This window comes from Sminthopsis crassicaudata, chromosome 4 (assembly GCF_048593235.1).
Source record: "Sminthopsis crassicaudata isolate SCR6 chromosome 4, ASM4859323v1, whole genome shotgun sequence".
Taxonomy (NCBI): Eukaryota; Metazoa; Chordata; class Mammalia; order Dasyuromorphia; family Dasyuridae; genus Sminthopsis; species Sminthopsis crassicaudata.
The window spans coordinates 426377356-426496375 of NC_133620.1; the positions used below are offsets into that span (position 1 = coordinate 426377356).

The 119020-nt window shown below is 35.0% G+C and overlaps 1 protein-coding gene and 1 long non-coding RNA gene across 2 annotated transcripts; one reads left to right on the plus strand and one right to left on the minus strand.

Annotated features, from left to right (window-relative positions):
- Nucleotides 1-24155: 24155 nt before the first annotated feature.
- Nucleotides 24156-40182, minus strand: LOC141539725 (uncharacterized). The gene is made up of 3 exons (XR_012481384.1): nucleotides 40123-40182; nucleotides 38971-39527; nucleotides 24156-24482 (listed from the first exon to the last, which is right to left on the minus strand). It is a non-coding gene; the product is annotated as an uncharacterized LOC141539725 (long non-coding RNA).
- A 399-nt stretch (nucleotides 40183-40581) lies between these two features.
- On the plus strand, nucleotides 40582-114772 carry EEIG2 (EEIG family member 2). Its single transcript, XM_074262854.1, has 11 exons — nucleotides 40582-40859; nucleotides 67713-67833; nucleotides 69379-69408; nucleotides 72940-73056; nucleotides 79663-79709; nucleotides 94887-94990; nucleotides 100062-100157; nucleotides 100298-100493; nucleotides 100624-100751; nucleotides 101593-101662; nucleotides 110150-114772. The coding sequence occupies exons 1-11, from the start codon at nucleotides 40711-40713 to the stop codon at nucleotides 110190-110192; spliced, it is 1101 nt and encodes a 366-aa protein (XP_074118955.1). The 5' UTR covers nucleotides 40582-40710; the 3' UTR covers nucleotides 110193-114772.
- The last annotated feature ends 4248 nt before the right edge of the window (nucleotides 114773-119020 follow it).

Consider the following 119020-nt stretch of genomic DNA (forward strand, 5'->3'; position numbering starts at 1 on the left):
TGAGTTGAAGCTTAACATAAAAAAGCCCTAAGATTTTGGCAACTAGATCCATCATATCTTGGCAGAGAGGGAGAACTAATGGAAGTAGTGTCAGCTTTTATATTATTGGGCTCAAAGATCACTGCAAATGGCAACTCTAGACATGAAATTAAAAGATACTTACTCCTTGGATGGAAAGTTATGACAGATCTGGACAGCAGACTAAAAACTAGTATCCTTTCTGAGAAAGGTCTGTATAGTCAAAACTGTGTTTTTTTCTAGTAGCAATATGCAGATGTGATCGTTGGACTATTAGTTGCAAAATAGCCACTTTCAAATTGTGGTGTTAGAGAATACTTTTGCAAGGAGTTTAAATTAGGCAATACTTAAAGGAATAAATTCATACTATTCACTGAAAGGTCAACTATTGAAGCTGAAGCTAAAATGCCTTAATAATATAATAAAAAGACAAGACTTATTAGAAAAGATCCTTCTGTTGGGAAAGAGTGAAGGCAAAAGAAAAAGGGACTGGCAGAAGACAAGATAGATAGATAATATCATAGAAACAACAAGCAGCAAACTTGGACAGACTTTAAGAAACAATGGATAGGAATAGAGATATGATATGCAACAATCCAGAAGGTTACAACATGACTGAACAACAACAATCACACCCTACCTTCCAATTGTGTCTAACCAGTTCTGGGATAAATTAAAGCTTCAGAACATGAAATACCACTACAACTACCTTAGATAGGAATTCTGAATTTAGAGCATTAACAGGAACATACCACACACAAACAAAAAAAAATATGAAAAATAGGTTCAATATTTAATTCATTGCATTGGAAAAAAGTCAGAAAGGAGAATGTAGAAAGGAGAAGAAAAGGTAATAGTAAAAAAAAAAACATCCCCACTCCTATCCAACTTTTCTATTAGTCCCCTTAAAAACACATGCATTTTCCCAGTGGATTTTTAGGGAAGAAGTATGAGTAGAAACTAACATCCTAGATTATTTTGAGACTATTTCCCTCTCCCCCCCCCAAAAAAAAAAGCTTTGGGATGAATTTAAAACCTTAAAAGTGCTAGGACAGCAGCCAATCTTTTGTCTTTTGGGTGAGTTATGTACTACACAGTTTGGGGGCTCATCCAGGATCATGTGGTCATTGGGGGATCACCAGGCTCAGATTTCAGCTGTTTGCCGTGGCTTGAGAGTCCTTGCCCCCCTCTTCAAACAAAAGTGACCTGAAGAGAGATTTGGTGTAAAGTTAAAGTGAATCCGTGGTTGAAAACCTGATCAGATCAGTGAAAGAACAGGAGTAGTTGTCAACTTTGTGCACAGAATCCAAAGACAGGTAAACTAGACCTTGAAATCTGAAGGCACTAGATTCCTGGAAGGGTCAGAACAATTCATTTAGGTGACTGAAGGTTTGGGGAAGTCCCCACGAAGTGGGTGTGAGAGACTGGGATCTAAGTACACCTGATACTGAAAAGTCTCATCAACTATTCAAAATGGGAGGGCTCAGTCCTAGTATCTCTCTGCAGAAAAGAATGATTAAATATTGTTGCTATGATTGGGGAGGATACTCCCAGAGCTAACTGAGCATGTCCAATTTAACTGCGTGTGTCTGTGTGATTTCTGTTTGTGTGTGTCTGCTTTTCATTCTCTGTTCTATGTTAAAAGTTAGCAAGCTAAGTGAGAGATAAGAAGTCAGCCTCTTTTGCTGGTTTGGAAAAGATCAGTCTGAATTGTTGAAATTGTTAGAATTCAGAATAGTAATTCTTTCAGAGTGGCTCAAGATAAGTAACTCTGAATGAATGAGTGTATTGTTTTTGCTTGGTAAGGTAAATTGGGGACTAATTCTGGGGTCCTTAGGCCAGGGAAAGAGCATCTTTTTCTCTCTCTGAGCCTGGCTGACTGCAGCAACTTTTCAGAAGAAGGGGAGAGAAGAGGAAACTGTATTTAATACAGTGAAGATGGTCAAAGCAAGTAGAAGAAAGAAAATATATGTATATAGAAAGGTTAGTGAAAAAGTTATGAGAAGAGTGTAGACTGAAAGGAATTAGAGAATTTGGGAATTTGGGGGAAATTGAAAGGCAATGAGCTACCACTTTAAAACTCCTTATGCAAGGAGCCACTCAAAGTAAAACCTATATGAAGCAGAAACTCTTTCCCGTCTGAAAGAAAGAAAGAAAAAGAAAGAAGAAAAGAAAGAAAGAAAGAAAGAAAGAAAGAAAGAAAGAAAGAAAGAAAGAAAGAAAGAGACAGAGAGAGAAAGAAAGAAAGAAAGAAAGAAAGAAAGAAAGAAAGAAAGAAAGAAAGAAAGAAAGAAAGAAAGAAAGAAAGAAAGAAAGAAAGAAAGAAAGAAAGAAAGAAAGAAAGAAAGAAAGAAAGAAAGAAAGAAAGAAAGAAAGAAAGAAAGAAAGAAAGGAAAGGAGGGAGGGAGGGAGGAAGGAAGGAAGGAAGGAAGGAAGGAAGGAAGGAAGGAAGGAAGGAAGGAAGGAAGGAAGGAAGGAAGGAAGGAAGGAAGGAAGGAAGGAAGAAGAAGTTTGTAGGAATCAGGAAAATAACTAAAAGGCAATTCTGCTTGAATGGGACGTCTAGGTAGATTTTAAGGAATCTTACAAACTAAAATACTGTCTAAATTTTAAATAACTTTAAATTGATATATGTGTTAAAATTGGAAACTTAATTGCTTGTGATAGATTGGTTCTGCTCTAGTTGAACAGATAAGCCATGAGTTTTTTCCTGAGATGGAAGAACCCAAATTTGGTTTGTTAACTAATCTCCTCAATGTTATTAAACGATAAACTGAAAAACTAACAAGAACTAGAAAATGTGTTTAAAAATTTATTGTTATCAGCTTTTCTAAGTCAGCAAATGTAATTTAGGAAATTGAGTATTTCCACCTTTGCTTGTGAATAAAAAGGAAATTACAACTAAGACCATTTGGCTATTACTTATGAAAATCTAAGATTGTTCATTATATTGAAATCTACAATTGGCAATTATTGTGTGCATAGAACAAGAGTAAAAAGGAAAAGACTGAGTGGGTTACAGGAATTGAGAGGCCCTCAATCTGTAAATTAGTCCAAAATTTAAGGAATTGTTAATTATATGGGAATAAATGAAAAGATTTCTGTGTACCTCTATAGAAGACACTCCTGTATATGAGAAAAATTAATGACCTGGCTCTTGTCTATCTAGCCCATACATTGAGAGCACATATCTCAGAAAGCATGTCTTTCTTTAAATTTGAATTTATGTGTTGCTTCTTCATTCACTGTAGCTTTCACTCTTAGAATGTAAGGTCACGTTCTCGTCAATGAGGATGAAACAGCAGGGGGAGGATGGTGTTGCGTCAGGGAACATATATATTGCCCAAGCTATTCATGTTCTCATGAGAAACAAATAAAACTTTTTCTTTACATTTTGAAAGATCTCTAAAATTTATTGGATGAGTTATGTACTACACAGTTGGTTTTGGGGGGTTTTATTTGATTGCTTGGTTTTGTGAAACTGACTCTATCAAATCTCTGCCTTTGTCTCTACTGGTGCAACCTTGGCCAAGTAACTTAACTTTTCCTTGTCTCAGTTTTCTTATCTGTAAAATGGGAGAAAGGAAGAAGGCTGGGTTTTACAACATGGCCTGCAAGGTCCCTTCCAACTCTAAATTTAAGATTCTATCTGTACTGAAGTTTTTTATTATTTCAAGATATTAAAACATTTATTGCTTTGGTGTCTTCTAATTAATTTAATCTAAATGCTTTGGTGTCTTCTAATTAATTTAATCTAATCTAATCTAATTTTTAGTGTCTTCTGATTTAATTTAATCTAACCTAATTTAAATCTAGTTCAATTTAATTTAAGTTTTTATAAGTCTAGCTAAGAGTAAGTTATCTTAATTCCTTATATATATCTGCCATGTGCAGACATGTGCCATATGCAAGCAAGTGCAATGTGTCTGGGCAGCAATAATTGAATATCATAATTGTGCAAACTAGATACACAAGAGAAAAGAATTCAGAGCCAGAATATTTAATAATTTCAGAACTAAAACTAGGTCATATGCTTATAAATTAACAAAAGAAACTAATATTAAATACCCAGGAGAACAAAACCAAAATACTACAATTAATTAACTAATACTTAATAATAATAATAATAATATTGTATTTGAGAAGTTAGATAGCCCAGCTGAGAGAGTGTCAAACCCAGAATCAGGAAGATTCAGACATCTTACCTCAGATATTTAGTAGCCGTATGATCCTGGGCAAGTCACTTAACCCAGTTTACTTCAGTTTCCCCATCTGTAAAATGAACTGGAGAAGTAAATGGCAAACTGCTCTAATATCTCTGCCAAGAAAAGCTCAAATAGGGTCATGAAGAGTCAGAAATGACTTAAAGGACAGAACATATTATATTCTACTGCCAATCTGTTACTTAACTGACAATTGTGAGTCTCCTTCCTAATTGTTTCACAAGCTTCTGTCCAAATCTAGATCCTCAGTTATAATCCTTGTTGCTATGTTCCTCAAAGCTAGTTAAAGGGTAGCCAATGATCTTCCTTTCAGTGATAATCATTTCCCATTCCAGGGTCAGCAACACACTATCTGATGACTGATGCAATTTCTTTCCAAACCCCAAATGATGGGATAAATAGATTCCAGCAAAAAAAAAACTGTCTTTGGTAGCAAACCAGAATCTGAATGAGCCCCAGTGAGGAACAAACTGATGCTGTAGAATTATCTTATAATGATAGTTATCTTATATAGACACAGCTATCCAGTTATTGTATAAAATCCAGTTATTGTATAGCCCATAGTTATTGTATAAAATCTAGCAGTCAAGTTATATGCCTCAATTCCCAAGGCACAACCACAATCACATAATTGATTTACTGATGCACACAATTAGTATAGTTAATACATCTTGTTTTGAGTCCTTTCCCATAAAAGGTCTTATAAAAGGAAAAGGTCCTTTCCCTTTGTTAATTGTGAGTTTATTAGGAATAAGTTATTATTTATTATTATTCTCTTGCTAGCTAAGCTTTACTATAAAGCTTTGCTCCTTGATCTGGAAATAGTTTGAGTCTTTGAAATCATTCCAGATGACTCCCCATCCTTCCTGACTTGTTGGACCTCATCATGACTTGTTGGACCTCATTACTGTCAAGTTGTCATCTCTTTCATGAGTCTAGGTCAGAACACTGTTTGTCACTCTCATGGCCACAGACTACAAACTGCATTCTAAACTGCTGAAATTCCCATAAGACCTATGAATATTACATAATTTATATGCATAATATAACATTTTATGAATTATTCATATTTAAATCAGTTTTCAAGTCAAAATCAAAAGAAAACTGGCATTTCATTCTAGTCATACATAATAAAAATTGGGTTAAAAGAAGTAGTTGTATCATTTTAGCAACTAAAACTGTGAGGGAAAAGTTCTATAAAGAATGTAATCTATACTTGCCATCTAAGGGAGGAAGAGAGAAATAAAAAATTTGGAACAAGGTTTTGCAAGGGTGAATTTGAAAACTATCCATGCATGTATTTTGAAAAAATTAAAATTTTTATATATATATATGAAAAAAAAGTCTTTCCTGGAAAAGACAATCTAGGATTTAGCTTTGGAGTCTCCTTTTCTCATGGTAATTCAGATGTACTAGGAATCCAGATAGACTGATTCCAGCTCTTATAACCAATTACATTTTGCCTCTTTTTAACTTCTATCCTTTGGCCTTAGCTCTGCTCTTTGTAGTAACTCAGTTAACATTGTTAGATGCCTACTTTGTTCTAGGCAGTGTTTTAAGTATTAGGAATATAAAAATGGCAAAAGACAGTCCCTACTCTCAAGAAGCTCACTGTCTAATGGAGGAGATAATATACAAACAAATTTTACAAACAAGCTAAACGAAGGACAAACTGAAAATAATCAACAGAGAGAAGGCAGTTGAAGTAAGAGGTAGGAGGAGAGACTTCCTATAAAAGGTAGGATTTTAGCTGGAACTTGTTGAAGAAAGCCATGGGAAGAGAAGGAACTTGAAGGGAAACCAGGAAGCAGTTATGAGGAAGGAGAATATTACAGACTTCGGTTACAATCATCAAAAATTGTTGGAGTCATGAAACAAGAAATAGAGGCAATTGCAAAAGGTAAAATCGTTAACTTTGATTACTAAAAACTGAAAAGCTTTTATACAGACAACATTAATGCATGTAGCATAAGAAGGGAATTAATCAAATAGAGGGAGATCTTTGTATCAAATTTTTCTGATAAAGATGTAGAAACATAATACATGCACTTACATATAGTTGTATATATAAAAGTGATTCCCCAATATATAAATAAGTTAAAAATATGAACAATTTGCAAAAGAACTGAAAATGTTCAAATGAAAAAGCTCCATGAAAAAATGCTCCTAATCTGAAAAAGTCACTAATGCTAAGAGAAATGAAAATCAAAACAATCCCGAGATTTCTCCTTATACCCTGAAAATTGGCAAAAATAACAAAAAATATTAATAGTCCATGTTGAAGGGATGCTGGGGAGATAAGCACACTAATAATGATGGTGAAGCTATGAAATGACACAACTATTTTGGAAAGCAATTTGGAATTGTGCAAATAAAGTGACTAAAATGTTCATTATCTTTGAACCAGAGACTCTATTACTGGGCTTATACCTTCAAGGAAACCATTGATGATAAGAGAAAAAATACATTTACCCTAATGTTTATAGCAGCATTTGTAGCTAAGAACTGGAAGCAAAGTGAATACATATCAATTGGGGAATGGCTAAAGAATTATGGTACATTAATATAATGAAATATTACTGTGCTATAAGAAATAATGAGTATGATGAATACAGAGAAGCATGGAAAAATCTATATGAATTGATATAAAGTGGAGTACGCAGAACCAAGAAAAAATATACCCAGCAAATACAACAATACAAATAGAAAGAATTACATACCAAAAAAATCAAAAGTAAATATAGCAAAATTATAAAGTTCAAATAGGACTAAAGTGAAGAGATATAAAATACTTCTGACCTAACCTTCTGTGGAGATGGGAGGTTCACAGGTATTAAATATTGAACATTTCTGCCTTTTTCCATATATTGATCAGTTGTGCTGATTTTTTTTTCTTTTTAAAAATATTATTTGTCATTTGGAATAATTCTCTGGGAAGGGAAAAGGATATGGGATATTATGGTGATATATGAGATTTAAAATATCCATTTAAAAATTTACTTTAAAGTGTTAGGGAAAAAAAAAGAAAGAAAACTCAGGGAGTCAAATATAGAATATCCTATTCAAGGAACAGCAAGGAGACCAATGTCATTACTTCAAAAAGTTCATGGGAGAGAGAACTGTAAAATATAAGAAAATTGGAGAAGTCAGGGAGAAGAGCAGGTATGAAGGGCTTTGAAAGCCCAAACACAGGATATTTTATTTGATCCTGGAGATAATAGAAAGCTACTAGAGTTGAGGGCAGGTACAGGGTTGGGGAGGAGGTAAGAAGAAGGTGGAGATAACATAGCCAGATCTATTCCTTAGGAAAATCACTTTGACAACTAAGCAGAGAAATACTTGAGGCAATAATCCAGGTGAGGATCTGCATTAGAGAGGAGGTAGAGTCAAAGGAGAGAAGGTTACATATTGGAAATTTGTTATAAAGGTGAAATTAACAGGCCTGGGCAGCAGATTGATGTGGAGGGGTGAGAGGTAGGAAGGCATCAAAGGTGACATCTAAATTCTAAACATGAAGGATTGAGAAATAATAATGGAGAAGTTTAGAAGCAGGGAAAGCTTAGGAGGAAAGACAAGTTCTGTTTGGAGCATGCTGAGTTTTAAGATATTTGTTATTGTTGAGTTGTTTTTCATTCATTTCCAACACTTTTAAATTCCTTTGGGGATTTTCTTGGTGAAGATATTAAAGTGACTTGCCACTTCTTTCTCCTGTTTATTGAAGATAAGGAAATTGAGGTAAACAGGATTAAATGACTTGCTAAGACACAGTAAGTGAGACCACATTGGAATTCAGATCTATCTGAATCCAGGTTCAGCACTCCATCTACTGAGCCACTTTGCTGCCATTTAAGATGACAACTAAACTTTCAGTTCAAGTGTCTGAAAAGTAGTTGAAGATCTGAGACTAAGAAGATGAGTTTTCCTGACTCAGGCACAGCATTCTATTCACTGTACAACTAGCTGCTCATGATGCTGTTCAGTTGCATCTAATTTCTGCCCCATGTGAAATTCTCAACTAATTCTTCAAAAGAAAAATTGCAAACTATCAAGAGCCACAAAAAGACAGGCTTCAAATCACCAATAGTAGGATGAATTCAAATCAAAATAATTTAGAGCTATCATCTCTAATCATGTCGACTGGCAAAATGACAAAAGATAGGAATAGTCTTTGTTGGAAGGGCTATGGAAAAACAGGCATATGGATGGCCTATCGTGATTACTCAGACAAGATGTAGAGACTCGTTAGTGAATCTAATAACTTGCTCCACCATACTAGATTTCAAATGGGAATTATTCAAGAAAAGTATATAAACTGTCCATACCCTTGGACCCAGCAATTCATTACTGAATGTAAGACTTAAGGAATTCAAAGACAAACAAAAATCCAGTATAAACCAAAGTATTCAAAGCAGCATTCTTTGTGGTAGCAGAGTGGATAAAGAGAAAGGGAGAGCAGGGAGACCAGATGTCCAACATTTGGGAAGTGAATGGAAAAACTGGTATAAAAAGGAAACAAATCATTATGGTGCAATAAGAAAGAAACAGAAATTTAGAGAAACATGAGTGGAAATGGTGGGATAACTTGTCACTTAGTGAAATAAATGAAACCAAGATAACAATGTACACAATGACTACAGTAATGTAAATTTTTAAAAAGTTAATAAAAGGAAGTTGCATTCTTAGTTACAAAAAAAAAAGTCCTGGGGAAGAGAAAGTAGACTCCTCTCCTTAGAGAAGTCAAGAATTACTAGGGCAGAATATTGGACATATCATCACAAGTAGTAACTATATTGGATGTTTTTGCTTAATTGTTTTTCTTTGTACAAAATAAAAATACAGTGAGGGAAGGTACAGATTAAAAAGGCAAAAGTCATCAGCAAAACTAACTTTTTAAAAAAGTGTTAATAATCAAGCACAGTGTACCTACCATACCATAAGTGGGGCATTGTAATGTAGGAAAAAAAGAAGAACACTGAATTTGGAGTCAGAAAGCTTTATTTGATCATTTGCATGAACTTGGACAAGTAGCAAAACCTGTCTGGGACTGAGTTTCCTCAACTGTAAAGTGAGAAAGTTGTACTGGATAACCTCTCTAAGGTTCTTGCCCATTTTAAATCCGTGATCTTATGAATATAGTGAGATTATTGCCTCTATGAATTAAATACCAAAAATTTCATAGAATTTTAGAATAGAAAGAGGATTTTTAGGTCATTGAATTCAACCTTTTCTTCAACAGAGGTAAAAAGATTTACTCAATGTCATGCATCTAGTTAGTGTCAGAGCTGAAATTGGAACAAGAACTTTTGTAGTGGCCAGCTGAGTTTAATTCTGATTCCTACTCTATTAATACAACCTAAGATTGCATTAGTTTTTGGCAGCCACAACCCCACTGTTGATTCTTATAAAGTTTGTGGTCAATTAAGACCCACAAGTAAATAATAAATATGTATTTATTCAATTTCATTGGTACCTTTCATGCTTCTACTTAGACAAAGCTCTTCAGCTCTGTGCAATTGATTTTGGAACCTAAATACAGAAATTTTTATTTGTCCCAATTACATTTCATCTCCTTAGTTTTGAGCCAGTATTTCAGCCTGTCAGAATTCGTTTAAAACTTGATTCATTCATCGATTTGATTCAATAAACATTTATCACATGCCCATTACATGCCAGACAGGCAGTACTATCCTCAAATTCGATAAATATACCTTCCATATATTCCTCTGAACTATCGATTAAAATGTTGGAACAAACTAAAAGTGGAACCTCGTGGCTCTCTCCAAGATGTAGCTATGTTGTTGAATTGCTCGGGCATGCACAGGAAATAAAAGCAAGAACAGAGAACACAATTCAAATAAAAAGCAGAAGCTTGAGTCTAATCTCAGCTATTATTAATTAGTTTACATACTAGTATACTATATCATCTAATAACAAGAGCACCTAGACCACAATCCCAACTCAAACAAGAATTCATGAACCCTCCTGTGCACATCGTGATAAAGGTTGAACCCAGGTGAAGACTCCAGGGCTGCCTGCCAATTGTGCTAACTGTGCCTCTCCTCCTTCCCTTCACTTACTCAGACTTCTCAGGTACAGACATCAGTTTGTTCCATCTACCACACTTTCCCTGGCTCATGCTCAGCATTCTATCAACATGGCTCCTTCCCCACTAAGACTGAACTCCATTTTTACTGTTTTCTCTAGCTCATAATTCATTGGAAGATGGTCATTAGGTAGTCCCATCCATACACATGGGGAAACTACAACTCAGTTTTGGTTCACCAAATAACTAGGGCTGGGCCACTAAAGTTTTGTCCCTTGGAGTCAACATCTGAAGGAGTGGATTTACTTTCCATAAAGAGGATTCAGTTTTTCAATAAGCCAGTTCCAGGATAAAGAGCCGGGTAATTTCAGTAAAATTACTGTTTCACATAGTGAAACAAACTGTGTTTGTTTCAGCTCAGTCTTAAATATGACTCAATTTACAAAAATGTGAGTTACATAATTTTTCAGGAACTAGAGCTCTCTTTCAGAAATTGGCTTGAGACTTCAGGGAAAATATTCAAACCTCCCAGTGAAAGTATGCTATAATTCAAGTTCATAAATGAATATAAAACCCAACTAATGAAAGTTTTGCGAAGCTTTAATTACTAATTAAAGAATTAATCTTTTAGGACTCAGATTATATTATATTTCATCAATAACAAAAAACTATGCATATTGAACAAAATAGGACAAAAGCCAATGAAGAAAGTTTAAACAAGACATTTAAATTGTATGCTCTATTGTTATTTATCTATCTAAAAATTTATTACCTGAAAGGAGAAATTAATGATTACTTCATCAGAAAGTTAATAAATTTTTAATAAATTAAATTTTTAAAATTAACAATAATTTAAAAATTTTTGAAGTAACATTTTCTTCCTGTCTTCTGACTCTCCCTTCCTTGAGAAATCAAGCAATTTTGTGTTGATTTTACATGTGAAGTCATGCAAGATATATTTCTACATTAGCCATGTTGCAAAAGAAAATACAAAATAAAATAAAAAATAAAGCTCACTTAAAAACGTGCTTCAATCTATGCTGAGTTCATCTTTTTTGGGAAGTAGATAGCATTTTTCATCATGAGTTCTTTGAAATTATTTTGATCAAAGTAGCTAAATCCTTACAATATTACTGTTACTATATACAGTGTTTTCCTGATAGTTCTCACTTCATTCTGCATGTATTCATATAGGGCTTCCCAGGTTTGAAACTGAAACTGCTCTGCTCATAATTTCTTATATAACACAATAGTATTCTGTGACAAGTATATACTACAACCTGTTTAGGCATTCCCCAATTTGATAGGCATCACCTCAGTTTCTAAGGGCTGGTATAAATATTTTTGTACAAATCCTTTTGATATGAACAGACAATTTTTAGATGAAGAAATTAAAGCCACTTCTAGTCATATGAAAAAATGTTCTAAACACTACTGATTAGAGAAATGCAAATTCAAACAACCCTGAAGTACCACTTCACACCTCTCAAATTGGCTAAAATGACAGAAATAGGTAATGATGAATGTTCACAGAAATGTGGGAAAACTGGGACACTAATGCATCGTTGGTGGAGTTGTAAAATGATCCAAGCATTCTGGAGATAAATTTGGACCTATGCCCAAAGGACAATAAAATTGTGTATACCCTTTGATCCCACAGTATCTCTGCTGGGTCTGTATTCCAAAGAGAGCATAAAAGAGAGAAAAATGCCCACATGTACAAAAATGTTTGCAGCAGCCTTTTTAGTAATAGGAAGGAACTGGAAACAGTGTATTCCCATCAGTTGGAGAATGGCTAAATAAGTTATGGTATATAAATGTTATAGAATATTATTGTTCTATAAGAAATGATTAGCAGGCTGATTTCAAAAAAGTCTTTCCAAAAAGATTTACATGAACTGATGCTAACTGAAGCAAGTAGAACCAAGAAAGCATTATACATATCAAGAAGAAGATAATCTGATGATCAACTGTGATGGACTTGGCTCTTTTCAACAATGAGGTGATTCAAGATAAAGCCAATAGATTTATGATGGAAAGTGCCATCTGCATCCAGAAAACTATGGAGATTGGATGTGGATCAAAGCATAGTATTTTCACCTTTTTGTTGTTGTTGTTTGCTTGGGTTCCTTTTCCTTTCTTGTGTTTTTTCCCATTTGATCTGATTTTTCTTTCATAGCATGACAATTATGGAAATGTATTTAGAAGAATTGCACATGTTTAACTTAAATCATATTGCTTGCTATCTTGAGGAGAGGGAAAGAGAGAGAAAAGGGAGAAAAATTTGTAGCCCAAGGTTTTGCAAAGGTGAATGTTAAGAACTGTTTTTGCATATATTTGGGAAAAGAAAATGCTATTAAAAATTAAAAACAAAAACAAAAACAAATACATTCTTTTCCCTTTTCTTAGCTCTCTTTCATAAACAAACCTAATAGTGGTATTTTGGGGTCAAAGGGTAAGATATATATCATATTAACAGAGAATAAGTAGCATTGCTTTGGTAAAGGAAAACAGCACATTTAAAGAGGTAACATCAATTTATTTGACATTTGGATTCCCTATTGTACTGGCAACCTAGGACAATAATCATATAAAACAATGAGAGGCTAAATAAATTGTGGTAAATCAACTTACACTTATCAAATTGGCTTTCCTTATAGAAAAGGAAAATGACATTATATGTTGGGGATGTAGGAAAATTGGGACACTGCTGCTCTATAAAAATTCATGCCATTTGATTTGGCAATACCATTATTAAGTCTGTACCATAAATAAATTAGAAGGAAAGAACTTCTATGTTAAAATACATGTATATTTATAGCAGCTCTTTTGGTGGCATTTGGAAATCAAAGGCATGTAGACCAATTAGGGAACAGCTGTGACTATCATAGAACACTTTTGTGCTATAAGAAATGACAAACAGAATGCTTTTGGGAAAAAAAAACACAGAAAAGATTTATATAAACTGATACAAAGTGAAGTGAGCAGAATCAGGAAAACATTGTATACAGTAACAGTAATATTGTATGATGATTGCCTATGAATTTGATTTAGCTATTCTCTGCAATGCAAAGATTCAAGATAATTCCAAATGACTTTTAAAGAAATATCCTTTCTATCTTCAGAGAAAGAACAGTCTGAAAACAGAGCAAAGCATACTGCTCTTTACTTTTCTTTTTTCTTTCCTCCTGACTTCAGGGCTGGTGCTCTATCCACTGTGCCACCTAGCTGCTCTTATTCTTTACTTTTTTTCCATGTTTTTTGTCTGTGTTTTATTTTACAATGTGGCCAATATGAAAATATTTTTGCATAACTATAAATGTGTAGCCTTTATCAAATTGCTGTCTCATGGAGATTAAAGTGAAAGGATGGAGGAAGAGAATTTGAAACTCAAAATTTTAAAAAATGAATGTTAAAAATTATTTTTACATGTCCTTAAAAAAACAAAAAAAAATATTGTGCTCATATATTATTACTCTGCTAAGACATATCATATATAAAGATTTCAAAGAATAATAAAAAAGGCAACTGTTGTTTGAGAAAATAAGCAAAACCAGGTAAATAACATATAAACAATGGCTACGATAATGAAAATACAAAGAACAAAAAAAGTTTAAGATAAACTGAACACTAATTATTGTGAACATACATGGTCCTGAAGAAGAGATAAGAAAATACTATTCCTTTCCTTCCTTGAGGAGGTGAAGCACTGTGAATGCTTAACAAAACATATGCTAGCAGAGTCAGTTGACATATTAGTTTTGCTAAACTGCTTCTTTTCTCCCCCCCCCCATATTCCCTCATTCTTCCTCCTGATTTCTAAAGGCCAGGTAAACATGTTTTATATTTTCCCTCTCTGCCAAGCCAGAGGATACATGTCTCTTTCCTAGGTGGTATTGTAACAAGTGTCCATCAATCAGCATTGCTCGTGACTAAACTCATATTTCCAAATATAGAGAATATAGAAGTCTGACCTAGTAGCTCTCCAGGAACAGGATGAGGACTGAAACCTCCAAAGGGTTTTTCTGACTCTAGCAAAGGGCATTTACAATTTTCATCTAAATTCTGATTATCAATCGGTTTCTGAAACTCATGATGATAGAAAACCACCAGAATTTTAGCTTCTTGATATCATTAGCAAATATTTATGAGATGTTTATCAGATTTGGGCCATACACACACCTTTCCTACCAAACTATAAGACTCAAGTGCTTATTTTACACAAATTTGAGGCTTAAAACAAATGAGAATCATCCTACTTATTCCTACTCCCCTAATTGAAAGTATCATATAGAAACCTAGGAATATCCCAAGTAAAGCAAATAATACTCCAGGTAATAAACTAAACAATATTCATTAATAATTCCTGAATATCAAAATACAATATTTTTTAAAATGCCAGATTTTAGATATCTTTTCTCAAGATCTCAAAGTCAGCCTTAGGTAATCTCTTCTGTTTGGAAGGACTCCCAACCTCTTCTTTCTGCTCCCCTTGCCCTTTCCACAGACCCAAACTCCTACCTAGCACTCTTATTTATCCTATCAAGATGTTATAAGCTCATTTTATATTATGTAGCTGCAGTAAGTTAGTCCTAATGAGAGCCTTTCTGTTTTAAAAAGAGCACCACAAGTCAAAGATTATTTGCCTTGTTAATACAAACAAACAAATAGCTCAATGGTGACATTTCATAAAATAATAGGGAAGATGACTTGGGACCAAGTTTCCTTCACATAAAGCCAGGATTGTACCACCAAAGCCTCTCTAATATGCATAACCCTTTGGATTCTGAATGCTCTATTCAGTTCCATTTTTCTGAGTGAAACAGATGGTTTTACTTTAAAAAGAACTATGCAACATCTTTGGGAGCCTCCATCTGGATAAGATCTTTAAAAGAGTTCGTTATGATAAAGCATTTTTTGAAAGTGAGTTGTACTCAGTCTGGCATATTCAAACAGTCAACCTCAAAAGCAGTTAAGTTAATTAATTCCATCATGTTTAGTTTAAAAGCTGTTGCCAGCTTTTTCTGAGGTTTGAAGATAACTCCAGGATGTGAAAGTTAAACTTTCATTTGGTGTAGGAAGAGATTTATATTGGCTCAGTGATGAGTTTGGGTTCGTTTTGATGGAAATTGAAAATATGACAACATAATAAAGCATAAACTTGAATTGTATCAACATTAAAATGAACATCTCAAGTTCAGAATCATTTTGTCTATAGAAGAAAATGTAAGTGACTCATGTTTATTTCACTATTCAAAGTGGCTGTGAATAAAGTCAGAATCTTTTACCTTTAGAGTTAAAACCAGTTTTATAATTTTAAGTAGTATTAGGAAGTTACTTATATTGTACTCAGTTCTAATTTTGCTCATGCTGTGACATTCAGTGACTTTATGAAGATTGTGATAAATTTGTTAACATAAAAGATTTTAGATAATCATGGCATAAGTAATTATAGCAATTCTATTTATTCCATTAACCAATGCATTTCACCAGAATTATGCTGATTTAGAAGGTAGCTAGGTGACTCAGAGGATAGAATGCTTTGCCTGGAGTCTGGTAAACCTGAGTTCAAATATGGTGTGTGTGATCCTGGTAAAATCCCTTAACTTTTGTCTGCCTTAATCCATTGAAGAAAATAGTGAACCATTCTAGTATCCTTGCCAAGACAATCCCATGGACCCCTATGTTCCATGGGGTCTTAAAAAGTCAGACCGAACTGAACAACAATAATGTTGATTCAATTTATTTTTTATGTCAATCCACGGACATAACAAAGAGAATACTAGTGACGCTTATCATGAGACACCATCTTGGTACAATATGATCAGACTTGTAAGTATAAGGGGAGAACAGTTTTTTCAGTGATGGAAGAAATTCAAAGTCAAAGCTTCCAGTTCTGTCTTCCCCTCTCTAATATTATTTTATCTTCTCCTTTAGTCTTATTGAAGCTTGAGAATTTGTACAACCCACGTCTGTTGGGAAATAAAAGCAAACAAAAAGTAGTCTGTGTTTATTCCCAGTCCCAGAAAGTTAGGGAAGGAATACATAGAAATGGTGAATAGGTTACAGAATATTAACAGTGATGACTTTCACAGAAGTGGCAGAAAACATAATTCCTTTAAAGTGTATAATGACTGGAGATGGTGGGATCATCTCATAGTGAAAGTTAAGGACAACATATGGATAAGTCTCAGTTCCTATTCTCCTACTCTCTTACCTCCTCACTCCTCACTCTACTACTGTCCTAACAAATGTTAAAAGATCAATTGGAAGGCTTCCAATGGATTGGGCAGAGCCTCTTGGGAAGTAATGTGATCTGCACTAGGGGATGGTCCTGCTGATGAAATTATGGATCCCTTAACACATTGCCTTCTTCTCAACTACTCCATGAAGTTGTTAGAATACGGATGACTACTTCCATGTTACAGATAAGAAAATTGAGGCTCTGAAAGGTAAAAATAACTTGTTGAAAAGTGACATAATTTAGGATTTAGGTCTTGTCTTTCATTTCCAAATCCAGTGCTGCCTCATTTTAAAAATTCCCTTAAACAGTAACTACTTTGGCATTTATTTTAAAGGAGAAAAAAAGACATACATGAATTTCAAATGCAACTTTGAGGGTACTTAGGAGGGGGTGGAATGGAAAGGAAGGCCCAAGTTCAAGTTTTGCCCTTGATACATACTGGGGAAGTCATTTAACCTCTCGATAATTCTAAAAGTGGTACAGAAGGTGCTGACATGCCTTGATAGAGAATTTCCTTCTCACGTTTGAATTCCCTTTGTTGTTGTTCAGTCTTTTAAGTCATGTCTGAATTTTTGTAACAAAGATACCAGAGTGGTTTGCCATTTCCTTTTTCAGCCCATTTTATAGGTGAGAAAACTGAGGCAAATAGGATTGAGTGACTTGCTTAGGGTCATACAAATATTAAGTGTCTGAGGTCACATTTGAACTCAGGTCTTCCTAATTTATGCCCAGCAGTCTATCTACACTGTCATTCTTGAGTTCCCTATACCAGTGAAATCCAAGACCTAGTCCCTAATCTCTGAGATTCATATTTTTGTGACCTTTCTGACAAGTACCTTATTTCTCTAATGCCTTTTTGCTCTCTCAGATTATATAATTGCAAAACATGGGTGGATTTCATTGTGTTCTAATTCATCTGCTGGCATATTCACAATGATTTCTTAAATTAAATTGTAAATTTCTTGAGGGTGGGAATTTTAAACAAAATATTCTTTTTCACCATGCTATCCCCAGTCAATAGCACAATGTCTTACTCACATTTGTTTAGTTAAGTGTGTTTATTTAAATAGAATTAAAATAAATGGAGAAGTGATTAATGGCAGAAGCAGAATTTATGCCTTTAGTAAACAAAGAGCCTATTTTTCAGGTTAAAGACAAAGAAGCCAGTTTTTGAAAATATAGCTATAATGTAATATGTCTAACAGCTCAGTAGAGGGTGTTAGAACTTCAGAATGCTGGCCAAAGAATGCCTTTGGGACAAATAATCATGGCACTGTTTCTTATATTTGAACATTTAAATGAATCTTTTTTTTCCACTGGCATCATTAAAATATTTAGTGTTTAATCCCTAACACATACCACTGTATTTTGAACCAAAAAATTCATGTTTTAAAACCAAGGGGAAAGAAAATTTAAAATTTATCATTACTAGGTATCATATTATTACTTTTACCTTTCTGTCTTTCTATACTCTACTGGTAATCACTACAATTGTATTACATTTATAGAAGAAAACTAGTTGTCAACTGTATATCAGCTAGGCCCCAGACACAACAGAACTGTATATAATAAGGGGTGAGCATCTCTCATAAAATCTCTCTCATTCATGTGTCATCCAGGTTAAACTGAGAATAGGATTTATTTGTGGGATTTTAGCTCTCCTAAAAAACTTCTCAAGCATCGTACATGTTTAACTGATGACTGTGACTCTTTTCAACAATGATGTGATTCAGGTCAATTCCAGTGGACTTGTAACAAAGTGGGCTATCTATGTCCAGGGGGATGGGCTGTAGAGACTTGGTATGGATCAGTGTTTTCACTTTTTTGTTGTTGTTTGCTTTTTTCCTCCTCTTTCTTTTTTTTCTTTTGCATCTGATTTTTCTTGTGCAGCATGATAGTTGTGCAAGTGTGTGTGGAGGGGTTTCACATGTTTAACATATATTGGATTGCTTGCTGCCTGGGGAGAAGGTGGGGAGAAAGTGGGACGAAGGGAAAGGGAAAGATTTGAAACAAGGGGTTTGTGGAGGTGAATGTTGAACAATATTTTTGCATGTATTTTGAAAATAGCTATTATTTTTTTTTAAATTCTTTAAAGAAAAGAATTGTACATGTTTAACCTATATTGGATTGCTTGCTGTTTAGGAGAGGGAAGGGAGAGAGGAAAGAAGAAAAATTTGAAACAAAATTGTGCAAAAGTGAATGTTGAAAACTATCTTTGTATATATTTGGAAAAATAAAAAGCTATTATTAAAAAATAAAATTACATAATAAAGAAGTTCTGTTTCCCTGAAAGTACTTGGGCTCTCAATCGATTCATTTGTCCCGACAAGACACAGAATAGATTTGTATCTGAGTTCTCAATCATAAGGAAAATTCTCCTTCCTTTTCTAAAGAATGTCAAAGCAACCCTCCATTTTGGTCTATTCCAGTTTCCCTCAGGATGTAGGCAATCTGTATGACTCCCAACACTAACAAAGCCATAAGACTAAATTACTCCTTAATAAAATAAATTCTCTGTTGTACCAATGACTAATTCTATCAAGGACAAAACCCATAAATTTTCTGATTTTAAAATAATCACCACAGCAACTGTATAGGTCTGGGTCTATCTAATGTTGAAAACATCCATTTCCCTGCTATGATGATCACTCTATCAAGGTCAAGCTCTGTAGGACTGTTTTGTTTCAGTCTCTCCAGAGTGAGTTCCTCAGAACACATAGTTCCCTGTAGGTTCCAAATGGATACACAAAAGAGAGTGAGAAAAGCATAAGGGATGAGTGACAGTTTGTCTTACATATTCTCCAGGAAGTGAACATCCTCCTATGGTTACCATATGCTTACCACATCCTTTTTTCTCACTCAATTGTTACAAGTGTGATCCTTGGCAAATTGCCTGTATCAGTTTAATCATATGTAAATAGGCACCTGTAAATTAGGCCATCTTTTGTCTCAATTCTTACCTAGCCCTTAGTCATTGAATTGGTTTTGCCTCAGACAAAAAAAAAAAAAAAGAGAGAGACCTGGGAAAGACTTTAATTTAGAAAGTCACCCACTTGGCCATTACTAGTCATTTTGACCTTTGTCTTACCATTGATCTTTGATAATGCTGGAGGAGAAAGCAAGGCTGACTCAAATTCAGTTCATTTGCTGGTCAATATATCACACTCGTCATGTCATTGGTCCTCTTCAAGAATGAAAGATGAACAATGAGCTCCCAGGGCTGATGTAAGATTCAAAAGAGATAATAATTGTAAAGAAAAAAAAAAGCAAACCTTAAAAGACTGATTATTTATAATTAGTATTATTATATGTGAATACACAAAAGCCTAAATGATAGTAGAGAGGATTTTAAATAAGGTAGAGATAGAAAGGGGAATAACAAACATATTCAGAGCTGTAGGAACCTATCAAAAACTAATCATCCTGCATTTGCTAAAACTGTGCCAGTTTGAAATGTGGAAAAATGTTCCTGGATAAAAGCATCCTGTTCCTGCTGCCTATCCCAGATGGTACCCTGTGGTCTACAGAGCTATAACTTTCCATTCGTCATGATAAATAATACTATTCACCAGCAAGAAAAGTAGAAAACTCATAACAGTACCTCATAAAATTTTAGGATAAAATATATACTTTTTTGTTTTGTGTATAAAACCCTTTGTGATGTGATTCCAACCTATTTTTTCAGTTTAGTTATTTTCCTTCTCTTCAAACACTCTATGTTCTAAACCAACTAATTGACCTACCTGCTTCTTCCTGTATGTAGTAATCCATCTCCAATTGTCTATGTTTTTGCAAAGCCTTTCCAGAATACCCTAGAATGCCCTCCCTTCTAACATCCACTTCTTAAAATAACCCTTGCTCCCTTTTAGATTCAGCTACAACACATCTTTTTTTTCTATTTCCCAGATAATTAAGGCTCATCATTCAGTAATTATGAAATTTACTTTGTATTTATTTGTGTACATGTTTTTTTTCCTCCAGCATCATTATGTTGTTGGGGTTTAGGTGCAGAACACCAAACTATATTGGGGTTCTAAGCCTACGTCACAAAGTATCTCAAAAGAATTTGAAGACTTCTATCATCATATCTAGAGGCAAAGATTTTATTGTTATGCCATTGACTGGAGGGCTAAGTTCGAAAAGAGAAGTTAGAAAAGTAATGGGGAACAAATAGTGTAGTTATAGAAGTAAAAAGAGTTTGGGGAGGGATTTTTAGGTTATTAATTTTAGAATACTATTTTTTTTGCTGAGGCAATTGGGGTTAAGTGACTTGCCCAGGGTCACACAGCTAGAAAATGTTAAATATCTGAGGTCATATTTGAACTCGGGTCCTCCAGACTTCAAGGCTGGTGTTCTATCCACTACACCACCTAACTCCCCCAGGATACTAATTTCTTTGGCTTGAACTCCATTTCAAAGAAAGTCTCAACTATTGATATGCTAGTTTTATGGTTTAGGGACTAGTTCCTTCCTGAGGCAACATCTTGGATCTTAAACTAAATCATTCCTTTTTTGAAGTCAAAATCCCAGTTTTTTTTCCCCTTTTGATCTGATTTTTCTTGCACATGATGAATTTGGGTATATATTCAGAAAAACTGCACATGTTTAATTAACCTATATCAGAATTGCTTATTGTCTTGAGATAGAGGAAGGGAGAGAGAGAAAAATTTAGAACACAAGGTTTTGCAAAAGCGAATGATGCCTGCCATCATCTACATCATTTTGGTTCTCGAACTACATCATTTGGTACCAAACCCCACATCATAAATCACATCACCTAGTGCTTAGCACAGTGCCTGGCACATAGTAATCACTTAATAAATTTTTTGATTAATTGACCTAATTTTATCCCCACAATAATCCTAGGATGTTATTACTATTATTATCCCCATTTTATTGATGAAGAAGTTTAAGTGATTTGCCCAGTTGTCACACAGCTAGCAAATTCCCGAGGCTTGATTTAAACTCTTGCCTTTTTATTTCAGGAGCAGAACTCTACCCACTGAACTACCTAACTGCCTCATCATATCTTCCTTTTATGTGCCCAATATTCTTGACTCTTAATCGTTTCTATTTTTCACACCATTGATTATGCCTTTTACATAAGAGTATGCCCCTGGTTTCTCATTCAGCTTATCATGCCCCCTAACTATGTGTATAACCCAAGAATTTGTTGTGGGCTGCCTTCTCTTTTCTTTCTACAGTCTTTATTTGTATAGTGGGTAAGGCACTAGATTTAGAGTTAAGACAAGGATTCAAGTCTCTCTTTAAACACTAACTAGCTTTGTGACTGAGAAATTCACCTAAATTCATTTGCCTTCATTTCCCCATCTGTAAAATTAGGGGGTTGGACTTTGTAAAACTGAAAATTGATTTCAATTCTATTTTTAAGACTTAGTCAAGTTGGCACATGTTAATAATTCTTATTCTCTTAATGTTACCCTTCACCCACATTTCAGAGAACTTTGTCTAAAGGCCAAGCTTTTGTCTTGTAATTATCTCCACAAAACACACTGAGTTCTATTGTAAATTGAATCTCCAGCTGTGTATTATCTATCACTGTAACCTCACCCACTACTTACTAAATTCAAATTCAAGTTCAAGCAAGCAAAGTGCTTGCTTGCTATTCTTACTTCTGAGGATTACTCTCCTTTCTCAAAGAGGAAATAATGGAGAGGAACTCAGGGGACTTGACCCACCACCTCATTTTACAATCAGGATTGTTTTACCTTTTCCAGCAGAGAGTCAAATGATGTACTGTCAGACCAATCAGAAGAAAGACACAATTAACTCAGGGTTTTTGGTTATTGAGAAACCATTGATCCAATTTATTGGTTCCTAATAACCTAACAAATAAATTTATCATGCTTGGGACCTTTTATGTGATGAAATACTATTGTGCTATAAGAAAAAATGAAGTTGATGGTTTCAGAAAAAGAAAGAAACATGTATAAGATCTGTTGCAGAATGAAGAAGAACCTAAAGAGCAATCTATATAGTAAGAGTAATATTATAAGAACTTGAATTTGAATTTAGTGGATAGTGGGTGAGGTTAAAGTGATAGATAATACACAGGTAGAGATTCAATTTATAATTGAAATTATTTATAATAATTTCAAACAATTTTGAAAAACATAGGAATTCTGATCAACACAATTAAACCCAATTCCAAAACACTCACAATGAAACATGTTACCCATTTCCTGATAGAGGTAATAGATTCAATATATAAATTGAGTTTTTGTTTTTGGACATGGCTAATACAGGAACTTTTTTTTGTTTGACTAACTAACTTTGTTTCCCTTAATTTCTCAATTGGCAGTTGAGAGAAGTAGAAGGGAAAAAAGGAAAATTGGAAAATGAAACAATTCTAAAAAAGACTCGGATTAGGTTCTGTGTTCTACATGAGATCTTTCCTAATCCTACTGGTTTACTAGCATCCCCTCCACCAAAATAAATTTAAAGGTATTTGGAAAAATATTTTACATATCCCTATATATGTACAGATTGTCTTTCCCAAACAAATATAAACTCCTTGAAGTTAGGGACTGCTTTACTTTTGTCTTTGTATTCCAAATGCTTAGGAAATGCTTAATAAATGCTTGTTGGTGGATGAATTGATATACTTCATTATATTTACTCTGAATTCCTTGAGCTTCTGCATGATAAAAATACATGTATCAATGGGAGTTCATGAGCTGTAATTAATATATAGAGACCACAATTTATTTAAACATTGAATACCTTTTCTGAGGATCCAAAGGATATGGGTTTGCTCCAGTACCAAACCAGGCTTAAGACATTGATGAAGCCAGAGTAATCGACCTTGCCCATCTCTGATCCATTCAATTTGTTGATTTGTGATTTAGGACTGCAAGTTGATATCAAAAGTCTTCTACAGCTCTTAAAAGATACCTTCCAGATGGTTCAGTAGGGATTTCAAAAGATAGACAGTATGTCTTGTAAAGTGGAAGAGAACAGTTCACCTTTACCTGGACCAGGGAATTTCCCCATGGATAGAGATCCATAAACAGTGATTTTTGTACAAGAAACCTGATGAAATCTTCCACCTATAAATTGTATATATATGTAAGTATATATGTTAAACAGATCTAGGGGATTTGCTCTGCTTCTGGCTCAATTAATTCCAGAACCTTTCATTTGCCTATTATATAGACAATTTTTCAATCTGCCTCAACTATTTCAGTTGGGGGGAAATGGGGAATGGCTCAAAATGTAGTCACTTTTGAGTAAAATGTAACATTATTAAGATCTAAGTCAAAGTGTTAGCAAAGATAACCAGTTCAGAAGACTAGAAAGGATAGCGGTTGTGAAAAAAGTTGAGATCAGCAGATTCACATCTGGGAATGAGGTCAGAAATGGGGTCAGGGAAGGGAGAGAAGTACAAAAGAGTTGGCAAGTGACAGTTTGCTAGCTGATTTCCCTCCTGTCAATTCTGCTATAGCTTAGAAACACTAAAGAAAGGTCAGTGTGTCTGGCCTGGAAAAAAATGCTTCCATGGTTGAGGTACTTGCTAACAAGAAATTTATTATAAACTAAGAAGTCAACTCTGTAAGCAAAACAAAGAAAAGAATTAAAGCCAAAATCTGGAACATTCAAGGACTTGATTTTAAATTGAATTGTTTGCACACATGGCTCAGCATTTTCTTATTTCTGCCATTATGACAATGGGTCTTGTAAGTATATGATCCAGATTCTTCTCTCAGCTCTTTATGTTGCTTTGGCTGTGGGAAAGCCTGATAAGGGTAAGCCTGGGCAATGGCGCACCTGTTGTGGTTTCTTTTGGCCAAATGAACTTGCCAAGCATTCAGCAGTCTTCCTGTTGCCCACATAACATCCTCCACTTCTTTCCTAACTAGTCTTTTGTGATCCGCCGGGGAGAGGAAACAGCACTAGTAGTTCCAACATTCCTCCAGTCTTGGTTTTCCTCCTCCTCAAATAAAGAAAAGATTTTATTTACAAAAATGTTGAAACTGAAAGAACGATTCAGAAAAGGTGAAATTAAAAATCAAATTAAATTTTTTTAAATGGGCTTGTCATAGTTTCATATTTTTTAAGATGAGGAAGAAAGATTATTAGCGACTCATTACTATAGATAAAAGCAGTTGAAACTATTTGGCATTACAAGTGTGCTCAACTTCCTATCCAGTGTGATAATAGAACCTTTTTTTTAAATCACCTTTATAATTTCTCCATTTTGGTCATGTCCACTATAAACCTAAAATAACTTTTAAAGGGGCAGCTAGATGGTTCAATGGATAGAGCACCAGTCCTGAAGCCAGGAGGACCTGGGGTCAAATCTGTGTGAGGTCCCTTACCCCCTAATTGCCTCAGCAAAACAAAACAAAACAAACAACCCTCTATAAAATAATAATTATACCTGGAAATTGGAAAAAAATAAACATGATTGTTTTATATATGGGAATTGTCAAACTTGTCTACAATACTTGTTTTTAAGTTAGTAGTCACAGTTAAATTTAACCTAATAGAAATCATCTCAGTGTAAATTCTAATAAGACTTGAAAGTTGAAATCTTAAAGCCAAGTCTAGTCATTCTGATGATGCTATGGTTTGACTGGGAATTTTTTTTCACTGAACTTAAAGATCTTCCAAGCTATTTTAAGATTTTTCTCCTTGTTTAATGAAAGCACTAAGAAATCTATATCTCTAACACTCTCTTAGCCTAGAAAGTCATGTTAAGGTTACAAAAAACATTTTGTTAACATATTGATCCAAGAATATAAATATACCTCATAAATAAAGGGAATGAATCCTTGAGCTACATAGAATCTGGATATCCTGAATACTTAAGAGTTTTACTATACTGGAACTATTCCAAGTCTCCTTTGCTACCTGCTGTCTTTATCACTCTCTTCAAAATCATTATTAATATCAAGTAAATAAAATTCATTGAATAGCCATCTATATAAAATACTGTCTAGAACAAAGAATGAATCTGGCTCTTGTCAACAAAGAACTGAATCATATAAATCATTTGCAACCAGTATCAGACTGGTTGTAAATATGTTCCAATGATAAGGAATTCCACTAAATCAAAAGTGAACAAGAAAAAAATGATGCAGTAGAAGGAAGAATATTAAAATTAAACCTACTAGATATTAATAAACAAATGCTTTGAAAAAGAATCAATTGGCTTATGAAGAAGAAAAATTTGTGTGTGTATGTGTGTGTGTGTGTGTGTATGTGTGTGTGTGTTTGTGTGCTAGTTCTGGCTAACTAGAATTTTGGTATTGATTTTGAGACATGGGAGACACTGGCGTAGGATTGCCCAACATGGTGCCCTCATCAAAGAAGTGCTATTTTCTATTAGAAGATCAGAATTGCAAGAGCTCAAAAGAAACATTCAGATGTGCAAATTCAGGGACATTTCCATCCCAAATGTTCATACTGATTATTAATGCCTGATTTGAGGTAGAGATTCCAAACTCATATTGATCTGATCAACCATAACCAGAGACACTATGATACATTGACTCTGACATCATGATGTCATTTTGGTCCTCTCTGAGCATGAAGGACAAACAATAATGCTGATGAGAATAAAGAGGCTGGTAAGAAAATGAAATATATCATAGAACAATCAAGTTAAAATCAAGCATTTGTTTAGTATTTACTATGTGCCAGGCACTGTGCTAAGTACTGGAGATACAAATAAAAGAAAAAGAAAAAGAATTCCTGAACTCAAGGAGTTTACATTCTAATTGGAGAAAACAACATGCAAAAAGAAGTTGAAAAATGGGGAAGAAAGGGAGAGAAGATAAGGCTGCAACTAGTTGAGGAATGGTAATGGAGAGTGGAGAATTGAGTGGCTGATGTGGGCTTTTCCTCAAAATGGAGATTCCAGAAAGAACTCACCTTTGGGAGAAGGAGGATTACAGGAGCAGGGGCATGGTAGTGAAAAATCTAGACAGATTAATGGAAAGAAGAGAGGGGTTTTTTTACACAGAAAATAGAAGGCAAGGGAGATATTATAAATTAAGGATATATATCACGTGGAAAAAGTTTTAGGAACATAAGAGGAAGATTGGGAAGAGGTCTTTGAGATCACATAATCCAACATCCTCATTTTATAGAGGAGGAAATTAAGGTCCAAAGAGAAAAACTGACTTTTCCAAGGAAGTAGCAAAACAGAAATCTAATCTTAAGTCTTCAGGTAGCAAATATAAAAGTTTTGATTACACCCCCTCTTCCATATGTTTCATCTTGCTTACTCCAAGATGGTAGTACTAGAACTAATGCAAGGAGAAAGTTATAGAAAGGCAAATTTCAGCTTGACATAAAAAGAAACTTCCTAATGACTAAAGCTATTCAAAGAGGGAATGACCTTCCTCAAAAAGTGGTAGGCTTCCCATCCATTCAAGTGGAGGATAGACAACTACTTATTGGGAATTGATTGGTGGCATAGTAGATAGAGCATCTGACATGGGGTTAAGAAGACCTGAAGTCTAATCAAGTCTCAAACAGTGACTATCTGTGTGATCCTGGACACCTCACTTAATCTACTTTCCTCAGTTTCCTCATCTGCAAAATGGAATAATAATGGCACCTCATCCCCAGGATTGTTATGAGGATAAAATGACATATTTTCTAAAATGCTTTTCAAATCTTAAAGCAGTGTATCAAGGGAGGGGAATTTCTGGTCTGTGGATACTTGCATAATAATCAATCATTGTTGTGTTCTCCTTTCTAGAGCCCTCAAGTTGGGGTGACAAAACATACCATTGCTTTCTAGAGCCCCCAAGCCGGGGTGATTAAAATATACCTTCCTAATGGAGAAGTGATGAGCCAGGACTCCCAAGGATGGTGGGGAAATGTAGTCCATTTATTACAAGGTATTTTCCTCCTTTATACCCTCATACCCTTAAGAAACAAAAAAACTGGGCATGCACCAGTATATACAGTGCATGTGGGACCACATGAATGACTTGCTATTATATGCAGTTTGCCACCTGCTATCACTCTGCTTCAATCACAACACAGACCCCTGACTTCTCAGGAAGGCCGAGAGCCCTTAGGGGAGACGGGAAGCGGAACCAGACATTGTTAGCAGGTTCCCTCTGGCTGAAGGGTCTTATACCTCAGCCAGTGTTTCCCCACTGACTGTGCCCCTCTATAAATCACAGGCAATGATGAGCTGAAAGCTTCTCCAACTGTTTGAGCTGTATAAGTTAATTTTGTATGATCGGCAAAAGGTGCTATAAATGTTCAAATGACCCTTGGCAGAAAAAAAAGGTTTCTCACCCCTGCATTATATAAATATTAGCTATGATTATATTGTCTTGGCTGTTGTAGAGGATGTCCATTCAATTATGGGTTTATTTAGATCAAGGCTTCTTGAACTTTTTCCATGCCTGAGCCCTTTTGGCCAGAGAAATTTTTACATGACCCTGGATATAAAGGTATATAAAATAGGCATAAAAATCAAACATTTACTTAAAATAAATCATGAAGAAATTTATTTTAAAACAATTCTTTTGTATATATACTTTTACCATACAAATTTTGCCATTTATTAAAGATGAAAGCAAATTTGCAAATGAAATAGATGTATTATTTATTTTTACATAAAGAATTAAATCTTAGCAGAACATTTAATACTACAGGATGTAGAGTATTGTTGCCAAATTTTTTTGCAAGCCCCACATTGAGTTATATGATCCCATTGATTTAAATCATGCCTAAGATACTTCCAACTCTATATTTTTATGATTCTATGAATTAACTATTAGTTTCCTTGATTCTTCTTCCTGTTTTGCCTATGTAATAGATACTGTTGATCATAATATGCTTGAAAGGGCCTAGTCGGTATCAGCTTTTTTGAGTTATCTATTACAGGGATTTCCCTAAGATTCCAAATAGGGGGTCAGAACTATAAACAGAGTCAATCCCAAAGATGCCATAAGGGATCCAAACATAAAGGAATGGAACCATCTTATTGAAATGGACTTCTGTGTTCATAGTTTCATATGGAATCCACTATTCTTCTTTTCTAAAAATTTGACATTGCTCATTTTTCTTGGTGTTTGTCAAGTTTATAATAAAAAATTAAAATTGTAAAAAACTGATTCTCAAGAGTCTTTCATCAAGGCCTTTCCTTTCCTTCAAAGTATGATAGTAAAAGATCCATTCCCCAATTGACAAATGATCAAAAGATATAAACCATGCTCAAAGGGGTATAAAATCATGTATATCTTTTGACCTAACAATATAACTATTAAGCATGAATCCCAAAAGAGATAAAAGGAACTATATGTACAAAAATATGTATAGCAACTCTCTTCTCAGGGTAAAGAATTGGAAATTTAGGGGATGTCCATCAATTGGGGAATGGCTGAATAAATTGTGGTATGTGATTATGATGAAATATTCTTTTATGAGAAACAATGAATAGGATGCTCTCAGAAAAATTTAGAAAATACTCCATGAACTCAAACAAAATAAAATGCACTGTATACAAAGTGATAGCAATGTTGTAGCTGTGAATGACTTTGTTATTCTTAGAAATACAATGATCCATGATTATTCGGAAGAACTTATGATGAAAAATGCTATCCATACCTAGAGAAAGAACTGAATGTGACTAAATACAGATCAAAGCTTACTCTTTTTTTAACTTTATTTTTCTTGAGGGTTTATTTTGAAGGAGGGAGATTTATGTTTTCTTTCACAACATGACTATTATGGAAATGTTTTACACAACTTCACATAGGCCTTCTTAAAGATGGTGAGAGTGTGAAGGAAGCGAGAGAATCTGGACCTCAAAAGTTTTTTTTAATGTAAAATGTAAAAAACTGTTTTGTGTGCAACTAGGAAAATAAAAATATTAAATACAAAGTAAGATTTGTACTTTATACAATTGTCTACTCTAGTTTTATGTCAGACTTCATTTATGTTAGTTATGTCACTGTCTACCCACATAAGAAAGAGGGAAGGTGTTTTTTTAACTATCATCATTTCTTTGAAGTGAAATTATAAAATTTTTATGAGGTTGAGAAAATTCTTTTTCAACTCCTCTTGTAGTTCCCTAGCAACTATTTATTATAACTTAAGTTGAGCTAATAATTTGAATTAATCATATATTACTTAATCTGTCTGGAAAATATGCAGAGACTCTGGGTTAAGATGAATGGAACAAAAGGTCACCAATTTTTTGGAAGTTTCAAAAATACCAAAGAAGGATTTTTTTTTCAAATATGCTGCATTTTTCCTCAGGAAAACAAATATTGGATAATTCCCTCCAATTTCATATGTGCTATTCTCAGGATAATTTTCCTAAAATAGAATATTTTATATTTTATATTATTAATATAATTTTTCTGTCAGTGGTAAAGCAGATATAGCACTGGGCCTAGCCTTAGGAAGATCTAAATTCAAAGCTCACCTCAGACTGGGCAAGTCACTTAATGGCTGTTTGCCTCAGTATCCCCAGCTGTAAAATGCTATTATGTAGCATTTTAATGTAAACGTAAAATAAACTGTAAAAATTCTATATTATCTCAATAGCAACACCTCTCTCCCAAGACTGTTTATAAGGATCAAGTGAAATAATACTTGTAAAGTGCTTGACATATAGTAGATACTATTTACAATTCTCTTCTTCCACTTTAATTTAGAGCTCTAGATATTTCTTTATAAGATCATAAACTAGACTTCCTCTGGGAGTGTCTTCATCAATGAGTTCTGTTCCAGTAAAATCATAGTTCCAATCTCTTCTGTCTTTATTTACATCTCAGAGTCCACAGTGATAAGGACATTCCTAGCATGGTGATAAGGATATGGCAGAATTTAACTGGATATGGGACAAGAAACTTGTGTACCTTAGGTTAGGCTTGCGAATCTTACCCTTTGGTTTTGAAAATTACACTTCTTGTGTATTACTATCCACTAAGATCTCTGAGCCTTCACTATATTATTAATTTATTTTACATTTTTCGAAGCACTTTCCTCACAATCCCAAAACATAGGTAGCATGTTAATACCCCCACTTTATAGATGAGGAAATAGATTCAGAGCGTTTAAGTGGCTTAGCCACTTTCCCCATGCTAGTAAGAGTCAACTTAAACTCAGGTCTCCTAAATCCAGTTTCAGTATTCTTTACATTATACCACAAGAGATTTTGATTTATCACACATTGGTGATGAACAGGATTTTTTAAAGGCATTAAAAGTAACATATATACCATATAGGGATATCCCACAACTCATTGGGTGGGACAAAGGAATGGCTACGTTCACTTCATGACAGTCCACAAAACTACTGAGTGGTCAGCTGGACGATACTATTAGTTCAAGAGCATAATAAGAAAAGTAGTAAAACATTCTCCCTATAAATATAGGATATATTCTACCAAAAGTACATACAATATTGGTGGTTAAGAATGGATACATAAGAAATATATAGTGAAAAGTACATGTAGAAGGAAAATATGTGACTAGGGGAGTTTATATGGCAAATATAGATGTCCAAAATGTGTTTGTGCAAGAACTGAGGCCTCCCATACTGCATGATTTCTAATGATTTTTAGTGACATCATCATGTTCTTCCCACCAGGCCTGCTTCTATTTATCTCGTCGTTTGTCCAATAGACAGTATCCCCATGGAATGCTGGATAATCATGTAAACTAACATTTATATAGCACTCTAAGGTTTATACAATACTTTGCAACAGGCTTGGGGGAGAGGTACTGTTATTATACCCATTTTACAGATGAGAAATCTCAAGTAGATAGAGGACTGGCCCAGAATTTGAATTTGAATACAGGTCTGTCCTAACTGAAGATCAGCCCCCACTATCCATCATTCCACCTGAGGCAGCTACCTCCACCAGAATATTTAGTTTAATGATTTGCTTTCTCCAGTTTCTAAATCAATTGAACCTTGACTTGAAATTCTTAAGATCAAAAGGAGCCATGTTTTCTCAGCTTAAAGACTATACACAGATTTTTCCTGACTTAAAAACTCTCACTCTAGGTCAGGGCAAAAGTCTTAAATCTTTCTAACCGCATGTTTTCAGCCCTGGGCTCTAAGCTCTTTAGATCAAAGCTCTGATTTGCCTTCTCTGTTTGGCCTCCACCCATCTATCCTTATATTATTTTACATATCCTTATACTTATTATTTTACATGGGATTCTCTTTCTAAAACAGCATATTGAGCTCCTCCCTAGTTCACCCTAATTTATGGTGATTGTTTCATATCCTTCCAACTTTTTATCTCTGAAAGATAGGCTATAAAGTAGTTTTAGTTATTCACCTACTAATTACTCATGTAGAGATAAAGAGCGGGCTCATTCATGTGTAATGAGACTCCATGTGTGGCAAAGAGGGTGCTGTTCTTGTTTGGCTCAAAGGGAGGCAGAATAGAGACCCTTATCAAAGAGAAACTTTTGTCCCCCCCTACCCTTCTCAAGGGGAAACTTTTATACCTGCTAGGAAGGAACGTAAAAGCCACCACTCTGCTTTCCTCCAAAAAAGAGGGAGACATGAGACTAGAATTTTATCGGGTCCTTTAAATATTATTAGTCTAATGTATACATATATTGTATTTAACATATACTTTAACATATTTAACTTGTATTGGTCAACCTGTCATCTGGGGGAAGTGGTGGGGAGAAGGAGGGGAAAAGTTGGAACAAAAGGTTTTGCAATTATCAATGCTGAAAAATTTCCCATGCATATATCTTGTAAATAAAAAGCTATAATAAAAAAAAATATTAGTCTAGAAGGTATAGTCAAATTCCATCTGACTTTAGATTGCTGTATCATTTGGGGAATAAGAGAACATCAAACTCTGTATCTCCACTCAATACCCCTTAACACCTAATAGCAGTTCTACAATGAGCACACATAGAGAATAACAAAGAAATCTATTTATCCAAATCATAGAGTACAACACCAGAGTGAAGGAGTTTCCCCATTGGGATTGAGTTACTTCAACTCAACTGTGAGTATCCCGGATCTCACCAGAGGGGAAATTCTCCAAACTCTCTAATTGGAGCAATCTGGGAATACAATCAACTTGAAGTGAGATTGGTCCCTTCTGTTTTGTCTTTCAAAGATAGAAAGCTGTTGGTAAGAATCACCAAAGGGCGAATTGAAGCTCTTATCTCTTATTTCTCACCAACTCTGTTCCATCCCTACTCGGTGAAGGAGAGAGTTCCAAACCAATGAGCTTGGGGACAGGAGTTATAACAACTATTTCTTTTAAATCTTTGTGTGTGTGTGTGTGTGTGTGTGTGTGTGTGTGTGTGTGTGTGTGTGTGTGTGTGTGTGTGTGTTGAATTTTTTTTGTTTTTGTTTTATTTTGTTTTTTATTAATTTTTATAATTATAACATTTTCTTTGATCAGTACATATGCATAGGTAAATTTTTTTTTACAACATTATCCCTTGTACTCCCTTCTGTTCCGAGTTTTTCCCCTCCTTCCCTCCACCCCCCCTCCCCTAGATGGCAGGCATTCCCATACATATTAAATATCATATAGTATATCCTAGGTACAATATATATGTGCAGAACCGAAATTTGTTGTTGTTGTTGCAAAGGAAGGATTGTATTCGCAAGGTAAAAATAATCTGGGAAGAGAAACAAAAAAAAAAAAAAAAAAAAAAAAAACAATGCTCACAGTTTACCCTCATTTCCCAGTGTTCCTTTTCTGGATGTAGCTGATTCTGTCCATTATTGATCAACTGGATCTGAGGTAGATCTTCTCTTTGTGGAAGATATCCACTTCCATCAGAATACATCCTCACACAGTATCATTGTTGAAGTGTATAATGATCTCCTAGTTCTGCTCGTTTCACTCAGCATCAGTTGATGTAAGTCTCTCCAAGCCTCTCTGTATTCCTCCTGTTGGTCATTTCTTACTGAACAATAATATTCCATAACATTCATATACCATAATTTACCCAGCCATTCTCCAATTGATGGACATCCATTCATTTTCCAGCTTCTAGCCACTATGAAAAGGGCTGCCACAAACATTTTGGCACATACAGGACCCTTTCCCTTCTTTAGTATTTCCTTGGGATATAAGCCCAGTAGTAGCACTGCTGGGTCAAAGGGTATGCACAGTTTGATAACTATTGGCATAATTCCAGATTACTCTCCAGAATGGTTGGATTCTTTCACAACTCCACCAACAACGCATCAGTGTCCCAGTTTTCCCACATCCCCTCCAACATTCATCGTTATTTGTTACTGTCATCTTAGCCAATCTGACAGGTGTGTAGTGGTATGTCAGAGTTGTCTTAATTTGCATTATTCTGATCAATAGTGATTTGGAACACTATTTCATATGAGTGGAAGTAGTTTTAATTTCATCATCTGAAAATTGTCTGTTCATATCCTTTGACCATTTATCAATTGGAGAATGGCTTGATTTCTTATAAATTAAAGTCAATTCTCTGTATATTTTGGGGATGAGGCCTTTATCAGAAGCTTTAACTGTAAAAATGTTTTCCCAATTTGTTACTTCCCTTCTAATCTTGTTTGCATTAGTTTTGTTTGTGCAGAAACTTTTTAATTTGGTGTATTTTCTATTTTATGATCAATAATGGTCTCTAGTTCTCCCTTGGACACAAACTCCTTCCTCCTCCACAAGTCCGAGAGGTAAACCATCCCATGTTCCTCCAATTTATTTATGATTTCGTTCTTTATGCCTAAATATTGGACCCATTTTGATCTTATCTTAGTATGTGGTGTTAAATGTGGGTCCATGCCTATTTCTTTTAAATCTTAAAATCTCTTCTATCTTCTCTTTTAATTGAGAAAGTAGAGAAAAGCATGGAGTGATGAAAGATTTAGGTCACTCTCACTGCTACAGTACCATAAGCATTCCTTGGTTCTTTATATGCAGAGGAGACCCCAATCCAAAAGTGAAAAGGGCTTAGTCTCACTTTCTTCCAAGTCAGTCAAACTGATGAGTCTGGGTCTAGTCATCTAAAGCATCTCCAATCAAATTGGCCCAAACCCTGGAAGAGGTTTAAGGAACCTCCTTCAGGAAATGTGTGATGGGTTATAATGGACGTCCTCTCTCCACTTTAGTTTATGCTCAATTAATTCTGTGTCTATTTCCTGCCAGTTCACTAAGTGGTCAGTCAGTAAAATATTTATTGAGTATCAGGAGAGGCAGGCAGTTAGGTGGCTGAATAGAGGACAGGATCAGAAATCAGGAAGATCTGAGTTCAAATCTAATGTCAGTTGTGTGCCCCTGCTTGTCTTAATCCATTGAAGAAGGAAATGACAAACCACTCCAGTATCTTTGCCAAGAAAACCCCATAGATGGAAAATGCCATCCTTATCTAGAGAGAAAACTATGGAGACTGAATATGACTTGATTCATTGTAGTTTCACCTTTTTTGTTTACATTTTCTTTCTCATGGGTTTTTCCATTTTAGACTGAGTGTTCTTGCCTGACAACATATGCATGCATGCATGACATGACAAATATAGAAATATGTTTTAAAATAGGTTATATATACTTTAACATATTTAACATGTATTGGTCTACCTGCCATCTGGGGGAGGAGGTGGAGGGAAGGAGGGGAAAATTGAAACAAAAGGTTTTGCAATTTATCTTGTAAATAAAAAGCTATAATAAAATATATAATAATATATAATAAAAAATAGGTTATATGTTTAACCTATATCTGATTACTTGCTGTCTTGGGGAGGAAGACAGAGGAGGGAGGGAGGGAGGGAGAAAAAAAACTGGAACACAAAATCTTACAGAAGTGAATGTTGAAAGTGTTTTTACATGTATTTGGAAAATTAAAATACTATTGAGAAAAATATATAAAAAAGAAAACTCTATGGACAGCATGGTCCTGGGATTAGAAAGAGTTGCATACAACTGAACACGTGTTCCATACAAAGAAAGACAAAATTAGATTCCGGTCCACAAGGAGTTCACAATCTAATGAAGGAGACAAAATTCAAACAACTCTGAACAAATGAGCTATATACAGGATAAATTGGAGGTAATCTCAGAGAAAGGGCACTATAATTAGGAGATATTGGGAAATTTTCCCTTTAAAAGGTGAGTTTTAAACTGGATCTAGAAGGAAGCCAGGGAAAACAGGAAGTGGAGATGAGGAAGGGGAATATTCCACGCCTAAGAGAAAGCCAGTGAAAATGCCCAGCTTCAGAAAATAGAGCATTGTCATAGCAACAACAGAAACCAGTGCCCATGGATCAAAGAGTAAGGGTCGAGGGGGATAGTTGGAATTAAGAAGATTAGAAAGGTAGGAAGGGACTAGGTTATGAAGAAGGGCTTTAAATGCCAGAGGATTTTGCATTGGTACTAGAGGTGAAAGGAAGCTACTGGAATTAATTGGGAGGGGGGAAGGGGAGTGAAGGGAAAAGGAGGTTGGACCTGTGCTTTAGAAAAAATTACTATGGCAGCCTGAATACAGGAAAGATTGTAGTAATGAAAAGTCTTTTAATTGGTTTCTGAGCCAGAACTGAGAATGCATAAAAAGGCTCCAACAGAAAACTAGATCTCTCTGTCCTTGGTGGCTTTTGAGTAAGGGGGAGAAGAAGCCCACTCTCTAGGTCCCCACCTCACCTCAAACACATCTCTACTGTGTTTTTTACTGACCTTAAATGAATAAGTATTATCAATGGAATGTCCAGATGAACTGTGAAAAATTGGAAAAATCATCATGAATCTAGCAAAAACACTCCCATCACTGTTTGCCATAGTTATGGCAGCTGAGACCAGTGAGCCACATAGCCCTCAGGAGTCACCTTCTTGACCTGGCCCACGTAGGTACCAACTTGGCAGTTGGCTCTCCCCTCATCCCCACAGTAAATGTGCTACACACAAATAATCTATAAAAAATAATACTTTGTACCTGCCATTTAAGTTTTGTTCCACTCCCACTAGGGACCAAGATAGTTTTTTTGTTTGTTTTGTTTTTAGAGGGGGGAATGTTTTGGTTTTTTTTAACAACTACTTTAAGTTTAATCTGCTTTCTTCAGGGACCAAGATGTAAAAGGGAAAGCGTGCCCTAGTTCAGGAGTGAGGAAATGTTTTTTATATCATAGAGCTTGCTATATTTTCTAAGTAATTATCTCTTTGTAATAGCTAATTGATGCTAACTGGTCAACATGAGAAGAAGAAAGCATCAATTGACCAAATGATATGAGTTATAATCACTGGTTTGAATAGCTATATTGATCTTGGTAGAGAATATACTGATTTGTTAATTATTATCTTATTATCCAGAGTTAGAAAAATCACACCTAAATTCTCAGGGTTAATCATAGAATACTGCAGGGAAAGAGAAAGCCTAGCTTAGGGGACTCAACCTGCCAGTGCAAGTGGGAGTTGAAATAATGAACTCCAAAATGTAGAAATGAATACATATGTACATACTTAAGAATATTTAAAAGTGCCTATCATAGGCTCACTGAAAATTAGACTCTTTGTAGCTACTTAGTTCCAGCTCTAGGATCAATAAATACTTTTGAATTGACTTCAGTCCATCTCCAAATTTCTCAGTACCAGACTTCAGTGCTAAGGATAAATAGCACCACCTTTCTGGAGTGTTATTGGGAGTGCATCTTGGGCAAATAAGGGTATGCCAAAGCAACCTATTTGTATGTCACTCCTCACCTCCACTTCTCACCCATAGAATTTCCAAGATGTAATCAGTTTTTTAAAGCACAGAGCTGTGTACATATATCTATAAGTAGATAGATAAAAATATGTAAACTGAGATAGGTCAACCTGATTTTATCAATGAAGATCTTACCTAATAGCATCCCTTGGATAGAATTCAATTCAATCCAATCCAACAAGTATTTTTAAAATAAGATGTTAGGTTCTTACTAAGTGCTAATGAGATAATGAGATATTAGGTTCTTACTAAGTGCTAAATCGGTACTTGACAATTCTCTAGTTCTGGCCTTTCCTGGGGAAGAGCTTGCATGCTTAGGAGGAGCAAGTTCATTGGTTGAAGTAATTTTTCCCAGAAGCCCTTGCATTATCCCACACCCATTCTCTGGGAGGATAAAAGAGGGAAGTCACTACTCTGGACCAGAGTTAACAGCAACTGTCTGGAGATAACGGTTCTCTACAGGAAGAAGACTCTGTCCGAGAGATTTGAGTTGACACAGCAGATCTCCTCCCAGAGAACAATTGGCAGCTTCTGGAGACAACAGCACGTTACAGACCTGAATTCAAATCTGGTCTCAGACACTTAACATGTCCTGGCTGTGTGACCCTGGGCAAGCCACTTAACCCCTTCAAGCAAGCAGAGGACCAGTTTTCAGTCATCTCTCTTCTCAAAATATAGAAGAAAGTACTTACTTTGACTCTACTTGGAAAGGCCTTACATCCCCAGACAAGGTGTGATTCAATCTCAGCTCCTGTTTCTGATTTGAGAATGGTTGGATAAATTATGGTATATGAATGTTATGGAATATTATTGCTCTGTAAGAAATGACCAGCAGGAGGAATACAGAGAGGCTTGGAGAGACTTACATCAACTGTTGCTGAGTGAAATGAACAGAACCAGAAGATCACTGTACACTTCAACAATGATACTGTATGAAGATATATTCTGACTGAAGTGGATCTCTTCCACAAAGAGAAGATCTACCTCAGACCCAGTTGATCAATAATGGACAGAATCAGCTACACCCAGAGAAGGAACACTGGGAAATGAGTGTAAACTGTTTGCATTTTTGTTTTTCTCCCCAGGTTATTTTTGCCTTCTAAATCCAATTCTCCTGGTGCAACAAGAAATTCGGTTCTGCACACATATTGTATCTAGAATATACTATAACATAATTAACATGTATAAGACTGCCTGCCATCTAGGGGAGGGGGTGGGGGGAAAGAAGGGAAAAATTGGAACAGAAGTGAGAGCAAGGGATAATGTTGTAAAAAAAATTACCCAGGCATATGTTCTGTCAGTAAAAAGTTATAATTATAAAACAAAAAATAAAATTAAATAAAAATTTTTAAAAATAAAGTTGGGCTTTCTTTAAATCTAAAGACTTCCTGAGAGACATTAAAAAATTCCTTCTAGAAAAGTATTCACAGTATAAAATAAATCAATTATAAAATAATGACTTACTTTAGCTCAGGTTCCTATTCTGGTTCACATGGATACCACCTTTCTGGCCCAGGCAGGTAGCCTTCTTCCCTTCCCATCTTCCCCTTTTATGTTTCATCTTCTATTAGAAAGTTAAATTCCTGGAGGGCAATGACTCACCATTACTTAGCCCAGTGCCTGGCTTAATAAAAGTCAATGCTTATTAAATGCTATGTAATATTTATTTCGCCCTCGATATAATGAATGCTTTAAATCCCAATACTCAAAAGCACAGACGGACAAACTTAAGTTTGTTACCCACAAGGAAACAGTGAAATTGATTAGGTATGTTAGTTTCACCTCAGAAATGTCACAGGAGCTATCAAATTCCCCAAAGCTAGCGACTCCAGAGCTAGCTGACATCCATCCAACCTTGGCACTGCATACTGGAGGCTGCCCGCTACAATGCCACATGATAAGGGGAAGAATCACAGTCAAACGGCAAAGAGTAGATTCTCAAAGCAGAAGCTGAAGATTCAAAATAAATGCTAGTTTAATCGCCGACACCATAGTCCTTCCTAAAACTAGCGTCGTTTAATATTTAGAACAGAGATATGATGATCAAAATAATTTTAGGGATTGTGGTACAAAGTGTAGAATATTCTCAAAAAATCTTGAAATTATCTTTGCCTTTCAAAATGCGACTTTAGTGAGCTTCTATTTTTCATCATGTGGTAAAAGTGTGATTTAAGAGGATTTCCCCCCCTCCCCCATCATCTTAGAGTTCTCTTAGGTCTGTTTTGTGTTTGAAGGCTAGGGCGCACGGGGTAGTTATGCAACGTGGTGGAGTGCAGAGCTGGGCGCTGGGCTGAGTCTCGCTTCTGTCCTTCACTAGCCATGTGTGTCTTCGGACGAGTCTGAAAACGACAAAGATCTAGAAAACGGAGACAAGGCCAGGCAGCCCTAAGATCGGCTCCCTCCCTCCCTCCCTTTCTCTCCCCATCTCTGTGCTGTCTCCCTCCTCTCCGGGTCTCTCTCTCTCTTTCCCTCCCTTTTTGTTTCTGTCTTTTTCCTTTGTCTCTTTTCTGTCTCCTCTTTTTCTCATATCTTTCTCTTACTCCTGTCTCTTCCCTGCCTTTGTCTCTCTCCCCAGCCTCTTTCCTGTCAGTCTCTCTTCCATCTCTCCTCTGTCTCTCTCTCCTTTATCTATCTCTGTCTCTCCAGTCTCTGTCTCTCTCGCTTGAGACTCTTTCCCAAGTCCAGGGCGCTCCCCGGAGCAGATGAGCCAGGGAGAGGGTGGGGACCCGGAGCAGCACGAACAGAAAATGAAAAGACAAAGACAAAAAGGAAGTGGTTAGAAGGGAAGCTCTTTTTTGGTTCCTCCAGCCCTTTTTTTTTTTTTTTTTTTCTTTTGGCCTATTTTAACTCAAAGACAGTCACCCCACGCGCCGCACGGCAGCTACGGGAGGTTATTTTCCCAGTCTCAGCGTCCGCTTGCGTCCAATTCCTTACCTCCCTCTCTCCCCGCCCCCGCTCCAGGCCCCGCCCCGCCGGCCCCGCCCCCTCTGCGACTCCCGCTGCGGCCGCTGGAGGGCGCTGCCCTGGCCCCGCGAGAGGCGGCGGTGGCGGCTGAGGCGGCGGCGGCGGCGGCTGAGGCGGCCGAGGAGCTGCACCGGCCTCGCTGCCCGCCCGCCTCCCTCCCTTCCTGCCCCGGGTGGAGCGGCCGCGACGGTTATCGGCGCTCGGACCGAGAGTCCGCACGCTCGCACCGACAGGGCGGCCGTGGCCGCGCCGCGGGAAGCCCCGCTGCCAGCGCGGCCGCTCTCGGCCGGAGCCCCGGGGCCAGGCGGAGCCCCCTCTGTGGGCGGGTGCCTCCCCGGGGCCCGCCCGTCGCGGGCGCCGCCGCAGCTTCTGCGGCCGAGGAAGCGGAGGCGAGAGGCGGCCGCCGCGGCCGCTCTTCCTCCGGCCCCGCTCCGGGCTCGGGGAGCCGGCGACCATGGGTCGGGGCTGAGGGGAGGATCCGGGGCGCTGAGGGGGCGCCCGGGCCGCCCCTGGCGCGCCCCCGCCTCCCCGCCGACGCCTGGCCCGGCTCCGCGGCGAATGGCTTTCATGATGATGAAGAAGAAGAAGTTCAAGTTCAAGGTGGACTTCGAGCTGGAGGAGCTCTCCTCGGTGCCCTTTGTCAACGGGATCCTCTTCTGCAAGATGCGGCTGCTGGACGGAGGCAGCTTCAGCGCCGAGTCCTCCAGGTGATCCAGCTCTCCCCCTCAGTCCGTCCCTCCCTCATTCCCTCCCTACCTGCTCTTCCCCCCCCTCCTTTTCTTCTTTCCCTTCTCTCCCTCCTTACTTCTCCCGTGCTTCCCTACCTGTTCTCCTTCCTTTCCTTTTTTCATCTTTCCCTTCCTCCCGCCCTTATTATGTTTTCCCTTCCCCACTTACCTTCTTCCCCTCCCTCCCTCTCTGTTGCCTCTTTACCTTCCTACGTCCTTCTTCCCTCCCTCCTTCCTTCCTCTCTCCCTACTGCGTCCCAACTGTTCTTCCCTTTCTCTCCTTACTTTCTTCCTTCTTTTCTTATCTGCTTTCCTTCCCTCCTCTTCCTTCCTTCCTTCTCTGCTAGTTTGCCTTCTTCCTCTTCCTTTTCCCCCCTTTCCTTCCTCACATTCTTTCTTTTCCTTTCTTTCCTATTCTTTCTCCTTGTTTCCCCTAATGCCTCTGGTTCCTTTCCATCCTTCTTTGCTCTTTCTCCTACTTTCCCTCTCTCCTTCCTTCCTCTCTCTGAGAAGCTGTTTTTACAAACACTCATTTTGCCCCTTTTGCAGCTACTAAGAATGCTGATTGACGTCTTAATCTTTTTCTTGCTCCTCACCCACGAGAGTTGTTTGATAGGGAATTCCAATTTCTGTTCCTGGTGGAGTGGAAAGATCCGTGTTCCTGGAGTCAGGAAGACCTGAATTCAAATTCAGCCCCAGACACTTGTGGTATGACTGGGCTTCAGTTTCCTGTAAAATGGGGATACTAACACCTACCTCACATGAGATATTTGTTAAAACACCATACTTAGCACAGTGCCTGGCACATAATAGGCACTATTTAAATGCTTATTCCCTTCTTGCTTTCCTTTTCCCACTTCTGTCAGAAAGCCCTTAGCAACAGATACTCTTTCCCAGGAGACCAGCTTGACATGAGTCAGTAATCAATTTACCCAAGACCTAGGGAGTGGATGGCATATTATGAGTTACATGTTTAAGGCTAAGCATGGTCCCAGCTTTCAGGGTACTTGTAATGTTATTTCCTGTTTGCTCTGCTTAAAGTCTCTGCCTCAAAATCCAAAGGCTTGTGCCCACAGGTTATTAGGCTTGAGAAGACCAAACATTGGGGTCATCACTATTGGGGCTTTGTGTTGTTTGCTTCAGGAACTGAAAATCCATTCAGATATCCTCACAGAAGTGGCCACAATTTTTATTGCATTCTTTTATCCTAGAGCTACTTTTTAAATTATTCACTAATACTGATTAACTTTAAAAAGCCTTGAAAGGTTTAATAATGGAACTCTGTGGGTCCTCAGTTCTTTCCAGTTCTGAATTTTCTATCTTTTATACTTGTTGCACAATTAGCTTAATCCTAGTGTGTGTCCTTAGAGAATGAAGCATTGTTGTTTGGTAGTAGGGTGGGATGAAGCAATATGCTTTAAAAGTCTGGAGAGTGTCCAGCCTTGGAAGAAATGGAGAAGCAGTCTAGTTGACAAGTTTGCCTTTTATTAGAAAGTAGTAGCTTTAAACTAAAATACTATACTGAAGAATAACTTGAGCTTGGGGAGAGGAATTAGTAACAACTATTGATTTTTCTTCAAATACTGGCCATGGCCTTAAGTGTTGATTCCAGAAAAGATTTAGTTTGTCTTTACTCATCATAGGAATATACAATAGTGAAAGGCACCATGGGAAAGTGGATAGAATGCTGAATTTGAAGCTAGAAAGCTAGAAAGACCTGGATTCAGGTCCTAATGGTTGTGTGACTGGCGTAAGTCAGTTAACCTTAGTACCCTATACATCCCTGGTATCTCCATCCTTCTGGGACCCAAGTGCTTCCTCTCTCTTCCAGCCTTGGAAATCAGGCCACCCTGAGCTGGGGTGCCTGCTAATGACCAAATCATGAAAGTATTTGGCACCATGTTTGATGGTCACTATCTGTGTGATCTTGGGCAAATCACATGTCTACATTTTGGTCATCCCTAAAATAAAGGTAGTGAATCCCTTACAGTTCTAGACTTCTTATTATTTATGATTCTACTCCTCTCTCCATATGTGTCCTGCTTTTCATTTCTCTGCCATCAGAGGTCAGTTAATTTTAAGCATGGACAATCTTCTTTTCATAGATGAAGATGTATCTTCTTTGTTTAGTAGAAAGAGCTCTGGATTGGAACCAGGACTTAGGTTTAAATCTGGATCAGGATATTCATGTGACCTTGTACAAGTCCCCTACCTATTCCAACTCTTAACTTCCATATTTGCAAAAATAAGCTCTTAGATCACTGAAGTATCTACTAACTCTAAACTCTATTAACCAATAGTCTCCTCCTTTCTTCTAATTTTTGCCAAGTTACTTTTAGAAAATCTCTGATTACGGAGCAGCTGGATGGTGCAATGGAGAGAGCACCAGCCCTGAAGTCAGGAATACCTGAGTTCATATCTGGTCTCAGACACTTTGTACTTCCTAGCTATTTCCCATTTCAGAATTATTATAGGCCAAATTCTAATTAAACCTGGTTTCCTCAAAAAAAAAAAGTATTTGAGATAAATTAAGGAAACTTCTTATTCAGTGTTATTTTCTCACTAATGTTGAAACAATCACTTTTTCTATGGATTTTAATTGCTGATTTAGAATATTTAATTTTTGTTATAGATTAAATAGGTTTTAAATTGGGCCAACCCTGGAATCCAATTGTCAATTATTTCTATGTGTAAATGCTTTCCAAACTCCAAATAACGAACTTATAAATGAAATTTTGAACATAAGTTTTGCACAATTTCAGTAATCGCTATCTATCATTTTTACACTTATAACATTATTTTCTTGAAAATATTGCAAACTGGATAACAATTGGAAATTATCAATAAAATCAACAGGCTTTTATTAAGTACTATTTTCCAAGGCTAAGCACTAGAGATGAAAATAAAAGCAAAACCAGTTCCTGCCCTCTTGGAGCCTGCCTTCTAATCCTAGAGATAGCATTTACATAAATTGGTACATTTACATTAATTGGTGCATTACTGGATGCATTCTGAGCAGCTAAAGGGGTAAAAGAAGATTGTACAGGAGGTGACTTTTGAGGTATATCTTCAAATAAACTAAAGATCCAAAGATTCAGAGGTTGGGGAAGAGGAGAATATAGGGGCCAGCTGGGTGCAAAGGCATGGAAGCTGGAGAAGTTTGTGAGGGAGGAATAGGAAGGAGCCTGGTCTGGCTGTACTAGTGTAGTCCTAATAGAAGAGAGTCTTGTTAGAAGATCAGAAAGACAGGAAGGTGCCAGGCTGTGAACCAACAAAAGAGTTTATATTTGATCTAAAAGTAAAAAGTCTTGCTTGGAATTTATTTCTTGGAAGGATGACATGGAAAATTCACTTTGACAACTGAGTGGAGAATGAATCATATTGATAAAATCTCAATCAGAAAATGATTGCAGTAGCCCAGGCCAGAGGTGATAATGGCCTGAACCAGGGGGTGGCTGTGTGAGGAAAGAGAAAGATAATTGCAAGAGATGTTGCCAAAAAAAAAGAAAAAGAAAGAAATTAAAAGTTTTGAAAACTGAGAGGACACATGAGATGAGCTAGAGTGAAGACTTGAGGATGACAAGAATGTTGTCACTGGGGTGAATAGAAAAATAATGGTGCCCTGCATAGGAATAGGTAGGGTTAGAAGAAGTATGGATTTTGGGGAAAAGATAATGAATTCTATTTTAGAGTTTGAGATCCTTTGGGGACATCTGCTTTCATTGACAGAACGATAAAATACTTATTAAGCACTTACAGTGTGCCAAGCACTTACAGTGTGCTGGGCACTGTGCTAAGTGCTCAGGATATAAATACCACCAAACAAAATAGTTCCTACTCTCAGGAACTTGCTGGAAAAGAGGGATGATTGAGGAGAGGAGCCAAAAACATGTTGGAAAGGAGCCCAGCCAAAAGTATTCTTGTTTAGGAGCATATTGAAAGGATTTTAGAAAGATGGTTCTAGAGGATGGCCCTCTCTAAGATAAAGCCAAGAGCTCACCTCCCAGAACTGAGGGGGAAGGAGTTCGGATAAGGGTGAATTTCAAGTTTCTGACGGGATTTAGAGTTGAGCCTATTACCCTTGTGGGAGATTAGGAAGAGATAAATAGACATAAACATCTGCATAGACAAATAGTGATCTGCCTGGAAGTGAAAATTGTGCCTATGGGATGAAAGAATCACCAGCTAGAGAATTTAGCTGGAAAACTGAAGAGGGCCGAGGGTCTTGGGGGGGAAAGTTTATAGGAATAATGTAGGTTGATATTCAGCAGATGAAACTGAGAAGAGAACCAGCCAAAAGCAGTATAAGAAAAACCCAGAGAAGGAAAAGTACCTAGTAAGAGGTGGTAACTAACAGTAGTGTGGTATTGCGGTGAAGTCAAGAAGGATAAACATTGAGAAAAGCCCATTAAATTTGGCAAATTAAGAGATTATTAGTAACTTTGGAAAAGGCAGATTCTTTTGAGTAAAGAGGTAAGAAGTCAGGTTGTAGTGGGTTTAGAAGAAAGGGAGAGGAAAGGAAGTAAAGGCCCTGGAGTACAAATTACTTTTTCAAGGTGTTAGCTGAGAAGAAAAGGACAAATACAGGATTGTAGCTAGCAGGCATGGTAATAGTATGTACAGAGGATTTAATAAGGATGGCCATGTTTAAGCAGCAGGAAAAGAAAGAGCAGATAGAGAATAGGGATAATAATGGTAGGGACAGTCTGCTGGGGAAGATAAAAGGGTAGGATCAGAGATACATTTAGAGGGTCAGTCTTAACAAGGAGAAGGGCTACTTCATAATTAGAGATGAAAGGAAAAGATAGTGGGGGATTTTGTCAGTGGAATATTAGATGAGGAGAAGAAAAAAGAGCCCTCTCAGGAAATGTTCTCAATTTTTTGGTGAAGTTATGGAATGCTATGCAAACTAGCAAGATGTAATTTCCCATTTGTGGAAATGACACAATAATTATAAAATAAACCTCAGTTTCCTCATCAGTAAAATTGTAATACTTCCTATCTTACAACGATGTGGTAAGGAAATAGTATAAATAGTAATTATCTCTCCCTGTAGTGCATTGTAGAGTTCATAGTTCTGTCCATCTATCTGGGATCTGGAACCTTGGTTTAAGAGCTAATATGGCTTCTTTGGTGGATGACAAGTGAATAGGACTGAGCTGAAAGTTGTCAGAGGATGTTGGAGATGGGAAGTTAGTGGAAAAAGGTGATGTTATGTCTGAATCATTTGTCCTTACATCTTTTAAGCATGTCTTCCCTTTGTCTCTACCTGATTGAAATACAAATAATCCAAAAAACAGCTCTCAATGCCTTCTCTTCATTGTGGTCACAATCTTCAAATTGTCAAATCCCTCATATTCAATTTTATTTATAAACTTCTTTATGTACATTATATCCTCTCTACTATACTAAAGGCTACATAAGAACATTTATAATGCCTTCCACCATAGTCATATTATAGATCAGCTCGGATTTGTGGATTTTTCCAGCATGAAGATGGGCATGGCTTAAAAAGTATTGCTTAGCAATTTCACTATCCACAGTTCTCCCTCACCTAGAAAGTAAAGATGTTTTCCCTTCCTTCAAGTCACACTCTTAGAGTAGAAAAAAAAAGTAAGAGCAGAATTGCCAAGGACTGAACCACAGTGAACTGGTTTGGGTATGTGGAGGTGGGGAGAGAGTCTGTAATTGTAGATTTCAGGCTTGTGAATATTTGACTAGCTCATTAAGTTCATTTCTAGGGGAGCTTTCTAGATTAGAATTACCATACAAATAATTCTTTGATCCATGTAAGGCATGTTAGGTTCTGCTAACTGATTTCAAAGGGATTTTTTTCTCATAGGAAGATAAGATATTCTCAAATATCATTAAATATATTTTACATATTAAATATAAATGTTTTAATTATTTTTAAAATTTTAATTTAATATAATTAAATCTTTCATATGAAAAATAAAGACAAAAGAATTTGTGGGTTTGGGTTTAATTTTGTTTTTTACTAGACGTATGACTTCATTGTTTTAAAGGACTTCAAGTAAGGAAATTCCTTCTACCAATTCAGATCAACAACCATTCTACAACTTAGGCCTAGAGAGCTGCTTGGCTTCATTGAGAGGGTACTGTTTACTCCCTCCTCCTAACCATGCTGCTTTTTTACAGTGTCTCCTGAATTCAGGAAAAGAAAGCTCTAATGAATTCATTTTTTCCATGTTGGGAACATGCACTTGAAAGACAGAATATGAAGAGTGAATGGAAAGGTGGTCTTGAAGACAGGGAAAACCAGAGCTCCACCTGCCTCCAGCAGTTGTTGGCTGTGTGGCTTAGTCCAAGTCACATAACCACTCATTGCTCTAGAATCTGAACCAGAGCATCAGACCTAAATAGAAAAGAGGGCCATTAAACCTTACATGAGGATCCCAGGGGGCATATGAACATTTTTCCCATCATTTTAAGCTTGTTGTTGTGGTTGTTTGTCCTTTGTTCTTGAAGATCATCTTGACATCAGGGAGGTGACACCATGACTTGCAAGTGAATTGGATTTAAGGGAGGGTCACCAGCCTCACTTTCCTCTCCAGAGTCATCTGGGTTCCCTGGCAAGATTTAGATCAAAGTGACTGAGATCTTTCTACTATGGGAGACTTTGGCCTTTTTTTTTTTTTTTTTTTTACACCTTGGTCTTTTTAAGCTAAGGTCTTCAATATGTCTCAGTTTGACCAAAGCTGCACCCATTCAGTGATTAAGGCTAGATAGCAATTGAGACTATAAATCAAGCCCTGATTTGTACTATAAATCAAGCCCTGATTTGTAGGCTTCAAAATTCCAGGAACTCATACTAAAAAACTGAATTTAGTGTCAGGGGCTACACTCAAAAATATTCATCAGTTATTCTAGCTATCTGTATCTATATATCCCTCCTCCTTTTCTTTGTATAGAGATCTGATAGGAGATACTTTTAGTGAGAGCATTTGTGATTATTTGTTGAAGAAAGTTTAATATGTGAAAAATTCCAGTTTTCAGTATTCCTAGTTTGAGGTTTTGATGTTCCAAGTGTTGGGGGAAAGGGGAAGGGGAGGTTGATCTATTTAGTTGCTAATGGCTAAAACACAGTACTTTCACATGCAGCTGTGATTAAGAGCATGTGAGTTCTGGGAGTGCCCAGGAAGCTAATGTGCACATATGTTTATTGGATCTTTTACTTTGTAAACAAGCTGTGGGTTCTTTCTTTTCCCTTTAGTGTTTTCGTTTTAAGGTTTTCACTCATGAAATAGTAAATGTTTTAAAATTTGTCTTATAAGAGTAAGGTTTTCACTCATGAGAAAGTAAATGTTTTTAAGATTGTCTTATAAGAGATGAACTGTAGTAAGTAGCAAACATCAGCAAGTCTATAGCAGATACCATCTGTTCATGATATCATAGTTCTTTATGATCATCCAAGAAATTATAAATCCACAGTTCATACTATCTTCTTTTAGGATAACAATAAAGATGGCACTTTCTTAGATGCTACTATGTGAGAATTGGTTCAAATAAAATTATGTAAAGGGTCAGTTTGTTTCACAGAAGTGATCTCTTTAGATTGCCCAGATCCATTATATGTAAAGCATATTCACAGAATATAATGGACATATGTACACATAAGAAAATGTGTACACATAAGACATGTGTACACATATATACACATTAAATAATGAAATAGAAGAATAGATCAACTTCATTTATTAATGATCACTTTTTTTGTTTTTTATTTTACTGAGTTATTTAGTGAAAAAATGCTGAATAGTCACTTTGGTGGCCTTCAGGACTATTTGCCCACAAATGTGAAAGCACTACCTTAGAGATTATCTAGTTCAATCTCTCTTTTATTCCTTTTATTCCAGTCATTTATGAAGATAATTTTCCTCTCCATCACCAAATGAGCCCATGAAACAAAGAACACAGTAAGCAAAACCAATTGGTATAATGACTGCAACAGTATATGTCACATTTGTATTCTTAGTCCTCTCTACTGAAAAAAAGAGACCTTTATCCTTACCTCTTTTCTCTAGTTAGGCTATTAAACCAATCCTCTCATTTTACAGATGTGGAACTGAGACATAGAAAGGTTAACTATTTGGTTGCACAATTAGTGTTTCAGGCAAAATTTGAACCCAGGTCTTCATGACTTCAAATCTAATGCCATGTCTATATACTATGGTCCCTCTTTAAATTACTTCACACTCAGTTTGATTTAGTGTTCATTGTCATTACCATTTTATATATTGTTTTAATTTTCACCTCCAGCTATATCATCGTGGGTCTTCTTTCTTTAAATTCCTCAAATTCATCATTTCTTGCAAGTCAATATTTCGTGACATTTTCTTAACCACAGTATGTTCAAGCACTCCAAAATCAATTTTTTTTTGTTTTTTTTTTTTTGGTTACTGCTAATAAAGTGCAGCTGTAAATACTTTGGTATATATAGGATAGTTCTTTCAGACATTAAGTAAGCATTATTCAAAGTACCAATAGAGATGCTAAGAATCTGAGAGTCTGAATAGTAGGTACACTGATAGCATCAGGGTTTCATTCCCACTTTTACTATTTATTCTGATACTTTGAATGGGCCTCCTCATCCACTAGGTTTTTTTTTTCTTAATTGTAAAGTGAATAGGTTGAACAAAGTGAATTTTTGGTTTTTTGAAACTGTATTCTTCAGCTCTCTCAGGTTATAAGTATCTATCTACACAGGCCAAATCCAGTTCTGATGGACACAGAAGTTAAAAGTTAAAACTGACACCATTCTTCCAACATGGACTGGCCTGTCCTTCTGGAGAAACCCAGTAGGCTTCCATATCTAGGAGCTCACCTTATTTGGTGCTATACTTAATAGATAATTTCTGCATGAGGGGGAAAAAAAAGAAGGCTTCATGGAAAACATGAATTCTGAACCTGGTTTTAGAGGCTATTTAAAAATCTTGTTACTATATAGCTATATTTCATAGCTTAATCATGCTGGAGTATGCTCACTATAGCACCTTGATATTATTTTCCAGGAGAATTTTTTATGATTACTATGTTGTATTATTAAGGGTGGCAAGCATGTTGAGATATAGAATGAAATATGATGAGAAATATTTGTTATTCACATAGAGTAGAAGGTACCTAAGAAGAACTAGGCTGATATCCACATTTTATAGATGAAAGAACTGAAGCTTAGAATGATTAGGTCATTTGCCCTATTATTCTACATATTGGGAGCCAAATTGAGTCTAAAACATAGGTCTCTCTTCACCCAGTCCAGTGTTTCCATCACATTAGGATTAATGCAGTCTCTTTTAAAATGCAGGCTTTGATCTAACATGTATTTCAACAATATTTAATATGTATTGGACTACCTGCCAGCTAAGAGAGGGGATGGGGGGAAGGAAGGGAAAATTTGGAACAAGAAGTTATGAAAGGATCAATCTTGGAAAAATTACCCATGCATATACTTTGTAAATAAAAAGCTTAAAAAACAAATAAAATAAAATAAAATACAGGCTCTGTTCTAGTCAGACTATATTTAGTATGTCACATCCACTTCTTGATGTCACATTTTAATGGCGATATTGACAAACTGGAGTAAGTAAGTCTATGGAAAGAAGCCTAGGAGGATGTGGGTCAAGATTGTCACCATGAGAACAGCTTATATTTATCATAGGGCTTTATGGTTTGCAAAGCATTTACTTATACCTTACTTCACTTTTGCCTTACAAGTACCATCCCAGAAGGCAGGTAGGAACATTAGTCCTGTTTTAAAGAGGGTGAAACCAAGGCTTAGACAGATAAAGAGATTTGCCTAAAATCCTACAGTTAGTAAGTGGCAGAGCTGGGGCTTGAGCCCCATCCCCCCAAGTCTTTTATAAGAGTTGGGATTTAGAAATGGAGTGAATATTAGGGGGCCTAGTACACACTTCTTGTTTTATGGATCAGAAATTTGAGGCTCTGAGAGGGTAATAAACTTGCTTATGGTCATACAGGTAGCAAATAGCAGAATTTGACTTGAATGAATGTTTCACCCTGAACTTTAGGATTCTGCCACTTGAGGAATTATTTAAAGTTGTTTGGAGGGGAATGTTAGGAGAGCTGAATTAAGTATTTCCTCTTCTCAGCTTCTGGAAGTCAGAGCTTGGCTTTGAACCTAAATTCTCTGGCTCCCAAATTCAGTATTTCTGTATATGTAGTTTGGGCCAAATTCTCAAATAATTATGGATTTTATTTAGGAGGCTCTGCAACATTTTGGGCCCTTTTGCAATGAGTTCACTATTATCCACAAAAAGCTAAAGGATCTCACCATTACCAGGGTTCTCTTTTCATGCATTTCTTAAAATGCTCCAATAACCTTTTTTTCCATTTCTTTTAGGCAAATACTATTATTAGTTCCTCCGTCCTTTCCTGTAAAAAAAGAAAAAAAAGCCCACTCCTTGTAACAAATAAGCATAATCAAGCAAATAAATCCATAGATTTGCCATGTCCAGAAAAATATGTCCCTGCACCATGAATTCAGCATCCCTCTGTCATATTTAATTATCAGTCCTCTGGAACTGTGATTGATCATTGTATTGATCATAGTTCTTTTAAGTCTTTCACAGTTGTTCTTCTCTATAATGTTGTATTTATTGTATAAATTTCTCACCTAGTTCTTACAAGTCTTCCCAGTTTCATCTGAAACTGTCCCTTTTGTTGTAAAATTCCATTCATGCATCATGATTTTTTCAACTATTCTCTCTTTATTTCCTTTTTTATGTGCTATAATAAAAATAGCTATTAGAAATATTTTTGTTCATATGGGTCTTTTTTTTCAACTTCATGTTATAGATTGAGTAGTAATATTGGTGGAACAGTGTGCATAGTTTGGTGATTTTGCAGCCATAGTTCCAAATTGTTTTCCAGAATTTTTGCACTAATTAACCAATAATGCTGTGCTTATCTTCATAGTGGTAGCTTTTCCAGTAATTTTTCTCCTTGTAATCTTTTTTCCATAAGATGGGACTCTTGAGTTGCTTTATTTGCGTTTCTTTAATGAGTAGATTTGGAGTAATGTGGCTATTGATAGCTTAGACTTTTTCTTTGAAATTTAGCTGTTCATAACCTTTTGATCTTTTAAGGTAACAATGAACTCTTCTAAGACTTTTCTTTGGAGAGGAAATAGGTTCTAAGTTTCTTTCTTTCTGTGACTTCTGAAGGCAGATCCTATCTGATTTATGTCCATATTTATGTTTCTCATATCATTTGCTGAAAGTTAAATGCATTTTAAATCTATTATATGATTGCTTTGGGAAAATGCTCAACATTTTCCTTTTTGAAAGCTGCTTTTAAGCAATGTAGCTTAAAAAGTGGCCTATATCCAAGAGTTATTTTGTCTTAATGAAAAAGGACAATATACCTGTAATATTGATTTTTTTTGTCTTTATCATGTTAATTTAATTTCATTTGACTGAAGCATTATTGTAACAACTTCTAACTAAAATTTCCTAGCTCATCAAAGGCATTCCATTGTAGAGTGAATTAGTGGATTTTGTAGTAATATGAAAGGATTTTTTTTTAATGTTTTACTTATACTTTTTCTAAGCAAACTTAGCCTTTAGTCAGAATATGATTTTCTCCCCTTCCCTTCCACATTAGTCCCATGTTTTACCTCCAAATTTCTCTACTAGCCAGGGATCTCAAATTTCTATCATGAGTTATTATTTTGGGTTTAAGTCATTGCCTCAGAAAGACACTCTTAAAATACTATCTTGACTCTCATGATAGCTTCTGATTGTTGTCTCTGTTCTCTGTTGTCTTTGACTCAAGATGATAGGACCAAAAAAGAAAAAGGGATGGAAAATAAGACTTAGTAGGACCTTGGAAAAGACCAAAAGGAAATTTATTCTAGGATTTGTTTATATACACACTGACCTCTGGGATCGTATTAGTCCTTAATTGTTTAATTAAACTAATTGGTAATTTTGTCCAATAAGATCATCGGAATTCTAGGTTATATAGAAATAGCCACTTTTTAATAAAGAAATGATGCCCAATTCCATTCTAGTTAGAAGTACTTTAAAAGTGATCTCTTCTAGCAGGATTACCTTATTAGAGGCAGTCTTCCATAAATAAATTCCCCAAGAAAAGTTTCAGGATGGCTGTGAGAGACTTGCTGCATGTGAAGTATCGTCTCTATGTACGATCCTTGAGGGCAGAGACTTTTTCATTTTTGTATTTGTTGTATCCTTCATACTTTAAGGAGTAATTGTTTCTTTCAAATGCTTTTAAAAATGTTTTTTTTAAAAGTAAATAAAAGCTAGATCCTGAAACAGAGCTTTTTTAATGAAAAAAAAAATTTTTAATGCCTCTTGAGAAGTATCATCATATTAAGTAGAGGAATAATTGTATTTTCGAAGCAAAGTCAGATGGATCAGACGTCTTGTGGAGAAAGTCATGAGAATTCTCACCCATAGTGTATCTCTGGTAGTTTCTCCTCTGTCTTTTGACTAAGAAGAAATAAATGGCAAGAAAAGGATATTTTTGACAAGGAAACAAAATACTTTTTTCTTTTGCAAATAAAAATATTTAGATCCTAATGGTTAATAGACAGTCACAGATTTAGTTGTTTAGTAGGGCAGTCAGAGCTAGCAAAACATTAATACATTAGAAGGAAGTAGCATTCTCATCTGCTGGCTTCTATTTTACTGCCTACAAACACAACCAAGTCTTTTCAGCCAAAAAACCCTGGCTAGATTGCTTTGCCCTTCTAATTATCTTCCCATATTTCTCCTTTGGTTTTTCAGTACAGACTCTAAGAAAAAGCTGTCTACACTTGGTCCCTCCACTTCTGTCTCTCCATTTAATCCTCTGCAGTTTGCTTTCTCATCTTAATACTCAACTGAAACTGCTTTCTCCAAATTTACCTGTGATCTCTTAATTGCCGATTGTAATAGCTTTATACTTCAATATCAATTAGTGACTCACTTCCACTCACCCTACTTATCTAATTCAATTGCTAAAATCCTTCTTCCTCCCCCTTAATATCTCTCACCTCAACCCCTTCTTCTCTAGACAGCCACCATCATAGTTTAGATCCTTACCCCTCTTGCTTATACCATTACAATCACCTACTATTTGATCCTCCTACTTCAAACATCTCCCTCACAGATCTCATTCCACCCTCCTCCCCATACCACACCCTCTCAACAGCAGCTCCCTGTTATGTTTAAGAACAAACAGGAGCTACTTTCTTTGGCATTAAAGGCTCTTTTTAAACCTGATTTCTTAACAGTCACCACCCAAATTTCCTGATCTAACTGTATAAATAGATAGAGATTTGATGCTTACTAAATGTTCCAATTATAAGCCAGAAAAAGTTAACCTTACTCTTCTCCACATACTCTATATATTCCCAGTGACAATGGCCTGGTTCTTGTTCCTTAACACAAGACATTCCTCCATCTCTTGATTTTTTTTTGTTGGTTTTCCACCAGTGCCTAGAAGGAAGAATTGCAATACCTTTTAAGGGATAGTTATTGGAAGTTTTTTGTTTTTGTTTTTGTTTTTTTAAATTTCAAGCTCTCTTGCCACAAATATTGACCAAGCTAACTATAAAATGGTTTATGAATATTTTATGCAAAATTTCTCATTAGAACAATCCCTGTTCAGTTAAGAGATCTTTCTTTTTGTCAGAATGTGTTTAAGATCAATGAACATACAGTGAAATTTCAGTTTGGGAAAAGCTGAAAAAGAAAGGGATACATTTTAAAACGTCATAAGGAAAAAACTTCCACAGATACAATTGTAATGCTAAGAGTCGGGACGTAGTAAACTCCTCATACTGTAAGAATTACATTGAGATTGTCTGGACTTCGATAAATTTGATTGTCTGTAAAATTCACAATAAATTGTGAATGAGGATATTCTTAGTTCCAAGTCTGCTACAGTAGAACTCGGAACCAAGGGTTCATATAAATAATTATTTTAATAAAAAATATCCAATAATCCTGGATCAAAGGTAACCCACAAGAAAGTAAAAAGCATTTCAACAGTATGCAAGTAAGTTCCCTCAAATTTCCTAATAACCTCCTAAAACTTTTTTATAGCCTCCTTGTCCAAAGGGCTGCTAATATCTAGTGGTGGAATTTATTCAAACTGCCGGGGTCTGCTTGTATGCTTCTTGTTTTACCATAGCCACAATTGAAGGTTTGGAAGTATGGATGGCTAGTTTAAGCCTCTCTGGTTTGCTGGCCTACCACTCTTTGCTACTGGAATACTTGCATAATAAAAGATATTTTGTTCACCTCCACGTATCTTTAATTTAGGGCTTATAGGTAGGAGTGGACTAAGTATCTGGCCTGGGGCAAGTCACCCTACCTTATTTGCCTTACTTTATGTAAAATGAGGGGGAGAAGGAAATGAGAAACTACCCCATTTGGGGTCATGAAAAATCAGACAGGAATAAATGACAAAATTTCTAATTGGTAAAATGAATAAGAAGAGAGATTCTGTGGTGACCTTCCAACTTATATTTCCTTGAAAGCTTTTTAGACCTCTCTTATCTAGTAACCCGGGTAATAAAATATTATAGCCAGAGAATTGAGATTATTAGCCATTCAGTTCTTTTCCTGACTCACCACTGCATAGTGAGATGCCTTTTGGTCTCAGAAACCTAGGAACATTGCTCTCAGTTTGTGAGAGGAATTTTTGATATTTAAATTCACAGTATTTTTGTGTTTGTAAGTCTTCCTGTATTTTTTTGGTTTTGTATCAACTCTCTTTCCTTATCTGTAAAATGGGGATAATAATAACCCCTACCTTCCAAGATTGTTGTGAGAAGAAAATGAGGTAATAATTGTAAAGTGCTTAGCTCACGGTTCTTGGTACATAATAAGGAATATAAAAATGTTAACTGTCTTTTTTTAAGCTACTATTTTGTAGATTAGCAGTAGTAAATTTGATTTCTGATTATAGGTCAGCTTTCCCTTTATCTTTTCTTGCAATCATTAGTTTAGTTTACCTTTTCACAATTCTTCATCCTATAGTTTTTTGTCTGAATCTTTCCATAAATCCTATATCAAGAAGTAATTTCGAAAGTTCATATAGCAATGCCCCCCTTAAAAAATCACCCTCCCTCTTTTTCACAAATAATACAAATAATTTTATCTTATTTTATTTAAATGAAGTTAAAATTTGTTTTATTTTTAATAACCGTATGCAAGGATATATGTTAAAATTACATGGATATTTACTGATAAAAATTCTTTACCATTTTTATATTTATAACATAAAAGTAATAGGGAATTGTATTTCCATTGCTATAAATAAGTTTCAGATAAAAGAAACTAAATACTAGTCACAGCTGCCTTTCAAAATAATAACCATGAAAATGCTACTGAGACAATGTGGTACTGTATAAGTTAGGGGTCTCAAAAATGGGAATCGTGGCCTGACAGTAAGAGGGTAGTATCCTAACCCCATGATATGTATATATGTAAGATCTACCAACTAAAAGATGGTAGATGGGATCCCTTCTCATTCTCCCTCCTCGCCAGTTGTGGGGACTTATTTCTATTGCAATCAGATCTACCCTTATACCTCAACACTTTCCCCCACTTACATGCTCCTACTCTCTCTCATTTTTGAGTTGGGTATTATTCCCACTCCTGCAAATTATCATTTTAACTACTACATGGGTACACATAGCAATATTTGTGCAGATACTATAAGAAAAATTCCCCCACTCTTAGCATACCTAACCTTTGTCCCTTAAGATTACCTTGTGTCTGGGCTGTGACCTGTAACAGCCCTTCCCCCATCCTGACTTTTCCTTTTTGATAGGGCAGTGAGTCAGACAGGCTGACCAGACATGGATCTTCATCACAAATTCATGCCTTTCTCCCCAAACCCATCTTCAAAATCTTCTATACTTCCATGTACCACCTGTAAGGGACAGTGGTGTCAGAACTCAAATAGAAATGGATCCCTGTAAGCTGCATTTTGACTTAAAAAAACATAAGTTAACATTGTTATATATCCATTTTTTAAAAACATTTGCCATGTCTATTTTAATCTGATTCTGGCCATAATTGGGAATTTTGCTGGCTAGGAATGTGATACTTCTGGTCTAGGTCCAATCATTCAGATTTACAACTTCAATATCCCTCTCTGCCATCTCACATATCCAGTTATTGTGAAAACAGCTCTCCACATCTCCCTAGTGTCCCTTCTCTATTCTCAACAAAACTTTTTCATTAGTTCAAGCCCTCATCAATTTCACTTGGACTCTTGTTAATAGCCTCCTAATAGGACTCCTTGCTTTAAGATCTTGCCTCACTCTGATCATCCTTCCTCCCCACAGGTGCCAAAGTGATTTTTCTTAAGGGCAGGTCTAATCATATTAGCCTTTCTACTCACTTAAGTGGCTCATTTTTGATTCTAGGATTAAATATAATTTTATCCTTGTTTAATTTCTATTTTTGCATAAGTAATACATAAAGTATAAAGTAACATAAAGATTAGAAGTGCATGTTCAAATATTTGTTATTGATAAGACTATGTAATCTGAAAAGTGTGGAGAGAGTAGTAGAAAGAGAATTGGCCTGAAGGCTAGAAAGGCCCTCACCACAGTTTATTTAGAGTATTTTTTAAAAATCAGCCACCAAATAGAAAACTTTTAGGAGAATTTTTTTGCTATAAAATGAATTTGCTTCATCTTTATTCATATCATTAGAAATGTTAAAGTTTCTTCTTTTAATTTATGTACTTTTTAAACTACTTTGGCATAAGGAAGCCAGTGCTTTTAAGAATAATAAAAAAAAAGTTCCCATACTCCGCCAATTTCATTATACCTCTCAATTTCCTCATCTGTAAACTACTGATAATAATATCATGTGCCTCACAGAGTGCTGGTAAGGATAATGTGAGTTTAAAGTTTGCAAAGTGTCTTACAAACCTTTAAATTCTACATAAATTTAAAAATTGGAACAAATTATTTTGTACCTACCAATGCAGCATGTCAGCTGATCATGTATTGTCTTGTATTCTTGTACAGGACCATCAGCCCATCTTTTTTTAGCCAGACATGCTTTTAATAATGTCTCATGTACCAGAAAAACTAATTGTAATATTAGCATTTTTAAAAATAGAAAAGTAAATTATTTCCTTTTTAAAATATTTGTTCTTAAAACTGAGTTTCAGATTCTTACCTTTCCTCCCCATTGAAAAGGTATATGTGAAGTTATGCAAAACATTACTAAAGTAGTAATGTAAAAGAAAACAGATCTCCCCTCTTACCCCCCAAAAAAAAACTCAAGAAAAAAATTTAATATGCTTCAATCTGCATTAAGATTCAATTAGTTTTTTCTCTAGGTATGGATGGCATGTTTCATCATCAGAGCAGTTTTGGATCATCATATTGCTGGGAATAGCAAAGTCATTCATATCTGCTCATCTCACAACATTGCTATAACTTTGTACACAATAGATTTCATGTTGCTTGAGTTCATGGAGGACTTTCCAGGTTTGTTTGTTTGTTTTTTCCCATCGATTATCCTGTTCATCATTTCTTTAGAACAATAACATACCATCATGGTCCTATATCACAGTTTATTCAACTATTCCCCAATTGATTTCCAATTCTTTGCCTTGAGAAGAGAGTTGCTATAAGCAATATATAGGTCCTTAGGAAACTAGATGATTAAAATATATATATTCCATAGGGAGGAGAGGAGAGGAAAAGAAAAAGAGAGATATACAAGTAAATGAGCTTTCTGGGAGGAACCTCAGAGTCCATGCAATCCAACCCTCTCATTTTATAGATGAGGAAACGGGGATGTAAGGGGGTTGTGACAATCATCATCATCATCATTTTAATTGTTATTACTGTTAGTAAGTCACAACCTCTGGCTCCCAGTTCCTCATTGATATTATTGTCATTTTAATTAATATTATTCTTGCTAGATTTCATATAGCATTTTAAGGCTTGCAAAGCACTTTACATATGTTATCTGACTTAGTTCTCATGTAAGATAGGGCTGTTATTTTCTCCATTGCACAGATGAGGAAATTGAGACTGAGAGGTTGAGTGATTTGCCTAGTGTTAGTTAAATAGTTATTAAGAGTCTGAAATCTTTTGAACTCAGATCTTTTTGATTCAAAGTCCACAGGTACTAAGCAACAGAAGTAGAATGTGGATCTAGTTCTTTTATTCTAAATGTGCACTTTCTGTATTTAGCCTTCCACTGTTTTGGGTTATTTGTGGCATATTAGACCATACGATATAGAACTGAAGGCAACTTTAGAAATCTTCTAGTCTAAGACTGTTATCTTCCTGATGGGGAACCACAACTCAGAGAGATGTGAGATACTTGCTGAGGTTATTGAGGCCTCTAAGATTTAATAATCGTTCTAACACCTTAATAATCATTCTATTTCTACAGTGTTTTGAGATTAGCTCTCTCCTGATTCCTGACCCAGATAGGACTGGGTGTATAGATAAGGACCAGCCTATTATTTCCTAAAAATTGGAAAGGGCTAACCTCACTGCAATTACATTTTAAATAACAAGATGTCTATTCCATTTCATCAAGGAAAGTCAATCTGCTTTAGTGAATGAAGCTTTTATCCTAACAAAAACACAATTCCTTTAAATATCCAAGTAAGTAACTGTGTAGTTAACAGTGATCTTACTACAAGGTTAGCTGCTAAATCTTAATGGATTTCTGATAAAGGCAAAACAATCAGCTATTGTTCGCACCCAAAAAAAAAAAAAATACATTTGACACACTTTTAAAATCTAATCTAGATTATTATCATTTTCTCTAACACTTTAAATCTAGACATTCAACAGAACAATAAAATCAAGCTCCAATAATAGCATTTTCCAATTACCAGAGTGCCAATGTATATACTAAACATTTAGCAAAAATTTAAGGGAAGTGTACACTGAGTATTAAAATCACCACCTCCAACAAATTATAGTCCTAAAACCTCCCATAGGTCTCTTTTTAAATTTTATATTCCCCTATTGTGAGAGTCACAAGGAACATTGGTTTTTTGTCATGTTTTAGTTTGAAGATATCTTAATATTAAGCTAGAATTTTTGTCACTTATTTTTTTAGATAGCTTTCCACTATATATTTCAGTTTAGCTAGGACTGGTATGTCAATTTCACATAGAACAAAATAAAAATCTTTGCAATGCCACTGAAGGACATGTCTTAAAATGTTGTGGCTAAAATTATATAGTTTCAGTATAGATATTCATTATTGGATTATTTTCAGCTTTTGTTCCAGAGTCCCTAAGTGACAAGTATCTTTTATTTAAAAAAAAAAAAACCTATATGTATATATGATTATATCATAAAATATGAGTATATAAATATATTTATACAATATTATAAATATATAATATATTGTATATGAAGAACATAGAGTTTACATAATATATAACAATTGTCTTACTTTGTTTAAAGGTCAAACTGGGCTGAACTCAACTGTGTACATTCTTAATAAAGCATTAGAATTCCTGAAAGCAGTTCCTTAGGTCTGTTTTCAAAAAAACTACTCCTATTATCTGTATAATGTGACAAATAATAATGCCTTAATGAGATTGAACATGTTTCAGATCCATTGAGTTCCTTTGGAAATAATGATTACATAAATGCCAGTTGTCATTATGGTGGTGGTTGTTTAATAGTGGAATTAGAGCAGAATGTTAAAAGATTTTTCCAGCACACTATAGTTATTAGCTGTTTACTAGACCCACTACTCCAAGCATTTTCACATGCTAGGTGCTAGAAATACTCTCCCTTCTTTCCTGGAATTCTGAACCCTCTTCAAAGCTTAGTTCAGATACCACCTCCTCCAAGAAGCCTTTGCTGATCCCCCCTCTCCAAATTTACTAGATATTTATTTTGAATATATTTTACATTGACTTAGTATACCTTAGTAGATCTTCCCCCTATAAACTAGGACTAGTTTGTATATCTTTTTATTACCACTGCTGAGTACAATACTTGGCAAAGAATGGGTACTTAAATGCTTGTTGAATTGACCTGCCCTTAACTAAACAATACTCTGAAGACCTGGATGATCTCTACGGGCCCTTCCAGGATTCAATTTTGCCTGTTCATTCTGTATAGTCTGGCCAGAGTAGAACAATTTCATAAAGGTAGATTCTAACTTCATTAAAATTCTCACATTTATTACACATTTACCAATTTGTTTGCAAACTTAGAGGCAGTTTGTTATATTGATTGGTTACCATGGAAACAAACTCAGAAAAAGTATTTGGCAACTATGACCAAAGTCACATTAGTGCTTTCTCTTCTGTGACTCATCAACTTCCGTTGAATTTCATAAGTCACTTTAACTACGTAAAAGAAACAAAGCAACAGAAAAAAAAAAAGATTTATTTTAATACAGATAAAGACAAGTGTTTCTAAAACAAATAGAACAATACAGTTCTAGGCACCAAGTGCACTAGCACTTTCCTTTTTAATGGGCTAATTTTATTGACACTTTATATTAATTACAGTACTGGAAAATTACTCTATTGAATAAACCACTGGAAAAATAAGAATATGAAAAAACTCAACACCTAACAAAGAGATTTGGATTTGATGTTAAAGGATTAGCACCTCCATTTCCTTACTTTAAAAAATACAGGCTTTGGGTTAGAAAAACTTGATCTTTCAAACAGACAAGATCACTTCTTTGCTCTTTTCATCTTCTCAGTGACCCTCTTACTCTTTCGAATGAGGAGAAAAAGCTAGAAGGTCATTGAAATAATGTCTCTACATCCAGCATAAGTCCAAGGGACTATAACATTTCAGCCTAAAGCTTTTTTTAAATTAAAGTTTTTACCAATTTAAACATCATCTGTTTATAGCATGTTCTTGTGGTTTGCTTCTGGAATAGTAGGGAAAACACTGAATTGAGAGTCAAAAAACCTGGATTCTTTGTGTGAATTTATATGTAAAGTAGTGTAGCTTAAATACACACACACACACACACACACACACAATATCTTTACAAATTTGTCAATAAAAAGAAAACACAGATTATTCATGGCTTTTCTGCCCAACAACCTGTCAACACAATGACCACTTTCTCCTTTTCTTCTCTTCCTACTATCCTGGCTGTTGAGCCCAACTTGGTATAGGAATTTAAGTTTTGGAGTTTAGGCATTTGTGAAGCTTCTTTCTATAAGTCTATGCCTTTGTCCCTGTTTCTTCTTAACAACCTTCATACCTATTTCTTTTTTCCATCTCCCAGTATATTTGTGCAGACTGGCCAGAAAACTTGGAGAGAGGTTCCACAAAGACACTATGAACATGTCCTATAACTTCAACCTTGACAATGGGGAAGGGAAGTTGTATGCAAATATTAGTTATTATTTTATTACATCCAAATAAAAAATTAATGACAATTCCAGGTAATTAAGAATAAAATCATTAGTAAAGCTAAATAAGGCATTAAATCTATTTCTAGGAGTCACTTTTGCCTGCCATGGCAAAATATAGTGAGATAAAGAACATTAAAACTAGTCCCTCAAGAGGGAAATTTCCTAGTGAGAAGGCATTTAGTCACCCATTTTATGGAATTTTCAGTGGCAATTTTTAATCTCTCTGCTTATTTCCTTACCATGATACATTTAGAATCTAAACCTTGTGTAAGATATATACTAGGCAAATCACAACGAATGTGTGATATCTATCATGGGAATATTTACTCTATAGGGTTTTTATAAGGACCAGTGAAACAATGGGTATGAAATATATGTATATTATTATTGAAATGTGATTTACTACTTCTGAAGTACACTAACTATATATGACCCAGAGCAAGTGGTTTACTCCTTTAGACACCTTTAAGATTAAACCGTAGGGGCAGCAAGGTAGTGCAGTGCATAGAACACCAGCCCTGAAGTAGGAGGACCTGAGTTCAAATCTGGTCTCAGACACTTAATACTTCCTAGCTGTGTGACCCTGAGCAAATCATATAACCCCAATTGCCTCAGGAAAAAAAAAAAAGATTAAGTTGTAGCTCTGGTATTGATCTGTATTGTTAGGGGGTATCCTCAGAAGCAGCTTGATATACCAACAAAGCTGACTACTTTGTGTGTCCTCCACCAAGTGATTTGTAAATATCTGTAAATTAATGATTTTTCCAAAATCGATATGTATTTATCACACAAAATTGACAAAAGCTAGCAACAGAAGGAAGAAGGTTTGAACAATGAAGAAATTGAATAATGAGTCCTAAAAATAAATAAAAGTAGCCCATTTTCTTAAATTCTGCTAAATGAGTGATGATTAAATAGGATCAAGTAGGAAATTCTCTTTCTGAAATCTTAATCTTCAAGTGTTCTGAAAAAATCCTTTGACATTTTCACTATTGAACTATGACAACAACAATGGCAATTGGCAGTTACATAGTCATTGTTTTCAATGAACTCAATGGAAAGCAGTTTGGGAATACTCAAATAAAGTGACTTAAATGTTCATACTTTTTGACCTAGAGACTTCATTAATATACCTCAAGGAAATCAACAATAAGAAGAAAGTCCTCATTTATACCAAAGTATTTCTGGCAGTACGTTTCATTACAGCAAAGAATTGGAAACAAAATAGATTCTCATCTAATGGATAAAGGATAAATTTTGGTATGGGAATGTATTGAAATGTTACTAGACTATAAGAAATATGTGATGAATATAGAGAAGCATGAAAATATTCACATGAATTGATACAGGAGCAAGTAAGCAGAATCATGAAATCAATATATGCAAAAACTACAGCAGTGGAAAGTAAAAGAGCAACCACACACAAATCAAAAATGAATGTGACAACATGATAAAGAATTAGTAGGACTCAAAAGAAGAGCCATGAGAAGATGCTCCCAAGTCAATTCATCTTTTAGATGGGGGTTCTGCAGGGATTGCACACTGTGCAACTTAAGATTTTTTTTCCCCTATGTGTTGATTGGTTATCTGATTTTTTCCCCTCTTTAAAAAAAAAATAGTTTGTTACTTGAGTTGGCTTTCTGGGAGGGAGAAGAGAGAGCAAGGGATATCAGAGAAAACTGATGGTGTTTCCAAAAAAAGACATCAATAAAAAAACTTATTTTTAAAGAATATTACAAATGAGAATTAGGGCTGGACTGAGTTACGTTAGTGGAAAGAAAAGGGAGGATATAAGAGAGATTATGTAGCTAGAAATGATAAACCTTTGATTACAAAATTGATTAGAAACACTTGATTAGATGTGGAGGAAAGAGTTAAGAAGAGAAAGAAAAATAGAGAAAAGACTCCAAAATTGATAAACTTGATATCTATATGCTTTTATCCAAGTTATTGATAAGCATATTAAACATTGAACTCCAGGGCACTCTACTGGATCTTTTTCCAAGTTGTCTTTGAAACATTAATACTTATTCTTTGCGTCAGGCTATTCAACCAGTTTCTTTTTAAATTAAACTTTTTATTTTCAAAATATGTACATGGATAATTTTCAATGCTCACCTTACAAAATCTTGTGTTCTAATATTTTCCCCTTCCTTCCTCCCAATCCTTTCCCTAGACAACTAATCCAATATATGTTAAATATGTGCAATTCTTCTATACATATTTCCACAAATATCATGCTGCACAAGAAAAACCAGATCAAAAAGGGAAAAAAAATGAGAAAGAAAACAAAATGCAAGCAAACAAAAGAGTGAGTATATTATGTTATGGTACACACTCAGTTCCCACAATCCTCTTTCTGGGTGCAGATGGCTCTCTTCATCACACGATCATTGGAACTGGCCCAAATCATCTCATTGTAACAGTTCTAATTTAACAGTTCTAAATCTATTTAATGGTACTACTATTTAATCGCATGAGATGATGATTCTTATCACTGCTTACTTTTTTAATCCTAACTCACCATCTCTTTATGAACACATTCTAGAATTTTGACAGGAATTAAATTAAACTCACTGGCATGTAATTGCAGACTCTATACTCTTTCCTTTAAAATATACCTTAGAATATTTGTTCCACAGTATATATTTTTCTGCATATATCTTAGTCATGACATCCATCTGTTTTTTCAGGAACTCGCTTAGAAGCTAGGTATTGCTCCACTTACTGTGGATATCAGCTCCCTGTTAACTCTTTCTATATTGACCATTCCGTACCTAAATTATTATTCTCAACAGAGAATAATAGGTGAGCTCTGCCTTTTTTTTTCCCCCTGAGGCTAGGGTTAAGTGACTTGCCCAGGGTCACACTGCTAGGAAGTGTTAAGTGTCTGAGATCAGATTTGAACTCCAGTCCTCCTGAATTCAGGGGTGGTGTTCTATCCACTGCACCACCTAGCTGCCCTGAGCTCTGCCTTTTTTCTCTGTTGTCCATCATCGTCATACCCATCACAAATAGTTTTTTTACTTTCTTTGATCCTCCTGTTTTCCCTAACATAGCTTTAAAAAAACAAAAAACAAACAAACAAAAAAAACTTTTTATTGTACTTGACAGCCTCACTTTACGTTTAGCATGCCTCACAATTTTTGACATCTTATTACACTACATGTGTAGATTAAATTCAACAATTGATTTTCATCAGGATTACAATATACAAAAATAATTTAGTAACAAAATGGTTTGCTTTATTATGGTTGTTTGTTTCCACATTGGTATTACTTAATACTTTCATGATAATTTAGAATTTTCTCTTAAATCATTATTATATTTAGAGGTACTATTGCAGTGGATAAAGGACCAGGTCTGGGTTCAAATACTGCCTCTGATACATATTGGTCCTTTGGTCATGGGCAAATCCCCTAACCTCTGAGCACCTCTCAGTCCAGTCCCTAAAACTATTAGTGACTGATGAGAGGCAGCATGGTATAGCACAGACTATCAGGGAAATGGGTTCAAATATCAACTAGTTGAGCAACTCTTTATTAGAGATAGCCCAACACTGACACCTTGGTCTGGTTCAGTGTTGAGATAAAATTAGATGCTTATGGATGCAATTGAAAAAGGATTTTGTTTTGTTTTTTTGCTTAGTTATAGTACAGAGAAGATATTAGCACGGATAAAATAGTACTTAGCTTCAGCTTTGGTAGATGTAATCTCTCCCATTTTTAATAGAAACATACTGGTCACCAGAGTAAGGTATAATGATTCACATGATCTTAGGCATCCAAAAAATCTAAAAGGCCCAGACTCCACTTATATGTGACTTTGTATGCCCTTAGTGACCAGCTACATCAAAGGAAGGATTCTTAGACTAAATGTTATTGAGCTCTACTGAACTTTCAAAAAAGCAAATCTGGCTATGGGACAAACATATAACAAGTTGGGCCTCCTTCTGTTAGGATTACTAGGTGAGAACTCAGGTTGTCTGGACAGTGACAAGGTGAGAATTCAGGTTGTCTGGACAATTACAAGATGAGAACTCCTTCCATACTCCAATGAGAATTCTAAAAGCGTTCTAGAAATCTTGGTAGGACCACTCACATCCAAGATGGTCTCATTTATAACCCCTTCAAAAAACAATCCTTAGGTTTCTAGGAGGATAGCAGTAGTACAGGATTGGGGGGTGGGGTAATAGAGAGGGAGGAGGAGGGAGGAATGGGTGAGAAGAGAACAGAATATAGCTAAATTTATTTATTTATTTATTTATTTTAGTAAATTTATTTTTAATATACATTACTTTATAAATCCTATTGGGAGAGAAAAATCAGAGCAAAACAAAACAAAAAAACATGGGCGATATTTAAAAACAAAAAAGAAGTGTACATAGTATGTGTTGATTATATTATGGTTGATTTATATTAATATTTATATTTATATTATATCTTTAATTCTTTTTCTGGATGCAGATGGCATTTTCTGTCCAAAGTCTATTGGGATTGAGAAGAACCAAGTCTTTTACATGGCACATTCTTGCTATTATTATTTTATATAGTTATATATATAGTTTTATATAGTTATATATATTTTATATAACTTTATATAGCATAATATGTAGCATAATACATAATATAATACAAGGTATAATACTATAATTATTATGTACATAATGTATTATATTCCTAGTTCTGCTTTTCTCACTCAACATCAGTTCATGTAAATCTTTCCAGGCATTTCTAAAAATCAGCTTGTTCATCATTTTTTATGGAACAATAATATTCCATTATCTTCATATACCATAACTTGTTCAGCCATTCCCCAATTATGTCATCTACTCATTTTCCAATTCTTTGCTACCACAAAAAGAGCTGCTACAAACATTTTTGTACATGTGGACCTTTTCCCTCCTTTGAGATTTCCTTGGGATACAAACCCAATAATGATATTGCTGGGTTAAAGGGTATGTATGCACAGTTTTATAGTTCTTTGGGTGTACTTCCAAATTGCTCTCCAGAATGGTTGGATTATTTCACAATCCCACCAACAGTGTATTAGTGTCCCAGTTTTCCCATATCCCCTCCAACATTTATCATTAATTATCATTATCTTTTCCTGTTATCTTGACAATCTAAGAGGTATGAGGTGGTATCTTAGGGTTGAAGCTAAATTTATTTCAATAAATCATAGCTATATGTGAGGTGAAACTGTATATACACATTGAGGTATTGTATTTTTTTTAGTTTACTTTGGGTGATAAAAATATTTCAAAGAAAAATTTCTTAAACAGATTTTTAAAACAAGAACATCAATTTGTATTTTCCCCTTTTTGTTATTTTCTAAAAGTCCTAATTGCCATTTCAGACTAAAGTACAAAAGTATAATTTTTTAAAAAACATATCTATTATAGTAATTAACTGATTCCTTTGTCTTCCCCTCCAGGGAGGTAGTGCAAGCAAACTGTGTTCACTGGAGAAAAAAGTTCTCATTTATGTGCAAAATGAGTGCAAGTGCTGTTACGGGTGTTCTGGATCCTTGCATCTACAGGGTCTCTGTGAGGAAGGTAAAAATAGCATACAATTTTTCCTTTTTACAAACCATAATTATTTCTATAGTAATTTTCTTTGTATACTGTGCCTTTTCTCTTTTGTTACACCTATGATATGTCATATAATTAGGCTTCTCGTGATTATAATTATAATTTGCTACAGAAATACAATAAATTTGAAGAAAATTTTAAAGTCAGAAATATAAACCTAAGGCAAGAAGCCTGTCTCAGCCTTGTGTGTCTTACTATTAATGATACTGCATAAACATATTGGGGTTGAACAAAGGCAAACCAGGAAATATGCATAAAGAATATGTAAATACATGGACCTAAGTACATGATATTATAATAGTACTTTAGAAGACCAAATGTATCTAAACAGACTTTAAATAAGGTTGGATACTCTACTCTTCTATGCTAGATCAAAAGAGATACATTTTAGCCTTCTTAGTGACCATTTAAAATGAAGTAGGTAGCTTTAGTTTTCTCTTTTCACCCACATAGCTAAATTAAATTCACTGTATTAAAATAAATATACATGAAGAATCAGAAGATTTCTATTTAGATCCTGCTGTTTCTTTCTGCTTACAAGTTGTGTAACCTTAGCAAGCCATTTAACCTAAGATTCAAATATCTCAACTATAAATTTAGAGTAATAATTTCCACCATAACCAATTCATGGTCTTGTTGAGAGGATCAAGTTAAATAATGTGTGTGAAAATATTTTTGTAAATTTTAATTGTTATGTTATTCTGGAAACTGTATGTTGGTATTAGGCCAGTAGTACAATTTCAGCTACTAAATTTGGGCTTTTATAAACCTGTTACTAAAATCAGACTTAAAAGAATCTCTCCTTCTTGAAATAGAACTATATGTATTATTATATATTTAATTATTGTTTAAGCATTTTAAAAAATTGGAATAATAATCAAACTTTTAAAAAAGTGCTGAGTATGGAATTACCAAAACCCCAGAAACTCGCAAATAGGAAACTTATCAAAGTATAGGCAGAAGATGAAGAATTTTGCATCTTAGTAACTTGGTAGATTTTGTTTTTCACTCTTAAAAAGAGTCACTTAAGAGGAGTATCCCCTGTAATTTATTGCACTGTGTTTACTTACCTTATTCTCTGTGTTAAGATAACAGTGGAATGTTTCTTTAATTTTAGAGCAGGAGAAAGAGAGCACAATGTGCATTGAGATTTACTCTACCTACATACACAAATGAATACTTCTGAATAATCTAAATCATGAATGATCCAAGTCATTACCAGTGTTTGAGTTTGTAATCACTACCTTCAGTTGTGTTCATTTTGTTTCATTTGTTTGCCTTCAGTTTGCTTGAACAAATGTTAAAGATCACAATTTGTACCTGCTCACTATTTTAATTAAAAGAACATGAGATGTTTGTACTTTCAGACATTTTGTTTTCAATTAAAACCTTTTATGGAATTTTATTATAAAATATGAATGCATATTACAGTGATTCTGTTGACATATAATATTTTAAGGCTTTGGTAAATAATTACTTGGTATTGGTTGTATTTTGTGTCTTTGGCAGGAACTAAAAGGGGGAAAGGCTTATGCAAAGGTAAGCAGTTATATTCTCTAAAGTAACCTTTTTTTTAAAGTTCTTTATTCCTTAAAGCTATTTGAAGACCTAGAATTTAAGCAATTTAAGATACAGTTTATATCAACTTCATGTGTCACATCCTAGTTGCAGACTCAACTATAAGACAATTAATTGCCCCACCACATAAACAAAGGAAGGCACAAAGAAATTAAATATAGGAGTACCTATAAGTAAAGGGGGACAAATAACTCTGATGAGGGTAATTTAATAATAATAACTTTGATGAGGGATCGATTGTTTAAGGATATCTGTACTTGAGCTCTGAAATGAAATGTTCATAGTCTTCCCATTTTAAGTCCTATTATCTTGAAATTTTAGCTTCTGGAACCTGGCTCATACTGGTATATGTGATACAAATTAATATTGGCCTGTGTTAGCATTCTCCAATGGATACAGGGATTCCTACAGTCTCAAGTGAATTCTAGGACTATGCAAATGACTATGATTACTTCCCCCTCAAACATTTTTGGAACTCTGAACTGGACCCCAGAAGCACAAGGAAGTTAGCATCCAGATTGCTCATTGTGTGAAATAAAATGTAATGTGATACCTATAACTTAATGTATGAAGCCAAAGGAAACTTCATCATCGCTTCAGCTTATTCTCCTTTCTGTCTTCTTCCCTTCTTAAACAAACACACTGAGAAAAAAACTATCTGCCTTCATTGTTTCATCTTCCCCTCTTCTCACTCATTTCTCCACATTTTTTAATCTAGTTTCTAACCTTTTCATTATATTGAAACAGCTTTACTCTTGCAATATTTTTTTCTTTTCTTTTTTTGGGGGGAGTGGGGGGTGGGAGAGGACATTGAGGTAGTAATGGGTTAAGTGACTTGCCCAGAGTCACACAGCCAGTAAGTGTCAGTATCTGAGTCCAAATTTGAACTCAGGTTCTCCTAACTGCAGGGCCAGTGCTCTATCAACTGTATCACCTAGCTGCCCCAGAAGTGGTTTTTCAATTGCAAACTTAATGGTCTTTTCCCGGTCACACTACTTGACTTCCCTTTTGACTACCATGATTTCTCTTTTCCTGGCATTCTTTTCTTTCTATTCCTACCTATCTGAGCATTAATGCCTTTTCAGCCTCTGATAGAACATTTTCGTATCATTCCTGTATATACTTCAATATTATGGCCTTGACACTCTCAACCCTTTTCTGTGGGCTTATCAGCACTTATTGATTTCATCATTATCTTTAGGCAGATAATTATTAGATTTATATAATATTACTCCCACATCACCAAGTGGTTACTAGATATTTTGAATTGAATACTCATAAGCCATCTCATGCTATACTATATATAATACACTATATATAATATAATATTATATATAGTACACTATATATAATAGTACTCTCTGAAACAGTTCAATTATCTTTTCCCCTTCTGAATTCACCTTTTAGTTTTGAAGGTACCACCCTCCTTTCAGGTTCACAATGTATTTTCTCCTTGATTCCTCAGTGCTTCCCCTTACTTTATCCACCTTGTCATTATATCTGTTCCTTTTATTTTTTTCATTTAGCCTTCCCCCTTGTTCAGATCTTTGTCAGCCCTCAATTGAAGTTTTTCAGTAGTTTCCTAACAGATTTCCAATCCATCTTCCAGACAGCTGCCAAAGTGTTTTTTGCAATTTTGATCACGTCCCTCTCCTACTTAATAACAGATGCTCTCTATTTTTCCTTGAAGATCAACTACAAATTCCTCTATTTGGCATTTAGAGCCCTTCACAACCTGGCTCAAAGCTACTTTTCCAGTCTAAAGACACATATTACTTCCTTTCCCACAATTGTTTCTTATACATGAGATTTTATTTGCTTTCTCCCTGCCTTTGCATTGACTATGCCTCAGGCTTAGAGTGTACTCTTCCTTCTTCCATCACTCAATCTCAATTCTTTTCTAGATAAAGCTACATGATGCCTTTCTTTATCTCCTCATCTGCTAATACTTTGCAAAATCACCTTGAATGTATTTTGTATATTTTTGTATGTTGTCAGTTCCTTGTAATAAGGTTTGTATTACATCCCTAGTATGTAATGTCTGGAACATAGTACCATGTAAATAAATAGTTATTGATTGATTGCATACTGGGATATGAATCTCCACATACTCTAGAAACTTATTTTGTCCTTTGTTGAACCAGTTTTACACCCCTAAGAGGCCACTGGAACAATACATCACCTTGTAAATAGAATCATTACTTTTTTAAATGGGTTCATGTTTCTTTTATATATCAATCTTGATGATAATTTATATTAACAATAAAGGTTTTAAAAAGAAAGAACAATAGATTTTAAATCTTCTAGTTATTGTAACAGATATTTAATTTTTCTGATGATACGGTATTTTCACTTTTAAGAATTTAACTTTTATGTCCTTTGACATGGAAGGTAGATTTAATTTTGTGTTTATTCCTAATTCAATAAAAGGATGGGTCAAGTTACAATAGGAGCTAGAGGGATGATGCAGGAATAAGTAACAACAGCAGACAGAAATGCGATCTGGGCCAGATAATGATGACATCAGAGAGGGAAAGTACAACCTGGGCAATAAAATGACAGAGAGAGCAAAGTTCAAGTGAGTTTCTGGTTGACAGCAAAGACTGGGTATGAAGGCAGGCCAATCAATCAGGTACTTATAGAATGAATAGGATGCTTTCAATTACTATAAATTGAGGGGGCTAAAGAGGTAGTCAGAAGAACACATCTTTTACTTGGTGACAATAGAGAAAGTTATACCAAGGAATGCACTTGAACCATTTGAATTGTTATGATTTCTGAGTGAAGATTGAAAACTGTTCTATCTCGAGCCATTTAGTGCCAATAGGCAGTGGTGTTAAACTATGAGATAAAATAAACTGGGATCAAGAAAGATGGAAAAGACTGGCAATTTGTGGCTGTCTCAAAATAATTAACTTTCTGGACTAGAAGGTAGGAGACTATAGTGGCAAGAGTTAAACAGCCTAAAAGAGTCAGGAGACATGCAGTCTGTTCCTGGCTTTATCACTAACTATATATGGAATAAGGTTATCAAGTAGGTCTGTGAATTCATTGATCCAGAGTACTCCCTCTACTTTCTCTGCACCTTAATGTCTTAGAGAATTACTTGGAACACTGAGAGATTATAATTTTTCCTGTTACATAGCCAGGATGGGTTAGAGAGGGGCATAGAGCCACCTCTGGCTTTGAAGCCAGCTCTTCATGTACTCTACCAAGATCCCTCTCATTATGTGACCTAAAGCAAATCACTTTTATGCTCTATGCCTCAAGAACTTCATCTTAAAATTACAGTATTAATGCTTATTTTGATTACCTCATAGATTAGATGTGAGGATCAAATGAGAGGATTTGTGAAAGGTCTTCAAAAATTGTAAAGTACTTTCTATTCAAGGATAACATCTGTCACAGACAAATTTGTTCATTAGCAAAATATTATAGAAAATGAATATAATAATGCTTTAAAATATTCTAATATTATCCCTTTTTTCATAGTTGGGCTTTGCAGATCTAAACCTAGCAGAGTTTGCTGGATCAGGAAATACCACTCGTCGCTGTTTATTAGAAGGTTATGACACCAAAAATACAAGACAAGATAATTCTATTCTTAAAGTAAGCAAACTTCATTTGTATATATGTATGTATTAACATTAAAAAGCAGTTTTCTCCTTTTTAATAAATGTAAGTATATTCTTTCAAGTAATCGTCAACATCAAGGTGAAAAAAATCTAGTCAGTGGGCCTCACAACAGTTTGACTTCCACAATGTCACATTACCTCCTTGAAGAATCTAGAAGTGAGAATGGCCTACAAACCCAAAATGAAACAAAGAAGAAAATTTAGTCAAAACTGTTGTAGTATTCACCAGTTGGAACAGCTTGGCCCACATCACTGAAGTAGACAGAAGCAGGCAGAGTGTTCACTATAGTGAAACTTCAAGTACATCATTTAGAGCCCTAATCATTTGGAAAGTGACCATTACCTTCTAAAAAGTCAGTTCTGGGGTATGGTGGAGAAATTATCACTGGGCATTCCAAAGTAAGTGTCTAAAAGCCCCTGAAAAGTAATTCCTGAAAATCTGTGTAGAGATTGTCTATATTGACCCCTCTTTATGTGGTCCATATGCAGGGATGAAGCAGAAAGAAATGCTATCTGCAACAAATAATGATGACAACAAAAAGGGAGGGGTACAATCTGGCAACAAAATGAGAGAGAGTAAAACTGGAGGGCTTTTCTGACTGATAGCAAAGGCTGGGTATGAGGCCAGGTCAGTCCATCAGAAACTTAGGAGAAGGAACAAGGTGCATTCACCTACTTACTGTAAACTAAGAGGGGACTGGAAAGGTAGTTGTAGTGACATTTGGAAGTAACCTTTTTGTCCTTCTATTGTTGACAAGTATTTCTAGGAATCTGGTAGTCATACAATACATTAAAATTTTGCCAAGGACTGAGGACCTGTCTGAACAAAATAATTGAGACATGGAAGACCTCACTGAAATCATCTCCCATTGGTCCTTGCCACATTAAGTGTTCACTGGGTAAACAGTGTATCTGAAATCTCTGGGGTATTTGTTTGCCCAGTATCTCCATATTAAAAATGGGCATAGAGATTGATTTTGTAACCATTTCTGCCTTTTCTTAGAAGTTCAGAAGGGCTAAATATTCTTTTGCTAGAAAAAATTAAGAGAATATTTCTGTAAGGAGACCAAGTGTCTCTCATAATTAGAACGCCTCTGTACTTGCACACTTAGGTAAGGAACAAACAGACGAAAGAGAATACTTTTATTAATAAATGTCCATACTTTGTGAGAATAGAATACCTGTGTCAGAGACTGAGAAAGTGATAAAATTAGTGATATATTGAAAACATGGAAGAGAACTAAAAGGAGAGCTTTTCTCTATAGTAACATTCCATTTTGGTTAAAGTACTTTCAGTTTTGAGTCAAATTGAATAGGAAGAAATGTTAGGAATAATGTTTGAAGGAGAAATGTGAGAAAGAATCATAGAAATGCAACCTGTTGTTCATTGCATGAATCCCCTCTGCAGCATCCCTGAGATGATCAGTATAAAGAACTTAAACATTTACTTAAACATTTCCAGTGACAGGGACTCACTTCCTCACAAAGTCCATTTCATATAGAAGGAGGAGGCTGGTGCAGATCTAGGACTTTGACAATGTGAGGAACTTCCAATATAGAAAATTCCCTTTAATTATGTGGGTTTGCAGTTCATCTGTAACCATCTTAAGGAATTGTCTAGATCACATAAAAGTTAATGAATTTTGTCCATGACACACAACTAGTATACCAGAGGCAATACTTGAACCCAGGACTTCCTGGCCTTGAGTCCAGTGCTTTATCTAGTTGTTGTCTTTAATTCAATTTGTTAATCGTTATAATCTTTCTTTTCAGTTTTAAGGCAAAATGTGATCCAAAAAAGTAGAACTCGGAACTTAAAAATTTCAAAAACTTACAAAATAACCATCATGTCCCTCATAAGTCTTCTCTTTTGTAAACTGTTTTTAACTCATTTTTATATGGCAAGATTAAGTTGTTTTTGTTTTTGTTTTTTTCTGTAGGACTCTGTTACATATATATTAGTCTTTTTGCTTTCCATTGTATCCTGAGCATTTAAGCACAGATAACTTCAAGAGACTAAGTACTTAATAAATGCTCATGGACTGACTGACAAAACACCTATGCTTTAAAAAAAATTAAAGCTTAAAATAAACAAATGAAGCAAAAAGCCTGTATCCACAAAGTACACCAAAAAAGGCAAAAGCTGCTTGAATGAGGCAGATCTTGAATTCAAATTTTATAATGTCAAATACAATTATTTTTTCTTTAAAAAAATTAATTCTTTTTATTATCTATAACTGTCAACATTTTTGTTTTTATTTATAAAATTGTAGATTAAACTCTTCCCTTAAGAAATAAAAAGCAAAGACAGCATATTTGTAAAAATATACACATGTTGAAATAAATGATCCCAAATGACCTCTTGATGCTTTCAATGAATATTGGTTCATAGAAACTATAGCATTATAAACTATTTTAAAATTCTCAAGTTGCTCTTAATGGTTTTAACACATTAACCAAGGCTGTTAAATGAGTTCAAAATTAAGTTATGAGCTTCTATAAAGGCTATTATTTCTCAGAGATTATTTTAAATAAGAAGATAGTGTTCTGTAAGAAGAAGATTGCATTGGGAGTTGGGAGACACCTCATTTCAGACCTTGCCCCTGACATTTTGCTAACTATTAATGACAATGGACCAATCACTTAGCCTGAGTTTCCATTTCCTCATCTGAAATTGATTAAAAGAGATAATGGATGTAACTCACTTTGCAAACCTTAAAACTTTATATACTTTCCAGCTATGATGATGATAATGATGATGGTGGTGGTGGTGGTGGTGGCAGGGAAGGGGGTGTAATTGGAGATCTGGAAATGTCACCAGTTACCATTTCCTTGCCAATCACTAAAGGGAATACAAAACGCATGCAAAATAGCATGCTCTCCTTCCCTGCAAATGCTCATACTCTAGTTAGGGAGATAAGAAACTATTACACATGAAGTGGTTGAGTAATAATTCTTGGCAGTATATGATGAAATGGTTTGATCAGTGGGAAGGGCCACCACAATTTTGCCCTAGAACATCAAAATTTAAAGGACTCAGCACTTATAGGTCATTAGCAGCTTTAAAACAACTGAACTTAACTCCTATTTAGCAAAATAATTAGTTAAAATAGATAGCAACAAAGCTGGCTACAGAATCCCAGGTCACATCTTAGCCAATCTTGCCCTATTCTCTCCTCCCCCCACCAGTCCTGATGGTATTTCTATTTCAGTATCTATCAGAGGTACAGTTTAATAATTTCAACTCCAACAAATACTGGTTGAATCTAGAGGACAGAAAAATTACTATAGCCTGGAATGCCCAGGGAAGGATTACTGAAACAGGTGCTACTTTAGTTGAACTTTAAATGATAGGTAATATTTGGATAGGAGGAAAAGAATAAAGGAGTGATTTTTAAAAATGAGAACAAAAAGAATAGTATAGAAACTTAAGAAATTTCAAGAAAAAATCGAGTTAGGAAGAATGAAGATTTAAGAGAAACAATTGCATTTGACAATAAGGAAACAAATGGAGACGTTGAGAAATACATTTTGACTAATGGATTTAAATTTTGTGTAAAGAAATGAATGGCAAATTGCCTACAGGATTCACAGTACCACCCCCACTGTAGTTAATGGACACAATTACTGAGCCTTCCATCCTGGAGCTCTACTCAAAGCTCTTTCTGAAGCTGCTCAGCCTTCTAAGGTCAGCTGGAGTACTCATGCTGTAGTGAAAAGAGTACTGAAATTCCTTCTACTCTCACATCTTATAATAATGTAATTCAGTTAAAGCAGAGGCAGTGGGTATTGTCAAGAAGTTTAACAGTGAAAGGAAGGAGAAGAAAAAGACAGTAGATAAAGAAATGAAATGGGACAAGTGAAGTTGGTTTTATTATTTATTTATTATTAATCAGAAAATGTACGTGAGACAAGTGACTGACTGACCAGTATACAATAATGTCCAGTCCCACATAGGTTGTTTTTAACTACATAAAAAAATACTTATGGGAAGCTTGGACTCTCATGCTTATAAGTGCGATAAACAAACAACTGCTGCATCCATATGGGAGCAACACAATTTGGGGGCAACATCAGAAATTTTACTATAAAATATTCAAGAAGCAGAAGCACTATAGCATGTTGTAGTATTTCTTATTATGCTATGGGGCAAAAGCATGGACTTTGAGGAGACCTTTGGAAAAGCCTGAACATGGCCAAATAATATTCATAATATTTTATGAAGTCTTCATTTAGATCTATGTTTTTTATTTATACTATTATACATATATATGTGTATATAGACATATATATTTATGCAAAATTGGTTACTGTTTTTAATTGCATTATGGTCTCTAAAGAATGTATTTGTTATTTCAACTACTTTATATTAATTTGCAATTTTTTGTGTTTTTAATGTTCAATTTTTATAAATATGCCATTTTAAGTGATCCCATTCAGAAGGCATCATAAGTCTTTTAGGTCTAATTTCTCCATTAATTTGTTTATCTTTTGTTTATCCTCTTGAAAGAGAAAGATTAAAATCTATTATTGTATTATTACTTTTGTATATCTTTTTGCAATTCAGTTTTAACTTTTGCTTTGTGCTATCTAAGGAATATAAATTTAGTAGTAATGTTGTGCTACTTATCTCTTGGCTATAAACAGTTTTAAGTATTATAGAAACACAAATAAATACAAAGACAGTTCTTGCCCTCAAAGGACTTAAATTCTAATGGGGGAAGACAACACACAAAAGGAGGCTGCAAAGGCAGAATGGAGGAGAGAGGAAGGAGAAAAGTGGAATGATAGAGAAATCTAAAAACAGTGTAACTGTGAGAAATAGGGAGAAATTTGTGCTAAAACTCCTTAAATATATTGAATAGACAGTTTTTAGATTTAAAAAAATAAGGCCATCTAGAGTCATATGAAAAGATTCTCTAAATCACTCTTGATTAGAGAATTGTAAAGTAAAACAACTCTGAGGTACCACCTCACACCTCTCAGATTGGCTAAGATGACAGGAAAAAATAATGATAAATGTTGGAGGGGATGTAGGAAAACTGGGACACTAAGGCATTGTTGGTGAAGTTGTGAAATGATCCAACCATGTTGTAGAGCAATTTGGAACTATGACCAAAGGACTATAAAAGTCCACGTATCCTTTGATCCTACAGTGCCACTACTGGGTCTGTGTCTCAAAGATATTTAAAAAGAGGGAAAAGAACCCGAATATGCAAAAATGTTTGTAGCAGCTCTTTTTGTGGTAGAAAGAATCAGAAAATAAGTTGATTACTCATCATTTAGGGAAATGGCTGAATAAGTTACAGTATGTGAAAATAATGGAATATTATTGTTCTATAAAAAATGATGAACAGACTAATTATAAAGGCCTGGAAACATTTACATGAATTAATGCTGAATGAAACAAACAAAACCAGGAAAACAACATACACAGAAACAAGCAAAATGGTGCGATGATCAACCATGACATACTTGCTTCTTCTTAGTGGTTCAGTGATCCAAGGCAACACCAATAAACTTTGGATGGAAAACACCATCCAAATATGAAGAGAGAACTATGGGAGACTGAATGCAAATCAACACATAGTATGACTCACTTTTCTTCTTCTTCTTCTTCTTCTTCTTTTTGTTTTCCCTTGCATGTTTTGTCTTTTGTTCTGATTTTTACTCTCTCAGCATGATTCATAAAGAAATATGTAAAAAAAGTGAATGTACATGTTTAACCAAAATTGTTGTTTCCATATGTAACTGGGGGTAATTAAAATACATAAACAAATAGAAGCCCTGGAGCCCATGACTCTGCCCTCCAAGTTAGACTTTTTAGTTTTGCTTTGTGTAATAGAATGATTGCAACTGCTACTTTTTTGGATGTACCTGATGCATAGCAAATTTTGTTCCAGCTTGTAATTTTTTTCCTGTTTTTTTTTTAAATAAGCACTAAGTTATAAAGTTTTGTTTTCTTATCTATACTGTCAGTTTTTGTTTTATTGGATTGTTTTAATACTTTCACATTTAGTTATAGAGTTAGAGTTATAAGAGTTAAGTTTCTGTTTTCCTCCAATTTTTTTCTTGAAATATTGGCTTTTCTGAATTGTTGGAGTTTGTTTTGTTTTGTTTTGTTTTGTTTTGTTTTGTTTTGTTTTGTTTTGTTTTTGCTGAGGCAATTGGGGTTAAGTGACTTGCTTAGGGTCACACAGCTAGGAAGTGTTAAGAATCTGAGGCTAGATTTGAACTCAGGTCCTCTTGCTGAATTGTTTTTAAAAAGATTTTTTTTCTATTTCCCTTCTTTTAAATCATTACTTTGTTCCTGTGTTTTTCTTATTTAAGGCATGCACAGACAAATAACAAATGAAAGCCTTAACTCAGATCACTGAAAGAATTCCTGTCTTTGTTTTTTTCCTCTCTGCTCTCATCTCTGAGTCTATTAGTTTTTTAATATAAAATTTCATGTTTATCAATAACAATGTATTCTCTGTATAAAGCAATTATTCAAATTGGCATAGTGTAATAAATATGATTTAATGAAGCCCTCTTTATATTAGATGCTTTTAAAAACATTTGTTTTTGTCATTCTTAGGTCTTGATCAGTATGCAGCTCATGTCTGGTGATCCATGTTTTAAAACGTAAGTTTATGCTCAATAAGTGCATTGGGATTTGTATTGATTGATTATGAATGATGTGTCTAAAGTTTATATTTAATTTGTTATTCATGTGTACAACCCCCAGAAAATTAAGGAATATTCAGAATCTTCCTAGAAACTTATTTTAAGAATTTTTGTTTTATATTGAGCTTAACAATTGAGCTAATGGTTCTTTTTTTTTTTAAGGGCTTACTAAATATTTGTTGAATAGAATTGAAAGTGACTTGTCAAAATAAGACACTAAATACTTGCAAAGTTGGAAGGATTAAAGGATGTTCAGAAGTTATTTGGTCAACCACAATATCTTGACAGATTGTAACATTATTTTCTAGTTGAACTGATAGTTCTTTTGTCTTTTCAAAATATTTTCCTTTGATCTACCTCTAAAATATCTCTTAAAGATTCATATACTTGTCAGGGTATGAAAGAACATTGTGATAATAAGAGCTGTCTATAAGTGAAATGGATGGCTTTGTGAATTGAGATAGTAGACACTTACAAGTGAATGAAATTCATCCTTTTTTTTAAAGTGCAAAGTTCTGGGGATACAGAAATTGCTCTTACCCTCAAGGAGATTATATTCTAATGGGGGAAGATAATACATATAAAATAAATGCATAGGATTTACAGGATTACCAAAAAAATTCAGTTATATTGAAATGTATTATCAGAATGTTAAAAATAAATTCACAGGCCACAGGCAACCCCTAGTTCTGGGCAGACAAATGAGGGAGTGATGGCCAGGAAGGAGCCTACACCAGTGCATGGTGATTGAAGTCACAGAACAAATAATTGCCACTGCCTTTCTAGAAATGGTGATGTTGATCACCAAACTTAAATTTCATTTTAAAAGTATGTTTTGAATTGAATGGTCATTTTTTCCTCATCAGGGGAAGTGTTCAAGCAGAGTCCAAGCTATTATTTGTGGAAGGGATTCCAATGTGAGGCAGCTGGTTAAACTAGATAACCTTGAGGTCCATTTCAAATAGATTCAGGCTTGGTATTCTTAACTATGTTTGCACCTTGGAATCTTTCAACAGTCTGATAAAGTCAGTGGACTCTGCCTTAAAATAATGTTTTAAAATGTATAAAATAAAATACATAGATTTACAAAGGAGACCAATTACATAGAAATACAGTTATCAAAATATTACTGTTTAAAAAAATTCCCACAGCTCATGATAAGTACTGACACATATTTTTCTCTATATACTTAGTTATTTAAATTTCAAAGATAATATATTCCAAAATAAAAGAAATATTGACTTAGTAATGTTTATAGTACACATTTAGTATAGTGCAGGTGCTTTACCCCCCCATCCCCTATTTTACAGATAAAGAAACTAAGGCAAGTGTAATTTAAGTAATTCTCCCCAAGTCATACAGTAGAATATTTCCTTCACTGTACAAATCATAACTGTATTCATTCAATACAATTGTTGTTCATGTCTTTTCATAAATAAATTCATAAATTTTCCATAGAGGATGCATAGTACTAGCGACTTTCCTTTGGATCCCAGTAAAACCCATTTCTTATTCTTATCCCGTAACCCAACTACCTCTCTATTTTTTCAGCTACACATGTTCTAAATGGGGTCTCTTCCATTACTTCTTATCCCATACATACAACCATAGCCATTTAAAAAATATATAGCATATGTTTAACCTATATTGGATTATTTGCTGTCTTGGGGAGAGGAGGAAGGAAGGGAGGAAGCATAATCTGGAACACAAGGTTTTGCAAGGGTAGATGTTGAAAACTATCTTTGCATGTATTTAAAAAAAAATAAGCTATTAGTATTTTTTTAAAAAGTAGCATATCCTCTTCTTAGAATTGTAAACTCCATAAGGGCAGTACCTTGACTAACCTAAATTTTATTTCACAAGTGCTTTGTGAACCATAGGAGCCTAACTCATATTTCAATTGCTTCTTGTGAGAATTTGTACATCAGAACTTTAAATATTTATTTCTTGTTATCTCATTTATTTTGTTTCAATTTATAGTTAACCAATTTAATCCTAATCTCCAATCATATGGGTGTCATAAGTATCATTGTCTCATATCTCTCCTATGCCTTCTCTTTCCTTTCAGTTCCCTTGCCTTTTCAGTTTCAAATTGTTAATATCTTTTGCAGTCATCCTCTTCTGTCTGCTCAACTGGATCCTATTGCACCTTTCTTTATTCAAGGATCACACCACCCATGTGAGCCCCATTGTTGTTAATCCTCTCTCCCTTTTCAGATTACCTTGTATCACACTATCTCTGTAAATTGTATTCTTCCCTCAGTCTTCCCCAGTAGAATGTGTGCTGCTTACCTGTTTTTCCTCTTTATTTCTTCATTCCCATTGCTTGCATATGGTATCATTTTGATTTAAGTCAAAACACCTTAATCAAGTGTTTCCAGTACTTTGCAGTGTAAAGATTTATTCTCTTTGGCATATAAATGTTAGGTTTACTAGGTGAGAACCCAAGTTGTCTGGACAGTAACAAGGTGAGAATTCAGGTTGTCTGGACAATTACAAGGTGAGAACTCAGGTTGACTTGACAGTTCTCTGGCTCAGACCTTTGGCTTGGGCCTTTAAAGGGAGTTTACAACTTAGGAATTCTAAGAGGAGCAAGCTCATTGGTTGGAGTACTTCTTCCCAGAAGCCCTTGCATTATCCCACGCCCATTCTCTGGGAGGATAAAAGAGGACACCACTCCAGGAATAAGAAAAGTCTCTGCACTACATCAGGCTTGACGGGGCTCTCTGCAGGAAGGGAAGTCACTTCTCTGGACAAGAGTTAAGGGCAACTGCCTGGAGACAACGGTTCTCTACAGGAAGAAGAATCTGTCCGAGAGATTTGAGTTGACACAGCAGATCTCTTCCCAGAGAGCATTCGGCAGCGTCTGGAGACAACAGCACGCTACATATAAAAGAACAGTTAGATCTTTCTAAGCACTGTACTTGTAACACGGAAAATTTTGGATTCAGATTTTTCCTCTGATGCCTGTCAACCACAGGTATGGCTCAGAACAAATCATTTAACTTGTGGAAGGCTTTGCTGAATGCTTTTGAGGGCTGCTCATGCACTTTTGCTGTCTGTCTGTCACCCAGCTGATATTTGTGGCTCCAAGAAGCTGTAGCATGAGCAGCAACCACACTGGGTAAAACCATCTCAGAAGGAAAGCTAACTAAACCACCTTGAGGGTAACCAATGGGCCTCAAACCCATTGGTGAATTGGGGGGGGCTATCTACCCCAAACATATGAAATCTTCCCCAGCAGAATGAGTGGGTGAGAGCAATTTGTTCCACTGACCATGAAGGCAACTGCAGCCGGGCCCATGGATCCCCTTAGAGCTTGGTCTGACATCGAAGAAGGCAAGGTCATCCACTGCACTCTGGGCCATCCCTAGTCTTTGACTTTTGTCTTGCTACTTTAACTGTGGAAGAGAGACTTTGTGCACCTTTGCCTCAAGTAAATCCAATTTCTATGTAAGTCAAACTATCACTTGTGATGTCATTTTCTTCTTCAAAAACAAAGGATGAACTAAAACTTACTTCATAGTGTTATTGTAAAAATCAAATGAAACAATGTATCAAGTCATTGTCCAAATGTCACCTATTGAAATTGTCCTACACCTTTAATCTTAACCTTGCTCCCTACATACTTTTTTAAAACCCTTCTTCATTGTTCTAAGCATCTGTCACAGCTTTTGTCTGCTCTTAGGCTTTTGAATTGCTCTTATTTTTATATCACCCAACTTTTATTTATTTATTTTTAATGCACATTGCTTTATGAATCATGTTGGGAAAGAAAAATCAGTACAAAAGGGGAAAACCATGGGACAGAAAAAAACAAACAGAAAAAAGAAGTAAACAATGTTGATTTACATTCAGTCTCCATAATTCTTTTTCTGGATGCAGATAGCATTTTCTATCCAGAGTCTATTGCCTTGGAATCACCCAACTTTTATATGTTTTTACTTCACTGCTCTTGCTTTCATCTTCAGTGTGTGCCTTTTTAAAAAAACAAATTTGTCAGTGAAATTCCTTTGCAGCCCCCAGTTCCTTTTTATTGTCCAGAATCCACATGACCAAAGTAATACTTTCCCTCATTACAGCCACTTTTCAAATGATGAAACTATTATCAAGGCAAGTCAAGAATTAATCATCTCTTCTGTTTTTATCAGAGAGAAAGAAAAAGGAGACTTTGAAGGAGGGAAAAGGAAAAGGTAAAGTAGTAGAGAGGACAGGAAAGTACACAGTAGAAGATTGGAAAATTCCAGATCATTAACATAGACTAATAATGAGTGATTATGTATGGATGTTATCTGTAAATGACATTTTGGAGTTTGCAAAACACTCTTTATCTCCTCTTTTTTGATTCACACAACAGTCCTAAGATGTAGATACCATAGGTATTATTGTTCCTACTTCATTGTTGTTTGTCCTTCCTTTTCAAAGTGACATTACAGATGATATTTTGATTCATGTGTGAATTGGATTTAAGTGAGAGTTGCACAAAGTTGGCAGGTTCAGAGTTGAGAAAGTTGAAAAAGGCTTAGAAAGGCTGCATGATTGGCAAGGATCAAACCCTCCTCACTCCAGGTCCATCATTCTGTCCACAATGGCATACTGCCTCTAAATTTATGCTTCTTTTTCAGCTTCATGACCCATTTCTGGAGCTCATTGTTCATTTCTTCATGGTCTTCATGTTTTTTATCACAATCTTATATCTGTTTCTCTTTTGATCCTTACCCACATATTTTCCATCTTGTTTCTGCCCTCTCATTTGTATCATTCTTATAGGAGCATATCTTCTTGATATTCTAATGTTTTGAATATCCTTTTCAAAACCATTTGGAAGTAGCATTTCATTGAAACTAGGGATTTCTGATGTAAGATATTATTTTTGATAAAACAAATGCTATAGTTGAAATTAACTTTGCCTAAAATTAAGCAAGAAAAGGCTGACTCACCTAAGCTTGTAAATGTCTTTATTATTATCATCGGATTTTTACAATTCTTTATTCTAAAAGTCATGTTGTTTAAAAAAAAAAACAACTGCTCAGAAGTTCCGCAAGTTGAGTGCTTAATAATATCATTATATTCTTGACTCTATTTTAGTAAGATGGCTTAATATTTTGATATCTTGAGAATGTAGTAAATTAAAGAAAGTTGTTTCTCTAAAATTCTTGTCTTAATTTCTGAAGTCTCCATTTAAGTTTTACTGTAACTCTTTACTGTGGTGTGGACCTGACCTTGGGTCCCTAAAGTTTAGGAGGATGTAAAGCAAACTCTTCCAGGAATTAACAAGATGGTGAGATTTTGAATAAAGACTGGGATTTAATCATCTGAGGACCAGCCTACCTACTGTCAATGAGTGTGAAGAGGTCCATAGCTAGTTGACTCTTGGAACTTTTTTTTTTTTTCATTAATTCTACCTGTTAGGGATTACAGTTTAAATTGGTACACTGTATTGAATTAAATTTTTGTATTGTATTAAAATTTTCTGAATATTTAAGCACAATGTGTTTCATCTAAAATGATGTTTTCTTTATTAAAAACATTAACAGCTCACTTTAGGCCAAATTCACAAAGTCTCAGATTTTCTTAGCCACTTTAGAGAGGTAATGATGCAGGTTTCCAATTTTTAACAAATAGTTTTGTGAAATCTGTGGCATGATTTTCTAGAAGTTCTTAAAAGCCATGGAGCATTTTATATATTCAGATAGATCAGGCCAAAGTTAAGCACAAGTAGATCCAATAATTATTGTGCTTTATTTTTTTCAGTTAGTAATGAAAACATATTGAGTGTTATTCAGTTATTTAAATTTAAACATTAATTTGTTCTTGGAGATTAATACCCCATGCAGGTATGGGATTTCCTGGCCTTATGGATTTTTTATTTAGTTAAGCATTAAATTCATTTAGTGCCTCTTCAAATCAGTAAAAGGTGAGCATATGGATTTTTTTTAATTCATTGGAAATATTTTTCAAGGGAAGAGGAGTCAAAGCTGTTTAGTTCACCTATGACTTTTTGGCTCTTTGAGGCTTAAACAGAAACCACTGCAATCTAACTTGTAAAAATAAAAGAAGTACTAAAAAGGATGGATGCTTAAGTTATATATTCACTGTAGAGTTAATAAAAACATTTGTATCTTAAGAGTTAGTATTGCAGAAAAGCTATATCCTATCCAAATAGTTTCTGCAACTTCATCAATTTCTCTTTCCTCCCAAATAAGCTTTTTCAGATTCTTGACAAAATCCATTTCATAGATTTTCTACATCACACTTTTTAAAGACCAAGTACTTTCAGCCCTAGAATTCAGAATTAACTGAGACATGCCTATACAACTTTCATTAAGCTTAGAGTTCATTTATTTATTTTTGAGAAGGCAGTCGAGGTTAAGTGACTTGCCTAGGTTCACACAGCTAGGAAATGTTAAGTGTGTGGGGTAGGGATTTGAACTCAGATCCTTCTGACTTTAGACCAGTGTTCTGTTCACTGTGATATCTAGCTGCACTTTAATTAAATTAATTTAATTTGGATAGTCCTGTGATCCTCTCAGTGGAGAGTACTACTTCATTGCCGTGCAGATCTTATTCTGTCCTGAGTAACTTGTCCTCCTTTAAACTTTTCATGTTGATTGACCTGATGTGTTAAAAATTTTCCTCTGTCTCTTGACATTCTATGGCTACCAGTGGACATGGATGTCCTTCAATTACTTTTCATTGCATGTCCAAACAGGTTTTTTTTTTCCCAGTTATATGTCTTTATAATGACATTCTTTATTCTGGTTAGCTACTAAACTTGTATATTTTAGTTACTCAGTATTAAGAACAGAGATTTTTAAGATCAGATTTTTTTCATTATAAATTCTCTTTTATTTTACTGCAGAATCGTTCTATGAATGAGTGGCTAAAATTATACCTGATAAATTTTATTATTCTACTGAGTATAAATTGCCATCACTCTTTATTCACATTACCACTTAAAAAATAGTATGTGTTATGACTTGAATAGTAGGTTGTGTTTTATTCTTACAATTCCATGTTATCAAGTGCCCCATTATTATTTCATTACCAAAAATAATGTAGTGGATTTTCTCTTTGCTTATGTTTACAAGTGCTAAAAAGTTAAGAACAAAAGAAGGAATATAATTTAAAATAAGCAATTTAGGAAAGATGTCACAGGATATATATTAAGTAGTGATTCAGTCATACAAATTAGGGACCAAAGACTGAATACAATTTTGTTTTAAATTAGTAGAATCTTTCCTCATCACATTGCTGTATTTTTCCTATTTAGTTTCTTTATGGGCTATTATTCTTTTTTATTTGAGTAATGTTATTAGTGATGAGTTCTGTAGAGTACAAGAGCCTGAAAATTTTCTCAAAGGACTTATAATCAGTCAGGTTTAAAAATGGGACTAGATCCCAAATTTCTATCTCTCAGCTCTGACATTGTCCATAAGATCATACTGCCTTGTTGAAAAAAAATTTTTTCTATGTTGAGAAAATAAGTATAGCAGTATTTTTTAAATAATGAGTACAATCGTTTAATGATTGTCATTTATCACTATGAAGGTCTGAAAGGTAATACAATCCAATTTTCCATACATTAGAAAATAAAAACATTTTTTCTGTTCTCTGCTTGATGCCTAGGAAAACAAAATAAAAGAATTATTAATATGTCTCTCAAGGATACCATGAATCATTGTATGTGCATGCAGTGGTTGATCAAGGATGCAGACTTCTGCAATGGAAAATAATTCGTTTGAATAATCTTTAGAAGTTCATGACCTCCAGAGCAGTCAGGCAGTTGAACTGTGTTTTGGAAACTCATGGGTTTACTTTTTGAGTCATAAGATTTATTGGCATGTCATTTATATGGATAACTGAACAATTCCAGAGGTTTTCTAAGTATGAGTCAGAGCTTATTACATTCTCTTCCCCTCTCCTTTACCTCTATCTCTAAATGCAGGAATTCATTCAAATCAATCCTCACTCCCCCCTTCCCCAGTTCTAACACAAATTTCCATGACTGCTTGAATCTAGTGTCTGGTTCTTTCAATGGTAGAAACCATTTCTGTCTGCCTTTTGGGATGGTCACAACCAAGATTTGAACTCAAGGCTCATTTGTCTCCAAATCCTGTACTCTTTCTGGCAGACCACTAGACCATCCTGCCTTAGGATATTTCCTTTACAGCATTCTTCATTCCTGCATAGGATATATGTAAGATCATAAAATCCTAGCTTTAAAGCTGGAAAGCACCTTGAAGATCATCTAATCCAATCTACTTTTACAAAAGAAAAAACTGAGACTCAGAGCAAAATGATTTGTCATATTGATGTCAGGTCTCAGAGCTGGACTTTGAAGTCCAGCCCTATGCCTCTAATCCAGCAAACCATGCTTTATCTTCCCATACACTGCTATCAAACCTTCATGGGTGTGTTCTATTGATCTAAGGTAGAGCCACCAGAATTCTTATGCAGAGAATGTCTTGAACTATTCCTCCCAGGAGACTGATCTGGCCTACTCACAGCATTGTCTTTTGAGCCTCCTGAGGCAGAAATGTATAATCTGGATCAGAGAGATAGGACCTGAAACTACCCCTTTTCTTGCTGGCCTAGGGAGAGTCCCTCCAGTTTGGTTGGTAGCTAATTCTTCTTAGGTGTATGAATCTTCTTACCCTGTATGAATATGTCTCTTATTGCCAGATCAAATCAATAAACTTTGGTCTTTTGATCTCCATAGATTTCAGTTCCCTCATCTATAAAGTGAAAGAGTTGGTCTAAAAGCTATGATCCTTGGATGCTACTATACTAGGCCTTAAATGGCACTATAAGTGGCCGTAGTACTTTATCCATGATTGTATCATTCTTTTCAACAGTTTCCATATGTACAGAGTCAGAGTACCATAAAGTGTCCTTTGTTACTTGAATAACTTCATTAAGGACATGGTTAGAGATGGAAGAAATTGTCCTTGTAACTACAGGGAGCTCTCATAGCAATGGCCTTTATATGACCATTCAAGTGTACAACATCCTTACCTCCTGATCCTTTACTTTGTAAGTTCCAGGAATCCCATTTCCTCTTGTTCAAAAGTGTACTTATCTGAATAGGTAATTCTGGTGCAGGTAAAGGTGCTGGCCAGAGTCCCATGAGGTCACAATATAATCAAGGTAAACTATTATCTCATTCAGCAAGTTTTAAAAGATTTGAATTCATATCATGCTAGAAAACTGACTCAGTGTTCTTAGACATTCCTAATGGCATATCTTTCTATAACCCTCATTCTAAGTTGACCCTTGTTGAGACTACTCATTTTTCCTTACCAAGAATGCCAGACTCAAACATAAACACTTTCAAGAAGATATTGCCTATGTATTCTACCACTTTATCTGTTACCCCAGATATGTCATGGATCTTTGTTCTGTTCCATTAGAATTTTTCAACAGTGGGCAAAAAGAATATTAGTTGCTAAATCCCACTGACCAAACACACAAATGTTCTTGAAAATGAGAAAGAAGTATTTAATGAAGGACTGGAGGACATGGACAATTGGATTGTTTGTAGCTCAGTAACAAATATACAAGCTCACCAAAACTTTTGTAAAATGACAATCCTTACCAGATAAAAGAAAAAACAAATATTCCTGAAAGGAGAATAGAAATTATTTATTAAACATTTCTTGGCACAAACCCAAGCAAGGCCTCCTGTGCAGTGACCAAGATAGTGCAGAAGATCTCTTGTGTGTTTTTTTTGCCCAACAGGAGGAGCAGGAAAAGACCAGCACTCTAAAAAGATTATCCCCTTTTAAGGAAAAAAATAAAGTCACTTTTATTTAATCTTTAAATATTTTATTTTCCCAGTTACATGTAAAAACAATTTAACATTCTTTTTTTCAAATTTTGAATTCCAAATTCTCTTCCTCTTTTCCTTCCTCCTTAATTGAAAAAGGCAAGCAGATTGATAAGTTATACACATGTAATCATGTAAAAACACATGTAAGTTATGTTGTAAAAGAAAACATTTTTTAAAAAAGAAGAAAAATAAAGTACAGGAAAAGTGTCTGATCTACATGTAGATTACGCTAGTTTGAAAAGACTGTCCTGAAGCTGAATCTACTACTTCAATCGGAGGAAAAATGATAATTTAGAGATAAAGGGCAAAGGATGATGATCTCCTAAAATAATGGCATTGCTGTTATTATCACACTCTTACATCTCTAGCTATTTTTCTTTTTCTTCTCAAATGATAGATACATAAATGTGGATATAGATACAGTTTTCAAGTATTTTTTTCCTCAGACAAGGACACTGGTAACCAGTTAGTCATAGAGTCCCTAAAATATTGGAGACAATCATTCCCCTCTGTGGCACCATAAACACTTTGCAACTTCTGCTACTAATGTGACAGTGTGACTGTCTCTAGTTCTAAAGAAGTAGCCCCTTAACCTTTTCCTGTAATTCTTCCAGTCATTTGTTTGGTAGGATAGAAATTTATCTCTAAATTGTAAAAATTGATGGATTGTGCCAAGCTAGGTAGGTACCTGATTCCCCCAAAACAATTGAAAAAGTTTTTGTGCTAAGATTTGGTATTCCTCATGTTCACCCAACTTGAGATCATGAGGATTGAATTTATTGAGTTATACCAGTTGTAAGGGATAACTGTATGGATGGTCCCTGCTTTTCTACAGGTTCAACTAGGGCTGTGGTCTAGGCCAGTTTTATGTATAAAAAACTGGTAAAGACTCACATGCCCACCAAAGCCTGAACTTGGGGATAAATGGACTCTTGTTATTCCCAGGTTGAAGAATAGGAACACCTATTGTTCTGGGTTGTCAGAATAAAGGGAGAATGAAGGTTAGCTTCTTATATTGAGCCTCTTGCTATGAAACACATATGTTTTCCTATCTCTGCAGACCTTTAACTGGGGTACAAAAGAAACAAGACTGCCTCTTTGATGCTCTAGATCCTATTTTTTGTTAGATTCCATTTGGGTCTTGCTTAATATCTAAACAATAATATCTATGCCCTTAAACTTCAGGGGTCTTTCTGGATTGAGAAAGTGGGCTATTGGTTCCAGAAATTCTTGATTGGTTCATAGATTTCTTTTGCCCTTAGGAATTCCATATCAGGAACACCAGAATAGTTTTCTTATCCTTGAACAAGGAAGCAGAGTATTCTTCTTTCATATCCCCTTTCAACCCCACAAGCCCACTGTTTGATAAATAGTGATATTTAATTTATCTATGTACTTTCTAAACAGAGCATTAGTCCAGGTCAATTTGAAAATGACTGTCATTTTGCCAAGTAATTAGCAGCCATTTGCTATGTTCCAATCATAAAAAATTTTAACAAGACATTTAAGACACATTCTTTGCTCTTAAGGAGGTCAGAGTACAATTGGAGAGATAAGAACATGGGGACAAATGAAAATACATCCCAAAGCAGAAAGCAATATATAAATGCCAAGTGAATGATACAAGCAGTAAGGGATCTAATTCAGAGAAGAAGGAAACTTACTTCCAGATGATGGAATGAGAGAAGCATTTATAGAGAAACTGGAACTTTAAAATGGACAAGATTTAAATAGAAAGGAGAGAGATAGCCTTTTGAGGGGGAATCCCCATGCATAGAGGCAGAAAAACAGGTATCATTGAAAGACAGTAATTATAAGCCAGCATAACTGGAATGGAGATTGTGTGTAGGAATTAGTGGGAGATTACATTGGCAAGGTAAGATGGATCCAGAAATTTAGAAACCTAAGAAATTTAGATTTTTTTTTTTTGGCAAATGATAGGGGAGCCATAAGTTTTAGCTATAAGTTAAAGCTCAGAAGAATATCATAATAAAAGTATTTCACATTACAGTTGGAAATGTGTAAGTCAGGAGAGAGATCAGAACTAAAGATATTAACTTGAAATTCACCCCCAAAGACATTAATACTTGAAAGAATAGGTAGAAAGAAAAATGGGGGACAATAGAAGGATGATGAGCCAATAAGGAAAACAGAAAAATATTGAGAGACAACAAATAACAATAATAATAGCATACAATTACATAGTATTTTAAGATTTTTTTTTTTGCTCACAACAACCCTAGAAGGGAAAAATATACTTTTCAGATAAAAAAATTGTGAGGTAGAGATTAAATAACTGGCCCATGATCAACTAGCTAGTAAATCTCAAAGCTGAGACTAAACTCAAGTTTCCTGACTCCACATCAACACTTTCTGTTATATCATGCTGATTTTCTAATAATGGGAGACATTGTATGAATATGTGGGTGTACATGAGTATATAGAAAATGTTCATATAAAAATAAAGTTATATCCATATGTAAAGTGACATTTTAATATTCACACACCTAGGACCTTAAGGAGTTCTTTATATAAATAATTAGTGTGATCTGCATAAATACTCTCAAAGTAAAATTTACCCATTTTATATATGAATATGATCATATTTAAATTAAGAGAAGCTAGTTAGTGATTGTCTTGTAAAATTTTTTTTAAAACGTTTTAGAAAGGAGAAATTAATCAATGGTATCTGCTATAGAGAGATCAAGAACAATAAAGATTGAGTCAAGATTACTAAATTTGATAACTAGGAGATTGCTGTCCTTAAAAGAATGCTGTTTCAGTACTGTGATAGAAATAGAAGAAAGATTGAAGGAATTTAGAAAAGAATTGCTAGAGTTAACTGAAGTAAATCACTTGTTTAGGAGAGAGAAGTAGAACAGTAGTTATAGGGGATTATTTTCAGTGAATGTTCATTGGAGAGTAAGAATCAGTGAATGAATGAAAATGCATTTTAAGTGCTTAATATGTGCGGAGCACTGTGCTAAGTGGACTACTAGGTGACGCAGTGGCTAGAGATCTGGACTTATATTCAGGAAGACCTGACTTCAAATGTGGTTCAGGCACAAGTTGTTGGATCCTTAACCCTGTTTGTCTGCATTTCATCATCTGTAAAATGGACTAGAGAAGGAAAATGGCAGATCACTTCAGTATCTTTGCCAAAAAAATCCAAATGGGGTCATGATGAATCAGACTAGACTGAAGCAACTGAATAGTAACATCAGGCTGAAACTTTTATATGCAAATACAAATGTGAAGATAATTTTTGCTCTAAAGCAGCTCACATCCTAATGAGGGAAAAACTATACAAATAGGGAAGTATTGACCTGGGGAATTAATTTTGGTTTTGAAAGTTGGTGAATGAAAAAGAGGGGGATAGATAAATATCCTTTGTAGGAACAAGGATAGAACAGCTTTTGTAATGGTTGCAGAAGTCTTGGAGGGTAGGAGTGAGGAAATAAAGTTAGCAGATGCAAATACTGTGGCATACTAGCCATGGTATAGTAGGAGAAAACACATGAGTTAGGAAGATAATTGAAGATTCTGTAAGGAGGGAGAAATTTTTATATTGTAAAATCAAAAGTCTGGAAGAGACAAGATTGAAATCACAGCCAATGACTATGTTATTCTTTTAAAAAGGAGTGATATTCTAAGACAAGAGGAGAGAGAGGGTGGTTTTAAAGCCACATATATTTAAAAATAAAAATGGGAATGTGAGGGAATTCATGTCTCACTAAGAGCTTCTCAGTAAAAAGGAAGCCAAAATATTTGTCAGTAAAAGTGAGAATTGACAGAGGATATGCAAGACACTTGGGAAATCTGCTGCAAAGTCAGCAAATGATTAATAAATACTAAGGCCATCTTATTTTCTGCAGATAAAATAACAGAATACGTCTATTCTTTCATTTAAAAAAAAACCCTCTATGGCCATCTCTTTGCAAAAAGATGATAAAGAACCAGTTGGTGCAGTAAAATTTATATTTAGAAGAGACTTTAGAGGCTATCTAGTCCAACCTGTATCTAAATAAAAATCCCTTCTTCACCAAGCAGCAGTGCAGTAAATTAGCTAGCATTTATTAAGCTCATAATTTGTACCACATTGTTCTAACCATTAGGGAAACAAAAAGCAAAAACAGTCTTTCATTCTAATGAGGAGCCAAAGTATTTGAATACAAAATACATAGCGTAGATAAGTAATCATGGAAGAATAGGCACTACCAACTAGGAAAACTGAGAACTGTGTCCCTTCAAAGCTGATATTTGAGCTGAGTCTTGAAGGGAGTCTGAGATTCTAAGATACAAAGGTGAGAAGGGAAAACATTCCAGGCTAGAAGATAGCAGAAAGCATAAACACATATATATCATCCTAGGTGAAAAACAGCAAGTAGATCATTGTAGCTGGACCCTAGATTCTATCTAAGGAAGCAATGTGTAAGAAGGCTAGGATGAGACCAGGTTTTGAAGCACTTTACATGCTTAAGAGGAGAGTTTTTTTACTTTCAGGGTTATAGAGAGCCACTGGAATTTAACAAGTAAGTAACACAGTAAGGGGGGGGGGGTTAACACAGTATGACCTAAAAACTACTTTGCCAGATGGGGAAGTGCATAGAGATTTGAGAAAAGGTGGCCAATTAGGAGCCTATGGCAACAGTCCAGGAAAGATGTGATAAGAATCTGAATTTAATTATTGTTTGTATAAGTAAATACATTTGGAGAATTGCTATAGAAATAAAAATAAAAATTGGGCAATTAATCAGGTATAAAGGGAGAATAAAAGTGATGAGTTGATGATGGCACCAATGTTGCAAAGCTGGATGATGTAAAGCTGATGGTGCTTTTGTCAGTATTAAAGAAGTTCAGAAGAGTGATAGATTAATGAGTACTATTTTAGACATATTAAATTTGTTATGCCTGTGGAATTTGGTGATGTCCCAAAGAAATAGAAAAGAAACTTTTATTTGTTATGAGGTTAAGTTCTATGGCGATTAAAATTACTGATACATATAAGATACAATTAGGGAAGAAAGTTTTGTGAGGGTTGATATTGTTATTGGGACTATGGTGGTTGGAGGAATATTTATTGTTAGTAGAAATCCTGAAAAGATTCTGCCTAGTGCTAGTTGTATAATAGGGTTGATTAGGCTAATAATCAAATAGTCAAATAATACCTAAAATTCTTATTATAGTATCAGAGAATATTAAACAGATAATAATAAATATCAGGGGGAAAACTGGGATTCAAAACCTAAAATAATATTCCAGGTTTACACATAAATACTAAGCCAACAAATATTTACTTACAGGCCTCCATCTACATCAATGTATATACCAGTTGCCGGTGAATCTGAATCTCTACATGAGGATCGGAAGGGTGGAGAGACTCTCAAAATCCACCTTGGCTTGTCAGGTATGGCATTCAGATTCTTCCTATAATTTTATTATTATTATTATTACACTATTTTACATTGCTGTTGCTTTTCTGAATTATTTAGATTTATCATTTATTTTGGTGTAATAATATTCTGTTGTATTAATAGGATCACAATTTGTTCAGCTATTCCCCAATTCATGAGTGCTCACTTTGTTTACAATTCCTTGATATTATAATAAGTGTTGCCACAAAATAGTTTTGCATATATGAAACCCTTCTCTGTATTTTTGGCATTCTTGTAGGCATAGACCTAAATAAAGAATCAAAAGTATGCCTGATTTCTTCCTATAAGACTTTAAAAAAAAATAGTTACTTAACAGCTTTAAATAGGTTAATAAAGTACAATAGAATTCTTACTACACAAAGCTCTGTAAGCCAAAATTATATTTTCTCCCAAATTTCCTGTGCTATAAACTCTTCAGCATTGATAAAAATATAAAAAAAGCTTGTCATTGAAAAAACTAGGTACACAAGAGTGAAGGTCTAGAATAAGCAGAGACGACAAATAATGAAAAAAGTGAAAGAAATCCTTTTTTAGAAAAGAGCACCAAAAAATTTGTTGAAAGTAAGAAGGAGGAATCTACTTGACTGAGAAGAAAAATAAACATAACCAGATACATAGGTAAAATTGATCTAAGTTAGAAGTAAAACAGTTAACTAAGGGAGAATCATAGTAGCAAATTCAGTGATAGCATTATTAGAGCTACTGCATACATTCAAAGAGATTGTCAACCTAAAAAAAATCAGGCCAACTAGGTGATTAGTAAATAAAGTGAGGCATTTATTCATGGTTGAGGAAATGTCATTAGGGACAACAAGAAGCCTTATTTAGACAAAAATACCCGGGGAGGAAGGGAAAAGGGAATTCCTACAGGGCATAGTTGTGGGAAACAACAGGAGAGTATAGCCTGGATATACAGAACAGTCAAGCTGCAGGAAGGGAGTGTTGAAGGTGTTGAGAGGTTATAAAAACAAGGTTGCAGAAATGTCCTTGCAATTATCTTTGAGAACGGGAGTAATTAAAAACTGCTAAAATGGGGGAGAGGAGGTTACTTCTTTAGAGCAGTTTTTAACTTGACAGAACAGAGTTCAATCAACAAGCACTTATTAGACAAAACCAAGATGGTGGAATATTACAGTTAGTTCTCTCATAACTCCTCCAAACAGATCTCGAAAATGTAGTAGACTGAGTTCTGATTGGGAAATGCAAGGATAAAAAAGCACATAAATCATTTTTCTAGGCCAGGTCTGCATAGGGAGAAAAGAGGTCATGGACAATGGGCACAGGGTCTAGTTAGGTCACACTGCATATAATCAAAGAAATTATCAACCTAAAAAAAAAAACTCAGACCAACTAAGTGATTAGTAAAAAAGTGAGGCATTTGTTCGAAGTTGAAGAAATGTCATTAGCAGATCATTCCATCAAGAGAGACTGTGCACTAGAGCAAGGAGAGGTACCAAATTTAATACTGAAATACCTAACCTTGTGCAGGGTCCAGGAATAGGTGACTACCAGCAATTCTGTTGCTCACTATCCAATTGTGGGTCACTTCCAGGATAGGTGGAGGAAGAGACTTGCACCTGAACGTGCTGATTCAGAGGCTTGAACTTGAGTCAATATGGCCAGTATAGGAATTTGATGAGGGGATTGTTAGTTTTATTTTTCCCTTCTTGTTTGTGTTCTCGTTCTCTCTCCCTGTCTCTGTCTCTGTCTCTGTCTCTCTTTCCCCTCCCCCCTTTCTCTTTCTTCCCTTTCTCCTCTTCTCTACCTTACCCCTTTTGGTAAGGCACGTGGGGCTAATCCTTGTGTCCAGGATCACACAGCTATTTAAGTGTTAAGTATCTAAGGCTGATGCTCTATCCACTGCACCATCTGACAGTAACAGAGGTTTTATTTTTCTTTTTCAAGGGCAAAGTGGAAGGGAAAATGAAGTGAGAAAGAGAGAAGATGGATAGTCTTTTAAAAAGAAAAAATCAAGGGGGCAGCTAGGTGGAACAGTAGATAGAGCACCAGTCCTGAAGACAGGAGGACCTGAGTTCAAATTTGGGCTCAGATACTTCCTAGCTGTGTGACCCTGGGCAAGTCACTTAACCTCAATTGCCTCAGCAGGCCCCCCCCAATCAAGCATTTATTAAGTTCTTACCATTTCCCCAACCCTGAGGCCTATATATGCAAAAAAAAATTATAACCTACTTTGTTACAGCAAAAAAAAATTATGAAATAAATGTTATAGAGTATTATATCAAAAGAAATGATCAGAGATAAATTCAGAAAAACCTGTGAAGCTTTAAGTGAACTAATGTAGGGTGAAATGATCAGAACCAGGAAAACAACTTTGAAAGACTTAAGAATTTTGTTAAATGCATGATTAATAGTAATTCTAGAACACTGATTATGAGTTGTGCCTCCCATCTCTTGACAGAAAGCCAAAGTACTATTGTGCCCAATGAGACTTTAATTTTCAGATTCAGACAATGTATTAATTTATTTTCTTGACCATACTTACTTGTTACAAGGAAAGACTCCTTTGTTTTGTTTAATTTTTTGTTTATTTGTTTTTGGTGGGATTAGGGGAGAAGAATGAGAAAGAATAATAATGATGTCTGAAGAAAAGAGTTTCAATTAAAAAATATTTTAGATGCATAGAAGGGAGCGGAAGAAAACTCAGACAAATAAGGCAGTGTAGATACTGTCATGTTAAATTTAATATCTACTGACAGGAAAAGATAATGACAAATGTTAGATAAATGGGACACTAAAGCATTGTTGGTGTAGTTGTGAAATTATCCAGTCATTCTGGAGAGCAATTTGGAACTATGCCTAAAGGTGTATAAAACTGTGCCTTTGACTCAGCAGTGCTATTACTGGGTTTTGTATCCCAAAAAAATCATAAAGGAGGGAAAAGGACTTAGATGTGCAAAAATGTTTGTAGCAGCTCTTTCTGTGGTAATAAAAAAACTGGAAAACACGTTGTGATATGGAATATTATTGTTGTATAAAAATTATGAATAAGCTGATTTTAGAAAGGCCTGGATTTACATGAACTGATACTGAGCAAAACAAGCAGAATCAGGAATAACTTGTATGCAATAAGTATACAATGTGGAATGCTCAACTATGAAAGACTTAGTTCTCCTCAGTGGTTCAGTGATCCAAAGCAGTCTCAATAGACTTTGGACAGAAAATGCCATCTGCATCCAGAAAAAGAACTAAGGGGATTGAATGGAAATTAATACTTGCTATGTGCACTTCTTTTTTCTTTTTTCAATGCTATGTATACTTTGGTTTTTTGGGTTTTTTTTTAAATCTCTCCTATGGTTTTTCCCTTTTGCTCTGATTTTTCTCTCCCAACATTATTCATAAAACAATGTGTATGTGTATTAAAAATAAATAAATTTATTAGAAAAAAATTTAATATCTACTTTTAAAAAACAAACTAAGGTATATTCATGGTTTCATGTGCAATCTTCTTTTTTTGTTCTTTGTATATGGAAATGTTTAAATTTGCTAAATGTCCTGGTCTGGCTCTTCATATGCAAAAAGCTACTCTTTTGCCTCCATTGACATTCCACATGATTAAATTCTGTAGTTTTTCTTTATCCTACAACATGCCCCTGAAATTTCTCCCAATCTGCTATCAAGTACTGCTCTTTCATCATGACTCCATTCATTTATACAAAGTCTTAATGACAGCCAGAATCTGCACCAAAAGTTAGAGACTAATTGGGATAAATGGCTTAAGAGATTGCAGAAAATTTCCCTTGTGACTCCTTATTCCATTAGTAGAAGCAAAGTATAAAAGGAACTGAAAAATAGATGAGGTGGAAAGATTCTTATTTTAATAAAAACTGGCATTTTTATAGTGTTTTAGAGTTTGCAGAGCCCTTTATATTTAAACCAAATTTTCAAGTATTCATATATATATATATATGTATACACACACACACATACAAATATGTATGTGACATTACATGTAACTTGGCTAGATGAGACTAGTACTAGTCTTACTCCCTTTTTATTATTTTTGATCAGAGTTACCAAACCAGGTCAGGGGAATTCTCTAGATAATAATTTACTTATATTTTCACAAAATCTTTGATAGTCTAATGCTGTTCTTGTGGGAAAAGATTGAGAGATAACTGTGGGCAATTAGATGGATTCAGGAACAATAGATTATCTAGACTCAAATGTTCCCTGTCAACTAGGAAGGAGACTCCAGTAGAGTCTATTTGGCTGTTGATTATTTTTTATCATTAATTTGTATAAACATACAAATGGTATCCTTACCAAATTTGAAGATGACACAAAGTAGAAAAGATAACTAGCACACGATTAAAAAAGGATTCTAACTTAGGCCAAAAAACCTGTCCTGAATCAATAAAAATTAAAAGGGAAAATTTTAAATTATTTCTTAATTCTAGAAATAAACCCCACAAGTGTGAGAACAATTGAAAAGCAGAAGTTCAGGGGAAAAACACATAGTGGTCTTTAGTATTCCAAAATCAGTTTTGCGATATGGCAGCCGAAAAAGTTAATATAGTTTTGGATGGCATTAAGAACAGCTGAACTTTGAGAAATAAAGAAGTGATGGCCCCCCTGTCCTCTGCCCTAATCAGACAATACTTAAGAGTATTGTGCACAGTATATTTTAGAGTAGACACCATAAACTGGAGAGCAGATCAAAAAAGGCATCAAGAATGATAAAGGACCTTGTGTTTGTGTCACATAAGAATTGATTAAAGGAACTGAGGATATTTACCCTAAAGAAGGTAACATTTGGTGGTTAGGGGAAGGGATGGCTATTTGTTTGTTTGAAAGACTGTCATATGGAAGAATATTAGATTAGTTCGTCTCTGGAGGCCTTTGACTAAAGCCTGAATGCCCCTCTAGTGATTTTGTAAAAGAGAAGCTTTTTTGTGTAAAGGTCTGAGTTTGACTAGATGGTCCCTTCCAGTACCAAAAATGATACCATGAGACAAGATGATATCATCATTTGACATATATACTTTGTGCCAATAATATTAATAACATCATAATATATTACAGATCTGTCAGCAAAGAGTGCCTCGGTTCCAGACGAACTTGGTGCCTGTGGACATTCTAGAACATCAAGCTATGCAAGCCAGCAATCAAAAGTGTCAGGTAGAAGTTAATAATGAAGTTGAATTCTTTAAGTTCTTACTGCTACAAAGTGATTTAAACTTTAATATCATATAGAATATTGCTTTATAGATTATTCTTGATAATATAGCATTGTAACCAGTTTAATTTTCAATTGATAGGTTATAGTACATGTCACTCCAGGTCATCCAGTTTTTCTGACCTTTGTCACAAGAGAAATGCTTCAGTGGGAAGTACATCAACAGGAATTGAAAGTATCCTAGAGCCATGTGATGACACTGAACAGAAAGTAGTTGATCTTAATCTTGAAACACCCATTAAACAAGAGGGCGATGGATCATCAGAAAAACTCAACAGGTATGTTTTTTGATCTGTCATTAGAATGCTATATTTTGATATCCTGGAAAAGAAAAAGGAGGGGTGTAATTTTAATATTTTAAAAACTCAAAAATATAAATTTTAACAAAATGATACTTAATTTTCATAGGCACCCTGTGAAGCAAGATTCTGTGGAATCTCAACTAAAACGTGTTGATGCTACCAGAGTGGATGCAGATGATATTGTTGAAAAAATATTGCAAAGTCAAGATTTCAGCCTAGACTCCAGTGCAGAAGGTGTGCATAGAATTAAACAACTGATAATATTGGGAAATCAGGAGTTAGTAGAGGAGATTCATTGATATATACAGGTTGCAGCATTTAATCTTAAGAGAAAAAAATAAATATCTGTTTTAATCTCAAAACTACTTCTCTTCTTTCTGAATATGAATTTTGAACTTGATGAGTAGACTTTAGTTAAAAGCAAAGATATATTTGTAACATATTTTTGTGTTGGTGGTGGTGGTGGGTCTTTTTGAACCAAAAGACAAATGGATTTATAAATAGAGTAGTTTTCTCATTAAGAATTATTTTGAATTTCTGAGACAGCTTTCTTTTTTATTATTCTGTTGAGACCATACATCAAATAGCAAGGCACGGTGGTAGCTGGAAGTCTCAGAAATGAGAAAATGTTCTATTTAAACAGAAATCAACAATAGGCTCCTTATTTCCCAGAATTCTCTGCATTTATAGCTGAGGATGAATATATAATTAATTAAAGTATGTGAATTAAATAAAAAATAAATATATATAATGTATAATAATATATAATTTAAAGTTTTATTGTGCCTGAGAAAACAAATATCATTTGAAATTGACTGAGATTTCATTATTTAAGTGACTGTAGAGACAAAAAAATAAACTTATTAGTGGAGATTATTAGAAATTGATTTTTCTAGTACTGAGTTAACAAAAACTTTAGGTAAGTTGAAGAGAGAGATGATAGAATGTTTAACTTTAAAATATAACTTGAAATTTTAAGATAAATTTCTAAAATTGGGAAAACTAAGTTTAGAATGAAATTTATCAGTAGTTGTTACACTTTTTGAAAATAACATAGTTTTTATTTTCATTTTAGAAGAAGGATTGAGGCTATTTGTGGGTCCTGGAGGGAGTACATCTTTTGGCAGTCACCACCTTCCAAACAGGTTTGTATTTTAAATGGCTTCTTAAAGAAATTGAGACTAACTTGAATGTTGGGTAGTATTAAAAAGAGCATTTAGCTTGAAAATAAAAGAGCCCTGGTTCTTAGCACTGTCCCTTACTGGCTAGGTAACCTGGGAAAAGTCATTTTCCTTCCTTAGATTTCAGTTTCTTCATCTGAAAATGAGAATTGTTATTTATATAACGTGCCTCATAGAATTGTTGTAAATATCAAAGAAAAGTTTGTGATACTTATGGGCTACTAGGTGTCTGAGGCAAAACTTGGACCCAGATCTTCCTTGGCTTTGAGGCTGGCTTTCTTATTTATTGATTGCTACTGGACCTAGATGGCTCTGGAGGGGAAAGTGAGGCAGGCCCTCCCTCACTTCAGCCCAATTCATTCCCATGTCATGGCATCTCCTCCCCAGCATCATGGTCTTCTTCGAAAAAGAACAAAAAACATTATGCCACAGGCTAGTAGAGTTAAAGACCTTTATTACAAACGTACACTTACTTTCTCTTAAGCAAATATAGAGTTAACTAGTTAGGAGAAGTATGGTGCCATAAGAGTAGTGCTAGATTTAGAGTCAAGAAAGACTTGGGTTCAAATATTGATTTTTCTTTTTACTAACTATGTGATCTTGGATAAGTCATTTAACCCTTACTGAAACCATTTTCCTAATCTTTTAAATAAAGAGAATGGAATATTTAAAAAAAAACTACAGCAAAAAGGTTGCAAATGTTCAAGCAAGCCCAGATTAGGGAATGCAAACATTTCTTTAATCTTAGAGCTAGGAGGAGCTCTAAAAATCATTTGACCCAACCCCTATGGGACATATGAATTCATTCGTTCTACAACACCCATCACAAGTGATCATTCACCCTGCATTCAAAGAGCTGTAATGAAAAAGCTCCTCTTTTCCCAAAGCAGTCCATTATACTCTTGGACAGCTCTAATTCATCCTAGAGCCAAATTTTACCTTGTAACATCTAACCATTAATCCTTCTAAAAAGTAATCTTCCAGTAGTTGAAGAATACTATCATATCCCCTGAAATCCTTTTTTCTAGGCTAAATATCCTCACTCCCAGTCTTCATAGTTTTGAGTTGTCTTAAATCACTCTGAGCAACACAGCTAACTGCTTTGGTGCTGAGGACAAGCAATACAAAGCAATACCTCAAGGAACTCAAATTGTTATGGAGAAAAAGAGATCCCAAATCAATGGCACTTTCATGTGAGGAAAGTGACTGCTCCCCTATCCCAGGAGATACCATCCAGAGCCCAGGGTGAACTCTGTTGAGAAAGATCCCTAGATTCTGCCAAACTACTCCTTTGATGGCTAACACCCATGTTGGATTTTCTCTGTTATGTAGCTATGTAAAGGTTGGAGGACAGAAAAAAAAAAAAACAAACTCAAAGTGTTTATCATAGAATCATAGATTTAGAAAGATGGAAGAACCTATAGGTTATCTAGACCTCATTTTATACTTGAGACCAAAGCCTAGACAGTGACTATCCCAATAACCACCATCTGGTAGCTTAGTTTTGATGCTGTCAAAATGTAAATATAACAAATTTTTAAATTACATGATCTTTTAATAGCATTTAAATTTTTTTTGCATCCTCTAGTGCATAGTGGGAAAAGCATGGATTAACTTCCCCTGGTTACTTATAGATACATTGCAAATTGTAAATGACCTCCTAACTATCCAATAGCTCCCAAACTATTCAACAGAGGTGTTAAACAAACATAAGACCACATTATGGCCCAAGTGCAAGCCAAACTAGATTAAAATGTAATTGGGAAAAATTTAACAACATAAAAAATATGACTTATTTATTTATTTTATTGGTTTTCTAGGTGACATGGGGGGATAAATAAGTGTTGCAGTGGACACAGTGTTAAGCTGTATTCACACTAACTGACTTAACCCACTTAACCCTTTTTGACTTAGTTTCCTCATCTGTAAAATGATCTGGAGAAAGAAATAGTAAATCATTCCAGTATCTTTGCTAAGAAAACTCTAGATGGAATCACAAAGAATTGGACATGCCTGAAATGACAAAATAAAAATAATATGGCCCACATGAATCCTTCTATACAGTTTAATGGCTTTTGTTTCTATATTAATTCAACACCTCTGATATATAATTTTCCAGAAGTGATATCACCAAAAGAAAATACAATGAATTGTCAGCAGCCTTCTCCTGGACATATTGTTTTTCATGCAAGCTAAGATTACAGAAATTTGGGAAGAATTACTATCATTTCATATTGAATTTGTTATTTACTTCTGCCCCTAATATTTTGAGTTTTTGGTGGTGTTCTTTTTAAATATGAAGCTCACCACACATTTTAGAATATAAACTCATATAGGAGAATGGTGAAAGATTTTGAATAATGTTGAGTCAAAACAGAGAATTGCTGGAGAAGACAATAAATAAATAGAAAGCTTGATAATAAAGAAAATAAACAGATTTTCTCAAAATAACTAAAGGCTAAACCTAGAAATGTAACAGAAAACACAAGAAAAGGAGGGGGAAAAATCTTAAAAATTTCTTTCATCCAAAAGAAATGACTGAGAGACTATTAACATCTACCAACTTTTTCACTGCCTATTTTGCCAGTGAAAATCATGTATGTATATAAACACATGCACATACACAGCATTGTTGATGAAGGGAACAAGCAGACTTTTACAAGAGCCATTCCATAATAGACTGCATCTTCATAATTACACAAATGATCAAAAAATTTAAAGAATCCAAGTGACATTATTTTCCTCTATTTCTTCCATTATTCCAATCTCTGATGAAAAAATGGCCACACTCCTCACCAAGGCCAACTTCTACATATTTCTTTAATCCCATCATTTTGTATCATTGCCAGCAGATTATCCACACACACCATCTCTTTCTACCTAATTTTGGTTCTCTCTCTAGGATCCTTCCCTGTTGTCTACAAAGACTCCCAAGTATCCTCTGTTCTTCACTATCATCAGCGGATCTTATCCCACTAGCTATTATTCTATCCTTGCTTTCTATCTTATGTTTCTTTCCTTTGAATCATCCTTCCTCCCTTTATCAGCCAAACTCTGAAAAAACATCTATATTTGTTGCCTCAATTTTCTTTCCTTTTACTCTCTTCTAAATTTTCTGGAATATGATTTCCAGTCTTATTATTTAGCTGAAATTACTGTCTCCAAAGTAATTGGAGACCAATGATCACTTAATTGTTCACCATAATAACCTTAATCTTCATTCTTTTTCACCTTTATGCAACATTTGACTCTTTTCACAGCCTCTTCTGGGTTTTTACCATACTACTTTTTTGATTCTCCTCTTCCCTATCTTACCATTCCCTTTCAGTCTCCTTTGCTGAACCAACCTCTATGTCAAACCCCCATAGGTTGAATTTGATATGCTAGTGGGATGGCCTGAGATGTCTTTCAAACATTTGAAGACAAGGAATCAGAGGTCAGGGCTCAGGAGACTGATTTAGGATTAATCTACACAGGGAGATCAATGAAGAGATAAGAGAAGGGAGAACCTGAGGATAATCTTTGGGGAAGGGCTACTGTACCGCTAGAAGAAATTGAAGCCATCCCTTTATCAATCAAACATTTATTAAGTGCCTTCTGTCTGCCAAGCTGGGAATCCAGAAAGAAGCAAAAAAGAGCCCTGCCCTCAAAGATCTTACAGTCTAATGATTATTGTACATTGTACTGGGTCCTGGAATTAAGAGCTAGAAAAGATCTTTAGACTTTCTTCTTTTTATAGGTAGAAAATTGAAGTATAGAGAAGTTAAATGATACAAGAGCTAGAATGGCACAGTGGATATAGCACTGGGCTTGGTGTCACAAAGATCTAGGTTCAAATCCTGTCTCAGACAGTAAATGTGTTCCCCTGGACAAGTCACTTACCTTCTCCCTATTTCCCCATCTTTTATATGAGGGTTTTAGACTCAGTAACTTTTTAGGTCCTTTCCATGATTGTCAAAAGTTAATACTAATAACCCCCTCAATTTCCAACCCATCCTCAATATCATGAGGAAGTGATACTAACACAGGGTAAGGCATTATATGCTCTGAAAACTTATCAGAAACCCCAAAACACTGGCATACTGGGCTTTAGTGATATCACTGATGTGTCTAACACTCCAGTTATTGTCATGTAATTTACTATGAGAGTCAAAGATGTAAAGAGGGCAGCAGAGAATTACAGACTGGCCCTACTTAAAAATATTTGTAATGATCAGCTTGACTAGGAGGATAGCAGATTGAGTTGTGTTTCTTTGTGTTCTGATACCACATAAAGAAAAAGATACTTTAGAACAAATGTTTCAGTATAGATAGTTCTGATCACAAAAGTAGACAAACCACAAATGCACATAAAATGGCCTGAAAACATAAATATTTTAATTATGCACCAGCACTATAACATAACAAAATTAGAAACCTCTTACCAGCTGTAGGCAGGAGTTTTATAATGCTTTCTGGAAGCAGCACCAAAACCTCAAATGATTTTGGGTTTAGTTTTTCCCAAAAAAAAAAAATTCATTTTATTTGAAGAAACAGGATAAACAAAAAGGAAAACAGAACAAAATGAAAACAAAACAAAAGAGAACGTTATCATGTGCCCAGCAGAATATCAGGGATGATTCAAAATAAAATGACAACAAATACCAATTTAAGAATAGTGGATAGAGCATCAGCCCTGAAGTCAGGAGAACCTGAGTTCAAAATTTACCTCAGACACTTAACACTTCTAGCTGTACGACCCTGGTCAAGTCACTTAACCCCAATACCTCAGAAAAAAAAAAAAATATATATATATATATATTAGTAGAAGAAATTATATTGAGTATCCATCTTTACTTTCTTGTAAATTATTCTTTTGTTCTCTGCTGCTCACCTTTTTTACTTTATTCTTTTTCCCCCTTTTACTCCCTCTACCCCCAAGCAGACTATCATTAAGAAAGGATATATTTATATGTAATATGTAATTATATATAATATATATAATATATATACATACACATACCCACACACCTACACAGACACACATATATCTCCCTTTCATCCCCTCACCATCTCCAAGCAAGCTACAGTTAAGAAGTATTTATGTATACATATGTAAATATGTACTTACATACATACACACACCTTTCCTATCTCTGCTGACTCATTAAATTCTGCTCCATAACTTGGCTTATTCTCACTTAACCTCTCCCCACTCAAGAATCCCTCCCTTCTTTTCTTCCCTCCCTTGTCTTCTTCCCTCCCTTGTCTTCTTCCCTCACCCTTCACTTCCTCATCCACCTGTTCCTCCCTACTTATTTCTTTATATATTTTGGAAGGTGCTATACCTTGATTATTAGCATTGCCTATTGAACCCATTTCTGAGGTGAACAGGTTTTTCAGAACTACGAGCTCTCCTCCCTCTAATGCCTCTATGTCCATTCTTCCTCTGCACCTCATTTGTATAACACGATTACTATTATTGTGCCAATTTTTCTTTTGAGCTTTTACCTTATTGGTGACATAAATCTTAAATATCAAGTTCAGGGACAGAAAAAGTAATTTAACCAATCAGTAATTATTAAACAAATTGCTCAAAAAATGCATAAATTCCTCTCATTGATTATTGCAAAGACTTTGATTCAAATCTGGCATTTTTTATTGAAATACTTTGAGCCCTTTATAAAGTTTTTATTAGCCTTAAGTCTGTTTTCTCTCCTAAAAACAACTGAATACAGCTTTCAAATTAAAGATGTCAAGACAAAACACTTAACTTTTGGATGTATATGAATGACATAAAACTCCACCAAAAAAATTAAACACCTTCATTTCATAGAATATTTCTTCAGTAATATCAAAATGTCATTGGACTTCATAAAGTATAAAATACAAATGATAAATACATAGTCTGAAGATTTTGGACTTGAATCCAAAGGTTATATTGAAGAAATGAAAAAACATAATAGCTTTGTCTTCTCTAGGCAGAAACAGAAAAACAAAAAAACAAAAAAAAAAAACAGCCCGACATTGAGATAATAAGGAAATGTAGTTGGATAGGTTAAAAGGCTTACTGGCATTCTGAAATCAAACTTAATGGGGGAAAAATTATTAACATCTATTTGATATCAGTTTTAACATATGCATTTCAGATTTGTAAAGTACTCTAACAAAAATGTGTACAATTTTAACAAAAATAGGACTTGTCACCCTAAGGATGTCTAATTCTTTTTGACTTTACTTGGGATTCTTTTAATAGAGACACTGGAGTGGTTTGCTGTTTTCCTCTCCAGTTCATTTTACACATGAGGAAACTGAGGCAAACAGGGTTAAATGACTTGCCCAGTATCACACAGCTAGACAGTTCCTGAGGCTGGATTTGAACTCATGTCTTCTTGACTCCAGTCCTGGCACTATCTACTGCATCATCTAGCTGTCCTGAGTTCAAATACTGTCTCTGTCAACTACTTATGTGGCCTTGAGGTACTCTAACCTTACTGAACATCAATTTCCTCATTTGTAAAAGGATGATCTAATTGACCTTTAACAGTCCTTTCAACTCTAAAACTGTGATTCTATCTCTACAAAGATTAAAAAGATTCTTTCAGTAATGTGATATGTAGTTTGTAAGGGGAAGAAGGGGGGGAGGGAAGCACTTGCCTAACTTTCTCTTACCATGGTCAGATATAATCAGAACCTGGAATTAGAATAATAGCGATTGATAGGAATTTAAACATATTAATCCATTGTTTATTTTTTAAATTATTTTTCATGTGAAAACACATTTCCACATTAGTCATGTGAAAGAAGAATCAGGACAAAAGGGAAAACCATGTGAAAGAAAAAAATCAATAGATAGTGAAATAAGTCAATCTGCATTCAAACTCCATAGTTTTTTCTCTGGATATGGATAGCATTTCCCATAATGGGTCTTTTTGAAGTTGCCTTAGATCATCTTATTGCTGAGAAGAGTTAGGTCAATCAGAGTTGATCATTACCCAGTATTGCTGTTACCATGTACAATGTTCTCCTGGCTCTGCTTATTTTCATCAACAGTTCAATTCAATCTTTGCAGGTTTTTCTGATATCCCTCTGCTCAACATTTATTATAAAACAATAGTATCCATTACATTCATATACCACAATTTGTTTAACCATTCCCCAATTGATGGGCCTCCCCTCAATTTCCAATTCTTTGCCACCACTAAAAGAGCTGCTGTGCATATATTTGTACATGTGGATCCTTTTCCATTTTTTATGAACTCTTAGTGACAAAGACCTAGTAGTAGAATATGTTTTGTATGCTTTATTTTTATGAAATCATTAAGTAATGTGTGAAAATTCATCATAAAAAAACTTGATGGGAGCAATACATTTTACTTCTACTAGTTAGGATTAGTTATTCCTTAAAAAGTATTGAAACACAGATGAAGAAATTAAAACTCTTTATGGTAATATAAAAAAAAAATCCTCTAAATCACTATTGCGCAGAGAAATGCAAATTAAGACAACTTAGAGGTACCACTTCATATTAGCTAAAGTGACAGAAGATAATAAATGTTAGAGGGGATGTGGGAAAACTGGGACATTAATATAGTGTTGATGGAGTAGTGAACTGATTCAAATTGCTCTGAAGAACAATTTGGAACTGTGCCCAAAGGGCCATCAAACTGTGCATACATACCTTTTGATCCTGCAGAGTCTCTATTGGGTCTATATCCCAAAGAGGTCATGAAAAAGGGAAAATGACCCACCTGTGAAGAAATGTTTATAGCAGCCCTTTTTATATAGTGGCAAGGAATCGGGAATTGAGCGGATGCCCATCATTTGGAGAATGACTGAATAAGTGGTGGTATATGAATGTTGTGCAGCATGATAAATATGGAAATAAGTTTAGGAGAATTGCACATGTTTAACCTGTATTGGATTACTTGCTGTCTAGAGGACAAAAGTAGAGGGAAGGGAGGAAGAAAAATTTGGAACACAAAGTTTTGCAAAAGTGGATGTTGAAAACTATCTTTGCACGTATTTTGAAAATAAAAAGCTATTTTTAAAAAAAAAGTATTGAAATATCCCTTTTGACTTAGTTGGCTCTGGGCAATAAGAGTTCAAACTAATGATTTTAGTTCTTCACCTACTAGGATTAGAAGTAGGGGAGAAAAGGTTGTATTCTCATATATTTAGCTATTATAATGGGTGACTTGGGCAAGGCCAACTCAAGGTGTTTTGACACAATGGACACAATTCAAGATGTTTTTAGTGCCTATCCTTGTTAAATCACTTTTTAAAAAATTATGGAATAACTCAAAACTACCTACTTTTGTTCTGATATCAAACTTAAACTATTAGGGAACTGGCCTAAGTTAGGTTTGTCCCAAAACACATGAAATATGGAGTTATTACCCTAAATTCCCTAAGGAAATCCCAAACTTTGGGCTCTAAATTTAAAAAGTTGTTTTTATACTACTGTTTCAGAGTGGGATCTGGTGCATATGAACAAGTCGTGATCAAACGCTAAAGTGGAGCTTTCCTGTGGATCTCAGATACTAATAATTGGGTTTTCAGGACCCTTTTCTCAAACTCTTGTGAGAAAATGCACAGAAGATGATGATCAACTGGATTCTTCTGTGAAAAAGGAAAATGAACATTGGTTTGTCTTGCTCATCTCAAAGTGCCTCTTGCTCCATGAAAGGACATTTCAGCTTGGTAGTACAAGGCACCATTACACAATGAGGGCCATGTGTGGGCATAACTTGGAAATGTACATATTAGTGATATACTTGCTTTCCACTGAGAAAAACATCCTGTCTTGGAAAGGAAAAAAAAAAAGAATGCTATATATTCTAAGTGTCATTTCTATATTTACAATCAGTGGGATTACTATGTTTGGAATTTGGCTTTAAGGAGAAGGTCCTTTTTTTTAACCAATAGACTGTTAAGATCGAAATTTATAAGTTCTTCCTACATAAATATATTTTTTCCCAAGGAACTCTTCCTATGTACTACCTAAAATTCCGTTTCCAAATTGATATCCCTTTTCCAGTCATTACTTAATTTAAAGTTTGGATTTATTCTGTTAGAGGAAATGCTTCTCTGGGATCTAAATATACAAACCATTTGTTATTAATTCTAAATTTATCAAACATAAAAGTACACCTGCGTTTACCAGAAACAGGTACATAAAAGTTAAGATGCATAAGTGGGACTAGCATCATCGTAATGTAATTCTCTACATAGCATTGCTCCTGTTTGCTAATAGATATTGAAAAGTTATGGGCACTGCCACTCTAGAATGTTTCCAAGGAAGCTTTACATTTATGTGAAGTCACCTTGACTCACCGAGGAGTTCATTTAACTCACAAACTGATGGAATCTACTGTTTTTAGGTGCAGAATCTCAGAGGACTAAAAGTAAAATTGTCATCTCAGTAGAGCCAGGGTGGCCTTGGCACAAAAGTTCAGCTTCATGTGAGCCTGGAAAATGAATCCACTATGACACAGGGTAAAGCAAAAGAGACAAACCACTGCTTGGCATTGATGATGGGGATTTGTTTCTTCTGTCAGTCCTTTGTGATCAGGTATTAAGTTTTTTTTCCTTAACCATGCCCAAAGGTGCCTTGATAAAAGGAGGATAAGCAAAACTACATCAAAGAATACAGAGATTATGAAGCCTACTTCAATTTATTTATGGGATTTGAGTCATTCCTAATGGGAGGGAGGGGAGCAGTCAACAACTTCACCTTTTTCATTCTGGATCACTTAATCACTGTTAACAAAATATTAATTCTTAATGAGTAATTCCTAACCTCTTAACTCTTAGACCTGACACACTGTGTCCAAAAAAGGCATTGCATTGAAATGTCTGCAAATAGAATTTTTTTGGCAAAATATGTTTCTATTTGGACTAAATTAGGGAGCAATTTTATTTATTTAAATGAGAATGATTTTTAATATTCAGATTTTATTATTAACCTAGGATTTAGAGGTTTGGAGCAGCTATATGAGCTAATGTTAGGTCTTAACTGTTTTTTTTTTTCTGGTATTCCATTGTTAATACATGTATTCTACAGTTGCCTATTCATACTTTGGCCCAATGCTATTTTAAGTATAGTATCTGGGCTGGGTTTGGGAATCTTTGGTGGGGAGAGATAGAACTACACTTGTGATTTAATTAGTTAGGAAACTCTTAGAATGAATATTCTCCCTGCCAATGCAGATTTTTTTAAAAAGGGAAAGTAATATTAAGAATACTTGATTAGGGTTTGAGTTTCCTGAATCATTATTTAGGAATTCTTTTAAAGAAGCAATCATTGTGAATTAGTGAGGAAAACTTATTTTAAAAAGTGGTAAAAAGTTATTTGCAAACACAGAATATAGACTGTCCCATATATTATAGAAATCATTGTTTAAAAGAAAGTAAAAGACAATTTTAATAGAGAGCCAAAAGTATCATTTAAAAAGAGCTATTTCTTAATGGCATAACATTGAAAAACATATTTTTCTATTGCCCAAATATTACTTCTAGGTTATATTTTTTATTGGTGTTATATCCATTGGCTTTGTTGTATGAAGATGAGAGCCAGAATGTATTTCCATAGTGCAATGCTAGTTTAAAATAATAAAGTGTGGAGACAAAGGGGAAAACTAAAAATCATATCTTTATTTTAAAAATTCAACAACTACCAGTAAATCATCATCTTGGAATTGTCCAGTATAAAGTTGGAAACTGTTTTTAATGAATATAGGCATTAATTAGGAAAGGGAAAAAGCACTTATAAATAAGTGCCTTTAAGGTCTGAATTCAGTGAGAGCCTATAACATCATTTTATTTCTCAATTGCATCAGTGGACTGTAAAAAAAATTTTTTTTTCAGTCTTGCTACAAAAAATTTTGCATCATTTAATGTCTGATTAAACATCTTCATTCCTTTATAGTTTGATTCACTTACAGTTCCAGTTCTCTCAGAACATCATGGTAGTCATTGAATATATTTGAATCCACAAATCTAATTTTTATTCTGATTTCCAATTAGAAGATCTAATTCTAAGACTTAGTTGTAGTTTTAATAATTTTTAAACATTAAAAAACAAATTGCAAATACTTAGAACCAAAGATCTTTTAGAAATCCAAAAGAAGGAATTTTTTTTTCTGATTCTGTCCCAAAGAGGGGCATTAATATATTCTTTAGGAATATAAGTATATTTCAAAAGTTGAAGAAAGTCATTAGTGAAGATGGAAGAAAAATCTAAAAATGTAATGTTTCAAAGTGGTATGTCTATAGAGGTCAAACAGAAGGCCCATTTTCACAAGGCTAAGTTTGGTTTTCCCATATCAGAAAAGATCTGAAAAAACACATGAAATCTTCTTTCTAATCTGACAGACATTGTAGCAGAACAGTATATACCCCAAATATTGAAGCCTATCATTTTATCCCATTCCAAGGACACGCCAACAATAATGATAATAACCAAATTGGTTTCTTCTAACAATGCTTTGTTTTTATGTAGAGTTGGCAAGAATTTTAGAGTTCAGTTATCTCATTTTATAGATGAGAAAATAAGGTGCAAGAGGTGACCTACCCAGGATCACACTCAGAATCGGATCCCTATCCTTTGGCCTCAAGAACATCCAAGAGTCTTTAAATTAAATCTAATTGTGGCTTGAAAGAAATAAATATCCCACCAGCCAACAATGAAAACATGCTCAAATAAGATTGCAATGAATTGTCTTCCAGATAATCAGTAAAATAATCCAGTTGTCATTTTAAGCATTTGAATCAGTGTGGTTTTAGTAAAATGGTCTTGCAAGTCACCTCTCATCTCTGGGTGTCAGGTCGTCTGTAAAATGAAAGGACTGGACAAGATGGTCTCTAACTGAGGCTTGGGAATCTAATGCCTGTTTTGAATTTTCTCACTTGAGAAACTTGATTTAACCATGTTTAAAGCCAATAAAGTATTGACCAATTCCATGTGGAGTAGAGATCTCACTGGCTAGTTAAAAAAGCTTTTAAGCAGTTCTAAGTATGTAGTAACACTGAAGCACTAGATCTCTAGAATACATTAATATTGCTCTTAGCTATGAGATACCGTTGGAGTTCATCTCCTTTTGACAAAGTCTGGCATGATCTTGCTAACATCTAATGATTGTTCCTTGCTATCAAGGAATAATAAGTGTGTCCAGTACCCTTTCTGTGGGATGGTGTTTCTTGTGGAATCACTAATTTAATTAAGATTTTCTTCTGCCCTAATGTATGTAATTCGATAGCTTGGTATGGGAAGAAGAGGTACCTTTATTCAACATTAATTTTTGGTTATTCAATTAGCAAAATAATTGTTGTTACTTTTTGACAAGAATCTTACTCTCAGACCTGACACACTGTGTCCAAATAAGTTTTCAGGTACCAACCTTAGTTTGTACCTACAATGTATAAAATCTTTTAAAATGCACTAGTGAAATGAACATATGGTAAACCTACCTTAAAAGACCACCCAAAAGAATCTCCTGAAGTATGAGATTTTCCTAAGTAAGATCATCAACCATAAATATTTGGCTGGTCTTAGGCCAGTTTCCCTAGAGAGCAAAGCTGGCAAAGGCCTTAAATTCTGTGGCAAATGTATACTTTGTTTCCAGACTAATATAGTTACCTTCTATTATTAAAAACCCAGAAATATCTTGCCAATAAATATTGGTGGAATTTTACATGAGCAGGGCACTTTGTAACTATTCCATTTGGTTGTTCTTTGGAAATTAATACAGGCAATGTTCTCTCCCTCTTAAAGGTTGATTCGGTCTGTGGAAAGAAACACACAGACAAACCCAAAGAGGTGAATGTGCTTTATTAGTTAATTCTGAAAATATTTATCAAGTATCTATACATATGTGTGTAGTGTATTTTGATGAAGTGAGTCCATAAGTATTCTGCGTCAATACTTGGAGAATGACCTTCATATATAGATACTATATTCTTTTGCTTCAACTGTACAATGATAAATCCAGGAAAATGTCCTTTTTTTAAAAGCTGATTTTTTTTTTATTGTAAAGTATTTGTAATAATGTAAAAGTGAGTCTTACAAATGTCCAATAAAAATCATGTCTTAAAGTTTGGGTATGTTAATATAAATAGAAAGAATGGGAGATCTTTATTTCCAAAAATTGGGAAATGAAGGAATCTAAATTTATAGAAGCTAAAAGTATGTATTTTTCCCCTAGAGCTTTCCTTTTATTCCATTTGAGAAAATGTATAGAGAGTAGTTGTCACTGATACAATTTTATTTCTTCAGCTCAATACTTTAGCCCTCTCCAGATAATCTCACCTATTGTTATTTATAGGGATAAGTACCAGATGGATTTGTGATCCCTTAGGGAACTCCTAGATGAGAGAACTCATTCTACAATATAATCAGCACCTTTTCTACCACTCAAAGTCCTTAATTGCCTAGAGCACTGAAAGTGAAAGAAATACTTGATCAGGGAATTCACACTGTAGATAACGGAGATGATTCCAGACTGATTTTTCTCAATTGCTACTCGATAATCAGTGTAGATCTCTCCTGTAGTCTTAATAAAAGAGCATTTGTGGCTCTCTGTGTTTTCTCTTTGGAGCAATATCCTGTCCATATCTGGATATGTTTCTTAATTACCACTACAGTCTATTGATGGATTATGCACACCTATTATGCTCTTGGCTGTGTATGTCCTAATGGTGAAGAGGCTGAGCAAGTCCAGTGGCCTCTTGTAGTGAGCTACAAAGTCTGGCCCTTTGCTAGAGAACATGTGACTAGCAACTTCTGATTGGTTGTTGTCTGTCTTTGTGACTGGACCTATATTCAAGAAGACTGAAGAATGAGGCAGGAAAAACTGCCTATTCAGTGAGACAATAGGATGTGGAGAAACAGCTTCCAGTGTCTTTCAAGGTGGCTTTTTTTATGAGAACTCACCCAATTCCAGATCTCCTTTGGATTTCCAGTAGAGGGAAAGGGATTTCTCTGCTCTCTCTCTTCAGACAGCAATGGTGGCAGTATGCACATAGCAACAAGAATGTGGATCAGACCCAAGACTGGACCCAACCAAAGTGATGGGGAAAGGAAGGAAAATTTGCCCTGGCCACTTGGATCACTTCTATTTCGCATAATCAAAAATTGACTGCCCTACATACTTAGCAGAGAGAAGTGGAGCATTTGGTAGGATTCAGAAGGCAATCTCTACTGTTCCTGTGCATTTAAAAATCTAGAAAACTACAACATTAAAGAATCTCAGGGTTGGAAGGGACCTCAAAGTTCCTTTTGGGCAAACCAAAACTAAAGAGCAGTCCACTCCACAACACTCTGATCTTCATTCTCCACTTGAAGCAGTCTAGCTGAGAAGAACCCATCACCTTTCAAAGCAATCCATTTCATTTTTGAACAGGTCTACTTCTTAGGAGACTTTTTTTTACATCAAAACAAAACTTGGATCTGCAGTTTTTTACCATTTATTCCTAATTATGTACTTTGGAGCTAAGCAAATAAACCTAATCTCTCCATTTGACAGCTTCATTGAAAGTTCTCTTCTAACAGAAAAGCCTTTAAACAAACTGACCTACAAAATGATCACAAGTTTTGTATCTAGTTACTTAATGTAGATCTTTTCAGGTTAGAGATTTGTCTTTAAAATTCATCATAGTTCAAGTTTTTTTTTTCACTTTAATCTTTTTGTGTTTTGCCTTCCTAGTTCTGCTTACTTCACCAGCATGTTGCCTGATTTAAAAAAAAAAAAAAGCTAAAAACATCACTACATATATATATATATATATATTTTTTTTTTTTTAAAGCAGATCAGTGGAAGTGTCGGTCCACTGATTGAAAGAAACAGAAAACCCAGACTTTTCAGATCAAATCAAAATCAAAGGAGGGAAGACTAAAATGTTCTGATCTTTGGATAAGGACAGATGATACAACACAGGAAATATCTTAATAATTGGTTAAAATGATAAACGACACTAGGTTAATCTGTAATAGCAGCCATTTTTAAATGCTGCATTTGCAGCAGTGGGTCAGTAAATGGTGCTTAAATCCAGAAGTGAAAAGGAATTGCCTGGGAATGGAGAGGATGCAGTGAGTGAAAGGGAGGTAGAAAAGAAAATAATTCCTTCTCTCTAGTCTTCCTTCCTCACCTGCCCCTGACCAGGTGATAATCCTGTGAAATTTGAAAGGTCACAAGATCCAGAGGTCCCACAGATGTCAGTAGCAGTCCCTAGAATGGCTGTTGGCAGCACTTGCTTTAGGAATTGAGGGTTAGACTGAGGAAAGACAGTTTCAGGACTCTATAAGAACAAAATGGATTTAACTTCTAGAATTCATGTGGCCAAAGTTCCTGATTATTGCAAGTCCTTTTCTCCTTTGTGGAGTCCTCATAAAGCTCTCCATGAATGTCACTCTGCCTACCTCTCAAGAGTCAGTAATCTTGTAGAGTTAAACCTACTTTTTCCAAGAGGGGAGAGTGTGCAAGTACTTCAGGTGGGTGCTTTTTGTAATAATTATATATACATATATATAATGTACATATACATATACATAATATATATGTATATATATAACATATATACATATATATATGTGTGTGTATATATATATATATATATATATATATATATATATATATAATCTTTTCTCAAAATTTTGTTTACGTGCAATCCACTGAATGGGAGTTTTTGAACTACAAGAAATCTCAATCCCTCAGGATTACTAACAAACACTTTAGACCTTTGGAGTCTGCCCTCCCTCCCCCCCACCTCCCCTTTACTGGCCTCTGCTAGAGTAGGAGTTGAGGAAGTAACCCTTGAGAAGGTTATTAAACTAGCAAGACCTAAAAATAAACAGCCATAGCTGTTAATTCATGTTCATGAATTAAACCCCAAAATTCAGAGTACTTATAAAAAGGACCTCTCGTTTGAAAACTATTTACAAAAAGAGTAAGCAGCTTATTGAAAAATAGGTTTACATCAGCATTTTACACTTAATACTATAACAAATTAAAAGTGGATAAATGATCTAAGTTCAGTACCAAAAGTCACACCCTTAAAAAAAAAAAAAAGTATTTAAGATTGCACTTTTGCAGTCAGAATTTGTAACCTAATGTGAACAAGGAATAAAAGATCATAAAAATTTGAGATGAAACTTTTGATGATAAAAAAGTAAAAGCTCTTAAATCATTTGACAAGCATGATAAACCCTTAATCTGTGCCAAGCTCTGTGCTAAGCACTGGGAATAAAAATACAAGTGAAAAGAAAGCCAGTCCCAACCTCAAAGGACTTATATCCTAATGAAGGGAGGGGAGATAACACAAAATGAATGCTGAAAAATTATGGGCTGGATGAAAAAGGGATCAGAAAGGCCAGAGTGCATCCTGGAGAAATGAGCCCCTGGATGACCTTTTTAAACAAGTTCAGGAAAAAGCTGTGCAGAGAGGGAGAGGTCAAAGAGGATAAAATAATTCCTATGTATGTATTCTAGATCGCACATAAGGCTATAGGTTAGAGAGAAGGCATGGTAAAGGAAGTCAAGAATGAGATGTAACTGTCCCTGAGTACCCTTCTTAAATGATAGCTCTTGGAGGAAGCAAGTAGGTATATAGAGGGAGAATCTACAGGGATCTTCCAAAAGAAATATGGATTGGGGAGAGGTGCAAAATTTGCATGAAATAAATGATAAAAGTCTGATATCCAAATCTATAGGGAATTGACACAAATGTATAGGATTAAAAGGGATTCCCCCCAGTAAACAAATGGTTAAAGGATCTAAATAATTCACACACACACACACACACAACACAACCATTTCTACCTAAGAAAATATGGTTCAAAAATCAATCACTGAAAAAAATGGAAATTAAAGCAACCCTAAGATTCTACCTCACTTGTACAATTTAGCAAAGATACTGGTAAATAAGGGTAGACAACCTATGGGATCTATTCCATGGAACACGAGCAGAGTTGCCAGTTCTGATTCTGACCTACTACTTGGGAATTCTAGGGCCCATTTCTGATCATGGGTAACTCAAGATTAGAGGGCTTACCTTTTGAAATGATGACTCTCCTAATTGGATGTGGAGCTTGGAAAAACCTAAGACTCCTCAAATATCTAAAAGAGAGGTACCACCCCAACCCCCAACCAACCTTGGTCTTTCTTATGGCTTCATCAATAGTACTTATATATCAAACTGCTTCCTGAGAGGGTTGCAGAGGGTCCAATCTCCTATCTCGGACCCTCATGCAGCCATAAGCATCCAAAGCCCAAGTCCAGTTTAGGGCTGCCACTTTTTTGTTTAACCATTTCTGCGATAAAAATGAGTATCTTTAGATGGGTATGT

What these genes read in the sequence shown, in the direction of transcription:
- EEIG2 (XM_074262854.1), top strand. Translation starts at nt 40,711, where the DNA reads ATGGCTTTCATGATGATGAAGAAGAAGAAGTTCAAGTTCAAGGTGGAC. An exon ending in AATCCACCTTGGCTTGTCAG is followed by an intron (nt 94,991 to 100,061) that starts GTATGGCATTCA and finishes AATATATTACAG; the next exon opens with ATCTGTCAGCAAAGAGTGCC. An exon ending in CCTAGACTCCAGTGCAGAAG is followed by an intron (nt 100,752 to 101,592) that starts GTGTGCATAGAA and finishes TTTTCATTTTAG; the next exon opens with AAGAAGGATTGAGGCTATTT.